General features: G+C 40.5%; 1 protein-coding gene across 1 annotated transcript; it reads right to left on the reverse strand.

Annotated features, from left to right (window-relative positions):
- Positions 1-18,612: 18,612 nt before the first annotated feature.
- Positions 18,613-79,823, reverse strand: LOC126466382 (guanine nucleotide-binding protein-like 1). The gene is made up of 12 exons (XM_050096381.1): positions 79,460-79,823; positions 74,104-74,212; positions 68,710-68,920; positions 62,504-62,644; positions 62,192-62,399; positions 61,995-62,090; positions 41,863-41,951; positions 41,627-41,752; positions 41,395-41,520; positions 26,853-27,000; positions 26,260-26,400; positions 18,613-18,992 (listed from the first exon to the last, which is right to left on the reverse strand). Exons 1-12 carry the CDS (start codon positions 79,536-79,538, stop codon positions 18,736-18,738), a joined length of 1,731 nt encoding a protein of 576 aa, XP_049952338.1. The 5' UTR covers positions 79,539-79,823; the 3' UTR covers positions 18,613-18,735.
- Positions 79,824-144,179: the final 64,356 nt, after the last annotated feature.

Consider the following 144,179-nt stretch of genomic DNA (forward strand, 5'->3'; position numbering starts at 1 on the left):
ACAAGGATTTTTTTGAATAAACAACATTGTAAAACAACACACTTGAGCCATATATTGTTGACCATTATTTTATCTTTTAGGGAGAAATCAGTTCCAATTTTGAAGCTGTTATTCAGTTCATTTCCAGCTTTTTGTATGCAACATTTTTGGGACATAGGAAGCTCTTTTGTAAAAAATGAATTACTTTTTCAGTTTTGGGGTAGCATTTTCATTTTCTATGGTGGAACTAGGCTCTTTTCTCAGTTTACAGCATTCCTTTCTCATCACGAGTCCCTGTTATTAGTGTAAGTTGGTTTTTTGTGCTGTTTGCATAGTACAATTCTGAGGATACTTTTCAGCAGCTGTTTCATATCACCATGTTGTATGACTGTATTACCTTTTGCTGTGCTCAAAAAGGTTCAGATGGCTCTAAGCACTGTGGGACTTAACATCTGAGGTCACACACATCCATGCACGAGGCAGGATTCGAACCTGTGACTGTAGCAGCAGCATGGTTCCGGACTGAAGTATCTAGAACCGCTCGGCCTCAGCGGCCGGCTTTTGCTGTGCCTGTAGTTGTTTTGACAAGTTCATTACTTTGTTTTACTGCAGCCAAGTATTCTCTGTTTCCCTGTTTGTTGCTTATTTTCTGACAGTTTCTAATTATGCTTTCTGGAGAGTTTTGTTATATAAGCTAATAACGTTCACATTGGGTTTCTGTTTCAATATTGGATTTTGTTGTTCTAATGCACTGGTCGTTTGCACTTGGAATGGGCATCATAGTGGTGATATTTGGAACTTCACCATTTTACTGAGAGAAACTAATAGTGAAAGATGGAAGTACACTCTCCAAAGTGCCTGCCTACACTGTGTTTCAGTAGGAATTTATAAACATTGTGTACTGTTTACTAGCTAAGCTGAGATTACACTGACCCATATAAGTTCTGATATTAACCAATTCATCGTTTCATTTGATCTGGCATTCAAGATAAAAAGTTAGCAAATGTTTCCTTTGTATTTCACATTTTTCAAACTGACTGTAATAAGGAATGTAAATGGAATCATCAGATAGCTTAATACAAGATGAGAACTAGATTGAGAATGTTATTTGAAAAGTACACAGTAAATTTTTTATTTTTTAATATCATACACTGGCAAATCATAATAAACCATGCACTCTGTATAATATATTAATTTAATTATGTTGGTGAATGGTCAAGACTAGATTCCAGTAGCAGACAAAGACTTGAAATACACAATTGTATTGCACTTTGGTTTAAGAATCTCTGCATCAAAAACTGTACTGGCATTTATTTTTCAGTGAGCATTCTTTTTACATCAATATGCAACCATTTGGTTCAGTTGGACACCTAATCTCAAGTATTTGCTGTGCATTTCTAAAAGACAGTCAGTTTGCAGGTGCAAAGCATAATTGATTTTTCCCTTGTCGCCCTACAAAGTACACTGGTTGCATGATAAAACCATGTAAATTATGGCTGCTGTATTTAATAAGGAATTGGCAGAATATGATATGTTAGCTACACACCTTTCCTCTACTTTTTAGTTTCATAGTTCTCTGTCAAGAGAAACTGAAATATTTTGGCAATATGTATTTGATGCACCTTTACTCATGAAGCTCTCACCACCACTCACAATCAAGCAGCATCTGCGTGCTTGCGGTGGGTTACTCCTCTGTCAGTGCAACCATTGCCCTTTCCAGCCTATGACAAATCGGCTGAAGATTGGGACTCATACAAGACAAGGTTACACCAACATTTCCAGGTTTTTCGTGTGGGCAATGCAAACCTGTATAGGGCTTTCTTTTTTTCCTGGCTTTCACGACTCATGTATCAGTTGTGGTGCCAAGTTGCCCCTTTGCAAGAACTGACCAGCTTATCATTTGATGAAATGTGCAAGCTTCTGTTTAACATATTACGACAGAACGCATGTCGTTACAACTTGTGTAGAATTTTGCTATTGTCATAAATGTCCAAACCAGTCTTACAAAGCCTGGGCTGCAGATTTGTATGGTTTGAGCCATCGGCGTAAATTTGTCACTAGTACCCATCACATATCCTAGGCCAATCACATGGTGTGTGATGTTATTAGTCTGGCACTGGATAGGGAAGTCCATGAAAAAACACTTCAGTGTGACATTCCCATGCATACAGATGTGCTCAATATACCACAATACTTTGAAGTGTCACGGGCCGCAGGCAATCAGATTGCTGCATGGGGGAGGTATCAGAAGGTGCTCAGTCAACCTGTTAGGCTCGCTGCAAGTGTTTAGTACAACAGGGAAACTGTTGCAGCAGTACAGCCTTTGACTCTGCGTTGCGTGGGGCCATGTCGGTTACAGCCACAGCAGCAACAGGCCATGTCACAACAGTGGCCGCATGTCCTCCTTTTGTCTTGGCCGTAGTGCTCCATCCATAATGCGCATACTGCGTACCCAATGTGTTGGGCCATTTGCAGCAAGTGTCCAAAGTAAGGACACTTCGCATTAGTGCGTAACCCCTCTTCAAACGTGGCAGACACAGTAGTACCAACGGACATAAACAGTATGTCTGCAGTGACTGTCTCCCCCAAACAAATTGTTTATTGATGTGTGTGTGTTTAATAAACTGCTAAAAATGCAAATGGACACAGGAGATGCAGTGACTTTAGTTGATGCACAAACGTATGTGGACTTGTGCTCCTCACCCCTCACATAGGTTTCATAGAAGTTCGTAAGCTACAATAAACAGCAGATTCCAATTGTGGGTCAGTTCTCCATTCCTATATCTTATAAATCTATTGTTCACCCCCCTCATCTTCCTTGTTGTGGATCATTCCCATACTGCTGAACTAACATTTTTGGTTTCTCCATTGCCATTGCGATAAATTTAGTATCAGATCAAGTACTCTTATCAGCAACTGGAGTCCCTCTGCTCTGAGTTTTCATTGCTGTTTGCCCCTGGGCTGGGTTGTGCAATCAGTTTCCATGCCCTCGTTACTGTGAAAGAGTCCCCTGCCCTTTCTTTTGGGTGCACCAGGTACCTGTTGCGCTGCATGACTTGGTCAAAGCCAAATTAAGACCATTTGATGTCACTTGGAGTCATTTGACCTACTTCTTCCAGGAAATGGGCTGCACCACTGGTCTTCGTTAACAAGCTGACAAGTAAGCTTCACCTCTGGGGCGACTATAGTGTCATGATTAATGCACAGTCCATGATAGACACTTACCCTTTGCCCTGCCCTGATAAGTTCCTCACAACATTAACAGGTAGCCACTACTTTTCCAAGATTGATTTGTTGGAAGCATACCTCCAGCGCCTCTTGGGTGAGGCCACTAGGTGCCTTCTCATTGTCAATACACCTATTGGCATATACCAATATCAGCACTTGCCTTTTGATGTCGCTAGTGTGCCTGCAATTTATCAGTGTTTTCTAGATCAGCTGATAGCTTCTGTGCTTGGCTGCATCAATTACCTTGACAATATCATTGTTGTCAGTTCTTCCACCAAAGACCATCTTAACAATCTTCAATCGTTGTTTTCTGTTTTGCAGATTTTGAGTCTCAAGTGCAATCTTGTCGAGTCTCAGTTTTTTTAGCCGTCAATGGAGTAGCTAGGTTTTGAGATTTCTCGCACAGGGGCCAGTCATGTTGACGCAATTGCGACTATGCTACAGCTGACACCTGTTAATGAACTGCAAGTGTTTCCACTTAAAGTTGTGTACTACCATTGGTTTTTACCAGACTCATCCACTGTTGCTCAGCCCCTGTGATGCACTTTTGTGTAAAATGTGCCTATTTCTGGTCTCCAGCTTGTGACCGAGTGTTTGCCTTACATCTAAGCTTCAATCTGCCTCGTGTCTGGCCACTTTTCAGCCAGGGCAGCATCTCGTGTTGGCTACAGAGCCTTTCAGCATGGTCTTGGTGCACAAATACAAGGACAAGTCTGGACAACCCATTGCTTACGCTTTTCAGACTTTAACTCCCGCTCTGCAGCAGTATTCTCAGACTGTAAAGGTGGCTCTAGTAATTGTGTTTGCCCTCAAGAAATTTCACATCATCTTGTTCAGTTTTGAGTTCCCGTTAATCACAGATAACAAGCTGTTGGTTGCTCTTTTTAACCCTTTGGCTTCCATGCCAGACAAGGCTGCGCATCATTTTCAGTGGTGAGCTCTCTTTCTCTCCCGTTATAAAGATCAGATCCATTATCCACCTATGGTGCAACATGCCAACACCGAAGCCTTATGTCACCTTCCGATCGGCTGGACCTGGTGTTCAATCAGGATGAGTTGCTTTGTTTCTCTTTAGATACTGAGAACCAGAATGCGATTGATAGTTTCCCCATCACTAGTGCCACAATAGCATTGGCCATCATTGCAGATCCTGTACTCAGTCAGGTCCTCTCTTTCGTGCAGCACGGGGGGCCAGAAAAACCCCTGGGCTGTGTCACAGATTCCTTGTGTAATTATTTCTTCCTTGAGCACTGCTTTTCTGTGTTTGAGGGGTTCCTTTGTTAGCTATAGAGGACGCTGCTCCTTGGGTTGTGATTCGCTTCCTTATGCTGTGGCTTTGCATGTCGGTCATTGGGGGACCTCTCACACCAAAGCTTTGACCCACCGGCACGTGTATTGGCCAGGCAGAGATAGGGACATTATGCAGCTTATCACGGCTTGACTCACTGGCCGACCCCACAGCACCCGTGGGAGCGTCTACATGTCGATTTTGCTGGCCCCTTCCTAAATCAGTATTGGCTAATTATAGTGGTTGCCTATTCCAAGTTTCTCTCATGGCATGTTGTCCATCCACATCTGCAGCAGCCAATATTTCGGCTTTGTCTAAGATTTTTGCAATTGAAGGACTTCTGTATTCCGTGGTTACCAATAATGGACACCAGTTTGTTTCATAAGAATTTGCATCTTTTGTCAGGCTAATGGTGTTGCCATCTCACAGCTCCCCTGTTTCTTCCTCAATCTAATGATGAAGCTGAATGCATGGTTTGGACATTTAAAACATGGATGCGGTCATATGTATCTGGTATATTCCATGAAGCTGCTTTAGAGAGTTTTTTGAGCTTGTACCATTTTACTCTGGTGATGTACAAGAGCCACAGATCTATACTACATGGACACCACCCATGGACCCTCCTTTACTTGCTGCATTCAACACCGCATCTGCTGGCGCTGCCAGCTTCGCGATGGTTCTGGCCAGGTATGCCTATCTGGGCTCGTGATTTTGGCTGCAGGCTGCACTGAATTCTGCCATCATTGAGTGTCGCCGGGGCTGATGCCTGAGAGTCACCCACACTCTTGACTGGCAGGCATTCCGTGACTTTGATCAGCTGCGGCCATGCATGGTGGGGTCTGTTCTGGAGGGCCCATCACCTCAACTAACCTCACCGCCGCCAATGCCTGTTCCTGTGTCCCAGACAGTGCGGTTCACGCTGCAGTGGGGGAGCTGCCTGGTTCTCTGCCTCTGCCCCCATTCGTTGTCTGCCATTTCCCGGCAGCACCTGACGCCATGGCCTCCTCTGTCGTGTCTGACACTCCCACTGGTGCCTCTGGCGCCAACTGCTGACTTCAATGAGGATGTCGCTATGGAGATGCCATCCCTGGTCCTGCTGTGTGGCCTCTCATGAGAGGGGGGGACAGAGTACCAAACTGCCCCCCCCCCCCCCAATCACTTCTGCCCCTACTCGCCAGTGCCTGCGTGCCACATGCTGCAGCAGCAGCCATCATTGGCTGATGAAACGGACTTCAGCACCATCGTTGGTGTATTCCGTGACTAGTAATCTGTGCCTTATGAGATCAGTACTTTTTCGGTACTGTGCATTTTTCAGTACCATGCATTTTTCTGTGTCTAGTGTTTTTATGTGTGTATGTGATCTTCCCACCCCTTCAAGGGAGGAGCGATATACCTTCACTCATGAAACGTACAATTTCAGAGATCGCATGTACATGCAGTTCACAGGCCCACTTATCGAGGCCACCTGGGCCAGCTCCTGGCATGCTCTGGTGAGCCGCCAGAGAAACAGCATTGTTTAAGCGTTAGCAAACAGTTCCTCAGCCTCTTCTGTATTACTGTTATCCATTCAATGTGTTCAGTGCTACACGCAACCAGTACTTCATTGTATGTTATGCTGGCTCTATAAAGTACTACATTCCATAAATCATGCTTGTTCTTGCTATAACAGTATTCACCAACCATTGTATCAGAAGTACATTAATTTGTAGCAGTGTTGTTGGATATCTCTGTGTTCAGTGTTGTATTTTATGAAAACTGTTGTATATACAATATATACTGGTAATTACTGGCCAGTCTCACTGCTTACTACATCTGCTATGGTAGCAGTGAAGATATGTATGCACCTACCTCAAATTGGATTCCAAAGGTGTTTTTCATAAAACTTTACAGTTCGCAAATTAACAAAATATTGTCAAACTAATGTTTTCGGTGACATATCAAAAACATTCATTTGTGCAGTTAACAACATTTTCTTAGATAAGATCTGAAAGTCAGAGCTGCAAAATAAATATAACAAATTAAAACAGCTACTAGCAGAACAAATTCTGCAGTTTGTCCAAAGTCACTGATATTACAGAAAACACATTAAGTAGCTAAAGAAGCTGCAGTACCTAAAAGAATGAATTTCTCCTACTGAAAGAGGCAAATGAAACGGCAGACAAAATATCAGTATATGAGTTTGTGTATCAGAACATTATATGGAAATCACTGAAATTGAACAGGATTATGTTAATGGGATGAGCTAGTATTGTACTACTAAAGAGCCAAAGAAACTGGTACACCTGCCTAATATCATGTAGGGCCCCCGCGAGCACGCAGATGTGTTGCAACACAATGTGTCATGGACACTATCTTTCTGAAGTAGTGCCGGGGGGAAATGACACCATGAATCCCACAGGGCTGTCCATAAATCCATGAGAGTACAAGGAGGTTGAGATCTCTTCTGAACAGCACATTGTAAGGCATCCCAGATATGTTCATAATTTTCTTGTCTGGGGAGTTTGGTGGCCAGTGGAAGTGTTTAAACTCAGAAGAGTGTTCTTGGAGCCGCTCTGTAGCAATTCTGGACGTGTGGGGTGCTGCATTGTCATGCTGGAATTGCCTGAGTCTGTTGGAATACACAATGGACATGAATGGATGTTAGTGATCAGAGAGGATACTTTCGTACGTGTCACCTGTCAGAGTCGTATCTACACATATCAGGGGTCCCATATCACTCCAACTGCACAAGTCCCACACCATTACAGAGCCTCCACCAACTGTCCCCTGCTGACATGCAGGGTCCGTGGATTCATGAGGTTGTCTCCACACTCATACATGTCCATCTCCTCGATACAATTTGAAACGAGACTCGTCCGACCAGGCTACATGTTTCCAGTCATCAACAGCCCAATGTCAATGTTGACAGGCCCAGGCAAGACATAAAGCTTTGTGTCGTGCAGTCATCAAGGGTGCAGGAGTGGGCTTTTGGCTCCAAAAGACCATGTCTATGATGTTTCGGTGAATGGTTCGCGTGCTGAAACTTGTTGATGGCCCAGCATTGAAATCGGCAGCAATTCACAGAAGGGTTACATTTCTGTCACATTGAACAGTTCTCTTCAGTTGTAGTTGATGCCATTCTTGTAGGATCTTTTTCCGGCCGCAGCGATGTCGGAGATTACCCGAACTCACTTAAATCTTGATAACCTGCCATTGTAGCAGCAGCAACCAATGTGACAAGCGCCCCAGACACTTGTTGTCTTATTTAGGCGTTGCTGACCGCCGCGCCGTATTCTGTCGTTTTACATATCTCTTTATTTGAACATGCATGCCTATACCAGTTTCTTTGGCCTTCAATGTATAAACACGTAGTGTACAGCTCACATAATGTTATGGCACTTGTGGGAAACGAGAACATGCAGCAAATGCAATATTACATCACCAACAGTTCTGATTATTTTTGTGGTTTCAAATAGTGAAGAGGAGAAACATTTGATGAAAATGATTTAGAGTCCTTGATAAGTCTATAGATTATGAAAATAAACTATTTGATGAGGATTCTGATTACAGTTCTTCTGAAAATTGTAGTAATTCTAGTCTTTTTTGAAGATGAGTTGCTAATATACTTATTGCATTATTTTCACAAATTGTGTTATTATGAAGGATTCTCCTTCAGGTACATCAGGAAAAGTTTGTAAGAATAAGATAAAGAGTGTTCTGAATTTAACGTTGGACTGTGTATCTCTCCATGTTTCTGTTTGTCTTGCACTGTACTTCACTATGAGTGCAAAAAAATTTGCTTTGATCTTGTGTTTTGTGTGTTCCTTTAGATGTAAATCAGCAGCAAAAGAAACATAAAACAGAAATATGACATGTTTGAATACCAGAACTTCTTTTCAATTTTTTTCCTGTGATGATTAAGGTTAAACCAAAGTTTCATCTGCATATTCAAGATTTAATGCTAGCAATACCAAAATATGTGTATTTAAAGTAGAAAGTCTAGTAATAAATTTATATGACTACTCGATAACTTCCAAGCAGATATGAGGAATTGATCTCCCAGGTGTTAATGGAGGATCATGAACCAGATTCAAACCATGCAAAGTAGATGTGGTTATTTAACCCTCAAGTTGGGATGGGCAAGTTCTGCACATTGTGCCTGTGGTGTCTTCTTACAGTCAATCCGCCATATTTTTGCTGAATACCTTTGAGTGTACATAGGAAAATGTATGGTCATTCACCATATATCAGATGACATGACTGAATGGATCAGGGAACTAGATCTGGAGATGTCAGATTGTTGAGCTTGTGATTTGTCCACAAATGTTGTATATATGTATTTGTTTTTGTCATAAGATGTACAAAAAATTTATATGTAGTCATTGCCTCCTTATGTAGGGTTCAGAGTGGAGTTGTGTCCAGTGGTGCAAAGATATTCAGCATGCACCCATATAATTTAAGCAAGAAATTTGGAATCTGTCAATTCAAAAGAAAATTAAAAGCATACCTCATTAGGAACTACTACTACAAACTAAATATCTAGATTCAAGGACTGAAAAGTTCTAAATAGCAAGTCGCAGTTTTTGTTAAGTTGCATGATAAGCAGTAATGCATTCTAAACAGAACTCTGCATTTACAAATAGAGGCACATATTTTCTTTGAAAAATACCAATGCAATCAAATAATTATTAAACTAGCTATAGGAGATAAACAACTCATCATATGGTAGGGAGGAGGGGCACATAAAATGGAATAAATTATGAAGCTTTTGGACACTGTTATTCAGAACTAACAGCAGCTCAACCGTGGTGAGAGGTTGTTTTGTGAGACATGGGTGACAGAAAAAAGTATGTGGGCTTGTTGAGTAAGGGGTGGAAGGGAACATAGCGGATGGCTGGGAGGGAGAAAAAGAGAGGGACGAGACAGGACAGGAATGTGGCACCAGTGGGTTCACACTAGTCAGGCAGAGAGATATGTGTGTGGCATACAGAGAAGTGTGGGAACATAGAAAGGAGATTGCACAGAAAAAGAGTTGGACTATGGAGAAGAGTGGGCAAGTGTATAAACAGTGAAGTGGGGGTCACACACAGGCAGGGGTAAAGATGGAAGTGAGATGGAGGATATTGGAAACTGTGGCTAGAAGTTTTGCAGGACTGAAGGATAACTGCGAGGGCTATTTCCAATTATGTAATTCGAAGTAGCTGGTACCTGAGGGGGAGGGGAGATGCAACTTACAATGGCATGGGCATAAAGCAACCATTGCAAGTTTGAGTACGTTTTGTGCTCAGCAATGTGTTCTGTTGATGGAGTCACATGGATCCTTTCAGTTTTGTATGTGATGGGTGTGACTAGACTTTCTGCTCAAGAGACAATTATATTAAGCCTAATGGCAACAAATAGATCTGACCATGAGCAGTTGCAGAAAAATGATTACCAAATATAAAGGACAACTAAGCAAGATGAACTTGAAACATTTAACTCTGGGTAGGGGCATGTACAGGAACTATGGCTCAAGTGTAGAAAAATAGTTCAACCAAGCACCTGATAATGTGTACCTAGTAGAACAATTAATGACAGAAGGGGCACTTCATGGTATGCAGTCTCTGTAATGAAACTTTTTAAAGGGCAGTGACTACTGCACAACAGATGACACAGGTACTGAAACTGAGGGTAGTAAAGAACGCCCAGCACTATTGCACCACTGCAAAGATGAGTAATATTTTGTGGCAGCAGCACTGAAACTAAACAATACTTGTCGATGAAGATGATGCAGACTTAAATTTATCAGTAGGATACTGGGAAAATGTAGACAGTCTACAAAGGAGATTGCTTGAAAGGCACTCATGTGACCCATCCTAGATATTGCTCAAGTGTGTAGGTCCCTTACCAAACAGGACATGTTGAACATACTAGGTGTGGAATAAAAATACGCCATATTTTGAGAGGTAGTAGTATGGATAGAAACAAGACAAAAATGCCCAGTAAACATGGGCTCTAAAATGCATACCTTAAGAATTATGAGCAATTGTTTGGCTTTACTACTGTGAGACACATCTCTTCTACTGCGAGTATTGCAAGATCTTTGTGATTACAAATGACCTACCAGAATGCAGTAAACAAAAGAGGACACATTCAATGGATACAGCATGCAGTAAATGTCTGTTAATATTATTACTTTAAACTATAGACACAGTCCTGGGTAAGTGCAGTGTTTTGATCAGTCTATGAAATGCTTTTATAGTATATTTTTATCTTCGCACTTCCCATTGTAATGGAAGCCTAATATTCCACATGGAAAAATGACAGACATAATATACTGTTACTGTGTGGCAAATGGCAGCAACTGTCAAGTCTGTATCATGTATGCTGAAAAATATTCAGAAGATAGGGCAACATCTGCACAATTATTCAGCTATCTTTTCCAGTGATTAGCAGACTCTCGCCCTGTAGCTCCAACAACGGCAGATTGTGGTACACTCACACCATTCGAACTCCTGTTGTGGAGGAGCAAGTATCGCTATGAGTGAAAGAAGACCCTGGAACTACTGTACCGATACATAGTGTTTCAATATCTAGGGGTGCGTTAGTCAATCTCTACCGTAGACAATCCTATATGAACAGTTGCTATACTGATATTCTGTACAAAGTTTCCAAGCCCTCTGACAAAAGATCAGCCAGTCTGAATACAGTTCTGCCAATGGCTGTTCCAAAGGTGTGCTGAAGGTCCACTTTTCACAACAAAGATGCTGTTCACAGAGGAAACTGGTTTCACATGAGTTGGGATTGTCAATTTTCATAACCAATGTTGTGGACTGTTGCAAAACCCCATACAGTTCAAGAAGCAAGGTGTCAAGCACTGATTTCAGGTTAATGTATGGGCAGGAATTATTGACAATAGACTGACAGGATATTACTTACTATCAAACAGATTGACTGATGCAAGGAACACCAGTTCACATCAAACTACTTGTCTGTCCTACTAGATGAGTTCCCATTCCAACAATGGCTGAAAACAGGGTTCACATATGTTGGAGCACTAGCTCGCTTTCTCCAAAATGTCTGAGAACACTTCACACAGACATTTACTGGGGAACAGATAGATTGGGGATGTCAAATATGTTGTCCTGCTCATTTCCTTGATCTTAAACCTTCTGGGGGTTTTTGGTTGTGGGGATACTTGAAATCTTTTGTGTGTGCAAGCCCCACTAATGATGTGCAGGCACTACGAGAACACATCATCAATCCTGGCCATGCACCTGTGATGAACCTGGAGTTATTCAGAGAGTGTGTGATTCCCTGAGATGTTGGAGAGAAGTATGGCTTACTATGACAACACCATACTGAGCACTTTTGTAGCGAAGGCTCACAAGTGCAGAGCATTTGTAATAGCAAACAGTTTATGTTAGAAGCTCTGCTGTTTCGCAGTAACAGTATAATATGTTTTCACTCATTTACTACAGTCTGCAGGTTGTTCATAATAGCAAAGGGATTGCAGTAGAAAAGATGTATTTCACAGTAACGAAGATGAACAAGTGCTTATAGCTCTTAAGGTTTTCATTTTAGAGCTCCTGTTAAGTAGATATTTTTCCTTCTTTTTTAAAACACTGTATACAAAGGACAGATTGAATGGTCACAGGTTTGTCTGACCCACAGAAGAGGCTCAAAAAATGCTGAAAATCCTAAAGTGGCAGACAGTAAGTGAAGAATTTATTACAATATGCTGGCCCCCTAAGTATCACTCCCATAGGGACTATGATGACGAGACTAGACTATTTTCAGTACATGCAAAGGCATTTAAGCAATCATTCTTCCTGCCCACCATTTGTGAATATAACAGGAAGAAATTTTAATATGCAGTTGAAAGATAAATACCCTCTATCAAACACTTCAGCATTTGGATGTAGATGTAGCAATGAATCAATCTTTCCTCCGTGATGAATGAACATCTAGTTTTAAGAGCTAAAAGTGTTGTATCCAATTTTACGCATTTCTGTCCGCATGCTTATCATTGTGCCACATGAAGGGAAATATTGGCCAGCCATTCTCTCTCTCTCTCTCTCTCTCTCTCCCTCTCTCTCTCTCTCTCTCTCTCCCCCCCTCCCTCCCTCTCTCTATGTCCTGTATGTACTTAACTTAAGTAGGGTTGTATGCTTTGGAATTACGTTGATGGTACCTTACAATTAAGGTGACTTTCAAACATTCCATTACTTAGCATTTACAATTTTCTGAGAAAAAAATGGAATCTTGATATCGCCAGACCACAAGAAATAACCACTACAGGACTTAAGTACAGGTAGACAGATGTAACTAATATTTACTATTTATTAAGAAGTAGAGCCCAAATTAAGCAGAACAACTATTTCTGTTGAGAAAATGTATGGAAATGATTACAAAGTATAAAAAATGTTCACCATTAATCCCATTAATGATGTGAAAATTCTTGTTATTTTATGAACTAAATCAAATATTCAAGAATCACAAAGCTCTCTGGTGGCAGTTTTCAAAAGTAAGAAAATCAAAATTTGTCATGAGACAAAAAGACTATAATTAAGCTTCAGTCACGTAGTTCAACAATCTGCCAATGACGAGGTCATTAGACATGGAGTAAACACGTATTCATATTCAGTGTATGTCCTTTCTTTCGTAACATTTCAAAAATTGAAACTAATTTTGTTTTTGTTGTCTAGTGATCAATTTGGTCTACAAGTAACAAAACATAGCTTTTGCCCAATACATGATTTTGCACAAGGTTGTAACATTGGGGGTTATTCTTTTTTTTCGTCTTCTTCAGCCAATGTGGATAAAGTTCTAGACTTCTCCATCTGTTACAGTTTTTAGCTACACACATCGACATTGCTCTTGCATACTTTTAGTGTCATTTACCTACCTTCTTTTAGGCAGTCGTCTTAGAATTTCTTATCTGTTGGAATCCAGAAAATTACTTCACTGGTCAGTCTACCATTTATTCACCCTACTCTCTCTAACTCAGTAATTATTTGCTCTTAAACTAGATAATTGTCACAAATAGCTTCCTTTGTGCTTGTTTTACTTTTATTCAACATCCCCCTGGCCACAACCTTATACTTTCCTCCTAACCTCTAATGCAGCTATCTCTCCATCCTCAGCAGTTTCATTTTATTAACCATAATGTATTTCTACCATTATTCATTAAAAATATTCATCATTTCTGGGGCAGTAGCTATAGTTTCTTTTAATATTACACACAAACCCTGCTAAAGGTTCTACCTGAATGACAAGGGAATGGTCCTACCCAATGTGTTGAAACCCACTATGAAATTTTTACAGAAAGAATACACCAAAATAAATGCACTGTCATAATTTTAGCTGTTAAGGGCACTGCACATATTCAAAAAAGTTAAAGCTACTCTTTTTGCTACATGAAGGACTGTTTCTAATGGCGGTTTGTTCAGCCCTTCCTGCCTAGCATGAGATCGGCAAATAAGCAGATGCAGCAGTGACATGAGAACGTAGCGCCACATAGCGTAAAGTCCATAGTGCACATATGCAAATTGAAACCATACTGATCATGTCTCCGATTGTTAGTTTTTTGACACCTATTCCCTTGATATTGGCAAATAAACTGTTGCAGATGTATTTCTTACACCAGTGTATGACATTTCATTACAAATGACTTCTGTCAATCAAGATTTCACAACTATTTCATAATAATTCCTTTAGCACCATTCCTTGCGTATTCCCTGTAATCATCACAAAAATGCAAAGCATCTATTGGATGATGAAAACAAACATTTTCCTTACACCAGGCACACCTGACAAAAAATTTATGTTGTCAGGCACTTAATAATATAATAATTACTAGTTTTATTTATACAGAACTGGTTAATAATAATTACTAGTTTTATTTATACAGAACTGGAATGGAGTAAGTTAGATGAGATTAGATGATATTCGATTCGTTCCGTAGACCCAAAAATGAGATGACTCTTGCAGGTGTGGAACAAGTCAGAAATTATAACATAAAACATCTGAATACAATACTAACTACCCTGATCATTTGTCAGGAGATTGTCAAAATAGGTGAAAACATTACAATAAACTGGACCTGCTATTATTTACAGAATTAACAATGTCAGAATGAAACATCGTTATGCAATTTTTATAAGTTTATCATACACAAAATACCTAATCTCAACCGCTGTGTTATCAAAACTGAAATCTAACACATTTTTACTTAAGCTGGTCTATCAGTCCCTGCTACCCCTTTCGCAGTCTATGGGGGATATACTTCCCACTAAACGTACTTCTTCACAGCATTTAAGGAAATATATGTTATCACTTCTGTACGCTCCTGGCATCTAGTGACAGTCGTTGCCTGTCAGAAAATCTTCAAACTCTGTTTAGACTGTGCTTTACCTGAAACAAAGTTTTTTTATGGTTGCTGGCAATTTATTGAAAACGTGCGTTCCTGAATATTGGATACCTTTCTGGACCAAGGTAAGTGATTTTAGGTCTTTGTGTAGATTGTTATTCCTAGTATTGATACTATGTATTGAGCTATTGGTTGGAGATGGAGATATATACTTACAACACATTTCATGAAGGAATAAATACACTGAGAAGCAGTGGTTAGAACACAAAGTTCCTTGAACAGGTTTCTGTATGATGTTCTTGAATTTGCACATTAAAATATTTTGCTCGGTTTGACGAGTTACCCCAGAATATGATACCGTTTGACATAATATAATGAAAGTAAGCAAAGAATGGAAGTTTTTTTATATTTATATCTCCTACACCTGACGTCATTTCACTGCAAATACAGACTCGTTTAGCCCCCCCCCCCCCAAACTGAATTTATTATTGAGTTGTAATGGCAGAAATTTAACACTGTCAATCTCTTCAATCTGCTTGTCTTCATACGTTATGCAAATGTTGGAATGAAATCTCTTACAGATTCTGAGCTGCCTCTAGTGAGTCTTTTCAAAGTTTAATGACAGTGAATTAGCTTTAAACCATTTATTAATGTCGGTGAAATTTTGATAATAAGCAGCCATTTCTAAATCTGTACCTGACTTGCTGCATAGCAGGCATATTTGATCAAATTCGTAAAGTGTGGTGATGGAAATTGTCAGTGAGAACTGTCTCAAGTTTAACAACTCTTCCACTAATAAACCTGGAATGACAAAGAGCTATCGGAAATTATATTATTATATTAAGTCTTTTTGTTGTCATCCTAAACAGTGGTGTCATTATGTCCAGGCCAAGAATCCAACAAAAACAATGATTTAATTTCTGCAACTGATACGAAGACTTTTCGGATATAGTATTAGAAATTATTTTCTCCGATTTTTCCAAATTTTGCTATGTCAGCTCCAAGATTTTTGCAATTAAACTGTCTTTTTGCCCTGATGTTTCTGAAGACAGAGACAAAGCAGCAGAAACAGTAATCACTGGCATTGTTGAATATGAATATGTCATAGCATTCAGCAACTGCAGGTAACTCTTGTCTTTTTTTCGCTCAAAATGATAAACTTCTTCAGATGAGACCAGTGATTTCAATTCTACACCATTCTTCATATTTCATCTTTGCAGGGTTGGATTCCACATTCTGCGAAACTCTGCAACTTGCACAAAGACTGATGCTGTTAGCAACCACTGCTAATTATTATGGATATTAAAAATAAGTTGCAAATTCAAGCAAATAGTAACTGTGAACAATTGTGTCAGAGGAACTACCAATAGAAACTGAAATTCGCTTTACAAGTTATGGCTGCATCATGCCATGTTATCTGTTTACCAATGTGCCATCAACTAGAGCCCCTATTACATCATGTGTGTAAACTGTACACCTATGCACCAGCACCTCAAACATGCATATCTGTAACTACAGGCTGGTTCACATAGACTTATTACACCATCCACGTGGGATATACCCGGCACTCATGCACAGTAGGAGGTAATAATGCGCGAAATTCAAATAGAAGCAGCTGATCTCTTGTAAAGTCATTCGTTCTACCGTGCGAAACACAAGGGGGAACCATATGATATATTGGAATGTAATTCATTCAAATTATTTATGTAAGCAAAAGCTTCCTATTTAAAAGAAATTGTTTATCATCATTATTTATTAAGTAATTGTAATCTATTATGTAGGTTATTACTGTTCTGAATTACAGACTCAACAGTTAGTTGTATATTACAACACTTGGTTACACAGGTACACGTATATCGTATATCGAAATTTACATTTTACACATGGACGACCTACTTGTTTTTGGAGATATTGCCCTGGCAGTGACAGTAAATCTTTGGATTAGGGCAGGACAACAACAACAAAAACGAAAAGCCAGATGTTGTTGAGTTCGAACCTGGCTGAAAAGAAAGAACAAAGGCGGGGGATCATAAAGAACCAAGGCCCAAAGATCCGCAAGAATTTCGGAACTTCATGAGGGTGGACATGGCCTGTTTCTAGAAGCTGCTGTCTATAATAGAAGGTGGAATTAGCAAGAGTGACAGTGTCATGAGGGAGGCTCTCACCTTCTTGAAAGTAAGAATTAAATCATATGTTTTATGATCACACCAGCCTAGATCACTGATAAAATACCAGTACATGCCCTGTTATGTTGCAGGCTGGTTGTAACATTATGTTTCCAGGTGAGTGGGAAATCATTTAAGAATGTGGCTTTTAGCCACAGAATAGCACAGCCCACCATTTCAAAAGTTGTTGTGGGTGTATGCACTGCAATTTGCAAAACTTTGAAGGACCAGTACTTAAAGGTGCACTTGTGTTATTTTTCCAAGTTTGGAAAATGGAATGCAATGTGCTACTGAGAGTTTTTCAGTCATCATCTGTCGCACTGGGCGAAACTGCACGGACTTTCTCACTATCACTGCCAGTTTCTCTTTTCTGGCATGCTGAAATAAAGCAAGAGATGCAATCAAATCAAACATGAACATTCGTAAGCTAAGGCATTACGATACAAACCTAAAATCACCATGTAACTATCTATCGCTTACACCTTAGTTCCATAGCGATCACAGGGTCGGCATGGTTACAATGGAGTTGGCAAGGTTAATTTTTAGGCGTGGCCGGATGCCCTTCCTGCCACTACCCCGTAACCCCCCCCCACCCCCCCCTTTCCCCAGGACGGAATCAGTGTACCCCAATCGTCTGTATCTAGTGTAAATTGTAAAATAGTGTGAACGTGTATCAAATGTCTGCAACGCATGTAACTGAGGTGGAACATGGGGACCAGCCTGGTATTCACCTAGGGGGATGTGGAAAACCTCCTAAAAACCACATCCAGGCTGGCAGGCACACCGGCCATCGTCGTTAATCTGCTGGGCAGATTCGATCCAGGGCTGGCGCACCTACCAGAGTCCAGGAAGCAGCGCATTAGTGCTCTTGGCTACCCTACCCTGGTGGGTGAAAAATCACCATGTAACATTAAACGCATATCACTCAGAAAGAAACAACTGAACGATTGCCAACGTACCATATTATGATACAATGGGTCGTATGGACACCTTTCCTCGCTTTATGCCTGAATTAAGACACTTAACATGTCTTTCCACAATTTCATTTCTATAATGCAAAGTAATTAAAAGAAAAAAATGCTTTCACAAACAACTAGTATTAGTCTCCTGGCATAAAAAAAAAATTTGCATTTATGAAAACCTACTTATTGAAAAAAAACACGGAAAATCCCCAACACAAAAGCTGAAAATAACTACTAACCATCGAACAATAAGCAAATAACAAGCAGAAAGCACCTGGCTAACGTGTCTGGTAATTTTCGTAGTTTCGCCCATTCTACCATTAGACGGCTGTAGCGCTAGACCAGCACCCTTTGTGGCAGATCGTTGTGTAATACCTCCTTAAGGATATGTGCCTGCTGTGTTGCACATGTGCAGTCTGCTACATCCATGGCAGGGGCATATATTTCTCCAGATACCTGGTGAGCTAAAAAATTTGGCAATTTTCAACATTTTTAAGAAATATTTGCAATGTGTAGTAGCAGCTAAAATCTTGGCATTGTGTTACTTTTGGTGTATTCTTCCTACATAAAAAAATTCTGGGGCAGGTTTCGACATGTCAGATTGGACCGTTCCCTTGTGGGTGTTGTTGTACGTAATATAATGCTGAATGACGGCAACTCTTAGAAGAACAATCAACATTTAATTGTACATTTTTAACATACGGATATTCATAATCTTAAATTTATATTATGATGAACTTCACAGCTCTCACTTATAACAATAAGTACAGTATTCAAGTTTTATTAATCACTTGTGTCGAGGCCCATAAATTTGTTGCTATATCCAACTGCACTAACAGACTCTTCTTCTTCATCATCATCTTCCTCCTCTGAATCACCCTCACTTTTTTCTCCTGTATTTTCATGACTAATCTGCTTCTCAGATGTATCACTTTCTTCATCAGATGACTCAGTTCCATCCTTCAGATCTGTGTTCTTCTCTTGTCCTTTTGCCTGAACCCAGTGCACAGTTTCAACATACTCATGGTTTTCCCATAATTCTAAAAGAAAGAAAAGTTATTCGTTACTTTAGAAATGATGTTACTTACTATCAGAAATAGAACAGAACACAATGTTACAGAGGAATAGCGGCTTAACATGCATAAAAATAGTATTTTAACCTATCAACCAATTGTAGAAAACTAAGGCCAGGCTAACAGCAACTGAAACAAAACAAGGGAATTACCAGATATTATCTGCTAGGGTCTACAGTTGAGAACTTCAGAAATATTAGAGAACAGAAAAGAAGACTGACACAGTTCTGCAGATATGAGAGGATGGAGATCACCCATTAACACACATGTTGGGTCAACATGACTTGTGTGGCTTTTTTTCTTTTTCTTCATTGGGTGTGATCACCTTTGTTGTCTAGCATCTACATTTCTCCCAGTTTTAGCACATCAACCAACAGGGTATGTGAGTGCAAGAAAATTTATGATGTGTTACACATGCATGAACTTCTAGGAAAATTCTTCAGTATTAATATCCTGACAAGCTATTGTTTCCTTAATATCTGTATAAGAATGCAGTAAATGAAGCAGGCAAAAAGGAATACAAACATCTCAAAAATGAGACCAACAGGAAGTGCAAAATGGTTAAGCAGGGATGGCTAGAGGACAAATGTAAGGATGTAGAGGCACATATCAGTAGGGGTAAGATAGATACTGCCTACAGGAAAATTAAAGAGACCTTTGGAGAAAAGAGAACCACTTGTATGAATATCTAGACCTCAGATGGAAATCCAGTTCTAAGCAAAGAAGGGAAAGCGGAAAGGTGGAAGGAGTATATAGAGGGTCTATACAAGAGCGATGTTCTTGAGGACAATATGATGGAAATGGAATAGGATGTAGGTGAAGATGAAATGGGAGATATGATACTGCGTCAAGAGTTTGACAGAGCACTCGAAGACCTAAGTTGAAACAAGACCCCAGGAGTAGACAACATTCCATCAGAACTACTGACAGCCTTGGGAGAGCCAGGCCTGACAAAACTCTACCATCTAATGAGCAAGATGTATGAGACAGGCAAAATATCCTCAGACTTCAAGAAGAATATAATAATTCCAATCCCAAAGAAAGCAGGTGTTGACAGATGTGAAAGTTACCGAACTATCAGTTTAATAAGTCACGGCTCCAATATACTAACATGAATTCTTTACAGACGAATGGAAAAACTGGTAGAAGCCGACCTCAGGGAAAATCAGTTTGGATTCCGTAGAAATATTGGAACATGTGAGGCAATACTGACCCTACGACTTATCTAAGAAGATAGATTAAGGAAAGGCAAACCTACATTTCTAACATTTGTAGACTTAGAGAAGCTTTTGACAATGTTGACTGGAATACTCTCTTTCAAATTCTGAAGGTGGTATGAGTAAAATACAGGGAGCGAAAGGCTATTTACAATTTGTACAGAAACCGGATGGCAGAAATAAGAGTCGAGGGGCATGAAAGGGAAGCAGTGGTTGGAGTGAGAGAGGGTTGTAGCCTATCCCCAATGTTATTCAATATGTATATTGAGCAAGCATTAAAGGAAACAAAAGAAAAAAACCGGAGTAGGTATTAAAATCCATGGAGAAGAAATAAAAACTTTGAGGTTCGCCGATGACGTAGTTCTGTCAGAGACAGCAAAGGACCTGGAAGAGCAGTTGAACGGAATGGACAGTGTCTTGAAAGGAGAATATAAGATGAACATCAACAAAAGCAAAATGAGTATAATGGAATGTAATCGAACTAAGTTGGGTGATGCTGAGGGAATTAGATTAGGAAATGAGACACTTCATGTAGTAAATGAGTTTTGCTATTTGGGAAGCAAAATAACTGATGATGGTCGAAGTAGAGAGGAAATAAAATGTAGACTGGCAATGGCAAGGAAAGCGTTTCTGAAGAAGAGGAATTTGTTAACATTGTGTATAGATTTAAGTGTCAGGAAGTCGTTTATGAAAGTATTTGCATGGAGTGTAGCCATGTATGGAAGTGAAACATGGACGATAAATAGTTTGGACAAGAAGAGAATGGAAGCTTTCGAAATGTGGTGCTACAGAAGAATGATGAAGATTGGATGGGTAGATCACATAAATAATGAGGAGGTATTGAATAGAATTGGGGAGAAGAGAAATTTGTGGCACAACTTGACTAGAAGAAGGAATTGGTTGGTAGGACATATTCTGCGGCATCAAGGGATCACCAATTTAGTATTGGAAGGCAGCATGGAGGGTAAAAATCATAGAGGGAGACCAAGAGATGAATACAATAAACAGATTCAGAAGGATGTAGGTTGCAGTAGGTACTGGGAGATGAAGAAGCTTGCATAGGATAGAGTAGCATGAAGAGCTGCATCAAACCAGTCTCTGGACTGAAGACCACAACAACAACAACAACAACAACAACAGGAAGATACAAGATGACTTGGACAAGATTTATGATTGGTGTAAAGAATGGCAGCTAACTCTAAATATAGATAAATGTAAATTAATGCAGATGAATAGGAAAAAGAATCGTGTAATGTTTGAATACTCCATTAGTAGTGTAGCGCTTGACACAGTCACAGTCATGTAATGTTTGAATACTCCATTAGTAGTGTAGCACTTGACACAGTCACGTCGATTAAATATTTGGGCGTAACATTGCAGAGCGATATAAAGTGGGACAAGCATGTAATGGCAGTTGTGGGAAAGGCGGATAGTCGTCTTCAGTTCATTGATAGAATTTTAGGAAGATGTGGTTCATCTGTAAAGGAGACCACTTATAAAACACTAATACGACCTATTCTTGAGTACTGCTCGAGCGTTTGGGATCCCTATCAGGTCGGATTGAGGGAGGACATAGTAGCAATTCAGAGGCAGGCTGCTAGATTTGTTACTGGTAGGTTTGATCATCACGCGAGTGTTACAGAAATGCTTCAGGAACTCGGGTGGGAGTCTCCAGAGGAAAGGAGGCGTTCTTTTCGTGAATCGCTACTGAGGAAATTTATAGAACAAGCATTTCAGGCTGACTGCAGTACATTTTTACTGCCGCCAACTTACATTCCGCGGAAAGACCACAAAGATAAGATAAGAGAGATTAGGGTTCGTACAGAGGCATATAGGCAGTCATTTTTCCGTCGTTCTGTTTTGGATTCGAACAGGGAGAGAAGATGCTAGTTGTGGTACGAGGTACCCTCCGCCACACACCGTATGGTGGATTGCGGAGTATGTATGTAGATGTAGATGTAAAATGTGTAGATGAAGATCCAACACTGTTACTTAATTATTTCAAGAAAATTACTGTGTTGTTAAAAGTGAGGACATAATGTTTGGCAAACAGTCCATCTGAGGAAATTCAGAGGATGATGACACTGTTGACTTATGGAAACCAATGAATGTGTTGTGTAGCAAGCAAGAGGTACACAACAAATACACTGAGAGGCCACCACCACACAGGTGCAACAGCAACCTTTCATTTGGTACCTCTCAGTTCCATGCAGCAGCCTCCAGATGACACATACCTGGACCTCTTTCTGCTTCTGCATCACGTTTTTCTCTGTGTCACACATGTCCGCCAAAAGTGTGGACAGCCAAAAAAGAGAGTGCCGCCAATCGTGGTAACATTGTACCTGCAGCCAGCTCCATATAGTTCCTGCAAGGCTACTGTACATCCTGACTTGGCAGTCAATATTTACAGAGTAATAAGATGATGAAGAATGTCTGCAATATTACTTTCAGACAGAGTGACAATATCAGACACTGCAAAGTTACCTAAATTTCACTGAATTAGTGACAGGACATCAAGGGCCATACATTAAACGGTACTAAAGTAAAGTACCATTTTGTAAAACTTTCTTAACAGATGTTATTGGTTATTTCTAGGGAGAGGAAAGAATTGTTTTATTTTATGCCCAAATTCAGTGCTATTTTGTTGCCTAATTCATTTTTTACACTTTTAATATTTTTTTTTGGTCAATTTCAATATTATTTCATTCCAATTGTAATGTTATTTTTTCCAATTTCCGTGTGTTTTTTTTTTTACCAAATTTGTTATTATTGTTTACCAACTTTGCTGCAGTTTTATGGCAAATCTGGTGCAATTCTTCTGCCAAATGCAGTGCTATTTTTTGCCAAATTCAGTACTTTTTTGCTGAATACAGTGTTAGTTTCTTACCAGATTTGATTATATTTTTTGTCAAATATGGTGTTACTTCTTTGCCAAATTCAGAGTTTTTGTCAATGTTTCTGTTATTTTTGCTAATTTTGGCATTTTTTCCGATTTTGGCACTGTTTTTCAATATTGCATCGTAGTTAGTTTGTTACACGGGAAATAAAATGTCACTTTAAGATTATGCATGAAACTTGGTTTCGAGGAAAAAGGAGGCCAAATGCATGTTTCAGCATTCAATAACTACCAGTTAAAGCAACAAATTCCACAATATTTCATAAAAATCAATGGCTTTGGAATGTCTGCTGTAAATGGTGTAAAACTGATACAAGGAGTTAATGCAACCCTCCACTTCTAAAGTAATTCATGACAGTGAAGTAGTTTGTATGTGACAGTCAGTTATATGGAATCAGCACAATAAGACGAGTTGACATGGAAATGTGACAGGATGGCAAAAAGAAGCTACTGTGTTTGACATCCTAATGACAACATATTGACTGAAGCTGCTCCATTTGTTGATGTATCAATGCAGACTGCTCAACAAGGAAAGATATATCACTCACAGACATGTAACACAGTAACAGTAGTCATAAAAAGACCCTAGCTGTTATGCCTCATCACTTACTATCATTTTCAAATGCAACATGAATTGCTGCTGTCAGTGAATGCAGGTTCACCTCAACAAGTTTTCAAAGGAACATTACAGAGGAACTGCATGTAGTGGTCATATGCAGTCAGTTAATTGGCATATGGCCTTTGCTCACTGTGGCAAATACAGCTGTATGTCTTCACTGGGTGGACGATGCACAAACTGGAAAGTAACTGACTGGAGTTGTGTAGTCTCACAAGTTGAGATTTTGCCTATTTTCAAACTACACAAGTTTCGAAGGCATGAATAACCCAATGAGTTATTTATTCTGTGGTGTGTGGAGGGTGTAGTTCAAGCTGGAGGTTGTCGTGTGGCATTTTGGGGACATTTACATTTCATATCTTATAGGCCTACCTGGATCAGAATTTAAAAAAGTGATAAGATGGCTCATTACTTACAAGACACTACCATAGCAATAACCAATCAGAGTACAAGTTTGGTCACACCTTCTGTTCTGTGCACAGCTGTCATATTGATCTGCAGTCACAACTGCATATAACAATTGTGATCTGCGACATCATGTGAAATTTCTTCGAAAAGTGCTAAGACTATTAAGATGCTACAACATGAACTCAGTACTACACGATAACGCGGGAAGCATAAATACTTTAAATAGAACTGCGCAGCTGCTGCTGTACTGGAGCCATATGGCGCTTTGGTGTAATGGCAAAATAACAACATCCACTCCTTTCCTGCTGTAGATTACTTTGTTATTCTGACCCAGGTATAGGCCCACTCATTGAGGTTACTGTGAACATGAGCCAGGATGCTTATTTCAACACTGTAGGTGCCCAAGTGTAGCCCTTTCTTCTGTATCTTCATGATGAGTATGCTGTGTACCCTACTGTCTTCCAGTAAGTCAACAGCCATGTTCAAAGGGCTGCACACATACAATCCTGATCTGACAAACACTTAGCCAGCATATCTCATCTTGACTAGCCCATTAAATCACCCAATCTTAATCCAATAGAAAATGTCTTGTACCATTTGTAACAGTGAATGAAATGTATGAGCAACACTGCATGGTGAATTAAACCAAAAACATCACAACAGCCAAGTGATGTTAAACCATAAGCATAAATGCGGACATCAGTTTAATGACACTCTTTGTCACCATTGCTATTATTGTTTAATATGAGCTGCATTTCATATGCTCACCACCGTTAAAATGTTATTTTAGGCTTTTTGAGAGAAACAGAGACATGCAAAAATGAGTTTACTTTCCCAATTCATGTCACAAGCTTATTAGAAGTGGGCTCAGTGAATTCTCTACACTGTGTGAAATGTAAATTTTAAAGAATGCTCATGTACTACAGTTTCGCTTCATGCTATCTATCACTGCTGCCAATCTTTGTGATCTACAGTGTGTGGTGCAAAGTACATACATGAGTGGTGTACATAGTTGCTGCGACTGTATCATGCCAGATTTGAACATGAAAGTCTTTAAAATGAGCTATTGCGAAACCCTCGTTCTGTTTCCATATCACATCTCTGTCATAGCACCACATCATCTGCATGAAAAGTACATTTTCAGCACTTTACAAAATGCTTTCACCCCCACCTGCAATCACATTAACAACAGGTAACTCCCACCCTACACGTATTCAGTAGCTCATTTTACTTGTGTTAGTGTGGTGTAGTGACTTCGCTGGCTATTGGGTGACTTAACAAGTCGCCAGCCAATAACACTTCACTAATCAGAAATGGGCGATGTTTCCTCGATTATGATTAAGCATATTCTTTGAGACTCAGCATTTGAATTTAAAATGTTGACAATTGCTATTGTTGCAGAATATAGTACATCGGATATACATGTAAAAAGATGAGACTTAGTTATAAGTGGCACAAAAAAAGGTGGTGGATGGACACCTTCCTCATTTATTGGTTCGGTCTGAACACTATGCATCAACTGTCTTGTTTTACCATTATCACTGCAACCTAGCAGTAATTGTATCATAGTTCCGCAGTGAAGTTAAATGTTGCAACTTGTGTTGGCAATACCGATCGAGGATTACATCAGCATTCCCTCTCTCACATCTCTTCTCTCCACAATTGCCTAAAAGATTTCCTGCATCCCACCACCAACCGTGGTGCAAACCATCTGTCTTTTGAGTCATGAATTTATGGTGTAGAATTGCAAAAAACATAAAATCAGAGAATGTAAAATTGAAGTTCCACTGTATATGGAAAATACTATGTGCCTTACTCATAAAAGGTGAAATTGTTCAGAATCATTATTTTTGCTGATTACAAATGAATATTCCTAAGAACTGTCTCAAGTGGCAAACCAGTTCTTTTTCTTGCTATACTGAACTAACTTTAGTTGTCAGTGGGATTCAGACAATGGGGAAATTACCTTTATAGTGTATAGGATATGATATGCCCATTTAGTTTATAACTGATCCTTTTTTCTCCCCAATACCTACTGATTTAGAAATACATGTCTCTAAATCATGCAACTGTTACAAATATTTATAGAACCCTTACCTTTATTGTTACTGTAGCCTGCTGGCCGCATGCAAAGACATATTTTTCCATCAAGTGCCATACGTAACAAATGATTTGCTGCTCGATATGAATCGAGGCGTGATGTCCTTGCTGTGAAAAAACCACGTTTCTGAGCCCACCCTGAAACATGAAAAATAAGACCATAATGTAAGCAAGGAGTAATTCAGTCACATCTGTTAAAACCTTTAATAATACACTACTGAAAACAATTTTCATTTGCATCAAATTACATTGGTAGAATGAATTAACTACAGCCATTCACATAACAAAAACAGAAAAATTACGCAAACACAGCACTGTTTCATGTTTAGGTCTTGTCATTTTAGTTATTTTATTATGTAATAACACAGCAAATTGCCAAAAGATATGACATTTCATGACATTCAATAAATAATAATGTAGCTGCAAAAGATTAATACAGAGCATGGACTATGAATGTAAATTGGAATTCATGGCTGTTAAAAAGCTGTATACATCCATCTCATCTATCAGCCATTCAAGATTTTCTTTTTTATAGGAGGAGTGCCAGGGATAGTTTTCAGGAGCACTGGTATATCGTAGTAGATTCTTACCATCACAGATGTCCATTGCAGACCACTCCTCATCTCCCTCAGGATGCTTAATTTGTAGTAAATGTGGTAAATCCATTCTCTCCCCAAGAAACTGAATTGCTGAATATGGTTCTCGGAGCTGAGCAATTGGGTAACTCCCCATTAGCACCTTAAAAGAACAAACATGAAGAAGTTATTAAAGAAATTGAACTTCATCAAGCTCATTACTAAGTTAAGCATCTTCAAATGCAGTTAACTCTTGACAAGTTTGACAACAAGTAATTAAGGTACCCACAGTTCAAGCAATTGATTATCATGGCAAAATGGAGAAATCAGGCAGAATTCTGGATATCAAATTACTGAATAGAACCAGTCTTTACAGTTTACTGAAAACAAGCTATCCGGTGTTATACATCCTAAGTTCAGAAAAAAGTTCAGTAATTAAAACACACACACACACACACACACACACACACACACACACACACACACACACACAACAGCAGACACTCTTGCTACAGCAAAACGAAACAAAAGAAACTCATTCCGCACATAAAAACGAATTGCAAGAATATATTTAGTATTAGCGAGTGTGCTTTGTACTTGAATCTACCATATAAATGTAGAAGAATGTAAAGAATGGTGCAGCAAACAAAAACTGTGAGTAATGATAATAGTTAATACCGCTTACAAATGCAAGGTAAAGCATGAGAACTGTTCACGATCCCTAGCCCAAAATTACAAGAAAAACTATTGGGTTGGTGCATAAGTTTGTAACATTTTTCTGTAAGTTTAATGAACACAACAGATATACATCACAGAGACTTTTAAGTCATCAATTTTCCTTGCCTATTTATAACAGTCTGCTGACATAGGATAACTTTTCAATTCAGTGACAGTAGAAATCACATGGTTTTGAGGTGAAGAACTCATCGAATCATGTTCGGAGCGCATTTTCATCAAGAAAGGAAACCCCAGAAGGTTGTTTAATAGGCGAAAATCTGAGGGTGAAAGATCTGGTGAATAAGGTGAATGGAGGAAGATTTCCCAACCCAACTCCTGTATAGTGTTTTTTGTCACTCTAGCACAATGTGGGCTCACCTTATCATGGAGCAGCATCAACTCACAAGGTCTTCCTTGTCATTGTTCTTGGATTGCTTCTGCTTCTGCTGTTGACAATGCAGGCCAGTAGTCATGGTCACATCTTGGTGAAACCATTTATAGTACAGCACACTGTCGCTGTCCCACCAGATGCATAACTATCTTTTGTGGATGTGCACAGGTCATTGTACAGGGAGTTGTTGCTTTGTTTTGTCTCAACCATTCCTTTCTTTTCCTTATGCTAGCATAAAGATACAATTTCTCGTCACCAGTAGCAATACACGATAGGAATGGTTGGAGTTTTCACAAGCCAATTGATGGCAAGCAAGCAGAGATGCATATACGGCACCCGCTGATGCGGTATGCACACACCGATATTTGAATCTACCCTAGTACATGCAAAACAAAAACCCTCCATACTTATGCACCAACCTAATATATTGTTATAATGGCTACTAACGATAATTTACAATAAAGACTTTATTGCAGTCACAATTGATGGTATTTAACCTGTATCACTTGTAACTCCAAATGTACACAGTTTTTTATGAAACTACCACTATTCTCCCAAAACATACATGTAATATCAGGACAAACAATACCTCTGTGGAAAAATGAATCCTTTAAAGCATCCTTCTTCACCAATTGTCTTTCTGAACTAATCTAGAACAGCATGTTTCAATTTCACTCACCACTGCACTCAACGCATCTCCTCACCCTTAAAAACTACTCCTCAAACAATTTATTTTCCTCACACGCCTTCTGAAAACTAGGCACGCTCACTGCCTCAGGCCTGCATAAGTTCTTCAACTTCAGTTGTGCAAGACAGGTAATGTCATATGAGAGTGGCTGCTCAATAACTCTGAAGCTTATTGCTGCTGAAAAATCACTACAAATTTTGTCTATGTCTTCGAACAATACTGTAATGAAAGATCCTTCATCAGTGTTTTGACTTGAAACATATTAAAGTGTCTCTGCATCTTGAGCAAGGCTTTATTCTATATACTTTTTCTGAATGGATGTCTGCTGAAATCTGAATGCCAGTACACATTAACACACATCTTATAGTGAAGAAAATTAATGTCATTTTAACTTTACAGTCGGGGCTTTCAGGCTGCGACTGGTGCAGCCTCAAAAAAGATTAGTTTTTTGACTTGCTTAGAAATTACAAAAATAAAGCCAAGTTCTGTTGCTTGTTTGGTGATATAGTGGTGAAGTGGCAGAGTGCATATCAACGATCACAGGTTCGGTACCCGGTCAATCCTAGGATTTTTATCTGTCACTTGTCACTTTTTTCACCTCTTGCAGTGTTTGCTGATGTGTAAAATGTTAGTTGCACAGTAGTTTGGAATCCATGTTAAATAGTAAGTGTCCCTGTAACTGGCTAAGTTGGTTCAAAGGCCAGAGGAAGAAAGCAGCCAACAGGACTAAAGCACTGCAGTGTTCAAAAAAATCTTCAGGTTGATGACTGCTTGACTCATTTTGAAAATAAAGCTGTTTTGTTGCTCGTAACAACAGTATTCACGTAGTGAGATGTATCATTTCCACACTGTTTGAGGATTTCTTTGCATCACATGATACAATGTGCCATTTAATCCTCTAGTAATGAGTTTGGTACCAATAAAAGACAAAGACTTGCCATTTTAATGTGTTCTTGCTGACTTGTGTGAACTGCTGGTACAGAAAGTGTTAAGAACTTCTCTTTATGGTGGTATGAAGTACCCTGGCCCTCGTTTCCTGATTCCATAAACAGTAACATTTTCCTCTGTAATATATGAAGGAAGTTAGCCTACTAAAGAGCAACACTCGGAATGAAGTTAATACTCACGAGCACTCTGTAAATTGTCTACATAGCATGGACATGTGAACAGCCTCCTCCTCCTCCAAGCACTGAAGGTTGCTGTGGTATATTTTTATATAGGCTAGCATTAGTCTTCATGCTTTACATAAATTCAACATAAATATACAAGAGAAGTGATGTAACTACCAATAATTATTCTGGCACATATATAATGGTTATGAATGTGCAGTATCTGAAATTGTGCAGCCCAGCTAATTACGGCAAACTCTCGAATCTGATGATGGTCCATTCCAAGACTGTAAGTACTAGTTAATAGAGAGAATCTTGACATACAACTAAGGAATTAAATCATCAACTTCATAAAATTTTAATAAAGTATGAGTCCACTATCAACTTCTAACAATTTATTCAATTGAGAGTCAATTAGTGAAGCTCAGCACTCTGGAAGTTAAGTTTTAGTGAAACATGTCTCTGATTTGGTCTGTATATTTTAAGTAAACATTTTTACTCTGGTGCAAGTTGCTAAACCTATATGTCCTCAACATCAATGATTGCAAATTGGCTTTGGCTGGTGGGAAAGTGAAGGAATCAGGAGTGAAATAAGGTATATTTAGTGCAATGTTGTATCAAACACCAAAAAGATGTTAATTATTGCAAAACTGTTTATTGTTCCCCCCTCCCCCCCCCCCCAGTCGAAGGAGATCATTGTTCATACTTACAGTGCAGGTCAGTCTGATTCAGTACTCTCTTTTTTATTTTTATTTTTTTATTTATTTATTTTTTTTTTATATAGAGAATGTATTGCAGTACACCTTGCAGGAGCATACCAGTCACTTAAAGTAATATTCTGAACAAGAGATTTCCTTGTACAAAACATAACCTCCAAATTTTAACAGAGGCAGTGCTTATGGCTCATACTATTTAAGAGCATATCTTAATGGTGTTACCTTTAAACCACTGAAACTCAAAGACGGAAATTATTTACTCTACATTGTGACAAAATTAATGAATCTGTCGACAGACTTTTTTGTCAGGTCTGAAAATATGTACAGTTCTTACAAACCTTAACTTGAATGAAGAAAATCATTGTGTCCATGAATTCATTTAGGAAAGGTATAACTTATTAAAAATTCAAACAACAATTTTGCTTTATCTGAATGAGTGAGGAGAAACCCCAACAAAAGCATATGTTACACAATGTACTGTATATGAGAGATTAACTTTTGCTTTGGGACATTATACACTTTTGTCTTCTTCAGCTCATGTTATAATCCATCAATTAAAAATAACCAATTTCTGAAAATGTAATATGATTGGATGGTTAAAAAATCTATTCACCAAGCAGTGGCAGCACAGGTAAAAGTTATAGAAATGTTCAAGCTTTTGGAGCCAGTGGCTCTTTGTTCTGGCAGAAGGGCTGGAGGGGAAAGAAGAGGGGTGAAAGGAAAGGATTGGTCATATTTAGGAAATGGGGAGAGTTACAGAAAAGTCACGAGAAGCCCGGGGTTAGGGGAGACTTGTCGGATGTGACTTTTTCATAACTCTCCTGATTTCCTAAAACCCACCAGTCCTCTTTCTTTTCCGCTTCAACCCTTCTGCCAGAAGAAGAAACCACCGGCTCCGAAAGCTTGCACATTTTTGTAACGTTTGTTTGTGTTTCCTCCCGCCGCAGCTTCGTTAGTAGATTTTTTATCCATCCCATTATATGATAATCTGTTATTCATCTCACTTCAACTAACACACACGTATATACACTGCCATGTTGTTACTTCATTAGAATTTATTACTCGACTGGCACCCATTACAATTCTCTCTCCCAAGTCATATTGTCTTCCTCTCAATATCTCCATTTGCCTGCACCTGTTATGGTTTCATAAATTCCTGTTTCTTAACATTCTCTTTTCTTCATTATCTTCTTAAGAGGTTATTCTTTCCACTTCCTGCATACATTTCCCTCCCCATCAACCACATTCCTAGGAAATTATACTTAGTTGAACTGTAAAAATAAGTTTAGTATCATAAGAATGGTTTAAATGTAAATGCGAACATTTTTGGTTGTGCTTTACTGCAACTTATTGATATTGAATGAAACAAAAAGTTTACTGTTACCAGTCACTGTTTATTTATTACCACAATGTGTTTTGACGGTTTAAATATATGAAATGTATGAGTTCTGTTACGACTTTGGACTAACCAGTGATGCTGTCTAGCGTAGAGAGAGAGAGAGAGAGAGAGAGTGGGGGGGGGGGGGGGGGGGGGCAATATTTCAGTGTGGAATAACACAACACATACCTGCCGTATTAAGACACATAAATTGATCTGATGATGGAAGTTTAAACCTTCAAACATGTTGTAATAAATAAACAGAGACAGGCAACAGTGAACTTGTTGTTTCATTCAATAAGAATGGATTATTTTACACTACCCAGAGAAAAGAGTTAAGGCATGACAAATTGATGCTTTGAGTCTGCCTGTCACGCATGCACACAAGGCATAATTAGCATTGCATTGTAATCGAGAGAAAGAAATCCAAGTTCAAGTCTCAGACTGGTACACAGAACTTCACTGCAACATACAACTGTCGCGTCCCAGCACAGGTCCCGGATACCAATAGAGAGTTGGGCGAGCCTGCGTGGCGCAATCGGTATGGTGACGACAATTATAGGTTTGTGGTTCCCTTTAACTAGACTTTATTACGGAGGTGAGAGGGAGTACGATCTCCTGGACTGTCTAAGGGCATGTAGGAGGTGTAGATACATTAGACAATACTTTCAATAGGTAGTGGGTATGAAGGGGGAATTGGCAACACTGAACTGTCAAAACAGGAAGGTGAGATTTCTCCTTTAACACAATTTATTGAACTAATATCACAAAGGACATGTGAGGTGTCAGACCCTTCCCCTTACTCTGTACACTTCTATAGATTCAGCCAGAATCTCCACTTCTCACTCTATGTCGGAAACGACTACTCACAAGAACTACCACCTTTGAATTCACTCTTTGTATAAATAATGGACCCTTGTCCTATCTCACAGGAGACAAGCACCAGCTAGTGGCTTGTTCCTTCTATTGCTGAAACTAAGTGTAGAGGCTACTTGAGGCAGAGACAAACTGTCCCTGTTCAAAACTATTCCAATGCAAAACTTCTACTTAGCTGACAGTTGTAGTTGCTTCCACCAGAGCATCACCATCTTCTCATAGTTGCAGTTCCTATAGACTCATCAGTAGCGGCTGCTACCTTCTCGATGCTGCCGGGCCTCGTCTGCTTGTGCCCTCTTCAACGTCTGCGACAACTCTGCTTCTTGCTGCTTGTGGATGCCCTTAAATACCCATTTTGAAGGTCTGCCCTGCTCGGACGCAGCCCTCGCATCCTCTTTCTGTAACTTATTTTTCGGTCTTCCCGGACATTTTGTCGTTGTGGACCTATATTGGTTTCGATATGTCCGGCAGAGTCCCAGGGCGGAAAGCTCCTTCTCGCCCTCCAAGGTCTGGGAGACGGGCTGTCCGTATCCTCGACGTGTTTACTAGGTGAGGCTATTTGTACTGTGTGACACTTTCCCTTCCGTGTCTGCGGAACTCCGGGTTTTGCTGTGCGGCATCCGTGTAAGATATACTGGCTGAACCTTTACATTATGCGTTGCTAAGTATTGCTATGTCATTTTGTTAATTAAATCCTATGGGGACCTGACACCTCCCCCCAAAAGTACATTAATGCGCACTACTCAAAGTGCTGTTAATACATCAAATTGTTACAATTATTATAATTTTCTTTATCTGGAAGAGAAACAACTTTACATCACAGTATTACAAAAAATTGTCCTTATACTACCCTGAAAGAAAATGACTACTTGCTATGTTCTATCGCCTATTCTTTATAAATACTCTGTCATCTGCATCTCATGGATGCCTTTCATAGATTACTATTTCTTCGTCTCTGTCTCCTGATCTTACAGGTAGTCTCGATGTTTCAGTTGCATTAACTACAGTTGTTCTTACACAAATTGAGTGACAACAGCTCCCTCCTCCCTTCTCATCAAACAACTTCTTGTATAAATATTTACAACAATTAAACTTCACACAACACAGAAATACAATGACTATGATAATTAAACTTATACTGATATACGTAGTAATTGAATATGTTTGGACTCTTTTCTCTCTCTCTCTAATTCAATTTGTTCCTTGTCTATGAATTTACTAATTTCGTCCAGTCTTTTACCTGCTACTCTTAAATCATCTAGATTGGAAGTTACGTGCTTCAAAGGTAAATCAAATCTTATTTCCGACTCATTAATTTTCGTTTTCACTTCCTCACAACAATCTAAATTAATATCTACATTAGGTATAATATCTTTCCTAGTATAATTGCTTTGAATCACTTTGTCTGAATGGATGTGTGTCCCATATCCTTCACAATTCTTTTTGAATTTTATTATTCCTCTCCCAAGAAGTTTTACATCCTGTGACGGATGCGAACTGCATAAAATCGTCATGTCTTCCTCCTTAGGTACTATATACAACCATTCATTGGTACTTAACCGAGTCCATAAACTTTGTTCAAAGGAAATCATTTTCTTAACACAATTAGTTGGGATCTGTGTATCTTGTAGTAACTTCACAGTCCTCTTGGTCATACATTGATATTAGGCCAAACGTGTGTTTACATATTTTCCTATTCTTATCTATTTCCTTACATTCTAAATGCTCATAGGATACCTTAGCATATAACTTTTTAGAACTATCTAACAGTAAATATTCTTTTTCCAGCTGTATGTAAGTAAACTGTCCTGTGCCAGCTGTTACTTCCACTTATTTTCAATTAGGGGTATATTAATCACATAACCTAATACTTCCTTGGTTACAAATACATCCAGATCCATAACTTTTAAAAGTATATATCCATATTCCTCTACTAGAGGGATGGGAAATCTTACGTCTCTTAAGTTGTCTTGAATTAATCTTAAATTCTGAACAATTTACACTGGATTCACAATAAGAGGTGCAAGGATACCCTTCTGTGCATGAACTATGGCACTTACTAATTGTTCATATTGCACACCTATCTCATTAAACAAGCCTTGCAACTGTAGGAGCTGCTCATTGATCGTCATGAATGCTGCCATCCAACTCAAACCATGATCAGTTGTTTTCAATGAATAGGTGATAAATTGTTCCAGCTTGGCCATTCCGTTCTTGAGCAATTGCTCATTCGAACTGATTGATTCTACCGTTCTATTTAGACCGGTCAGCGTGGCTCTGACTACAGCCAGCCTTTATCGGGTGAATTTCTATGACATTGTCTGCTTCTCCAAGCGCTTGAAAACAGTATGACCACCCCACGCAGATGACAATCCAAATCCAAAACGTCACTGGTCTGGGCACCCTGCTGGGTCTGTAAGTGAAATTTTATAGCCTAATAATATGGCTTCAGCCTGTTAGCATGTACTTTTAATTATTCCTTTCTATGCGTTTTCAATACCACATTAGGCAAATCTACTTCCATTACTTCGTAGGGACCTCTAAATTGGGATCTAGTTTCTTCGATTTCCCATGTCTTACAGTCTCGTCATGTAGCAGCACTCTGTCACCTATCTTTTAAAGTTTCGGGAATTCTCTGTCTTGTCATAGTAAGCCTTGTTGGTTAATTTTGCCTCTTTTATTTTCTCTCGTGCTATCCTATGTGCTTCCTGCATTCTTGTTTTGAACTGGTCTACATAATTGTCATAATTGTGCCCAATTGTGGCTGTCTCTTTCTGTAAGATTCCTGGTACATTCACAATTCTCCCAAACAGTAACTCGAATGGGGTATACCCGGTGCTGCTATGAGGGGTAGTATTAAAAACAAATGTACTGTAAGGAACCCACTTATCCCAATTGCTGTGGTCCTCGTTTATAAAGTGGCTTAAGTATTCCACTAGCGTTCGACGCATCCTTTCTAACGCTCCATTAGTCTGGGGACGAAAAGCAGTGGTCTGGATCTGTTTGATTCTCGATATTTTACATAATATCTTAAACACTTGACTCAGAAAGTTTGATCCTTGGTCTGTTAACAATAGTGATGGAATTCCATATCGTAATATAATTTCTTCAATGAATTTCTCAGCTATTGTATCTGTGTCTTGCCTCTCCACTGGAATAGCTACTGTGAACTTACTCGAATCATCCTGAAATGTTAAAATATATTTATTACCTCCTGTTGTTACAACTAGAGGACCAACTACGTCCATATAACGCTTCCCAAACACAGTTTCTGCCATGTCTGTAACAACTAATGGCATCTTTATCTTACTCTGCGTAAACTTATTTCGCTGACATTTATCAAGTGTTCTAATGTATTGCTCAACATCACCTTTCATTCCTTTCCATGAACCGTATTTCTTTAAATGTTCTACAGTTCGGTGAATACCTTGGTGTCCGCCTAGTGGATTATCATGTACCTCCTTCAAAATTTCGGCTTTCTGTTCCTAACTTAGCTCTGCCTCCTCTTCCTCTAACTCATTAGCCTCAGTTATCATTCTTATTAGCTCTTGGCTTTCCTTCACCTGTGCCTCTTCGTCACTTTGTCTCAGTCTGCTTAATGCATTTGCATTGGCGTGTATATATATAACTTCGTATGAATACTCTTCTAGTTTTAGCCTCCATTTTAATAAACACGATGATGGGTCTTTCACACTGAAAATACAAGTTAGTGGCTTATGGTCTGTGACAATCGCAAATTTTCTCCCATATACATATGGTCTGAATTGTTTTGTTGCCCATACTAACGCTAAACACTCTAGCTCAGTTGCTGAGTAATTCCTCTCTGCTTTATTTAATGATCTTGAAGCATATGCTATTGGCAAATTGCTTCCAATCTTCCCCTGAGATAAAACTGCTCCAATCGTGTCACCACTAGCATCTGTGGTAATAACGAATGGTTTCTCAAAATCAGGATATTGTAATATGGGGGGATTGATTAACTTCTCTTTTAACTGTTCAAACGCATCTTGCTGCTGTCCTCCCCATTCATAACTTTCATATCCCTTCAGCAATCTGTGCAAGGGTGCTGCAATCTTACTGAAGTCCTTCAGAAATTTCCTATAGTAGCCTATTAATCCTAGGAATCCTTTTAACTCTTTTTTTTTTGGTTTTTGGTACTGGGAACTTCTTCACTTTTTCTACGTTCCTTTCCTCCGGTTGTACCCCTCTGTCTGTGATTTTATGTCCAAGAAATACTACTTCTTTACGCAAAAATTCACACTTAGCTGGCTGCAACTTTAGCCTGTGTTCCCTTAGTCGATCGAAAATTTCCCTCAATTTTTCATTGTGTTCCACCAATGAGCTTCCATTAACAAATTATATCGTCTAAATACACCAAGCACTTGGTTCCTTGTAACCCCGTTAGTGCAACATTCATTAATCTCTGAAATGTACTAGGTGCCCCTTTTAATCCCATTGGCAGTCTCTTGTACTAATATTGCTGATAATTGGCACTGAAAGCTGTTTTCTCTCTGTCCTGAGGGTCCATTAATATCTGTAGCCACTTGCCAAGTCTAACGTGGAAAAATACTAGGCCTTTCCTATTTTCCGATATATTCGGTATTGGGAATGCTTCCTCTACTGAAATCTCATTTAACTTTCTGTAACCCGTCACCAACCTGTACTTCATTTGCCCACTAGCATCAATCTTCTTTGGAACTAACAACACTGGTGCGTTCCAGGGACTCTGACTTTCCACAATAATATCATCAGCCAACATTTTCTCTATATGTTCCCTCAATATCAGTTTCTGTGCTTCTGGGATCCGATACGGTCGAACACTGATAACTTCGCCTTTGTGCTCAGGCAGTATCGGAAGGATATGCTTTACTGTTTCTGTAAAGAATAACCTGTCCCCCTTTAAATGAAACACATCACACACAATTTCTGCAACTCATGCTTTTCTTCTTCGTTTAAATGCTCCATTCGTAAAGCTTCTCGGACCTGTAAGCTGTGATTCCTATAACTTTTTGCCTGTTCGGCGCGTCTTGCACTCTTCGTACTGCGGCTTCATTGCGTATCTTTTCTGCCACTAATTGTATGGAACTTAAATCACATTATTCCTTTCTTGTATTCAGTACACTAATGATACACTTCCCTTGTACGTTTCATACTATCGCTTCTGGAACATAAATACCTTGTGTTATCTCTTGTTTCGGTACAATAATCTCTTCACCTTCTGAAATAGCTTTGTGTCCCTTGATGCAAATTCTCATAACTTTCTCCTCCCTTGGTCCGATTGTTCCACTTCTGTCGCGACTTAAGCGCTCCTGGCTTTGCGTCATCTCGCCTGATCGCTGTCTCGGCCCGATACTCTCACCGACGACACTCTGGTCCTTTAAATTTTTGTGGTACGGCCTATAACATCGTTTCTTCCCACACTTTCCATTTGTCGGGTCCTTACCCTTCTGATGCGCATTTACCTCTCGCATGCTTTGTACTTCTCTTGGTTCCTTTGTTGCTTCCTCTTTGGGCACTGCTAATAATGGTGTTGTCCATCCATTTATTTCTAACTTTCTGTTTCTGTAATCAATGACTGCTCTTTGCTTTTGCAGAAAATCTGTGATTACCGAAACATTATAAGGAACATCTATTCCTTTGCTTAACACGTGAAATGTGTGTTTCCACAATACAGTTTTGACTATTCTCAAAGTTAATATCACAGTGCCAAGTGTACTTACTGTACCATTTGTTACCCCTTTTAACCTCAGCATTTGTGCTCTGTCAACTGGTAACCCTGGGATCATAGCTTCTCTCTTAATTAGACTAATATGTGCTCCTGTATCTATTAAAAACGTCAATCCTCTACCAATTTCTTTGCAATGAGTCGTCATAACATCGTTTTCTGCCTCGCAGTCTATCACCCTAACCTTGGGTCATTTGGTGGTGGTAACATGTGACTGCTCCGTATCCCACCTCCTTAGTTTCCCGAAACCACTTTCTTTTTTCCCTAGGCTACTCCAACTTTTTCCATACATCGGTATGTGGTATGTCCGTATTTATTACATATAAAACACTTGGGGGTTCGGCAGTCTGTCGCCTCGGCAGTCTGTCGCCTTATGCCCACGTCTCTGACATTTCTCACGAGTTATAATTTTCCTACACTTAGTATCTGTATGCCCTGACTCATCACAATTATAACAAAAATTCTGGAACCTCCTAGCTTCCTCTGCCCTAGTGGGTGTCTTTACCCATTGTACTTTACTAATCATCTTTGGTTTCCTACATTCTCTAGCAATGTGACCCTTTTTCCCCACAATTATACCATTTTTCTCCCTAGTTATTTCTAATTTCTGTCTATCTACGAGCCCCTTTATGAAATCGTCCCTTTTCTTTCATCGATAGCAGTGCACTTTCCTCTGGCTGTGCTATTTCTACTGCATCCCCAAGACTTATTTCTTCCCCTCTGCTGTGAACAATTGTCTGTATTCTATCATTTACTAGTCCCTGAATAAAGCATGCACAACCTAGTGCATAAACCAATTCTAATGCACCTTTCAGCTGTGCCTTTTCTGTTACTCGTGTTATGGTAACTCTGAACGATTTGGATAGCTCGTCTATCCTATTACCCCAAGATGCTACAGATTCTCCCAGATATTGCCTTGCTTGGAACATGCAACATGCGTAGAAATCTATGGTTCTCTTATCCGAATAATTCTCTTCCAATATGCTTCGAACCTCCGGCCAATTATTTGTTTGATCCCTCACTAATAGTTTCGACCTGGCCTCCCCTGTTATTTTGGACTTTACATATTGGAACAATAACTTCTCATCCTCACTTTTAACAACATCGAATGAAGCATTCAAATTCTCAATGAACTCTTGCAATTCCATTTGGTTATCCTCAAAAATCTTAGGAACTAAAACTAACGCATGTTTCGCACTTATGCCACTCTTATCACTACTGGAGGATGTCATTGTTCATAATTACAAAGGACCTTACTACTACTTCGACACGCTGTCTTGCCTGTGTCTGCTGCTAGCTGCTGGGCCACTCGTCCCGTCCACTGGGCTCTGCTAGGCCTCCCTATTGCTGGCTCTGCTGCTCGATCTCTCGCTGGGCTGCTGGGCTCCTCTCTGGTCTGCCGGGTCTTGGGCGCTGCTACTCATATGGGCCTCTTCTTCTTGCGGTGATACTCGGTGGTACAACTGTCTGCTGCTCCTTATCTTTCCCCCCACTACACATATAAGGCACCACTCCACATCTAATACCAATTTTTTTTTTTTTTTTTTTTTTTTTTGCGTCCTGGCAGGGGTCCCGGATTCCAATATAGAGTTGGGTGAGCCTGCGTGGCACAATTGAGACGTTGATGACAATTATGGGTTTGTGGTTCCCTTTAACTAGCCTTTATTACGGAGGTGAGAGGGAGTAGAATCTCCTGGACTGTCTAAGGGCATGTAGGAGGTGTAGATACATTAGACAATACTTTCAATAGGTAGTGGGTATGAGGGGGGAATTGGCAGCACTGAACTGTCAAAACAGGAAGGTGAGATTTCTCCTTTAACACAATTTATTGAACTAATATCACAAAGGACATGTGAGGTGTCAGACCCTTCCCCTTACTCTGTACACTTCTATAGATTCAGCCAGAATCTCCACTTCTCACTCTATGTCGGAAACGACTACTCACGAGAACTACCACCTTTGAATTCACTCTTTGTATAAATAATGGACCCTTGTCCTATCTCACAGGAGACAAGCACCAGCCAGTGGCTTGTTCCTTCTATTGCTGAAACTAAGTGTAGAGGCTACTTGAGGCAGAGACAAACTGTCCCTGTTCAAAACTATTCCAATGCAAAACTTCTACTTAGCTGACAGTTGTAGTTGCTTCCACCAGAGCATCACCATCTTCTCGTAGTTGCAGTTCCTATAGACTCATCAGTAGCGGCTGCTACCTTCTCGATGCTGCCGGGCCTCGTCTGCTTGTGCCCTCTTCAACTTCTGCTTCCTGTTGCTCGTGGACACCCTTAAATACTCATTTTGAAGGTCTGCTCTGCTCGGACACAGCCCTCACATCCGCTTTCTCTAACTTATTTTTCGGTCTTCCTCGACATTTCGTCGCTGTGGACCTATATTGGTTTCGATATGTCCGGCCGAGACCCAGGGCAGAAAGTTCCTTCTCGCCCTCCAAGGTACGGGAGACGCACTGTCCGTATCCTTGATGTGTTTACTAGCTGAGGCTATTTGTACTGTGTGACACTTTCCCTTCCGTATCTGCGGAACTCCGGATTTTACGGCACGGCGTCCGCGTAAGAAATACTCGCTGAACCTTTACATTATGCGTTGCTAGAATAGCTATGTCATTTTGTTAATTAAATCCTCTGGGGACCTGACACAACCATCTGAGACTTAGACATTTGTTTTCTAAGGAATTCTTTAACTGTCCTGAGATTCAGTCAGCTGTGTTAACACAATAGTGTGTTGTTTGAACATTAGTGCACAGATACACAGTTCACACGATAAATACAGTAAACTGCATTTGTAACTGTGCCAATGAACTGATGTAAATGTTTCACAATTCAAGCCCATGTGTCCTCTAAAATGAACACAACAATTGCTCTTAGGTGAATGAGTGTTGTTCTCAGATGTTACAGAACAAGTAGTAGTATAATCCTGAAAAGAATGAAATTACAATGACTTACTTGCAATGTCTTTGGGACTTTTGATGGAAAAACCAGACCTGGACAATCACAAAGTCTGACATTTGATGTGAGGTAAATAGTTTGGAAGTGTTTCGTGTGACCTGGGGTCCTAGAAACACTCACCACCTGAAATATTATACAAGTACTTTATTTTACACAATCTGCACTGTTACTTGCATTACATGAGATCACTATCAATATAGAAAATACAGTAAGATAATTATTACTTTACCTTTTTTCCCATTATGGCATTCATTAATGATGATTTCCCAACATTTGGTTGCCCTATACAGCCAATAGTAAGAGCTCCCTCTCGATACCTTACATGTTCAATATAGCTCGTGTCTACCTTTTTCATCTGGGGGAGAAAAAAGGAAAAATATCATTTATTGGATTTATTTATTTCAGTTGTATGTTATGGATTGCAACAGGATTTCATGTGGAAAAACAATATTTTCATCAACTTACTTCCACAGTTTCTTCTATTTCTAAATCATCACATTCGTACTCCGTTTCCATCTCCTCGGAGATTTTACTTTGCCAGGAACTAAGGTCAACTACAAAGAAATACAACAGAATCTGATACTGATCCAGAACTGTGACAAAAATTGTCATTGTACATTAATACGATTCATTTCTATTTCCCTCCAAGCTCTGCATACCAGAAACTACCACCTCATTCTGTTATGTGAGTAATATTGTATCATCCCCAAGTGTTGCTGAAATAACATGAGGAGCCTAGATTCCAATCTAAGTGGAAAACTGTGGATGCAATATTTAATAACAAATGATTTTAGGAAAGACAATTCCTCTTATACAGGCAGCAATAAGCATTCTGAGCTCCTGAGAGCTTGCTAAAGATGCAAGATTTCAAATTCATAGTAAACTGCAATGTTCAGATATACAATTATTGACTATTTACAATATCTCTAAATGTCTTAATGGTGTCAAATAATGCTTACAACTGAAAAAAGTGTCAGAAACTCACATACTTAATTATCTCACAAAGCAATACGCATATCACCATGCATTTCTAACATACTAATTAGCTTCATTATTAAATTATTAATTATATTCATATTTTGTGAGCAGTCAATATGAAAGGAAAAATAAGTGAGGTATAATGAGACAACACAGACGTAATTATTGTCTTGGCATCTCCAAATAATGAAATGAACAATAGATTATTTAGCCAACAAGTACATTTTATTCTGCCACTGAGCAGTTTTTCTTACTGAGGATGCTTACCAGCATTACTGGATTCTTACGAACTGGAACAGTAATGGTTAAATTAAGATTCATATTGTGACCAATGTGATTAGGAGTTTAATGTCTGACTTCACAATGAACCATCTATCTACATAATTGTGTTAATACTTCAAAACTGTTCCACCAGTTTCCTGCCACAATTTGGAGTTTCAACGTAAGTCAAACAAAAGATGTTTCAAACCAAATATACTACTTCAAATTTGTTAATAAAATTAATTTTATTTTATAGCACCACTGAAACACAACAGTTATTAATTCAGTGTATTGATAACTGCTGTGTTTCAGTGGTGCTATAACACTTATATTTCATAATTAATTTTATTACCTGACAGTACAAGGTATATTTCAAGCCAAAAAGATAACTGAACTTGTCTCATATTTTACAGTTTTGAATAAGATACTCAGGAAAGCAAACTCTGATTGTAATAAGAGCTCAGTCAACAGATCTGTGTTGAGTGCAAACTTTTCACCAAGAGCAGCTTCACCAGATATCAGCTGCTGAATAGTTTTGGGCCTCAAAAGTAGGATGAGTAACAGAGTTAGAGACCAATCACATACTGAACCTCTTACTGAGCTGTATTACTTAATGCATCTTTCTCCTCTAGTATGAGTTTCCTCCTACTTATAAATCTAGATACTATCTTTTTAGTCCATGCACCCTTATTATCAACCACATCTTTTCTTACTATACATTTCAGTGCCCAGGACGCAATAACAGCGCCATAGCAAGAGAATGGAAAGGAAAGGAGGAGAAAAAAAGGAGAAGCATTCAACCTGAATTTAACTGTTTCCAGAACTGAGCACTTCTTCCATGTCCAGTGATTCCTTTTTCTTTGTAAGTAAGTTTGTTTTACACTGCAGAGCCGCATCACACTTAACAAAATGAGGGGGCACCCAAGTGAATTTTACGTATTGGGAAGTAAAAATGGAAGATTAAGGTTTAACATTCTGTCAATAACAAGGTAATGATATATGGAAAACGAGCTTGGTTTTCTTTCGAACTGAAACACCCCAAAATTTTTCCCCCTGCTGAAACTTTCAGTCATTGCTTCTTTGCTGTAAAGATGGCATTGTGTGTGTGTGTGTGTGTGTGTGTGGAGGTAGATTGCATCCCTGCCCCGTTTTATGCCCTTTTTAATCCAGGCACTTTGTTCTTAGTCTTCCAGTCTTACTCTTTCTTCTTGCACATATCGCATATTACCTGCCTTTCCCTATAACTCACTACTATTTTTCTCAGAATTTCAGACATCTTGCACCATTTTACACTGTCAAATGCTTTTCCTGGGTCAACAAATCCTATAAATGTGTCTTGATTTTTGTTCAGTCTTGCTTCCATTATCAACTGCATCGTCATGAATGTCTCTCTGGTGCCTTTATCTTTCCTAAAGCCAAGACGATTGTCATCTAACAGATCCTCAATTTTCTTTCCCATTCTCCTGCATATTATTCTTATCAGCAACTTGGAAACATGAGCTGTTAAGTTAATTATGTGATACTTCTAATGCTTATCTGCTCTTGCTATCTTCGGAATTGTGCAGATTCTCATAATCTGATGGTGCATCCTGAGTCTCATAGATTCTACACACAAACTCAAAAAGTTTTTTGATTACCATTTCCCCCAATGATTTTAGGAATTCTGATGGAAAGTTATCCATCCCTTCTGCCTTATGTGATCTCAAATCTTCCAAAGCTCTTTTAAATTCTGACTCTAGTACTATCATGTCATCAGATAATTCCTCCCCCTCACACATGCCTTCAATGTACTCTCTTCACCTTTCCACTAGCTCCCTCTGCACTTAACAGTGAAATCGCCATTGAATTCTAAATGTTGCTGCCTTTGCTTTTAATTTTACCAAAGGTTGTTTTGACTTTTCAGTAAGCTGAGTCAGTTCTTCCAACAACCATGTCTTTCTCAATTTCTTCACGTTTTTCCTTCAGCCATTTCATCTTGGGTTCTCTGTATTTCCTATTACTACGTTCCTAAGTGTCTTATATTAGAGTATTCCTGAATATTTTTATACTATCTTCTTTTGTCAATCAACTACAGTATCTCTTCTATTACCCAAAGTTTCTTCACAAATTACCTTTCTTGTATCAATGTTTGTCTGTATGGCATCTGTGATTGGTCTTTTTGGAGATACCTATTCCTCTTCCAATGAACTGCCTGGTTGGTACCCCTTATAGCAGTATCCATATCTTGGGCGAACTTCAAATGTATCTCATCATTCCTCAATACTTCCACGTCCCACTTCATTCCACAGTTATGTTCAGGACAATTCTCTTGAAATTCAGTGTACTCTTCACCATACCTAAATTGTGAGCTGAGTTTATATCTACTCCTGCATATACCTTACAATCCAATATATAATTTTGAAATTTCTGTCTGGCCATGATGTAATCCACCTGGAATTTTCCAATGTCTCTGTGACTTTTTCATGTGTAACTACTCCTCTTGTGATGTGAGAGTATTCACTGGAATTTACTGCAGACTCATTCCTACTATTAAGCCCATATTCTCCTGTATCAATTCTTCTACTCTTTCCTCTACAACCACATTCCAAGCCCATATTACTAGTAGATTTTGATCTTCCTTTACATACTGAATCATCTGTTCAATATCCTCCATCTCTTCCTCTTCTGCTTGTGATGTTGGCATATTTACCTGAGCTACTATTGTCAGCACTGGATCCTATTGAATCTGACGAGAACAACCCTGTCACTTACCTGTTCACAGTAACACAGTCTCTGCTCTACCTTCCTATTCATAATGAATGCTACTCCCGTTATGCCATTTTCTGCTGCTGCTGATATTATACTATATTCATCCGACCAGCAATCCTTATCTTCTTTCCATTTAAATTCACTGACCCCCCCTCTATATATAGATTGAGCCTTTGCATTTCTCTTTTCATATTTTGTAGCTTCCCTACCATATTCAAACTTGTGACATTTGACACTCCAACTCATACAATGTTGCCCTTTCATTGGTTAATCCGTATTTTTCTCATGGTCACTTCTTCCTTGGCAGTCCCCTACCAGAGACCCAATTGGCAGACTAATCTGGAATCTTTTGCCAAATGTAACATGCCGGGCTGAATCCTTGTATTAGCGCCACTTAAAGTTCACGTCACAACCAGATGTAGCGAAACATTTCGTCTCCCAGTAGATAGTGTGCAGTGTTCCTGACCTACCTTGCTTTGCTTATTCAATATTGTCTTCTCGGTAGCCGCGTCCGTCTCACCTAAATCACACTGCAAATAACAAGCCAGGATCCTAGATTATGTTTTCCAAAATCAAAAGTCAAGACCTTATTCATTGTTGAACACTTATGAAAACCACAGTGCGATTTATTTGTTATCATTCACACACAATATTCATGTGACCAAACCTCTTACACTTAATAATCATCACATTAGGAAGGTCAAAAACTTCCAGTCTTTAACAATGTTCACAATACGCGTTAAATGTTCAAAGCCGAATACAATTACACTTTTTTTGCACGGACCGGAAATGTTAAGTTTCTGTTTCAAGTATTGTCACATCACATTCTGGCACCGACTTGACGCACTATGAGGCTGAAGGCCACAGAATCTGTAGTCGGAATCTGAGAAGTGAAAATGAAAAAAAAATAAATAAATAAAAGTTCATTGCTTAACTAAGTTACTGAAAGAGTGTAAAACCAAAACAGGATAGCAGTGGGCAACCCTGCTTCATTACACAATGGAGAGGAACTTTTCTTAATTACAGTGCAGAAGTTCTGTGGGTACACCGGATGTGTCTTTAATACAGCGGTTTCCATTGCCTTATTCATCCTTATGCTGTTAATCATCGCAGATTCTTCCACCTTTTAGGGGCTGTTTCCCACCTGAAGGGCAAGAGGGTGTCCAGAACCTCTATCAGCTCCTCTCGTCGCTGATGATTTTTCTCAAAGTTTCAGCTGTGGTGAGGGTCAACCTGCGACTCAGGACATTTGATTACTAGTCAAAGATGCTATTCCCTGGACTACAAGTACCAACTTATGATCCTGGCAAAGGCAAAGGCTCCACTGCTGTGGTTATGAACTACCGGAATACGTCCATTTACAAGTCCTGCCACAGAGACCCCTTTTCAGAAATCCAGCAGGAGCTCCAGTCCCTCTACAGACCCCAAAGTCCATCCCAGAACCTCTCCCTCCTCACCCCCATATTCCGACATTCTACATGCTTCCTGAAGTATGTAAACCCAACCACACAGGATGTCCCATTGTGGTTGGTTACTGTATGCCCACAGGGAGAGTCTGTGCCCTGTGGACCAACACCTTCAGCATATTAACCATAACCTATCCTCCTACACAAAAGAAACTAAGAATTTCCTCAACTGATTCTTCACATGTCCTATTCTTCTATCATCCAGCACCCAGCTCATCACTATCAATTCCACTTCCCTCTACACTATATCCCGAATGCCTAAAGCTTGCCACTATTGACATTACCTTTCCCATTGCCTCATTCCAAACCTACAACCCTCTTCCTGGTCACCACAACCAACCACTTCCTCATCACAATTACTTCTCCTTTGAAGGCACCATCTACAAACAAATTACTGGCACAGCAATGGGCACCAACTTGATGTGATCCTATGCCAACCTATTCATGTGTCAACTAGAGGAATCCTTCCTAACCACCCAGACTCCCTAACCACTCACTTGGTTTGGCTACATTGACAACATCTTCACGGTGTGGACTGAGGGTCAGGCCACCCTATCCCATTTCTCCAGAACCTCAACATCATCTCCCCCATCTGCTTCACCTTTTCCTCCTCAGCTCAATGATCCACTTCCTTGATGTCAACCTCCACCTCGAGGATGGCTACATCTGTACCTATGTTCATATCAAATCTACTAACCACCAACAATATCTCCACTTCGACAGCTTTCACCTGTACGACACCTAGCAGTCCCTTCCATACAGCCTAGCAACCCATGCTGACTGCATCTATAGTGACAAGCTGTCCCTCTCGAAATGTGCGGAGAGTCTCACTGAGACCTCTACAGAGTGAAATTACTCTCCCCAACCCGCCCAGAAACAGATCTCCCACATCTTGTCCAATTACCCACTGTAGAGCTCCAAAGGAACACTCCCCTTGTGACTCGGTACCACCCAAGACTGAAGCAACTGAGTCAAATTCTCTGCCCGAGTTTTTATTCTCTCTCGTCTGGCCCTGAAATAAGAAATATCGTCCCTACTATCCTCCTCATCACTCCCACAGTGCTACTCCGTCTGCTACCCAAACTACACAACAGCCTTTCTGTCCCTATTCAAACCCTGTTCTCAACACCTTACCCCATGGTACACCTGCGATAGACCTAGATTCAAAATCTGTCCCATACATTCCTTCACAACCACCTCCGTCATTCCTGTCATAGGCATCTCCTCCCTCATCAAAGGCAGGCCCACCTGTGAAAGTTGCAACCAATGTGCTACATCCAAAGTGAGCATGACCACTAACAAGCTTTCTGTCCACATGAACAGGCACTGCTAAACTGGGGCCAAGAGACAGATGGAACACCCGACTGCTGAGCATGCTGCCCACCACAGTGCACTTGCTAATGACTGCTTCACAGTCTGTGCCACCTGAATTCTTCCCACTAACACCAGATTTTCTGAACAGTGCAGGTGAGAAATCTCCCTGCAACATATTCTTCATTCCCATAACCCAATGGCCTTAACTTTCACTAGTCTCTGTCCTGATCCTGCACGTCCCCTCCCCCCTCCCAAGAAAGCCCTACATACACCTTCTATTCCATCAGCACACCTGCATAATCTTTTACTTTTCTCTACTCTACTTTCCCCTTGTCTCTCCCTCCCCCCTGCCCCCTCCCCATGCAAGTGGATAGGCCTTGAAAAACTGAACACAGATCAATCGAGAAAACAGGAAGAAGTTGTGTGGAACTATGAAAAAAATAAGCAAAATATACAAAGTGAGTAGTCCATGTGCGACATATGTAACATCAAGGAAAACTTGAGGTCAGGAGCTCTGTGGTCCCGTGGTCAGCGTGAGCAGCTGTGGAACAAGAGATCATTGGTTCAAATCTTCCCTCAAGTAAAAAATTTATTTTCTTTATTTTCGCAAAGTTATGATCTGTCCGTTCGTTCATTGACGTCTCTGTTCACTGTAATAAGTTTAGTGTCTGAGTTTTGCGATTGCATCGCAAAACCGTGCGATTAGTAGACGAAAGGACGTGCCTCTCCAATGGGAACCGAAAACATTTGATCGCAAGGTCATAGGTCAACCGATTCCTCCGCTGGAAAACACGTCTGATATATTCTATACGACACTGGTGACAGATAATAATTGTCTGAAAATGAAAAATTAAACTCTTCACTCAAGGGAAGACTAGAACCCAGGACCTCTTGTTCCACAGCTGCTCACGCTAACCACGAGACCACGGCGTTCCTGAACTCGCATTTTCCTTGATGTTGCCTATTTTGCGCATGGACTACTCAGTTTGTATATTTTGCTTATTTTTTTCATAGTTCCACACAACTTCTTCCTGTTTTCTCGATAGATCTGTGTTCAGTTTTTCAAGGCCTATCCACTGAGCCAACTTATAACTAAATCTGAGGTGGGGTGCGATAGGGAGGTTCCCTTGTTAGTACCCAGAGACCACAATGGCCATGCGTGTGCGAGTTATGGAATTATGCACATGTCTGAGTGGTTCTCTTTCCTTTTCTTTTCACCATGTGTGATGAAATATTTGTCTGATAGCTAATAATATGATTTTTTTCTGAGTCATTAGTCATCAGACTGGTCTGATGCGTCCCATCACAAACTCCTCTCCTGTGCCAACCTTTTCATCTCAGCACTTGCAACCTACATCCTTAGTTATTTGCTGGATCTATCCCACACTTTGTACAACTACATAGTTTTTACAGCTCCCTCTAGTACCATGCCAGTTATTCCCCTATGTCTTAGGAGATGTTGTATCATCCTGTCTTTTCCTCCTGTCAGCGTTTTCGGTGTATTCCTTTCCTCGGTGATTCTGCGGAGGACCTCCTTATTCGTTAGCTTATGAGTCCACCTAATTTTCAACATTCTTCTACAGCACCACATCTCAAATGCTTTGATTCACCACACCTCAAATGCTTTGATTCTCCTCTGTTCCAATTTTCCTGCGGTCCATGTCTCAGTGCCATAAAATGCTGTGCTCCAAACGTACTTTTTCAGAAATTTCTTCCTCATAACCTTTGTTTGACATTAGTAGACTTCTCCTGGCCAGGAATGCCCTTTTTTTCATTACTAGTCCACTTTTTATGTCCCTCTTGGTACATCCGTCATGGCTTATTTTGCTACCTAGGTTGCAGAATTCCTTAACTTCATCTACCTTGTGATCATGAATTATGATGTTAAGTTTCTCACTTTCTCATTTCTGTTACTTCTCTTTACTTTTGCCTTTCTTCAATTTACTCTCAGTCCATATTCTGTACTCATCAGACTGTTCATTCCATTTAACAGACACAGTAATCCTTTTCCATAAGCAAATCTTAACATTAAAATCCTTTCACCTTGAATTTTAATCCCACTTTTGAATTTCTCTTATTTTCATCACTGCTTCGTCGATGTATAGATTGAACAGCAGGGGCAAAAGACTACATTCCAAACTTACATCCCTTTTAATCCATGTGCTTCATTCTTTGTCTTCCACTCCTACTGTTCCCTCTTGGCTCTTGTACTTATTGTATATCATCCATCATTCCCTATAGCTAAACATATTTTTATCAGGATTTCAAATATCTTGGACCATTTTACACTGTTGGACACTTTTTCCAGGTCAACAAATCCTTTGAACATGTCTTGATTTTTCTTCAGTCTTGCTTCCATTACCAATCGCAATGTCAGAACTGCCTCTCTGGTACCTTCACCTTTTCTAAAGTCGAACTCATCACCATGTAACAGTTCCTTAGTTTTCTCTTCCATTCTTCTGTGTGTTATTCTTGTCAGCAACTTGGATGTATGAGCTATTAAGCTGCTTTTGCAGCAATTCTCGCACTTGTCAGCTCATGCAATCTTCGGAACTGTGAGGATGATGTTTCTCCAAAAGTCTGATGGTATGTCGTCAGTCTCATACATTTTACATAACAATGTGAATAATCCTTTTGTTGTCACTTCTCACAATGGTCTTAGAAATTCTGATGGTATGTTATCAATCTCTTCTGCCTTATTTTATTTTAAGTCTTCCAAAGCTCTTCTAAATTCTGATTCTAATACTAGATCCACTATCGCGTCCCTAGTGAACACATTATTGTGGCCACGATAGACACGAAGCCCACGCCTACCACAGTAGTAGAAGTTTATATGCCAACTAGCTCTGCTGATCACGAAGAGATTGATGACATGTATGATGAGACAAAAGAAATTATTCAGATAGTCAAGGGAGACGAAAATTTAATAGTCATGGGTGACTGGAATTCGATAGTAGGAAAAGGACGAGTAGGAAACGTAGTAGGGGAATATCGAATGGGGGTAAGAAATGAAAGCGGCAGTTGCATGGTAGAATTTTGCACAGAGCATAACTTAATCATAGCTAACACTTGGTTCAAGAATCATGAAAAGAGGTTGTATACATCAAAGAGGCCTGGAGATACTGGAAGGTATCAGATGGCTTATATAATGGTAAGACACAGATTTAGGAACCAGGTTTTAAACTGTAAGACATTTCCAGGGGCAGATGTGGACTCTAGCCACAATCTATTGGTTATGGACTATAGAGTAAAACTGAAGAAACTGCAAAAAGGTGGGAAATTAAGGAGATGGGATCTGGATAAACTGACAGAACCAGAGGCTGTAGAGAGTTTCAGGGAGAGCATTAGGGAATGATTGACAGGAATGGGGGAAAGAAATACAGAAGAAGAAGAATGGGTAGCTTTGAGGGATGAAATAGTGAAGGCAGCAGAGGATCAAGTAGGTAAAAAGACGAGGGCTAGTAGAAATCCTTGGGTAACAGAAGAGATACTGAATTTAATTGATGAAAGGAGAAAATATAAAAATAAATGAATGAAGCAGGCAAAAAGGAATACAAATGTCTCAAAAATGAGATTGACAGGAAGTGTAAAACAGCTAAGCAGGGATGGCTAGAGGACAAATGTAAGGATGTAGAGGCATACATCACTGGGAGTAAGATAGATACTGCCTACAGGAAAATTAAAGATACCTTTGGAAAAAAGAGAACCACCAGTATGAATATCAAGAGCTCAGATGGAAACCCAGTTATGAGCAAAGAAGGGAAAGCAGAATGGCGAAAGGAGTATATAGAGGGTCTATATGAGGACAATGTACTTGAGGACAATATTATGGAAATGGAAGAGCATGTAGATGAAGATAAAATGGGAGATATGATACTGCGTGAACAGTTTGACAGAGCACTGAAAGACCTAAGTTGAAACAAGACCCCAGGAGTAGACAACATTCCATCAGAACTACTGACAGCATTGGGAGAGCCAGCCTGACAAAACTCTACCATTTAATGAGCAAGATGTATGAGACAGGCAAAATATCCTCAGACTTCAAGAAGAATATAATAATTCCAATCCCAAAGAAAGCAGGTGTTGACAGATGTGAAAGTTACCGAACTATCAGTTTAATAAGTCACGGCTCCAATATACTAACATGAATTCTTTACAGACGAATGGAAAAACTGGTAGAAGCCGACCTCGGGGAAAATCAGTTTGGATTCCGTAGAAATACTGGAACATGTGAGGCAATACTGACCCTACAACTTATCTAAGAAGATAGATTAAGGAAAGGCAAACCTACATTTCTAACATTTGTAGACTTAGAGAAGCTTTTGACAATGTTGACTGGAATACTCTCTTTCAAATTCTGAAGGTGGCGTGAGTAAAATACAGGGAGCGAAAGGCTATTTACAATTTGTACAGAAACCGGATGGCAGAAATAAGAGTCGAGGGGCATGAAAGGGAAGCAGTGGTTGGAGTGAGAGAGGGTTGTAGCCTATCCCCAATGTTATTCAATATGTATATTGAGCAAGCATTAAAGGAAACAAAAGAAAAAATCAGAGTAGGTATTAAAATCCATGGAGAAGAAATAAAAACTTTGAGGTTCGCCGCTGACGTAGTTCTGTCAGAGACAGCAAAGGACCTGGAAGAGCAGTTGAACGGAATGGACAGTGTCTTGAAAGGAGCATATAAGATGAACATCAACAAAAGCAAAACGATTATAATGGAATGTAATTGAATTAAGTCGGGTGATGCTGAGGGAATTAGATTAGGAAATGAGACACTTCATGTAGTAAATGAGCTTTGCTATTTGGGGAGCAAAATAACTGATGATGGTCAAAGTAGAGAGGAAATAAAATGTAGACTGGCAATGGCAAGGAAAGCGTTTCTGAAGAAGAGGAATTTGTTAACATTATGTATAGATTTACGTGTCAGGAAGTCGTTTATGAAAGTATTTGTATGGAGTGTAGCCATGTATGGAAGTGAAACATGAATGATAAATAGATTGGACAAGAAGAGAATAGAAGCTTTCGAAATGTGGTACTAAAGACGAATGATGAAGATTAGATGGGTAGATCACATAACTAATGAGGAGGTATTGAATAGAATTGGGGAGAAAAGAAATTTTTAGCACAACTTGACTAGAAGAAGGATTCGGTTGGTAGGACATGTTCTGAGGCATCAAGGGATCACCAATTTAGTATTGGAGGGCAGTGTGGAGGGTAAAAATCGTAGAGGGAGACCAAGAGATGAATACAATAAACAGATTCAGAAGGATGTAGGTTGCAGTAGGTACTGGGAGATGAAGAAGCTTGCACAGGATAGAGTAGATGGAGAGCTGCATCAAACCAGTCTCTGGACTGAAGACCACAACAACAACAACAACAACAACATCTCTTCCCTATTGACTCTGGTTTCTTATTCTATCACGTCATCAGGTAAGTCCTCCCCCTTGAAGAGGCCCTCATTGAATTCGTTCCACCTATTCACTCTCTCCTCTGCATTTAACAGTGGAATTTTCAACGTGTATGTCTGTCACTAAACATCTCCTCTGTGTAGCAAGTCTCAGCATTTATCCTTTTCAAATTGTTGTTAATCATCCATACGACATATAAAAACTTTTTAGTCTTAGCTGTGGATCTTCTTTGACAGCGTCTATCATCCTCTCTACATAAGGATATCAAATAGTGGAGCAGCACTGTGGAACAAGTTGTACAAGTATCTTATATGCATTCACTGCCTTTTTCTGTACACCTCTAAAAAAACAGATTACACAATCTTTCGGTAGAAAATATTCCACCAGGTGGCTGGAGGGAACAAAACTATTCACAGTTCAGATAGCAAGTTACTTACAAACACCAAGTAACACTAATTATGATTACTATTACAATTATTTCTAGCCTGCTCTGGTTGCTGGTGTATTTTAAACTCCTGTTCAAATTCTTTCCCCCAAAATCTCACATCTTGTTTTATTTGGGATTTTTGTCAAGTTTGTATTCTGTCACCAGACAATGAGCCCCACTATCTTGGTCTTGAATATGTTCTTTGTTCTATGCCCCCCCCCCTTTTTCACCACCTACTGCAAGATCTAGTGTTTTCCCATTACTTCATATTCATGTCTCTTCATTTGCTCTTCAACTCTGCAACATTATGGCCTTTTAATTCATGATTTTAATTTAATTCATGTGTGTTTTTATTAATCAGAACACACTTACTGGTGGATGTACTTATTTAATTCACTAAATTCTTAGTGATATGAGCTACTTCCTAAATTTCCAGTTTTATTTTATTTGTGCAACCAGTTTCAGTATTACCTTATGCCATCTTCAGGTCCCCAGACCAAAGTGCAGGAAGAATCCCACCTCTGTACAAAAGGTGGAATTCTTCCTACATATCGATCGTGGGGCCTGAAGATGGCATAATATAATACAAAACTGGTTGCACAAATAAAATAAAAATGGGAATTTAGATGACTGAAGGTGTTTTGATATGACCTTTCATTCCTTATACATCTTACTGACTATTCTCACACCTAACTACATTTCCTTTGAGGGGGGATATCCAAACAAATCTGCCACACTCCCATGGGCAACAGCATGGCACCCTCCTATGCTAACCTGTTTATGAACCATTTAGAGGGAAGCTTCCTAATGTACCTTCGTTATCTGAACCAAGGGTCAAAATACCATAATCTCTTTCTCTGTAGCCTCAACACTGCTCCCATTCACTTCAACTGGACCTTCTCAGCTAAATGAGCAACCTTCCTGGACATTGACCTCCACCTCTCTCATGGCTCCATCCATATTTCTGTCCACACTAGTCATCAAAAATGCCAACAGCCATAATCCCTTCTATAACAAAAATTCACTCCCATATAGTCTGGCCAACTGTGGATGGTTTGTTTGGAGTGACAAAAAAATAATTCCCTTTCCCGGTAGCCTGAAGGTCTCACAAAGGCCTTTACAGGCAGGCACTATCCCCCAAACTTATTCTGCAAACAGATTTCCCACGCCATGTCTCCAAACACCCCTAATCCTCCCGTCACCCTAAGAACAAGCTGCAAATGACCACCCTGCTGCCCCCCCTCCAATATCAACACGCAGTGGAGCAATTTAACCATGTCTTTTGCCAGGTCTTTGAGTATCTATCAGCGAGCCCAGAAATGAAGGACATGCCACCCATACTCCTACCCACCCATTTTAAAGTGGTATTCTCCTGTCCACTCAACTAACCCAATGTACTGGTCCATCCCAATGCCACTCACACTCTCAATCACATGTCATGAGTCAGACCCCTTTGGGAGACCCAACTGCAAGACCTACCAGCACATTCTATTCTGGTCCCATCACAGGATTATCCTATCCCATCTCGGCACGAGAACCTGTGAAAGTAGTCATGTCATGCGCTTGCTCTCCTGCAATTTCTGTACAGCTTTTTTTGTGGTCAAGACCACTTGAATGAATGGCCACTGCCAAATTGTAGCAACGAGCAGAGTTGGCCACCTAATAGTAAAACACACTGCTGAGTGCAGCATGCTTGATTACAATGGCTGCTTCACAGCCTGTGGCATTTGGATCCTTCCCCCCAGCACCAACTTTTCTAACTATGTAGATGCAAGTCATCCTTGCAAGTCATCCTTCATTATCATAATCCTTCTGGCCTCAATATCTGCTAATCTCCTGCCCCATACCCTCTCCCTCTAGTTCTTCCTCTCTTCTGTCACCCCGCTCCCAATCCACTCACTCACAGCATCATCAATGTGTGCTGTACGAACTCAGAGGCCGTGGTGCCCATGTCTCTCATTTCTGTCCTGTGCACCAGCTACCTCTCCCTCCCACATTTGTATCTTGCATACCTGCTGCCTCTCTCCAAGCTGTCACCCACACCTTCCCAATCCCTCCTCCCTCTCCCACTACACCAAATTCAATCCTTCTCCACAGTCCACCTGCAGTCCCAGTATTGTTTGTTTGGCCAGCACAATGGTGTGTGTGTGTGTGTGTGTGTGTGTGTGTGTGTGTGTGTGTGTCAGCCTGCAGCACTGACTGTGTATTTGGCTGGCACAATGTATTGGGTTGGCACATATGTTCGTATCGTTTTCCGTAAGTTTCATAAACACAACCAACACACATAACACATAACTTCAGTGATCAGTGATATATTCTCCTTCACTATTTACAACAGTCTGCCAATGCTGGGGTAACTTTTCAATTCCGCAACTGTAGAAATCTGTGGACTGCTGAGGTGAAGAACCTGTCGAGCCATGTTTGGAGTGCATTTTCATCAGGAAAGGAAGGCCCTGAAGGCTCTTTGATAGACTGTGGAAGAGGTGAAAATCTGAGGGTGATAAAGTGGGTGCAGAATGACTTCCTAACCCAACTTCTGTATTGTGTTCTTTCTCAGTCTAGCAGAATGCGGGCGGGCATTATCATGTATCATGGAGTAGCATCACTTTACATGGTCTTCCTTGTCAATATTCTTGGACTGTGTCTGCAAGACATCTCGATTGTTGACAACAAATATCAACATCATGGTTACGCCTCAGGGAAGCAATTCATAGTACACCACATTGTCACCGTTTCACCAGATGCGTAACTTTATCTTTTGTGAATATGCACAAGTCATTGTACAGGAAGTTGCTGCTTTGTTTGGGCTCAACCATTCCTTTCTTTTCCTCTTGTTAGCATAAAGACACCATTTCTCATCACCTGTAATGACACAGGACATGAATGGTCAGTGTTGTTGTTAAGCCAATTGATGACGATGAAGCAGAGATGCATAAATGGCCATCTGCTGATGTGGCACCTATAATACAATACTTGAATCTTCCCCTGTGCATGCACAAGTCACACAATGGTGTGACAAATCTCGAAGATCCTTCTAAATGTGGAGTCACTAATGTCACAACAATCCTCCTTAAAACAAGAAAAACATTTTACTTCTGTGCTCTATCCAATGCCATTACCTCCGTACATGGCACAAATGTTTCTGGCTGCCTCCCTCTATTGAACTCAAACAAAAGAATATGTTGAAAATGTTCCGATTTCTCCACTTGGCATTCCACTGTCTAGTGTCCACAGCTCCACTCACTATCTCCAAATGACAATATGTAGCTCAAACAGCAACAGTGGACTATAAATAAGAAATGGCAATCAATAAATAAAGCCACTGCACCCAGAATACAAATACGCAAAACAAAAACACTATGAACTTATGCCCCAAACTATCAGGTGCGCGCACACTCTTGCTCAAAAACAGGAGACACACAAAAGCTAATTCTTTTATATGTATCTATCTGAGGCTGAATGACTCTACTATTTGATGAGTTGTTATCTTTACTTGTAAATTATTCATCTGTTACTTCAGCAATGGAAGCACCAGGTAGGAATATCAACAATGTATGAAAAGACAGATTGCTACTTACTGTAAAGAAGAAATGTTATGTTGCAGAAAGGCACAATTAATTGAGCTTGTCTGCAACTTAACATGTCCTCTTTACAGTAAGTAGCAATCTGTCTTTTCCTACATTGTTCGTCTGTTACTTCTAAAATTTTAATATTTAGCTGTGAAAATAATACGGTCACAAGCCCAAGATTGGTCTTAAAACAATATGCTTCATTAGGTGTGGTTCTTTAGCTTCTTGTACGTACTGAAGTTATTCCAATCAAAGGACTAATTTATGTATCCAGGTACAAAAGGATATACAATTAAAACTGTCTATAGTCATAGTGCTGCTTGAGTTTATCATACACATAAGCCACAGTCAGAGACCAATGACATATTAAGTATCAGAAAATTTCCCAAGACTTTTTGTAATCAATGTACCTAATCATTGGATTTGGGGGTCCAATACATACCAACTTAGTCATCATGCCATCTATGGGAAATGCAACCATTCATCTATAACTTACTGTCATGTGTCACATAGACACATGTAACAGCATTAAGACTTAACTAATTTTTGATTTACCACCCATCTTTTTAGTATTAAGTACATTCACTCATCTGGATGGCTACAAGCTAATACCATACTACTACAGAATCAATAAGAAAAAAGGAGGAGCGACTAAATATACCAAAAATTGAGTTACATCCCAGACCCTTCACCTTAACAAATGTGTTGAACACCTTTCTCATACACATGCTACAACTGTGGATAAGAAAATAAGCAGCTTGTAATATTGGGAGTTTACGAGCAGAAAGTATCATATGCTTCATAAAGAAGCTAGAAACAATTTTAATAAGTTGTGTAAACTTAACCTGAGAGTCACTGTTTGTGGTATATATAATGCTGATTTTCTACCAGTTGGTACTGAATGAGGGCACCTATAGTTGTTGACTTCCAGCTCTGGATTTGTCCACAGCAAAATTCCATATGATACTCGGTGGATATAGGGCAACAGCTGCTGACAATTTGTTTTAGCCCCCAACAACCTAGACTAATTTAACTGTAAAACCAATAGTCAATGGTTTATCTGACCAGGATGGTCAAATGTTAACAATAAAAATTACTGACCATTTAGGTCCAAATCAGTGAAGTATATCTCAGAATCATAAGCAATGACTTGGTATTTAGAGAGAAATTATGGGAAGAACACATAGGAGACATTTATAAAGCAGATGCCATTACTGGAAAATTTAATTCTCTCTTAAAACTAATTTCTACAGCACTTTGGAGTCTTGTTTCCCCCTAAAGCAAATAAGGACAAAATTGAACAGAGACATGTACAAGGGATGGATAACTCCTGGTGTTAAAGTGCCGTGTGTTTGGGAGAGACAGTTCTACATTATTCAGAGAACAAACAGTAGTCAAGGCTTGAAACTCCATTACAACCAGTATTGCAAAATCCTCCAGCAAAACTATGTACTATACTCAAAAATACAACATTCAAGAACAAGGCAAAACCTGTTTGGAAATTTATTAGACCAGAAACAAAGTAAAACAGAGATGCAAATGAAACTGAACTCCCAGAAAATAGCTCTGGCAGAAATGGTGCACTTTCAAGTCACTGGCCACCAAATTCAATGATTACTTTCTAGCAGTGGCAACAAACACTGCACCTAATAATGAACAAGCAAATAAAAGTGCATTAGACTTACTTGTGCAGAAATTGTATGCACCACCAGCAGACATTAGTTTCAAAAATACAATGCTTGAGTAAAAAATGAAGTACCCTTAATGGGACAAGAAAACGAAATGAAATTTTATGCGTTGAGAGGCTATGTGCCATTATTTCAGTGATTACAAAACCAAGTTAAAATTACAAAGAACTTCGCAGTATGAGCCCATTTATCAGTACGGTGTTGCATCTTCTGTGGCCTGGGTCTCTACACTGATTCCATTATGAAAGATGTCAAAAAGCCTTTGGATCTTGTCCTGAGGCAAACTGGTGCACAACTATTGTAACTGGTCCTTGATATCCCTGATACTGGCACTAACATGGAGTTAATGTCCAATCTGGTGCTATACATATTCTATCTAGAACAGATCTGGGAATCTTGGAACAAGAGAGTGTCTCAACATCAAGTATACAGTTGATAGTCGTGTACTGTGAGTGGACAACTGTTGTCCTGTTGAAAAATGGCACAATTATACTAGAAGATGAGATGTTTGTTTCATACTAATGAGCTGTCAGAGTTCCCTCCACCACTACCAGCTGTGACCTGAAATCACACCCAATGGCTCCCCACACCATAATGCCAGGAATAACACGCCTCCAGTTCTCCAAAACACTGGAAGAAAGGGACCTCTCCCAGGTCACCACCACACTCGTCAACGATGGTCATCCACTGTATTGCAGGACTGCAATTCATCACTGAACAGAATGAAACGTCATTCATCAGCAGTTTGTGGTGCTTCTTGGTCATGGTAGCACTCCAGGTGCAGCTGTTAGTGCTGTGGTGTTAATGGCAGCCCACATGTGGGATGGCAATTCCCTAATCCAGCTGCTGCTAGTTTCCGATTAATGGTGTAGGGTGACACAAGATGGGAAGAGCTGATATGAAGGGAGTGCAAAATAAAGTGATACTCTATTGTGGTGGTCAGACATGGTTGACCAGAACCTTGATGATGAATATGCCTGTTCTCATGTTCTCACACAGTCCAACATGGGGCCACTGTCACATCCAAAGATCCCACAAATTTGGATATTGTGCAATTCAACCAGTCACTTAAATGGGGACCACAATGAGGCTTCCTTCAAACGGTCTGATGCTGATGATGCTGTCGCATACTAGTGCACAGCATCTCTATGTCCTTCACAGCATTCATGAGTCAGCCAAATGTCAGCTGTGGCCTAATGGCTACAAATTAACAGAGTTTGCCATTCTGAGGAAGGCCAGACACACTGGTCAAAACCAGCCAATAATAAAGTGCTTACTGCATCCTGGTTGCTGGCCTTGTTTCAAACATAGCATGAAGACGGACAATGACAATATGCGAAGCCATTTCACTGTCACTTGGATATGAAAGTACTAACCTCCTCATTTTATTCCATCATTTCCACTCATATCTTATATATTCTCTGTAAACACACTTTTTGAAATCAATAATGGAAATAGTGTGTCTGGTAGTTGTATCAGCTGGCCGCTTTGCATGTGGGGCACTGTGCACACTGTGGTGCACCGTGCCAGGTGCGCAATCATCATGTGTCTGCCGCTGTAGTCACTTGTTTTCGATTGGCTGGTGTGAGGAAAGAAGGCAACATGGCCCGGGTACCTCAGGAGCCAAAACAACTCACTTATGGAATTTCATGGAGGCTCGATTGTGGTAACCTTACTGTTCAGTGCACTCACTAACTGAACCGATTGGAAGAGCGAGCGAACGACACAGAATAGGTCTACTGGTAGCATTAAACATACACAACATTAATGAACTGCGATGGCTGTTTACTTCAATTTCAACTCAAATTATTTACATATCCACCAATGGTGTGCAACTTTCCAAAGTTACATTGACATTCAACAATATTTTCTGGGGGGTTCAATTTTCATGTCAACCAGCGAACAACCTCTTAAGCAGATGGCGGAATTCATCACGCCATTAAAAAGTATTAATTCCACTGGCTAAGATGGTGTTTCCAGCAGAATATTAAAATCTTAGGCTGATTTGGTGTGATTATGCTTAACCTTCATTTGTACTCAATATATTTCCTGACAGACCTGGGTGATACTAAGTTAAGAGTGGAGTACTCTTCACTTACTAGTTCGCAGTGGTTACATATTTGTTTTATTTTCAGTCTGGGAGACGGTGATTTGATAATTCAAAAGTCTCTGGCTGTTAAATGTGTCTATGTGCCACATATCAATTGTCAGTAATTGTGTGGTTGCCTCTCCTCATTAAAATTCATTTAATCATTGAATAAATTATACACTTGTAAAATGACACTGTGATCAAAGCTGTCATTCAAGAAGATGGTTCATCTGCCAAACAAAGAGAAGGGTTACAGGAAATGTAATTTGTTTTCCCTTATCAATGACACTTCCATTTTGTCTTTGTATGCCCCCCCCGCCCCCCCACCCTTGAGCAACAGCATCGGGTGATCTTTTCTTACTTTATTTCTCCAACAATTCTTTCTCTTTTGGCAGATGGAAGAGCCTCCGATTACAAAAGATAACATTTGTATTACCTACTTTTCATACCCACACCTGATTCTGTCCAGCAAGCAACAATTTTTATGTCTTTGAAGTTCGGATGTACATTTTATAGGATCTTTCCTTTATACATTGGAAAACATTTCCATATGTTTAATATAAAATGTGAGCACTTATTAAATATTAAAACATTGGCTCTGTAAATATTTAAATCTTAAACCATTTTGACATGCTGAGTGAAAATAATACCTTCATCTTTAACAATGTCTTTGCATGCCTCAAGGAGTTTCTGTGCACCTTCTGCTGCCATACGTAGTTTGCCACGTCTACGGCGTGTCTGTAATCCTGTAAAGTTTGTTGTACAATTTATGTAAAAGACAAACAGCTAAACCACTCTAAGTGGTCAACGAAATTCATTTAACGTATTACAAATAAATGTTACTTACCTGTTCTATTTTCTTGATTTCCACGAATATTGTAACTTGGAAAAGATGTAAATATCAAAATGTGCAAAGAAGGATACCTTTCTTTGAAATAATGCATCCATGCTGCTACAACAGGAGCAGGACACAGATCAATTTTGTTCAGTACTAGTATCATACTTTTGTCAAGTTTCTGAACATGATGGTACAGTGATGGTGGGAACATTAATGCCTGTAATAAGAAGAAATATAGTAGCACAAATCTGTATAGTCAATTACAGGAATGTGATAAAGCATAAGGTAACAAATCATTATCAAACGTAAAGCAAAACTCACAGCATATCGGATATCCACAATTATCAGGATAATATCAGACATTTCAAGAACCCTCCACAGCTGTCTCCAGGTTTCCAAATTCAGTTCAAAATAGCTCAGCTCCTTCCTGTCATATTTCTTCTCAAGATCTGAGAGATATTCCTGAAATCATGAGTCCTTGTTACTGTTAGGACTGTTACAGGATAAAGTACAATAGAGCTTCTCTATTTTTAAAAATTAGGACTTGAAATTTACACCAGTTATCACTGAAAAATAACAAGCAATTTATAAATTAGAACAATTCACACCAGTACTCAACAGCTTGTAGGGGAGTGTTACGTGTATGCAGACATCTACCTCTACACCTACAGAGATACTCCACAAGCACTGTATCACTACCAGTCATTTCCTTTCCTGTTCCATTCGCAGACAGAGTGAGGGAAAAATGACGGTCTCTATGCCTCCGTATGGGCCCTAATTTCTTGTATCTTATTGTCATGGTCCTTAAGTGCAATGTATGTGGGGTGGGTGGCAGCGGAATCATTTGAGTCAGCTTTAAAAGCAGGTTCTCTAAATTTTCTCAATAATGTTTCTCCAAAAGAACTTCATCTTTCCTCCAGGGATTCTCACTTCAATTACTGAAGCATCGTTGTTTGAACCCCTTCGATGTCTTCCTTCAATCTGACCAGGCATGGATACCACACACTCGAGCAGTACTCAAGAATAGGTTACACTAGCATCCTACATGTGGTCTCCTTTACAGGTGAACCACTCTTTCCTAAAATGAGCTCAATGAACCGAAGTCAACATTTTCCTTCTCTACCACAAATCTCACATGCTCGTTCCATTTCATACTCTTTTGCAATGTTATGCCCAATATTTAAACAACTTCACTGTGTCAAGCAGGGCACTACTAATACTATATCCACACATTACAGGTTTATTCTTCCTACTCATCCACATCAACTTACATTTTTCTGCATTTAGAGATAGCTCCCATTCATCACATCATACATAAAATAATATTACGTTTTTCCCAATTATTTTATCGTGTTGCTCTGCTTTAGATTGTGATAATTGTCAACTGCTGGTCTACGCAGTAAGTTTTGATCATCTACACGACTTTCTATGTCTTATCCTTATTATGTGACTGAAATTCTGTTGATACTTCAATAAATAAACTTTGTAGAATTTATTTAGTTATTTTTATACTTAAAGGAAGTTGACTATTCAGCACTGACAGCTATGTTGTTATCAATGGAGAGACGTCTACAGACGTTAAAGTAACCTCTGGCGTGCCACAGGGGAGTGTTATGGGACCATTGCTTTTCACAATATATATAAATGACTTAGTAGATAGTGTCGGAAGTTCCATGCGGCTTTTCGCGGATGATGCTGTAGTTTACAGAGAAGTTGCAGCATTAGAAAATTGTAGCGAAATGCAGGAAGATCTGCAGCGGATAGGCACTTGGTGCAGGGAGTGGCAACTGACCCTTAACATACACAAATGTAATGTATTGCGAATACATAGAAAGAAGGATCCTTTATTGTATGATTATATGATAGCGGAACAAACACTGGTAGCAGTTATGTCTGTAAAATATCTGGGAGTATGCGTGCGGAACGATTTGAAGTGGAATGATCATATAAAATTAATTGTTGGTAAGGTGGGTACCAGGTTGAGATTCATTGGGAGAGTGCTTAGAAAATGTCCATCAACAAAGGAAGTGGCTTACAGAACACTCGTTCGACCTATACTTGAGTATTGCTCATCAGTGTGGGATCCGTACCAGGTCGGGTTGACGGAGGAGATAGAGAAGATCCAAAGAAGAGCGGCGTGTTTCGTCACCGGGTTATTTGGTAATCGTGATAGCGTTACGGAGATGTTTAATAAACTCAAGTGGCAGACTCTGCAAGAGAGGCGCTCTGCATCGCGGTGTAGCTTGCTCGCCAGGTTTCGAGAGGGTGCGTTTCTGGATGAGGCATCGAATATATTGCTTCCCCCTACTTATACCTCCCGAGGAGATCTCGAGCGTAAAATTAGAGAGATTAGAGTGCGCACGGAGGCTTTCAGACAGTCGTTCTTCGCGCGAACCATACGCGACTGGAACAGGAAAGGGAGGTAATGACAGTGGCACGTAAAGTGCCCTCCGCCACACACCGTTGGGTGGCTTGCGGAGTATCAATGTAGATGTAGATGTAGATGTAGATGTATGTGATGTAGCATCTGCATCTGAAGAGCAGTCAGTCAGTCAGTTACATGTTCCATAGACCATCAAATGATTCTTTCATCAAAACGATGTGGAACAAATCAGTTTACAGAATAGGTATACCTGATTAGTGTGAACACTAGTGAACACACTATTTTTTAGTTCTACTCATTCAACTGCAATTAAAAACAATCACTTTTTCCTAGGATACTAGTTTTTGAATAGACATTTGTCCATGAACAGAAGAAGTCATCCAGGAGAAATGATTGTGGGTTACATTTAAAACTTGATTTCCTATCTGTCAGACATCTTATGTTATTGGGCACTTGATGAAACATTTTGTTTTGCATACTGAACTCTTTTCTGAGCCACTGAAAGCTTTAATAATGGGCAATAAAAAGTCATTTTTTCCTCCAGTATTGTAGGTATGAACATCACTTTCTTCTCAAATTACGATGGATTATTTATGACACATTTCATTAGCAAATACATTTATTGTGATGGAGATGTTAAGATGCCTAACTCCTTCAAGAGGACCTACATGATGACTGCGGATGAACACCTAATATTAGTCTTACTGCTCACTGTTTTGAAATCTATGTTTTCTTTCAAAGGGGGTCAAAGGGGTAATACGTGCATTTTTCAACTATAGTCTTACATGTGGTCATGCCCCTTCTGAAGAGAAGAATGATGAAGAGGGTGGTTTTTATGATGAGTTAAATGAAGTATACACTGAATGTCCTAGGGGAGACTACACGATAATTGTTTGGGGATATGAATGCTAAAACATGAAAAGAAAATGAATGTCAGTCTAACACTGGAAAATACAGCCTACATGATAACTCAAATGACAATGGAATCAGACTTGTACGCTCTGCCTCTTCAAGAAATAAGGTAGTGGACAGTACAACTTTTAACCACAAAGATATACATAAAATGATATAGAAATCTCCGGGTAGAAATATTTTAACCAAAATGACCATCTCCTAATAGATGTAAGACATCTGTCCAGTCTAATGGGTGTTAGAAGTTATAAGGGTGCTAATGTTGACCTTGACCATTACTTTGTAATAGCAACAATCAGAAGTCAAATATCTAACGCAAGGCACGTACATGGATCTAATCCAAGAAACTTTCATATTGATAAGCTCAAGAAGCCCAGGTTTGCTCAAAGATTCTCTGACTCACTCAAGGAAGACCTGTCACACTTTCCTGACAGTGAGAGTATTGAGGAAATATGGAAAAACCTAAAAGACACCCTTACAAAAATTAGTGGTTAAGGTCTAGGAACAGTAGATTACAATGGCTGGTTTGATGAAGAGTGAACACAAGTAACAAGAATTAAAAATGAAGCCTACAGGAGAATGCATGAAGTAAACCATACCCTAAGAAAAAGAGAGGGCATGAAAGAATAGCTTTTAACTGGATGTTAAATTAGAGCTTGAAGGATTTTGAACCACAGGTGAATTTATGTAGAAACACACGTGGTTCAGTTTTGAGTAGTGATGAAGCAATATGTAGACTATAGCCTCCACCCTTTGATGAACTGATGAATGATGGTACAGTGAGACAAATTAATCTTACACTCTATAAACACAAATAACTCAGAAACAAAAGAACCAGTACCAACTGCTGGGGAAGTGGATGCAGCCATCAAGAATCTGAAGAACAATAAGGCACAAGGAATGCATCTAATACAAGCAGAACTCATTAAAAATGCAAGGTAGGAGTTTGTTAAACATTTCCACAGGATTGTAGTTAAGATCTGGATGATGAAATTATACCTGATGATTGGAGCATAGGTATCATATACCCAATACACAAGAAAGGTTATAAAATGGTGTGCTGTAACTACAGCAGAATTTGCCTGTTACCTACAGCATATAATGTCCTTTTTAACAGACTTACACACTACGTTTAACAAGCTGTTGGTGACTATCAGTGTGGTTTTAATTGGGGAAGATCTACTGTTGATCACATCTTCCTGCCTTCTGTTTAATGATGCCTTAGAAAAGGTTATAAGAGACGTGGGTGTCGTATTGGCCCCTTATTGTTAGAGGGCCCACACAACTGACACACAAGATGGGTTGCTGACCCCCTTACAGGAGTGCGCAGAGAAACATCGCGAGTGGACAGAAACACTAACAAACTTTCAAAATACACATGGAACTACTTCGCCAGACAACATGTGACAGTGTTCCACCAATTGGAACTCATATAACTCATGTAGCACTCTGCCAACCTGGCTTTATAATCATGCCTAGACCGTCAGACTGGCAGTATTTACCAACCACTAGGAACAGTTCTGGCTAGTACTTACGCCAGCCCAGACTTTGTATTCATTTGCCGTAGCACTGTAGTAGCACATTGTATTTTGCACAGTACATTTTGGTCAGTATTTTCTTCCACTGTCTTGTTTCCTTATCTGGTTTGCCACCACAAGAGTGGTGGGGTTTTTCTGTTCATTCTTGAGTTTACCACTTAGTATCTGCCAAGACGGCATTTTTCTTTAATTATAATAAAGTGTGTTCAAATTGACTGTTAGTTCTTTCCTGCCAACTGCAGGACACTACAGTGGGCATCAATCCTGTATAATCGGTTCAGGTCGTGGCATGTGCGGATGATATTGATATAATTGCAAGAACGCCAAGAGCAATGAAAGAAGCCCTTACAAGTCTTGAAAGGGCTGCTAGAAAGATTAACCAACAGATAAATGAAGGAAAAACTAAGTGTATGCCTGTAACTAAGAAAAAATTATCCAAATGAGTCCCTACCCATAGAAATTTGTTCATGTTTTTGATATGTATAGTTTCATTTACACTGGATCAGAAGTAAACTGCAAGAACAATGTCAGCTCTGAAGTGCTACCATGGCCTCAGAAAACATCTGAAATCCAAGTTGCTCTTTGTGAAAACTAATGTTATAATGTATAAAGTTTTAGTAAGGCCAGTGTTAACATGCAGTGCAGGGTGCAGAACATGGACATCAGCAAGATTTGATGAAAGGCAACTGGGTGTATTTGAAAGAAACATCTTAAAGACAAATTCTTGGGCCAGTGGAAGAAAATGGTGTCTGGGGGAGGAGATTCAACTATAAATTATATAATCTGTGTACTGAACCAGACTTTGCCAGCCACATTAAGATTAAAAGGCTGGAATGGGCAAGACATGTACTGACAGCAAACCACAGAATGATTACATGAAAATATTCAGTGCAGTGCCTGAAGGAAGATCAAAGCTAAGATGGGAGGAAGGTATGAGAGAGGTCATAAGGAAAATTGGAGGAGTTCGGCACTAAACAGGGAAGAATGGAATAATCTTCTAAGAAGGCCAAGGCTCACAGATGGCTATTGTGCCAATGATGAAAATGATGATGATGATGATCACTTTCTAAGCAGTGAGCTATTCCATAAGATATTATTAAGTGGAAATGTGAAAAAAAAGTCAGGAGCTTGATTCATCTGTTTCCGAGACTAGCAATAATACAAACACCAAAAACAGCAGTACTTAACTACTGAATAGACACAATAGGCATGTTTCCTCTCAGAATGCATCAATGAGGAGATGTGAATGAATAAAATGGGGTCTGACTGAAAGGTTTCACAAATTCAGACATTTCATCAGAAAATTATCTTTTCAGCTTGTAGGGCAGGTACAAATGTCAATGACAGATTTATTAACCATGAACCCTGGGGTTCATGCTTGTCCTGTTGTCCAAAAGTCACTGACGACGTAAGAATGTCTGCTTTACGTCACTTACAGCAACATAAACAAAGCCTCATTTGTCTGTGGAACAGCAGATGAAAGTTTAAAAGTTATGGATCACAGTAAATGCTAATGTACTCAGTTCAGTGTGACTAAAATGGAGAAATTTTTCCGTTCTGTCATTGACAGGCCACATGAAAAGGGGTTACACTACGAGTACTCATAATCAAAGACCATACATAATCAAAACCTGAATCAGTTTATATTTACACAGATATTACTATCTCGTAAAATACTTTATTTAGGTTATTACATTGAAATATCTGTGTTCTCGTGCTTCCAGTTCTTCACGGGACATATCAAAGTTCCATGGTGGTCTCTTAGGAAAATCTAAATCTGGTGGAAAGTAAGTGTTACCATCTATTTCCAATGAAGTTTCAGGAAGAGATAATAGAGCATGGCGTGCAGCTTCCTTCCTCTCACGAATTTCAGCTTCAGTTTCACGATGGAATTGCAGTGCATACCTATGACAAAAAAAAGTGGCATAAACTATGAATGTAAATATTTAAGGCTATAAAAGAAGATTATTTACATATAACCATCATTGCTGAGAGACATGCTGTGACATCAACACACTTACACTGAATCTCAAAGTTCTAAATCAACTTTTTTGCTTAGGGGAGTTTAAACAGACCTTTAAAAATAGAGAGACAAATGACACTCTTTTACACTTTTTGGTGACATTTCTACACAGAACTAATAATAAAGGAACTTCAGATAGCATATCAAAGTAGGACAGACTGTCAAAGAGATACCTCAGCTTTACTGGACTGATTAAAGAAACCATAAGGAACCAATGAGAGAAATATTTCCCTAGGATTTGAACTGTACTTACTTCTCCAGTATCTTACCACTGAACTTCTTTGAAGTTTGAAGCTGTTTAGGTAGAGGGAACAATAAACAATTCACATTAACTTATAGGTGAAGCAGTGTAGCTACTTTACACGAACTTTACGATTATTTTTATTTTGCATAACCAAATTTATACTTACAATGGCCTGCTACTACCTAGAGTCTGCAAATATGACACCTACAATAAGAAGACAACTTACAACAGTGCATGCATTTTCTGTTGAGTGCTCAGCCCCCTATTTGTGGATTTCAAATTTCAATTTCAGCTTTTGTTATGTCTTATGCTTTCATGGATACCTGGCTTGAATATTAAGCATACATAAAGTAAATGCACTGCAAAGGCAGCACATGCTCCCTTCACATTGTTCCTTTCTCACTGGTAGTCTAGGTGTGAGACGCAGCTTGCTCCCACTTTTCCTCACACTATACTCTAACTTGGATTACAAGATCCTTTTTTCCATGTAGAACATTCCTTCCCAATCAGTATAACATATTTCTGTTCTGACACTGAGTCTCAGCAGCACAACTGAACTCTGCAACTTGAACGGCAGACTTTTGACCATTCACAGCTAACCAAGCCTTGGCAAATCTAGCATCAAGTTATCAGAGCAGCATTGTTCTTGAAACCCAACATCCTGCAACCATGCTTTTCCCTCATAATGTTAAATTAATGTAATTCAGTTAAATCTATGGTATTTTTCCAGATGGGGCCAGATCAACAGATACTGTATATGATGACCAAAAACATTTCGGACAGGACATCTTCTATCAGATATTTCAAAATTACATAAATACCTACACTCTACAATGCCAGCAAAATGTCTTTTCTTACATCACACTTTACATGCAATTGATGAGTATGAGCAGATGTCATATTCGCAAAATCATTCACACTCACGTACTCTAAATGTTTCAATAGCAAGAGTTCTGCACCTAGCTTACAGCCGATATGAGAACAGCAATCTGAGTTAAGCCCACATGAAAAAAGCTTTGTACTGACCAAAAATGATGGCACTGGGGTTATATTACTGGTCATATAGTTTGGAAAAACCATGGTAAAAACCCATCCAGATTTAATTTTTCTGTAACATTTCTAATTCCTTGCAGTGAATACAGGTGTGGTTCATTTAAGTAAGACATAGCAAATTTCATTTTTCATCTTTACCGAATAAATAAATAAATGTATAAGAATATAATAGAGGGAAACATTCCACGTGGGAAAAATATATCTAAAAACACAGATGATGTGACTTACGGAACGAAAGTGCTGGCAGGTCGATAGACACACAAACATACACATGAAATTCAAGCTTTCGCAACAAACTGTTGCCTCATCAGGAAAGAGGGAAGGAGAGGGAAAGACGAAAGGATGTGGGTTTTAAGGGAGAAGGTAAGGAGTAATTCCAATCCCGGGAGCGGAAAGACTTACCTTAGGGGAAAAAAGGGGTATACACTCGCACACACACAAACATCCATCCGCACATACACCAGGTGAACTAGAAAGCAACTGGAGATCTGGTGTGAAAAAAGGCGAAAAGGTGTTGGTTATAGCTGGGCTATGTTGATCCTGTGGTGAACTTGGGTTGGTAGACAACGATGTGCACAAAGGTTATGTGGTTGTGTTGCCGCCAAAGCACGTTAAAGGGTGGAGCAATTCAGGAAAATTTCGAAAAAACTGCACGTAAATGTATTAAAAGGAGTGGTTTTGTGGTGGCAGATTGTGAAAATGAGGCTAACAATTGTCTGACGGAGAAATAATGACGTTAAAACCTGTGGGAAGCGGCTAAAAAAGATCAGTGATGTGGGAAAAACGGAAATGGAAAAAAAGCGAAAGTTATTGGTACTAGCCGAAATGGCTGTTTAATAGCTGAAAGGAACTGTTTGTGAACTGGAAACGGTGGATTTTGTAGCAGCAGTATTGTTGAAAGCGGAAGAAAAAAAAATTTTTTTTTTTGGTTATGGTTTGGAAGTGGGTTACGTATTATTGAGTATATATAGGCGGGATAAAATTGTGTGGTAGATTCGGTAAAGAGGAGAAAGTGAATTCAAAGTGAAACTACTTGCAAAAACAGAAAGAGAAAATAAGATGACAGGAAAGATTTCGAAATGCAACAGTGACAATAACAAACGTAATTGTTGGGTTCAAATTAATGATATGAATATAATAGAGGGAAACGTTCCACGTGGGAAAAATATATCTAAAACACAGATGATGTGACTTACCGAATGAAAGTGCTGGCAGGTCGACAGACACACAAACAAACACAAACATACACATGAAATTCAAGCTTTCGCAACAAACTGTTGTCTCATCAGGAAAGAGGGAAGGAGAGGGAAAGACGAAAAGATGTGGGTTTTAAGGGAGAGGGTAAGGAGTAATTCCAATCCCGGGAGCGGAAAGACTTACCTTAGAGGGAAAAAAGGGGTATACACTCGCACACACACACACATCCATCCGCACATACGGATGTGTGTGTGTGTGTGTGTGTGTGTGTGTGTGTGTGTGTGTGTGTGTGTGTGTGTGTGTGTGCGCGCGTGCGCGAGTGTATACCCCTTTTTTCCCCCTAAGGTAAGTCTTTCCGCTCCCGGGATTGGAATTACTCCTTACCCTCTCCCTTAAAACCCACATCCTTTCGTCTTTCCCTCTCCTTCCCTCTTTCCTGATGAGGCAACAGTTTGTTGCGAAAGCTTGAATTTCATGTGTATGTTTGTATTTGTTTGTGTGTCTATCGACCTGCCAGCACTTTCGTTCGGTAAGTCAAATAAATGTATAAGAAAACACATACGCTATAAGATGATCATGTGTTGATTTGGGCACGTGACAGCCATGTCGTACATGCATAACATTACGTACATGGAGGAATGAAGAAACATGTTTAAGTGTTCATGGTGCCATGGATTCAGAGACCCCTGTGTTTGCAGTCAGACATTTCTTTAATGATGAAGAATCCACAGTGAGTATCGAACATCGCTTCAGGCAACATTTGTTCTTGTACAACACTCAGCAGTATTCAATGTACAACAATGAGCAGTATTCAATCACAACACTCAACTAGGATTGGATGATATGTTCCCAATGACATCAAACATTATTAAAGTGAAATCACACAGCTACCTTAAAACATACAGATGCATAGAAAAATGGAGGCAGTGTAGGGCAAGTCCACAATATTCTGTGCACCACTATGCAGCAACACTCTCAATGTTAAATTGGTCCTTAAGGTTAAAATTTCAAACTAAACTGAACTTTCATATTTGTAAGTAGTGCTTTTGCTAAAGCTGAATGTCAGGGACTTCACAAAACACAGACTGTTCCACCAGAAACGGCTTACCATTGGGACCAAAGATGATAATTCTAGAGTAGTGATGTGAGGAAAAGCACATTAATGTTGTAGCTAACTGAGTCTTAGGTAATGAGAGACAGATAACCAACAATCACTGCATAACAGCTTTGTTCTCACTGTATGTTGCAGTGTGTTTACATCACAAATCTGAATTTATTTTAATAAGGTGGTTACTATTTTAGTTACATATCATCTGCTATTCAAATCCAGCTGTTGAATTATGGCTTTATCTTTCAACTATAACTTGGATCAGTTGCTGCCAAAACTGTAGTAACAATTTTGGCTACAATACAAAAGCATGGGTGTCATAGCCCACTACTTATTATATTTTAAAAGCAGTAGATAATTACAAATAGAGCTCCATATGTCATACAAAATTATCAAATACCTTTTGTTTGTCTGCACAAATTCTTATTTTTGTAGTGAGTCCTATATCTGCCAGTGATCATGTATAAATTTATTTCATTGTACAATTTTATCCCTTCTCTTCACTTTGTTATTCTGTATTCCTCCACCCTCACATTCTTGTTACATTCCTCCTTACTTTTAGTTTTACTTCTATATTCCTCTTCAATTTTATTTATCTAATATTTCACAATGTAGTCTTGTTCTAAGATCTGCTACAAGATGTGACCCAGCAGTGAGCATCAAACCAAATTAGTTGTAAATATAATGGAAGGAAACATTCCACGTGGGAAAAATTATATATGGATATGGATGATGGATATGTGCGTGTGTGTGAGTGTATACCTGTCCGTTTTTCCCCCTAAGGTAAGTCTTTCCGCTCCCGGGATTGGAATGACTCCTTACCCTCTCCCTTAAACCCCACTTCCTTTCGTCTTCCCCTCTCCTTCCCTCTTTCCTGATGAGGCAACAGTTTGTTGCGAAAGTTTGAATTTTGTGTGTATGTTTGTGTTTGTTTGTGTGTCTATCGACCTGCCAGTGCTTTTGTTCGGCAAATTAGTTGTAATATATAATTAAAATAACAATATCCAACAATACATGGAAAAGAAAGGATGAATTATCTGAGGATAAAATTCACACTGGTGCAGTCTTTTAGAAATGTGAAATATATGCCTCGCAAAGTTGTTCGCACATTTCCAGATTAATGTAGTAATGAAACTAATTCACCAAACTACAGCACTGACAGTAACGATCAAAAACTTAGTGTGGAGAATACTTTTGCAGCTTGGCATTTAAGTCAGACCACATACACACTCAGCATATGACTAAGGCATCAACATTTTGAAAAAGTTAATTAAATAGTTCTCAGTTTTCATTATGGTCAAGTTATGAAGCTATACACAATCAATATGAGATAAGCTAGATGGGTAGAAATTTATTCACGGCAGAGACAGCTGATCCAGCCACAGTGTACATTGATACACCCACACTGTTAACATAAATAATATCATATGATTGATAACCAAATGAACACTGCAATAAATTACCTATTTGCATTTCCTCGGCCTTTCTGGCTTGATGGCTGCTTGTTTATTGTATTTATACCAGAAGTTTCACCCTCAGAGTCACCTCGGACAACAAAATTTGGAACACCTCCTAGATTAAAGAAAGAAAACTTTGGCATAGCATTTGGTTAAAATCAACTACTGTACAGCACTTTTATTTGTACAGTGGCATCCATAACAAGTAAAATTTCAGATTTCAACAACACAGTAAATCTACAGGGTAAATTCTCTTATACAATTACAGAAAATATTTCTGACGTCAGACTCCAAATGCAGTCAACTGGCAATGCCCAAGTCAATTACCAGCTGTTGTGAAAATTGACTTGAACAAAAAACATTTCTACGTCACAGTGGACCCAGTCTTATTACTAAATGCAACAAAAGCTTTCAATTATTTTCACAGCCTATTTCTTCAGATTCTTGTACTTTATAGTACTTGAAAAGTAATTGAAAAGTCTTTTGACCAGGTGGTTATAAATAAAACGTAGCTATTCATGGAGGTCCAGTGTTGGCTTTAATTATTGTATTTCAGCAAAATTTAGTAGATATCTTAATGTGTTAATGTGGTTACATTGGAAAAAAACTAGTTCAAATTTTGGTCACCAGGTGCAAATGTGAAGATGTACACTGTTTCTATGATGGTATGACAGCCATAAAGTCATTTGACATGCCATAATGTGAGTGAATACCATGGCTATCGAGAAGAGAGACCGTGCGCTGTTAGTAAAACTCTTTTATGTGAACACCAGCAAATACAGTGCTGCGCTGGCAGATTATCACCAACTGAAATGTCTAAGGAGAGGCCTGACATCATTAAATGGTGTAAAGAAGATAATAATGAAATTAAACAAAAAACATGGGTGAGCTTTGTGTGGCGCCTGGAAGAGAAATGTGTCCTATCCTGGTGGAAGTTATTGATGAGGTTGCTAGTGCTGAAAGTGACCATACAGCATGTGCCCCGGTTAGTGCTAGTGCTCATGCACTGTCCAAGAACTGTTCATCCCATGGTCAACAGTGTGGAAATTCTTGTGGTCTATTTTACAGTGGTTCCCATATAAAATCCAGACAGTGAGGCAACTGAACCTGATGATCTGCAACAACATTCTAAAGTTGCTCTTAAATTTCTGGCATGGATGGAAATTGCCAGGCAATATTCTATGTAGTGACGAGGTACATTTTACACTACAGTGTGGAGTGAATACACAGAACTGCTGAATTTGGTGTACTGTTAAACCGAGTGTTATGCACAAATTACCATTGCACTCACTGTATAGGAATGTGCGGTATGGATTCACAAGCACCTTTGTTCTGGGTCAATTCTTCTTTGAAGAGAATACACACAGAGGGGCAGTGATGTGTACCGTAATGTCTGCATGTTAACGAGATCATCTTGTACAGCATGTGATACCTGACCTGGAAGAGCACGACTGATGGAAACCACTGTATTCATGCAACATGGGCAACAGCTCATGTCACTCATTCAGTGAAAGACCTGATTAACGCAATAGTCCACAAATGTGTTATCTCCAGAGGTTTTCAGATGTATAGCCTGCAAGATCACCTGATCTGAATCCATGTGACTTTTGGCTCTGATGGTTCTAAAAGAATGTTCACCATGGACACATTTTGTGTCTATCTGATACGAAGGCCCAGTATACAGCAACACATTGCTCAGATTCCACTGGAACTGCTGCGAGCAACTGTTGATCATGTCGTTTTATGGATACAGCATCTTTTTTACGTCTCTGGTGCTCATTTTGAGCAAATAGTGGTTAATAATAAGATCAACATTGCGCCTTCCTCAGTTGTTTGACCTATCTGCCCACATCCCGTTCCTAATCCATTACATATAGAAATATTTCCATACGTCTTTCTTTCATTCACAGTCCCAGATTTGCACCTGGTGGCCAAAACTGGAACTATTTTTTTTTCCAGCGTACATTAGTTTCACATTAACACACTAGAAAATCTACCAAGTTTCACAGCCATATGAAAATTACAGCCCACACTGGACCTCTCTGAGTAGCTGCTCTTTAGTTATAACCACACGGTACTAGCACTGCAATGGACCTCCACAAGAATTTCTTCATGTTATAAATTAACAACTCAAGAAGCGTGAGGTCATGAGAAGCAGAGCAGAAATGGGGAACTATACATTAAGGAAAAGTAACCAATCATCGAACTTGACTGGTGTGTGGCACATACAGATGCGCAACAGAAAATAATATTCACACTAGCTTCTGAGTTCTTGCTCTTTTTCCAGCCAAAGTTCACTTGTTCACTCACACAACCGCACAGACTCCCAAGCGCACAATTTTATATTTCTGTACATTTAAAGTGAGTTGCCAATCTTGGCACAACTTTAAACCCTTACCAAGATTTGATTGGATATTTGTGCAGATTTTTTCCCCAGAAGGTACTTCATTGTAGACAAAGCACCATCTGTAAAATGTCTGAGATTACAATTAACATTGCCTGCCAGATCATTAATGAACAAAATGAACAGTAAAGGTCATAACACACACATGAAGTCACCTCAATGTCTGTTGATGATTCTCCCTACAAGATAACATATTGCAACTTTTGTACCAAGAAATGATATTTGTTCTTCCATATGGTCCTACTTCATTAATAAGTGTCGATATGGTATTGAGACAAAAGTTTTTTGGGAGACAAGAAATAACTTATTGTATCTACCTTTTTGCCTTTCAGGGTTCCACATGAGAAGTGAATAAGTTCTCTTTTGTATGACTTATGTTTTCAGAATCCACCCTGCTTGGCAGAGAGCAGGTCACTGTGAGTTATTGCTTTATCCTTTAGCTCCAATTACGTCTGAAATTCTGAAGCAGATGGACACCAATGAGACTGGATGGTATTTTTTTGGATCACTTTTGCTGCTCTTCTTGTAGGCATGTGTGACCACCACTCTCCTTCAACCCCCAGAGACATATTTCTTTTCAAGGAACCTATGGTACATAATGGGCAAGAGTGAGGGTACCAGCTGCAAATTCTGTACAGAATCTGACAAGTATTGTAACAGGCCCTAGGGTCTTTGTAATTTCAGCTGTTTCTCTATGCAACTAACATCTATGTAATTTCTCTCTGTGCTGGTACAAGAATTAAAGTAGGACATTACTCTTGGATCTTCCTTTGGAATGAAAATTTTAAAAATGGAGTTTAGCATTTCTGCATTTGCTTTGCTAGTTCCCATTTCAATTTCTGTTTATCCATGAGTACCTAAATATTAATTTATATGCCACTGATAACCTTAACATGTGACCTCAAGTTCTTTTGACAGTGAAATGCATTTAATTCAGCATCTTTCGAGGTATAACCATGTGCTTTGTTTCACCTTGTCAATGTTTCTTTATAGAGACTGAGTACCATGGAGGGTCTGTACCATTATCATGTACTGATCTGTTTGGCTACATAACCATCCAGCACTTAGTCAACTGTTCTTCTTACTTGAGCCACAATTCCTGCACATACTCCTGTAACAAGCTAAACATTCCAAATTCCTCATTGAGATAAGACTCTATTGCTTCTTTATCAAATTTATTGAACATGTATATTTTTATACTTGCTTTTTTCGATCTTTGTAATTTGGTGATCATTGTTGCTACAACTGCAGCACGATCACCGAAGCCAAGTTCAACTTCAAAGAATTTTAGTCTATTTGTTGATTGGTTAAGTTTTATTTTGGCCCATTTGATTACATTATGTACAGAGCGTGTACTTGTAATATAGGAGAGGGCAATGTAATCTAATATCTTAAAATATTTACCAGACTTATTACAATATAAAATGATGTACTACAAGTTATCTACATACAACCTACTACAACATTATCATCTGATTACAGTATACATATGCAAGTAGTAAAGGCACTTCTCATTCTGTACACATATACTCCTATACACTATATGATTCTTTTTTCCATTACATAATTCCTTAGGCCTACAAGTTTCTGAAATGTCTTTTCACTCGTTCTGTCCTGTAGACTCTTTGGAAGATGCATTACTGATTGGATGCCCAAGTATCAAGGACCTTTTCCAGCAGCTCTAAGTTTTGTGTGGTATGCTTCTTAGCTGACCTTTATTTCCTGCGTCATAAGAATGCCATCTTTTTCCAGCAATGTATTGTGTTTCATTAATGAAATTATTGTTCTGTATATGTACATCTATGGAAAAGTCAATATATTTTTAAATTGTGAAAGGCAGTTCTGCACGAGTATATTTTTTCATTCAAAATGGTTCTAATGGCCTCTTTTTGCAAGACAAAAATTATTTTTGTACTACTGCTGCTGCTGCTGCTGCTCATGTTTCCCAAGCAATAATTCCATACTGAACGTATAGATCAAATAGAGCATGGTACACTGCTGTACATAGAAGTTCTTTGTCAGTATAATGTGCTAGATGTGACATAATAAACATTACTGTGATTAATTTACAACAGACACTGTTTACATGTTGTGTCCACTGGAACTTATTGTCAACAGTAATTTCCAAAAAGTTTATAGAAATAACTTCTTCCAGCTTTGTTCCACCTATGACTATATCTATGTGGTCTTCCTTTTCTCTATTTGTGAACACCACGCACACTGTTTATTTACTTATAATTACGTCAGTCAGTATGAGCAACTGTAATGTGTTGTTTGTTCACATAAATGCGCTTATTTCCACATAATCTACTGCAGTCAGTAATGTCGTGTTGTCAGCATATGAGGGGTGGCAGCAGACACTTACAAGCGACACACCCTTTTCGACTATTACATAAAAGGCGCAACATGCATACAACTGAAAAACAAACATGAAACTAACAGCTCCTGCAACTTCGTATAGACAAACATGTACACCTTTTCTCCCTACCTCTAGAAAAAAACTTCAGCAGTCTTGTTTCTCGTTTTTTACAGTCGTCAAACTACATTACTCAAAGTATTTACCTGAAACTTTGCCAACAGAACTCCCCACAAGCGCACGCATGCTTGTGTGAGACAAGATTGTCCCTAATTATTGGTGCCCCGAAGTAAACTATCAACATTTCATACGTTGTTAAATGACTGCGAACACAACACGAGTAAAGAACAAACACACGGTCTGAGAGAATAAAAACTGTATCACCAGGCTTGCAATCAGAATTAAAATAGATTAAAAAGTCATTAGGATAGCCAGCGTACAAAACTGTGGCAGTTACATGTATTCTCATTGAGTCTTTAGTGAATTAAATAAGTTATCCATTTTTTCTTATAATAATAAATAACATTGTTTTCAAACACATATAATGTCATTATGACATTAGATGACTACAAAATACTGACTTCATGAATATGTCAACACACCTTTCATCTTCCTCTTGTTCTGCAGCTGCATTTTCTTGGCTTTCGCGCTAAAAGGAACCTTCCTCCTTCCTTGCGGCATGTTACCTTTTTTTTAAATTATTTTTGCAAACGCGAAGTGTAAACAATCAACACCACCACGCGCGACTCAAAATACACCACAGATAACACACACGTCAATACTCTATCATACAACAGAGGCGCCTCGTGACTTGAAATAATATCAATGTTTCTCTGTTGACAGTCTTAAAAGTAGATTTTGGTTTGCTTTAATTACAGTTTCACACACGTTCAAGGGGGAAACAGTACTTTCGTTCCCCAGCTTAGTTTGCAATAACGCTTGCGGCCTCTGCGCCAAAGTTGAACAAAAACAATTACGCTGCATAGTGCCGTATGAATTTAATTAATTACAGTTTGTAGATATTGCGTCGCGTTGTTCTAAGAACTGCTGTTGGAGACTGTTTCTCAGTCTTCCATAGACATGAGTTATACAAAATAAAATATAAAATATGTTCATGCGCAGACCTAGTAGTCATCATCACCCTTATACAAAACCTATGTACGTCTCGTCTTTTTCTTTTTGCTCGAAATATTATTTTGAGTATCAGCTACAGCAAGATTTGTTTTTCACTTCATTTTTATTTTACGCCAGCGTTATTGCAACTGGCATTTAGAACTTAATTTCCTCTTGTTCACTTCCCAGTGTAACAAAAAAACCCATACGTGTGATTCTTGAAGCTTTCACTGGGTACTGAATGTTCGACGAGGTTTCGGGATTGCAGCCGGATCATGTTGAGTTCTTGCCACGATATTTCGGCTGGAAATCGTCCGGACATCTTCAGGTGAGTGTCCGTCACTGGAGACTGCAAGTTTGCTTCTTCTTTTTTTTTTTTTTTTTTTTTTTTTTTTTTAAAAAAAACCTTTCTGTCTCCAGTGATGGACACTCACCTGAAGATGGGTGGACGATTTCCAGCCAAATATCGTGGCAAGAAATCATCATGATCCGGCTGCAATCCCGAAACCTCATCGAACAAACCTATATGTGCTTGTTTGTACTGATTACGGGATGACTTACTCTTAAAAATAATTACATGTTTTTCCATTTCCAGAAGCAATACCGATGGAATAAAATCGAACACTTAATAGTTGCCAGGTGACTAGTTCAAACGAATTGTTGCTGTAACAGTATAACAGAATAGGACATCTTAGTAACATGTTGATTTTTTTATATTTAGATTTATGTATTATCTGACTTTAAACATTAAACATTAAAAAATGTAATCGATGTCGTGTTTTATGCACCTACATACACACTTACAAATATAATTTCATAAATAACAAACACCATGAAACTTATATTTGTGATAATTGTTGTTTATAATAACACTAAACTGTCCATCATACTGCACATGATACACTAACGCTCATAAATTATGGATAATGCTGATATATGGTGGCAGGGGTAAAATACAAGGAGAGAAAGGCTATTTACAATTTGTACAGAAACCAGATGGCAGTTATAAGAGTCGAGGGCCATGAAAGGGAAGCAGTGGTTGGGAAAGGAGTGAGACAGGGTTGTAGCCTCTCCCCGATGTTATTCAATCTGTATATTGAGCAAGCAGTAAAGGAAACAAAAGAAAAATTCGGAGTAGGTATTAAAATTCATGGAGAAGAAGTAAAAACTTTGAGGTTCGCCGATGACATTGTAATTCTGTCAGAGACAGCAAATGACTTGGAAGAGCAGTTGAACGGAATGGACAGTGTCTTGAAAGGAGGATATAAGATGAACATCAACAAAAGCAAAACGAGGATAATGGAATGTAGTCAAATTAAATTGGGTGATGCTGAGGGGATTAGATTAGGAAATGAGACACTTAAAGTAGTAAAGGAGTTTTGCTATTTAGGGAGTAAAATAACTGATGATGGTCGAAGTAGAGATGATATAAAATGTAGACTGGCAATGGCAAGGAAATCGTTTCTGAAGAAGAGAAATTTGTTAACATCGAGTATAGATTTAAGTGTCAGGAAGTCGTTTCTGAAAGTATTTGTATGGAGTGTAGCCATGTATGGAAGTGAAACATGGACGATAACCAGTTTGGACAAGAAGAGAATAGAAGCTTTCGAAATATGGTGCTACAGAAGAATGCTGAAGATAAGGTGGGTAGATCACGTAACTAATGAGGAGGTATTGAATAGGATTGGGGAGAAGAGAAGTTTGTGGCACAACTTGACTAGAAGAAGGGATCGGTTGATAGGACATGTTTTGAGGCATCAAGGGATCACAAATTTAGCATTGGAGGGCAGCGTGGAGGGTAAAAATCGTTGAGGGAGACCAAGAGATCAATACACTAAGCAGATTCAGAAGGATGTAGGTTGCGGTAGGTACTGGGAGATGAAGAAGCTTGCGCAGGATAGAGTAGCATGGAGAGCTGCATCAAATCAGTCTCAGGACTGAAGACCACAACAACAACAAACATGGTGAAACAACGCTCTAGTGGGCGGTTTGCGGGTTCAAAACACCTCAAGGTATGACCATGCTGTGCATTTGATCTGCGGTCGTCGCACGATAGCGCTGGTAGCAGTCCACATACACAGAGGTGTGTTGGTCCATGTCAAAATACGGTGCAGCGAGTAAGTGTGCAGACGTTTTCAGAAGTGATAATGGTGACTGTGTGTTGAAAATGGCTCAAGGAACACATATTGATGACGTTATGAGGGGTAGAATGCGAAGGCGACTGGAGGCTGCTCAAACACAGCAGGCCGTAGCACAGGCCCTCCGTGTGTCAGAAAGTATGATCTCAAGATTATGGCAACGATTCCAGCAGGCAGGAAACGTGTCCAGGCGCTACAGTACGGGACGTCCACTGTGTACAACACCACAAGAAGACCTATATCTCACCATCAGTGCCCACAGATGGCCACAGTTACTGTAGGTAACCTTGCTCGTGACCATATCGCAGCCACTGGAACAGTTGTCTCCATACACACAGTCTACAGACGACTGAACAGACATGGTTTAGTCGCCTGGAGACCTGCAAGGTGCAATCCACTGACTCCTGGTCACAGGTGAGCCCATAAAGCCTGGTGTCAAGAACACAGTACATGGTTATTGGAACAGTGGTCCCAGGCTATGTTCACAGACAAGTACAGGTGTAGTCTGAACAGTGATTCTTGCAAGATTTTCATTTGGGGTGAACCAGGAACAAGATAATAACCCCTCAATGCCATTGAAAGGGACCTGTATGGAGGTCATGGTTTAATGATGTGAGGTGGGATTATGATTGGTGCACATACAGTCCTGCATGTCTTTGATAGAGGAAATGTAAGAGGTCAGGTGTATCGGGACGTCATTCTGCACCAGTATGTCTGCCTTTTCAGGGGTGCAGTGGGTCCCACCTTCCTCCTGATGGATGATAACGCACAGCCCCACTGAGCTGCCATCGTGGAGGTGTACCTTGAAACAGAAGATATCAGGCGAATGGAGTGGCCTGCCTGTTCTCCAGGCCTAAACCCCGTCAAGCACGTCTGGGATGCTCTCAGTTGATGTATTGCTGCACATCTTCAAACCCCTAGGACACTTCAGAAGCTCCGACAGGCACTAGCAACTGTTCAACCACCTGATCCAGAGTATGCCAACACGTCGTGTGGCCTGTGTACGTGTGCATGGTGACCATATCCCGTATTGATGTTGGGATACATGCACCAGAAACAGTGGAGTTTTGTAGCATATGTGTTTTGGGATGGTTTTCTCAACTTATCAACAATACTGTGGACTTACAGGTCTGTATCATGTGTGTTCCCTATGTACCTATGCTGTCAGCTCCAGTTTTGTGCAGTGCCACGTTGTGTGACACCACATTCTGCAATTATCCTTAATTTATAAGCATGAATGTATATTCAGTATATTCACATACATAAGTTTAATTTAAACGAAACTATATTAGCACTTAGGACTATCTTCAGGGCAAGTTTTGAATCCTATTGTATAAAATGCTTTTTCTCCAAGTCATCTCTTTGTGGTGTTTTTAAACATGCTCAGTCACACATTGTTTGCCTATAGTAGCAATACGTTAAATGCTTTTACCACCATGTGCCTGTAACTATCTTGAGTTTTCTTAAGTCTAGTAACTGTGATGTCAATCTGCCGTTTTGGGCTTTGGGATTGTCATAACTTGTGCCTGTGTTGGTTTTCTTTTGTATATCTAATGACAACTCTGTATAAAGAGGGATGCAACTGTTGATATTTGTAGTTTCTGGAACATGGTCTACAAAACACTATTTCTGACTCCACACATTTATCTGATTGCATTCTTTTACCAAATCAGGGCTTTTTTGCGCCAGGGGAATTGCTCACAACAAAATGGCATATGTCAATTAGATGTGGAAAATTGCTTAGTTTGCTCTGAGCAATAACTTACCACTGGTACAAGACCTTACTTTACCTAACAAATATGTCACATGTGCAATCCTAGTATGGATATAATTGGTATGATTCTTCATTCTTAATTCTGAGTCAAAATGGGTCCCAAGTAGTTTAGCTGAAGCACAGTCGTTGCTATCAGCTTCGGTACACAAACCAAAGACGATATTTACGATTTTTTCATGATTAATAAGCAACGCACTGATTTGGAACCACTTGCTGACTGTTACGAGATGATTCCTACTTTCCTGATTTCACATTCCTAAGTCTTTCCCAGCAGTAACAGAAGTGGTATCATCTGCAGAGAGTATGGATTTACACAACGTAGTGTCAGGTATGTCATTTACATATATTATAGAGAGTAAATGTCCAAACACAGAACATTGGGACACACCCTGCATGATTTTCAAGACATTTGATCTCATACTGTTGAACTGCAGAATTTGTTTTCTGACACTCAGGTAGAACCCGATCAGAGATAGTTCTGAGCCTCTAAAACTATAACAGTAGAATTTTTCTACAAGAATGCTATGTTCAGTAGAGTCAAATGGCTTGCTGATATCCACAAAGGTAGCATTAACAGATAATACTGAGTCAACTGACTGTACTATAAATGACACAATATTTTGAACTACTTTTTCTGTTGACAAACCAGATCTGAAGCCATACTAAGAGTCACTAAGAATATTATTCACAGACAGATATGGATTGATTTGGAGCTGTACACAGTATTCCACTGCTTTCAAAATAGTATGTACAAGAGTGATTAGCAATAATTATCAGTGCTCTTAGTCTTTGTATTTAGGGAAGTTTGCAATATCGTTTATATCTTCACAACTTTTTATAAGCTGAATCCAATAACTTTAATGCTGTTGAACAATATATCTATTCCATAGGCACTATAATAGCAAACCAGAAAGGGCTGCCTTCAGTGATGAAAGAGGAATGTACCTTGTAAAGAGAATAATTTTAGTTCTAATGGTATTGTAGCTATGATATGGATGGACAACAAACCTGTCACTATTTTGATAACTTCAGTTAATCCTAGAGACACCATACATGTCTCAAGGAAGAATAAGGATGGCACCACCAGTATTATTACTTGCCCAATGGCTGTAGTAGCATACGGTAATATGATGAGAGGTGTAGATCACTCTGATCAACTTACAGAACATTATGCATTAGGTCGACATTCATGTAAGAGTTGCACTGGATTCTCAATATCCTACTGGACATGAGTATTGGTACCAGGCCAGTTCTGGCAAAAAGTACCATTATCAAAGATGGCGGCGATGATGTCATCCAAGATGCCAGCATGACGTCATCCAAGATAACAGCCATGATGTCAGCTGATGACACAAGTACCGTTATCCAAGATGACGGCTTTTGGTGGGAAAGTACCATGCCCCCCTCCTCTCCTCCAGAAAAATGGCGGGAAGTTCAAATTCCAACAGGATAAGGCATCACACCACAGTTATCCCTACTAACCTAAGAAAAACGCGAGAAGATAGGTCACTTTGGCTACCCCCACTAACCTAAGTCACCCGACCGCCACCTCCTCCTAGGAACTGGGGCCAAGTTTGAATTTTGGTGGTAAAGAAAGGACAATTTGCATATCTCTGCTAAGCTAAGAAAATGCTGCGAAAGAAAGGATTCTTGGACTAACCTCAGTCACCCGTCCGCCACCTCCTCCTAGCGATTTGTGGGAAAAGGACTCTACTTATTTTGGAACAATTTATTTAGGGATGGGGTACATTTATCACAGAGATACAGAACACACGCTCTGACATACCACACAACATACTAACCTGCAAACTACTCCTAAATAACTCATGTATAATGCTCTACACACATGCTTGCTAATTGTAAAGTGTCAAAATAACGCATTGCACAGCCTACAGACCTGCAAAACACTCGTAAATAATGCACTATATCTACACCCAGAGAGCCAAACAACTCGTAAATTGTGAAAATAATGATCCATCTAAAGGACTCTGCAAAGATGCTTGCTAATCATCAACTGTCAAAATCAACACCAGTCTTTATTTAAACAATTAGAGACAGCACCACCATCCAGTGTGCTGGCCAGGAGATCCGCACTCCAACTGATCTAGTACACAGTACTGCCACCAAAGAATACTGTCATCCCTCCTGTGACGAAATTCAAGATGGTGGTCTGGAGGGTGAAAATGGCGTGAAAAATCACTCAGCCTGGCAGGGCTGCTGGGGAGAGTAAGGAAGGAGTGTACTATATTTGTTTTGGAACATTTTGTATAGGGATGGAGTATATTTATCACAATGACACAAAACACTCGCCCTGGTGTGCTTGGGGTCACAGTCTGCAGACCTGTAAACTACTTCTAAATAACGCTCTCCAGACACACAAACAACTCCTAATTTACCAAAATAATTTCAGCACAGACATGCAAATTCCTCCTAAATAATGCAGTGCACTGATGTGCAGACAAGAACTGTCCAAATAATGCATAGCACAGCCTACACACCCACTCTCAAAATATTTGAACAGACACACAATCAACACGTACAAGCACCTTCCGCCACCCCCTGTCCACCGGACTGCACAGGAGCTAAGCAGCAGCCCCCCCAAGTGATGCGGCTTTCAGCTGTCAAACTACACACAGGTGCCCTCAAGCATGAGGTGGCGACATCCCTTTCATACTTGACACCTGAGAAATTCCTCTCGAAATACATGTTCACCTAGACACCATTGCTGACACAACTGGATGGGGGCGCAGACGCTCCAGGGGGGAGTGCGCGCACTGTCACAACTGCGAGCCGCTGCCGGACGCAGGTGAAAGCTGCCTCTATTTTCGGGTATACAGTCAGCGTTATACTGTCGTCACAGAACTCCAAGGCACACTCACGCAGCTCCCATATGCGAGACGCCTCTGGCCAGCACGTGTCTTTACCATTGATGACAGTGTAGCACAGGGTGCATTGTTCCTAGTGTGACATGAGAGAAGCATCTAACCGTACTTAACCGTCCAGTGTGACTGATACAACACTGTGCGTAGCTACATACCCTCGCAAGTGCATCTAGCAACATTCCCACTGCTATACTGAAGCCAAATGACTATCTAAAATACACTCCTGGAAATTGAAATAAGAACTCCATGAATTCATTGTCCCAGGAAGGGGAAACTTTATTGACACATTACTGGGGTCAGATACATCACATGATCACACTGACAGAACCACAGACACATAGACACAGGCAACAGAGCATGCACAATGTCGGCTCTAGTACAGTGTATATCCACCTTTCGCAGCAATGCAGGCTGCTATTCTCCCATGGAGACGATCGTAGAGATGCTGTATGTAGTCCTGTGGAACGGCTTGCCATGCCATTTCCACCTGGCGCCTCAGTTGGACCAGCGTTCGTGCTGGACGTGCAGACCGCGTGAGACGACGCTTCATCCAGTCCCAAACATGCTCAATGGGGGACAGATCCGGAGATCTTGCTGGCCAGGGTAGTTGACTTACACCTTCTAGAGCACGTTGGGTGGCACGGGATACATGCGGACGTGCATTGTCCTATTGGAACAGCAAGTTCCCTTGCCGGTCTAGGAATGGTAGAACGATGGGTTCGATGACGGTTTGGATGTACCGTGCACTATTCAGTGTCCCCTCGACGATCACCAGTGGTGTACGGCCAGTGTCGGAGATCGCTCCCCACACCATGATGCCGGGTGTTGGCCCTGTGTGCCTCGGTCGTATGCAGTCCTGATTGTGGCGCTCACCTGCACGGCGCCAAACACGCATACGACCATCATTGGCACCAAGGCAGAAGCGACTCTCATCGCTGAAGACGACACGTCTCCATTCGTCCCTCCATTCACGCCTGTCGCGACACCACTGGAGGCGGGCTGCACGATGTTGGGGCGTGAGCGGAAGACGGCCTAACGGTGTGTGGGACCGTAGACCAGGTTCATGGAGACGGTTGCGAATGGTCCTCGCCGATACCCCAGGAGCAACAGTGTCCCTAATTTGCTGGGAAGTGGCGGTGCGGTCCCCTACGGCACTGCGTAGGATCCTACGGTCTTGGCGTGCATCCGTGCGTCGCTGCGGTCCGGTCCCAGGTCGACGGGCACGTGCACCTTCCGCCGACCACTGGCGACAACATCGATGTACTGTGGAGACCTCACGCCTCCGTGTTGAGCAATTCGGCGGTACGTCCACCCGGCCTCCCGCATGCCCACTATACGTCCTCGCTCAAAGTCCGTCAACTGCGCATACGGTTCACGTCCACGCTGTCGCGGCATGCTACCAGTGTTAAAGACTGCGATGGAGCTCCGTATGCCACGGCAAACTGGCTGACACTGACGGCGGCGGTGCACAAATGCTGCGCAGCTAGCGCCATTCGACGGCCAACACCGCGGTTCCTGGTGTGCCCGCTGTGCCGTGCGTGTGATCATTGCTTGTACAGCCCTCTCGCAGTGTCCGGAGCAAGTATGGTGGGTCTGACACACCGGTGTCAATGTGTTCTTTTTTCCATTTCCAGGAGTGTAATAACTAAGTCGACCTCACGGAAATTGTATAGTGTACCAGAAATAGTTAACGCTCTCTTTCTTGATGTCTCAGCTTCTATACACAGAAATTCTTGCTCTGTCAGAACCTGTTTACGAAAATAGCGCAGAATAACGTCGAATGCAGTCTTCCTCGTGGACCTAACATGGTACTCACTCCATCACGTGTTACCATTCCTTCTTTCAACACACACAAACGTTCCCACCACTACGTAGAGGCTCCAATATCCCATCACAAAGGATATGAATGAATCGAGTATTATGATTGGCTCTTATCGAATTCACCTGATGAATTACTGATGCGGCCGGTGTCGAAGCACCATCCACTTTTTCTTTCTTTCTTCAGACGGAACCTGCAGCAGTAAAATTATTTTGCACAGATCGTTAAATTGCTTTGACAGTTAAACACGCAAAGTTGTCTACAGATCATCGAATACATATGAGACTCAGAAGAATATTGGAAACCAGGAACATATTTACCACTGTAACTACAACTAAATACTACGATTGCTGCAACAGTCTGACACCGATCGATATACAGGTAATGGCTCCTCTTGACGACTGTGCATCTGGAATGGATCTCAGTATCTATAGCACATATAATTTTCCACGTACAAAATCTCTCTTATACCCTCATGGTTAATGATGTGCTGAATATATATGTCCCTCACGTTAGGACACACAGTCATCCTCCCTAGTCATGCCACAACATAAACCACAGTAACTTTACAATGCAATATATACATATTTTACACAACATAAGTCACAGTAACTTTACAATACAATATATACACATTTTACACGAACAGTGCAGTTATCTTTTATATCTGTACAGCACCCGAAAAAGTTATGGTATGCCTACACTCAGACCAGCTGTATGTCACGATGCTCCTCAGTCCTAGGGAAGAACCGTCAGCCATTTCTTTCTTTCTACAGATGTGACATTCAGCAGCAATTAACTATTTTACACTGATCACCATATTACACTGACAACTAAACCTCGCAAAGTGCCATACATATCGTCAAATACGGAAAGACTCTTACTCAATTACACTGCTGTCCAACTGAGGACAGGAGATTGAACATTAGAGTGTGAAACCGGTCTCCAACCCAGCAATATATCTTCACGTACTGTGTTGATGTAGTAAACATACAATTCATACCCACCACCACACGCCGGCCGGAGTGGCCGAGCGGTTAAAGGCGCTTCAGTCTGGAACCGCACGACCGTTACGGTCGCAGGTTCGAATCCTGCCTCGGGCATGGATGTGTGTGATGTCCTTAGGTTAGTTAGGTATAAGTAGTTCTAAGTTCTACGGAACTTATGACCACAGCAGTTGAGTCCCATAGTGCTCAGAGCCATTTTTGAACCACCACACAAAATCACCCCTTTTACATCAGAAAGCCATCAGTGGATCGAAGTCACTCTCAGAACTGTTGTGCAAAGACTGGCTCGTTTCCTTCCCCCCCCCCCACCCCCCCCCCCCCACCCCGTCGGTACGAACGCATTACTGTTTCTGGTCCAGACCTGCCTACAGACTCCGGGATTACAGGAACATATCTAATTTCACATGGTTCGCACACAGCAGTATCATACCGATCGCTCAAACAACATAATTCCGAAGATATAGACTGAGAATTATTTCTATACAATCTTGAAACCTTAGCTAGGTGGAGTGTGCTCTAGACCACTGAGTACCTAGAAACAAACCGACGAAAAATGATATTTCCACCCGTGAATACCGATCTCGGTGATGTAACAGATTTGAAATCATCCCTATAATTTATAAGCTCAACTAAGGTATTTCTCATATCTAGAGAACCGGAAAAACATGTCTTCCACATGGTAGAAGCACACCCCACAGTCGATCTTCTTTCAGCTAAATAAAGATGCGAAATGTGCAGAAGCAGTCAACCAAACAATTTACATGGGAGGGAATAATGGTCCAGCGCAAATGCACCTCCATATTGATTCTCAAATTTCCACACAATCACGAAAGCTATCCAACGCATACTAAGTATTAGTTCGCTATTCGGTAATCTAGAGAACAACAACTCATCTACTTTCCTACACTCCAAGAGGCCTCTCCATTCTGACAGCTCCTACCGTTAAAGGGAAACGTGAATCACCCCCACACAGGTCACCAGCGCTGCAGACCGAGCATGCACAGGTAGAATCAATCATCCTAAGAAATCGGTAACATATACATTTCATCCCTGTGCTTACAACTAAATGTTATGATCGCAGTCTCAGTTGAACGGACATTCGACAATGAGCGAAGTATCGGAAATACACCCTGTTGATGGCTATGGCTCTAGAAATAGAAATATCACTACCATTCTTATGACTTGACATACTACCGAGCGAGGTGGCACAGTGACTAGGACACTGGACTTGCATTCGGAAGGACGACGGTTCTCCAGCCGGTGTGGCTGAGCGGTTCTAGGCACCTCAGTCTGGAACCGCGCGACCGCTATGGTTGCAGGTTCAAATCCTGCCTCAGGCATGGATGTGTGTGATGTCTTTAGGTTAGTTAGGTTTAAGTAGTTCTAAGTTCTGGGGGACTGATGACCTCAGATGTTAAGTCCCATAGTGCTCAGAGCCATTTGAACCATTTGAATGACAGTTAAATCCTGCGTCTGGCCATCCTGATTTAGGTTTTCCATGATTTCCCTTACAAATCGAGGTACGACATTACATCTGAATGAAGTGGTTTTTCTATCTGGACAAATACCGTGACAGTGATCGCCAGAGTGTATATTATCAGACCAACACGTTGGCGATGGTGCAACCTCGTAATAAAATTACCGTCCCAGCTAGATATTTCTATAGTACTTGTAATGTATTCTGACTTGATACCATATCAGAGGTTACACGATATAACCATTCAGTTATAGGTGATGACTGGTTGAGACGGAACACAAATAGTAGTGGTAGACGATGTGCTGATTTAAGTTGTAAGAAAATGTACACTAGCTTCTCAGATCTCTAGTGTTACACTATCTGCTAGAAATGATGTCCATTATTTGGAATTGGGCCTTTCCATTCAAGCACATATCTGCGTTGGATCCTATAGGCAATTCCTTTAATGATTAGAACCACCACTCAATCACATTTCAGGCACTCCCATATCTCAAAACAAGTAACCCTTCCCGAACCTTGCTGCTACAGTAAAATTACAATGTGGTTTTAGTCACCCCTCACGCATCTTGCAACTGATCCCATTTCTACAGCTTTCCACATGTGATCGTTCCAATTTACATCTGAACTGAGCAGAAGTCGGAGAAAGACATATCCACCATCTTCTGCAGCCAGTGTGGAAACAGAACGACCTGAGTTAGTGCAACAGGACCATGTTTTGACCATTCGGCGGAAATGCGCGCAACTGTGTGGTACATCTCCAAACTAGATACAGATACTACAGTCTGAAGCAGATCCGTGTCCATTCAAATCAATCAACCCAACATGCTATCATCATTATTCTTTACCTCCCAACAGAGAAAAAATTACGAACTACAAAAGCTCCACTAACTTCACCTTTCACCTAGGCACCAATGCTCTCGCAAAGACGCATAGCTGCAGTGCGGTCCAACGCGGAGAAAGAGATTTCGCAATGCTCCCCAGAATAGTGCAGCGTGCAGCCCTCCAAGCATTCCTCATGCTATACCCCGTCCGTCACCGAATTTACACCTCAAACTGCTGCTGGTACTGCTGCCTGTGAGGCACAATTCTATTAAATATACACACACTGTAGAGGCCGCTTTAAAGTTTGACCACCTGTACTCTAGGTGAATGATCGTGTCCCACAGACTATACTAAGTCGCAAAAGACGCTCCCTCTGGTCCTGTTTAGTTGTTTGAAACACTGTTTTCTAACACGATTTTGTACAATGCCAAACATTTTGTTTTTCTGCCACGACTTTGAGGCCTGTGCCAGGTTCTACACTGACATTAAGAAGTTATGATCCACGGCCTTTCTCAGGAAACAAGACATTGCACAGCGTAAATCATGTTCTTATGGTGGATACGATAACACGCCACACATCGGCTGATTTTAAATAAAAGACAGTTACAACATAAGGAAACCGGAAGAGTTTGCTTGCGTTGTGTAGTCTCCAAACTGATGTCCGAAAGTGATTGACGACCTCTACATTTAGACTCATTTGTCACAGTGACGGAATAGATGATGGCTCTGCGTTCCCTTTCGACTGATTCCTTATATTGCACTTATGTACGTGATCACTGTTCCTGTGCTATGCACCTCAGAAGGTATAGCGCAGCCCTCAAAACTCTCTCTCCAACTCAAACAAGCGATGTCAGTCAATCATTATGTGATAACCAACAGCGCGCCAATGCACAGTTTGGGTGGAAAAGACACCACCGATGTACTGTAGTAATAAGTGTCACAGTTGATAGCGTGAACAATTTTAGCAATTTTACAGTAATTTCAACACCAGCCAATGATATGGTAGGATGTTTCCCCAATTTCAGTATCATAGCTAAACCGCTCCTTCTATACTTTGCGAGCATCATTGCAAATGCAGATAGATGAGTGCGCAGTATGTCCATTCCGTGTCAATTCTCGAAAACATAAATCATCAAAGTGTACCAGACAGCGCTCTACATATTTCCAACACTTTGAGCACAGTGCTTAATTTACGATTTATCTCTCTGGGGATGAGAGTCACAGAGAATTCTCGCTGTCTAAGGGTAAAATTAGAGATTGAAAGACCCTCATCACACTGTCACTGACCAACCCGACTTGCAGCACCGTTACCGAATTAATCTGCAACCGATCAGAAGTATACTACTACACTTCAAGTCTCGTGAATGAACAGAGCTTTCCGAGTCCTCACCCATCCAAGTACATGAGATTTCTCGAGATGTGCGCATGTCGATGAGCCTAGCACTCCTTGTCGATGGATAGTAACAGATTTCAAAGTGTCGTGATGTAATAGCAGACAGTTAAGAAGAACAGGAAACGAATGATTTTTATACACAATGGACCTCCAGACGGATGGAGTTCGACGCATTTTTACGTAAATTAACCAAGCTATCAACTCTAAAGTATTGTTCTAGAGTCTAGGATCGGTACCTGGAAGATATTGGTAAGAGAGAACATGAACATACGCACTCCTAAGGCTACAATGTTGCGCACTTAAAACGGGCTATAATGTTAGATCGCTTGCGTTTCCAACCTATCAGTCGTATGGAATGTAGCGCTGTTAATATTCCAATGTAAGAAATGTATTTCAAGCACAGGACATACATCCTTCTTCCTGGTTTAAGCTATGCTATAGAACTGTAAAACGAAAAAAACTACTTCTTAAAACTTCAGCTCTGTGTGATACGAGTACAATACAGCTTTCCAGAGATGTATAGCGCCCACTGTTCACATCCGATCACGGTTCGGAAATTATACTGTACCTACATCATCCCGATATAAAATGATATTTAGTAATGACGAATACCTCTTACAAGGAAACAGATAAACGCATAGCAGCAGCATCCGACATGCGAAAATGACAAGTCAATGCGTCACTAACTCTGTAAACAGCACACCTGACAGGCAAATGTGCACATGGGGATTGCACTCCCTCAAAAGCACCTTTCGCTAACTTAGTTATGACGCTGAAGTCTCGATTTTACATCCAAGATGCGACGGAGGGAATGGAGTACATCACATAAATCAAAGTTCGTTTAGAGGAATGCGCCATGTTTCATCACACATGAGATGGAAGTCCTCTGATGACCGACAGATTTACTGTTAACGATAGCAAGTAGACAGTGCTTCAAACCACATACAGAACACTTGGCTGTATAAAAGCAGAATGCAGGCTATGTCACGCGACTGATGCATCCTGACAGAACAGTGGAAAAATTGACCTCCAGCAACTTCTCCTTCTCCAGAATGTATCATCAGTCAACCATTAAAAGAATCGTACCTCGTTACAGCTCCATCTCAATCGATCACCCCCTCCACTCTCTGTTATCCTTTAACGCAGATGCAAGTAAGTTTAGAGGCGGATGGTTCTCTGTCTTCCTGAAAAGCATCAAATACAGTAGTCAACTCGCATGTAACACTGCTACCTCAATAGACATACAGTATAACGCTGCCTCGACAGAGAAAAATTGAGTGCCTCCCTGATTCCCTTAGTTTAGATGTCGACGTTTTCTCGGATTCCTCTTGCTGCTGCATACTGTTTCACATGTACAGATTGTTCTGCGCGAACTAGAAGATACGCAAGTACTTCCTCAATTTCTCCGCATTTCGATGTATATTCAGTCAATTTATATCTATTCACCCATCATTTTTCGCAATTCTATCGATTTTATGTCAGATCTATTCATGCGATCATGACATAACCTCTCGTTCTGTGTTCAAATATTGCTTGTAAATGTAGCACACCTGCCAACACCTAGCCCAAATGCACTGATCAGGAGGTGTAATATGGCACTGTACTCGACTGTATGCAGTCACCTCCACATTTGGAGAGCGTTTGCTCTGTTTTCTGTATGTCTGTGTATATGCGTGCCTCACGGAAGGCTCCCAGGAACCAGTCTCCTCCGCTGGTGGACCAAACTTTGAACATAGAATATGTGTCCAGACATAATGTGTGGTTGGTCCACCCATGAGGTCAACTTGGTTATTATTTTAGATAGCCATGTGGTTTCAGTGTAACATTGGGAACATTGTTAGATGCGGTTGCGAGGGTCACGCTGGTTAGTTAAGTACAGTTAGGCTAGGCGCAAATTGAGACGTGTATAGCGCGTGTGGCGCGATGCAGCGCAGCGCGCGTTTTTGTAACATCACAGGTTCGAAAGGGACCGCGCAAATTGCGACGCGACGCGACTGGGACGCGACACACGCCTGCGCCAGGTCGCGCGGCGTTAGACGCTTCTCTCATGTCGCGCTAGGAACAATGCACCCTGTGCTACACTGTCATCAGTGGTAAAGACACGTGCTGGCCAGAGGCGTCTCGCATATGGGAGCTGCGTGAGTGTGCCTTGGAGTTCTGTGACGTCACTATAACGCTGACTGTATACCCGAAAATAGAGGCAGCTTTCACCTGCGTGCGGCGGCGGCTCGCAATTGTGACAGTGCGCGCACTCCCCCCTGGAGCGTCTGCGCCCCCATCCAGTCGTGTCAGCAATGGTGTCTAGGTGAACATGTATTTTGAGACGAATTTCTCAGGTGTCTGGAGGGCGTTATTTGGAAGTAATTTACAGGTCTGCAGACTGTGTATTGTGACCCCAAGCACATCAGGGCGAGTGTTTTGTGTCATTGTGATAAATATACTCCATCCCTATATAAAATGTTCCAAAATAAATAGAGTACACTCCTTCCTTACTCTCCCCAGCAGCCCTGCCCAGGCTGAGTGATTTTTCACGCCATTTTCACCCTCCAGACCACCATCTTGGATTTCGTCACAGGAGGGATGACAGTATTCTTTGGTGGCAGTACTGTGTACTAGGTCAGTTGGAGTGCGGATCTCCTGGCCAGCACACTGGATGGTGGTGCTGTCTCTAATTGTTTAAATAAAGACTGGTATTGATTTTGACAGTTGATGATTAGCAAGCATCTTTGCAGAGTCCTTTAGATGGATCATTATTTTGACAATTTACGAGTTGTTTGGCTCTCTGGGTGTAGATGTAGTGCATTATTTACGAGTGGTTTGCAGGTGTGTAGGCTGTGGCTCTGAGCACTATGGGACTTAACAGCTATGGTCGTCAGTCCCCTACAACTTAGAACTACTTAAACCTAACTAAGCTAAGGACATCACACAACACCCAGTCATCACGAGGCAGAGAAAATCCCTGACCCTGCCGGGAATCGAACCCGGGAACCCCGGCGTGGGAAGCGAGAACGCTACCGCACAACCACGAGCAGCGGACTCTGTAGGCTGTGCAATGCGTTATTTTGACACTTTACAATTAGCAAGCATGTGTGTAGAGCATTATACATGAGTCATTTAGGAGTAGTTTGCAGGTCATTATGCTGTGTGGTATGTCAGAGCGTGTGTTCAGTACCTCTGTGGTAAATGTACCCCATCCCTAAATAAATTGTTCCAAAATAAATAGAGTACATTCCTTCCTCTCTCCAGCAGCCCAGTGCAGGCTGAGTCCTTTTCCCACAAATCCCTAGGAGGGGGTGGCGGACGGGTGACTGAGATTAGTCCAAGACTCCTTTCTTTCGCGGCATTTTCTTAGCTTAGCAGAGATATGCAAATTGTCCTTTCTTTACCACCAAAATACAAACTTGGCCCCAGTTCCTAGGAGGAGGTGGCGGTCGGCTGACTTAGATTAGTGGGGGTAGCCCAAGTGACGTATCTTCTCGCGATTTTTTTAGGTTAGTAGAGATAACTGTGGTGTGATGCATTATTCTGTTGAAATTTGAACTTCCCGCCATTTTCCTGGGGGAGGGAAGGGGATCGTGACACTTTCCCCTCTAAATTCCGCCATCTTGGATAACAATACTTACGTCATCAGCTGATGTCATGGCCGTCATCTTGGATGACATCATCGCCGCCTTCTTGGATAACGGTACTTTGCGCCAGAAACGGCCCAGTACCAATACTGACAAGGCAATTGTAAATGCTTTATTACTATGCAAAATGAGTAAATGGCAAGAAGAATACAAAGATCAAATGAATTTTCTGTTATGATTCGCAAAACACTTAATTGATGGTTCCACATCCTGCACAAAGAAAATTCATCCAGCAACCATTCTAATCAAGAAGAAATTCGCTCCAAATGATGATAGACTGGCAAAAGTTGGGGATCATATGCCTGTTTTGGAAAAAAACATACAGATGGTGCCGAAAGTGTTCCACAAGAGCTCAAGGCAAGAGAACAAAATAGATATGTTACTTCCGCAAAGTGCCTCTGTGTACTGAACAATGTTTGCTCCAATTTCATGGAAAGTAGAAAAAAATGTGACAATCATTTGAACATTTGTTTTCGAAAGAAATATTACTTGTATGCAGGCGCCAAATTGTTCACATAGTATATAAACCATGTAAACAAGAAACGTACATTTTTTAAAAATAAAGTAAAATAAAAACGGAAAACACTTTCTTTTTTTTACGTGTAATGGCAACACATGACAGCTCACAAAAGGGAACTGGGAACTCCATATACCAGAACAGTTTAATAGCTCAGAAACGTGGCATGATGATATATGTAGCCCATACGTTTTGGTCCTAAGTCAAAAAAATAAAATTAGAAAAAAATATCTGTAATGAATTTATCACAATTCATATGAGATAAAAAATTGTCTTGGCTGAGTCGCTAGAAAGAGATGCACCCACAAAGGGTTGAATCTAAAAAGTAAATAAAACCAGCGGTTAAAACCATTAAATCTCTACATAAGTTAATTTTCAGAGAAGCTCCACATGACAGAAAAAATCGGAAACGCGTGACAGAATTTTCTGATTTTACCTTTCAATCAATAGCTGGTGAACTTGAAGCTAAGAAGTCATTCACTGAAGTATAATTTTTCAGACGTGGTGTTGAGAGGAATCTGCAATATATTGTGCACAGATAGCAAGACGAGAAACGAAATGACTACCAAAATTTGATATTTATGCAATATTGTCAAACTTGCACATACAAATTAACGACAATATAGAACATGAAGACTATGGTAATGATACTGATGATGAAAAAGAGGATGCATCCTAAAGGGGTAGCATTAAGAGATTGACTTTAGTCGAAAAGAAGGTGGAAAAATGTTCTGATTTATAAACAGATGACAAAAGAGAAAAACGATTCTAATTACATCCAAAAGATCAGTTGTAAATTTTCTCTATCATTTCGTGACATTGAGGGTGGTCTTGAGTCATTTAGTGGCAGTGATGGATATCGAGTTAAAAAGTGGATCATGTATTTAGAGGAAACAGCGTATTTAATGTTTTCGTACAAAAATCTATTTAAGATTTGGCTAAGCTTTTTATTCAAGGTAAGAATGGCATTGCGGTGTGGGCTGCACTGTATAATGCTTTGCATGAAGAATTCGACATGGAAACAAGTGCCGTGGAGATCCACCAAATGCTGTCTCGATGAAAAAGAAACAGGAAGAATCTCTTCCAGAATATTTTTTCTTAATGAAAGAAATTGCTAGCCGTGCTGGTACTGGTAACGACTCGCTATTTCAGTATGTGATTGATGGGATAGAACATAATTCAGGTTCATAACTTCTACTTTTTGACACTGGAAGTATGAAAGAGTTTAAGGAAAAAATGAGATGATATGAAAGAGCTGCGAAGTCACTGCCGAAAGAAAAAATTAGAGTTGCAACAACGAAAATTTCGGAAACTCCAGTAGGTAAGATGCTAAAGGCTTCAGTAAAAAAAGTGCTAAAAGCGTAGCTTCGGATCCAAGCAAGAAGTGTTTCAATTGTGGTGTCATTGGACACAGGTTAACTAATTGCAGCCACAAGAGCAAGCATAATGTAGAACAACGATCAATAGGCAACGATTAATGCAAACCCATTTAAGAAGAGTATTAACAATGGCAAATTTAAAAATATACAGATAAGTAGCAGAGAGGTGAGGGCGCTAATTGGGGTGGAAGTCGACTTAATAACTTTATTATGACAAGATTATGAAGTTTGCAAGACACATATGTAGTTCTGACAGGATTTGGGAAAAAATTCATCTCTCTAAAAGAGTATTTTACAAGCATTGTTGAGACTGACGATGTGAAAATTGAAACAGATATTTATGAACTTAGAAATGGCAGTAGGGAACGATCTTCTAGACCAATCTGAAATTCTAATAAACAAGGACAAAATCACTATTAGGAAGCCAGAAGGGGAAACTCATGTGTACCCAAATAGCAGAAAACCCGGAGTTAGATTCTGAAACCTCTGTTAGTGATGAAACAACGCAACATATCGAAGGTCTAGCGAGTAATTGCACCCCAACAGAGACAATATCCACTGATGTCAGAACGAAAATTTAAGTATTTTTGGAAGGTGACTATTAACACCTGTCAAGTAATGTATTAACAGCATGTTTGACCATCAGTTGCTTTTTTATTTAAAACCCAAATATCGACTGGTTTCAATCACAGACTAACTTCATGGCTTAGGGTTAAAACAGTTTTAGCCACATCATGTTTGTCATTACTTAAATAATGGCTACATCTCATATGTAGAACATGTCATGAAATCCAGTACACCCCACAGAACTGTTAAAGGGAAACCTACTAATCATTAGTATGATTGCATTAATATCCTTGAATTTAAAAGTCTTGTGTGGTATACTGGAAATCACGACATGATCTACATATGAGATGTTGCCATTATTTAAGTAATGACAAATGTGTCATTGTGGCTTAAACTGTTTTAACCATAATCTCAGAATATGACCTGTGACTGAAACCGGTCGATATTATGGTTTTAAATAAAAAAAGCAGCTGATGGTCGAACATGCATTTTATAAAAAATGAAGATTGTGGTGAGAGAAGAGCAACCAACATGTAGGTGACCCGGAAGACTCCCACCAGGAGAGAAAGAAATTGTTCATAACCAAGTCCCGATGTGGCTTGATCAAAAAATGTTACAACAAATTTCACCTGAATATGCTACTCGTTTTGCAATAGCAAAAAAAAAAAAAAAAAAAAAAAAAAAGCATAGAGAGTACCACATCTGTATAGTGTGATGCTACAACTGATTAATCCCTGATCTACTCTGCAACGTAACGTCTACTTCTTCAAAAGAAAATGACTTTATGAGCACTTGGTACAGTTGAAATGATATAAACTCGCTTCAGTTTTAAACTCGATAACATGTGAACAGTCTATATGGTTTGGTGCATCTGAGGACATTTGTATCAGCTCTTTGTCCTGGAGTCCTTTCTGAGAACTGGATTCATATCTTAGGACTATTAAACATGCTACGTGGATTAAGAAACACTTACGCTTTTATATTTTTCATTGCATTTTTATTGCACATAGAACACAAAACCTCTGATCAACAATGATGCCCAGTGAGCCTACTTTCACTCTTATGTAGCGTTTTAAATAATTCTTTCACTGTGAACGTTACGTTTTTGGATACTATAATTAAAAAGTACCACATCAAATCGATCTCACATACGTACAAAATAGTTTACAATACTCTTGTTAGTTTTAGACATACAATTTGTGGAGTCACCGCTAGACACCACACTTGCTAGGTGGTAGCTTTAAATCGGCCGCGGTCCATTAGTACATGTCGGACCCGCGTGTCGCCACTGTCAGTGATCGCAGACCGAGCGCCACCACACGGCAGGTCTCGAGAGACTTACTAGCACTCGCCCCAGTTGTACGGACGACTTAGCTAGCGATGCAACGGACGAAGCCTCGTTTATTTGCAGAGAAGATAGTTAAAATAGCCTTCAGCTAAGTCAATGGCTACGACCTAGCAAGGCGCCATAGCAAGTGATAGTTATCGTATGAAGCATGTCTCATCAAGAACGATGTATACAAATGATGGATTAAAGTTAAGTATTCCAGAAGCTACGTTCTTTTTCTTTATAGCATTCATTACGTACCCTGTTTCAGACCTCACGCCATCCTGCGTGAGCTTATAGCGTGCATTTCGGTCTCCTCAAACCACACTGTGTCGGCACTTCTGTCGACACATCACAATTCCACTAAATAACAATGTTATCACTTGAGTTTACATAAAATATGATGGACGTTCAATAAGTAACGCAAGAAATTTTTTTTTCTGAAGGTACGTTGGCTTTATTCAGGATTCCAATACACCATATAATTCTGTCTATTTTTGCTGCAAAACTCTATTTTTCAACGTAGTCTCAACTGAATGTGACAGCCTTATGCCATTTTACTGGGAGGATGTGTACGCCCACATGGTACCACTCTACTGGACGACATCAGAGCTGCATCAATAACCTTCCCGTCACCTACGTACTGCTTCCCAAAGAGTGGGCGAAACATCTGTGAGACGAAAGATGCGAGATGACGGTGGTAAAGTGGGTGTGGAAGAACAGTCCAATGGTGTTCTGTCATCTCTCGGGTGCTCAGAGTTGTCTGAAGCCTTGCGCTGTCACGGAAGAGGAGAAGTTAGTTTGCATTTTCTTGGTGACGAACACGCTGAAGTCCTTGGTTAAATTTCTGAGGGTAGCACAATACGTTTCAGAGTTGATCGTTGCACCATGAGGAAGGACATCTAATAAAATAACCCCTTCAGAGCGCAGAAGAACATTGTCATGAATTTACTGTCTGAGGCTGCGCCTTTGAGCTTTTTGTTTACCTCAATTTGTGAGGGTAGCACAATAAGTTTCAGAGTTGATCGTTGTACCATGAGGAAGGACATCAAACAGAATAACCCATTCAGAGCGCAGAAGAACATTGTCATGAATTTGCTGTCTGAGACAGCGCCTTTGAGCTTTTTGTTTTCTTCAATTTCTGAGGGTAACACAATACGTTTCAGAGTTGATCGTTGTACCATGAGGAAGGACATCAAACAGAATAACCCCTTCAGAGCGTAGAAGAACATTGTCACAAATTTACTGTCTGAGACTGCGCCTTTGAGCTTTTTGTTTGGCACAGAGGTCGAGTTGCGCCACTTCATGGATTGCCATTTTGTTTCCGTTTCGAAGTGACGAACGCATTTTTCATCGCCTGTGACGACGTTTGACAAAAAATTATCACCATCAGCCTCATAATGTGCAAGAAACTCCGCACAAGTGGTCCTTAATTGCCCTTTATTGTCTTCTGTTGGACGGCGAGGGACCGCACTCGTGGTCTTAAGGTAGCATTCTCGTTACCCGCGCACGGGTTCCCGGGTTCCCTGCTACGAGATGACTGGGTGTTGCTGTGTCGTGTTCATCATCATCATTCATCCCCATTATGGGCGGAGGAACGCAATGGCAAACCACCTCCTAGCGGAGGTGCATAGTACGGCGGTGCTGGTCTTCCGCATCGTCCCCTACGCTCCTCGGAGTATGGGACATCATCATCAGGCAGCGAGGAACCCACCTGCACATATTTTTGGGTACCGCAACTGGTGGACAAGTGTGTCAGCACTGCCAACACAGACGTCTCTGCAGCGAGTGTGTCATTATGATCCACCGATCACCTCAAATGAGACTGTCTTCACGTTCCAACACTGCATGAGCCACAACAGTGTGAGGCCGGCTGGCACACAGGAGACTGAACAGGTCTGTGCAACCTTATTGCATTGATGATAGGCGACTCGACCAACGACACATCATGCTTCAGGTCTCTGCAGACATTCTGCAAGCGCCCTTGAATATCTGTGCTGCTCTTGTTTTCCGCCAAAATAGACTCAATATCAGCTCTCTGCTTGGGACGCACTTCTGTTACAGACGCCATTTTGAAGGCTATGTTTAGTGTCGTCACCTATCGGAACTTCAAGAAACCATAGGCTGAAGCAAGAATATTTCACGACGTTCTCTAACAAATTCCGCATTTTTTCGTTCGAAATTAGCCGAGAAAAATTGTCTTGCAGTACTTATTAAACACATCTAGTATGCAAAATAAACAATGAACTGATTTTCCTAGTTTGCTTAATTATATGACGATGAAATTAGATTCGGCTTTCTATCATGTGTCTGATATATATATATATATATATATATATATATATATATATATATATATATATATATATATATATATATGATGACAGGCGACTAGACCATATATATATTATTGGATCTTACTATTAGAATAAACAGTAATTCTGTCCTTCAGACTAAAGTACCTTTTTATAATTTTTTGACATATTTTAGGCTGTATTATTTGACAAATTACTTTCATTATATTGAAAATTAAAGACTTAGGTTACCTACGTTTGTTTTACAGATTGACATTAGGAGTTCACATGCTATTTTTGGCTAACAGGCGACAATAAGCAACATTCTATAAAATAATTTTATTTCATGTCAGTTATGGCTGAATACGATACTTTCCATTGTTCCTACCAACTAACGAAATTCTATAGATTAGATTGCAAAACCCCAAATAAGATCTACCTTTTAAATTTCAGTTGTACACGAAGTTAGGCGGATATCATGAAATTGCGGTCTTCAACGTAATCCTTAATTTGAGGAATTTGGATTAATCTCATTGTGGGTGACGCTGTCTGACAGGAGTAATTTATTTGCATATGATTTACTATGACTGAAAGTATCTCCCTGAACACTGTTTAATTGCATCTAAATTGAGTCACTGAAGGTACCAAACAGAAACACTAATTAGTTGAATACCCAAATTTATTCACAAAGATATCAATTTACAATATATATAAATTTTACTGTGAAAATCGTGCAATTCTGTTTTCAAACTCTATGTGGATAGCAGTGTTACTTGCCCATCTAGGTATTATTACTTGTCCACTTGAGAATTTACACTTAAATAAAGTACAACGGTAATTCCGCTCTGTATAGCCCTGCAAATTCTTGACTAAAACATTGACTGGAAGAAGGAGGTTATCCCCAAAATTCCGCACTTTCACATGCGTGTGGTGAGCTTGAGACAGGCGATCGTCCTAGATTCCACAAGTGTGAAATCGCATTGAACTACTCTGCCGGTATTGCATACTATGCTCACGATGAGTACTGATGTGATGCGCCATGCTGTACGCTGCAGAGGAGCTGGTCCTTCGTGAAGACAAGGTCATCAGCACCCAGTCGCAGCTCGAAGACGTTGCAGGCCCAACCGTGATGCAATGCCTAGTTGATTGGTCCTCCGTAGCTGCCATCTACGGATTCGATCCGGACACTTCCATGACCAAAAAGCAAGAAGATGCAGATATTGCCATGACCAAAGGCCTAGTTTCTTCGTTGTGGCGTTCACGCCCTACCAATTCCTCCCGCCAAAACACTGCTAGTTGACAATCGCGAAATTAAGAAGCACTGCCGCCCAATCTCGAGTATTCCCTTCAAATAGTGAACCCCGCCAAAATAGCTCGTCTCTTTCAGACGGCAATCATAACGAGAACATCTCCCCTACTACCAAAAAACACCGATTTCAGAGGTGAGTTCTTGACATCACACATTACTAGGTGAATCGCGCGTTCTGCTGCCTATACCGTTAGCTCGCACCTCACGGCTCGAGAAATAAAGCAATAGATACTATGAGGCCAGATTTTGTTTCCTGTAGGACACACTTTCTACAATTGGCAGTGGGTTACCTTCAAAGGAGGTCTACAAAACATAGAAAGGCGCTCCCATCTCCTGCAACTGGCACCACACTGCTAGCATGTGCAGCCGTATGGATGGAGAATAGCCTGCTGTCCCTCCTCCTCTGGAAAGACGTTCCGTCTTTCATTCTAGACGCAGAACACGTACTTTATAGACTAGACAGCCAACCATTCATTAGCCGAAGGTTATGTTTGTATGAAAATCGAGTAATGTGATCTGTATCGTTACCTGTGGCAGACAGCAATTAGGAAGTTCTCTGTGAGAAAGTATAGGTTATAATGATGATGTTGGTTAGCACAGAAATATTTGGTAACGGAAACTGGCTGTAATATATTGAGTTTCACCAGAAGAAGCGGATATTAGTGTGTCACGTTGCAGCTCACTCATTCTGTTCTGATTGCCGACTGCAGCAGGGTTATGTGTGGCAATGTACCAGCATACCAGCGGCAACAGGACATGAGGGTTGTAGGAATCCCTTTGACGCCACACTGCGCCATTGCAGATCGGTGTATGTCTTGGCCATCACATCAGTCGCCTGCTGGTCACCAGCCTGTCCAAAGGGACCACTCAATTGTACGTTGTTCCACCCCTTTTGATTCACCACCCACTGTAGGATGTGCTGTGGCATGTGACATCTCGCCACACCCCCAGCTCTCCTGCTGCTGTGATGCCACTGCCTTCTGCTGCGTTTCCCTTCTGTTGTGACCAGCACTGTGAATCCAAAGGCTCCTCTACATTGCCACCTGATCCAACACAATCCTTTCCTACCAGACTCGGTTCATGGAATGTCTTAATATCTAACACATGTTCATAAATATCTTTTCTCAATTATTTCTACTAGGAGTAACCAATGGGAGGAAATAATGGCTTAAGAAGACCACATTCGGTCTGAGACTGTTAAGTTAAATCATCTATTTAAATTGAGATATATAAATTTTTAGGTGAACTGATTTGCGTGTCTTGGTAGTTCTAAAATCACAACCTATATCTTTTTAAGTTAATGCTCTTGATTATTAATTGATTTCTGCACAGTGTGCCACTGATGGCGACAAAATTTATCAATAATTTTTTAATGATCACGTTCCTAAATAAGTATCAGCTAGTCCCATGTTAATTCTCTCCATGGTATCTTGATTAGTTATCATGCCAAACAACTTGCATTGATGAGTCAAAACGTTATGACCACTGTCCACCGCGAGGTTGAATGCATCCTGATGGTGTTGTGGGCACGTGACGCAGTAAGGAAACAACGTAATCGGAGGAGAGACGGGTGGGCGAAGATATGGGTCGCAAATGAGGAAATTCACTGATATAAGCGGTTTTGACTAACGCATATTGTTGTGGCGCTGCAACCGGAAACGAGGATCTCTGAAACGGCGAAGCAGGTAGCCTGTTGGCGCACTACTGTAGTGAGCACGTTGATATAGGGATTGAAGGATGGCGAAATGACGAATAGGCCGTGTGGAATTGGAAGACTATGCCTCATGACAAAACGTAGAGGTCGGAGGATCCCCCAACTGTGTAATCCAGGACAGGGAGCGATCTGTTACAAATCTGACGACAGAGTACAATGCTGGTGCAGACACAAGTGTTTTGGAGCACACTGTTCAAAGGCCGTTGTTGAACAAGGAGCTCAACATTACATGACCCCTACATGTTCCTGTGTTGACCCATCGACGTCGTCAGTTATGATTACAACAGGCACACCATCACTGAGTTGTCACTGTGGATCAATAGAAACATGTTGGTGTCGAATGAATCGCATTTCTTGTTACACCACATTGATGGTTGGGTCCTTACTCGCCGTCATCCATGCGAATGGGTGCACGAAACATGCACCACGTGCAGATGCAGCCCTGTGAGGGCAGAATTATTCTGTAGGGTACATTGGGTTGGCCTTCCATGGGATCTGTGGCGGTAATCGAAGGCATCATGACATCAGTGAACTACGGACCAACTGCAGTGCTTCATGCTTGAAGTCTTCCCTACGACAATGGTACCTTCCAGCAGGATAACTGCCTGTGTTTCAAGGTCACAATCTTGGTACAGTGGTTTGAGAGGCGTTGTAATGAACTCACATTGATGTCTTGGCCAGCAAATATGCCTAATTTAGCCGGCCGGAGTGGCCAAGCGGTTCTAGGCGCTTCAGTCTGGAACCGCGCGACCGCTACGGTCGCAGGTTCGAATCCTGCCTCGGGCATGGATGTGTGTGATGTCCTTAGGTTAGTTAGGTTTAAGTAGTTCTAAGTTCTAGGGGACTCTTGACCTCAGAAGTTAAGTCCCATAGTGCTCAGAGCCATTTGAATTTTTTTATGCCCAATTTGTACCCACTGGAACACATCGGTGTTCCCATGAATCACCATCCTATAATTTGTTGGAATTGCTTAATCTGTGCCACATGCTTCTGGAATCGTGTCAAGGACCTATAGAATCTATGCCAAGCAGAATCTCTGTTATACCGTTTGAAAAGTGGAACAACATGCTGTTAAACAAATGGCAATAATGTTTTGGGTCATCAGTGTATATCTTACATCTAAATTATCCAGGATGGTTTCCATACACAGTCTCTAGGAAACAGCAATCATGCAAATAATCCGAAGCAATTTTAACACGCTAGTAATCTTACATAATTCTCGCACGTAAAATACCTAATAAACCTCAACATGCAAATACACTAATCTGAATGCATAAAATGTCCTCTGTGATCTCGAATACCCATAAACCTTAGTCAACCTTCCAACTGAGGCTCTCTTTCTGCCACAAAAGTTCTTGTATCTCTTATGGGTAAAAAAATCTGAGGCACAACTATCTATCATATTTTAGTTTATGCACACTGATTTCTTTTACATTGCGTAGTTTGCAAAGTCGAGTGCAGTTCCTATAATTACCTCCTATCTATAATATTCCCGTACCATCATGCCCCTAATTGGCCATTATTCTCTTCCGTCAGTGCTGAAATAAGTTTCATAATTATTAATCAATGCATCACTCCCTCATCAGTCATCTTTTGGTTCCTGGGATCTCCAGTCTTCTGAATTCTATTAGCAGATAGTATGAATTAAGAACAACACACCATAAACATTATTAAATGCTGTCATGACTATGGGAGAGCTGTTGACTGGTCATCAATTAAAAGTTCTTCCTGTCATCATTCTTGTCCATGTTATCCTTCAATTGGTATCAACTAACAACCTCGTTTGCCACTCCAACATGGGGCCATGTGATTCCATAAACAACAAAAAGTTTTTCATTTCGAACATACACTACCCTTGTATGTTATCTGATCTCAGACCAATATAACACACTGGCCTCCTCAGCTACGTAAGTTCGCATCACTGGCGAGGACAGCAGTAAATGAAACAATCGTCATCTACGAAGCAGGTCTGCCCCAACTACGAATTGATAACTAGACAGTGTTAATGACCACAGAAAAATGTGTGCATCACAAGAGGAACAGTTCTCATGTTTTCAACCCATACAACAGGCCTCCAATATTGTCAACTTCAGATGTATAAAATATTTTGTGACTGCCCTCCCCTCCTATAATGGGTACTGTTCAGATGTGAGGTTGTTTGCTGTTTCTACCATACACCTATTCTTATCTAATCTCTTTTACATGCTGTTTGTTGATGTTTTATAAATAGTTGTTCTTCTTGCATAGCATGTATTGATTACACTGCATGGTCTTCTGTTCCCAGTTAATAGTACTTACTCCACCTTTTCTCGCTTTGGCTGGAATTATCTGCCTATTTTGTAAGGTGTCAGGCAAATCCCACACCTTCCATGAAAACCCTGACATGATAAGCAAATCCAGCAGTATGTCACATAGCTCCGAATAAATCGTGACATTAAATTAACCAAAATAATACGATCAACGAGTGAGCAAATAGAATACCACAGACTAACACAAGAATGCCTAAATGCATGTCATACCTTCCCACCATGAAACAGACGCAGTTCCGAGAGGAGAAACGAAAACAGAAGCCGAGAGCAGAACCGTGTTAAGCTAGAAGGCCCTACAATAAGGGACGGACACCCACGTTGCCAGCCAACCACCAGGACCACCCCCCAACCCATGTTAAAAGATAGAGCCCTCCAGAAGAACAGTATAGATCTTACGATAACACTAAAAGGGCCACACCAGCTGCAAGTTTTAGTGTGAGACTTTTTCGCGTCTCTGTTACGTTGCAAACGTTAAAAACATTGCCCCACCACGATAAGTATAACGTTTCTCATTGGATAGACAGAATTTTTGTAGGCGGAGCTTAAGGTTAACATTGAGACCCTGATTGGTCAGATGAAAACACAGCCAGATAGTTTTTTTTAACCAACTTCGGTAAATTGTAGTAAGGAGAAGTTAGGAGAGAGTTGCTTCCAAGATGGCGAGTTGTATGAAACTGCGGCGCCCGCCGCCCCCTTACATTGCCTAACCAACGACAAGGTAATGAACGCACACGATGCCGCATAACAGCGCATAAAACTTCACTCAGAACTGCAGAAGTCTCATCTGTTACACCCCCTTTTTACGTAATACTAGTGTCGATCGTCAGTTAAATCTCATGGTGTTCACATTTGCTACTTGAAGTAAAAATCTGAAACGCGATGATTTTTCTGTTGTATAATTATTGAGAAGCCACATCGGCCACTGTAATTTTCGACAAGTTAGATAAGTAATTAAGGATAATTGAGGGTCACTGTAGATCATTTTGATAATTTTCTCTTTTGTGAAACTTAATTTAAACCTAGATTATAGATGTGACATGGCATAGGTCATCCTTCGATCCATTGTAGAACTTGGAAACCCATTCAGGGAATATTCGTTCACATTTTTGTTGAACGCAGTTGGTTTTTATCATCCTGTATTAAAACATTTCCTTTTATCAATAGTGCAATTTATAAACAATTTTTTGTGAGTAGAATAAAATTTCCAGTGGTAAACTTAACTGCTTTTTCGATGTTATTTTACCAGCTAACTAAAAATAGGAAAGCCTTGAACCCCTCCCACTAAATTTAGTTAGTATTAAGATTCTTTTACAGGGAGTGCAGTGGAGCTGACGCTGAAATCGTCAAGTATTTGGTTATATCATCGCTAGTCTCACTGAACTCTTCTGAACTCTACATGTCATGTGTGGTCTGGCGTCTCCTTACCAGCAACAGGTCCCAGGTTCAAACTAGTCAATTCCCTAAAAAACACGCTCAGAGCGTCGTTGCGCAAACGTGGTAGGGAGACACGACTTAGAACAAACAGACACCACGCAGAATGTTAGAATTTATTCAATTAAGCATTTCATGTGTCAGATATGATGCACACTTACCGACTTTTTGGATTTTGTTGTCTCTAATTCATATACATTTGCATGTGCGATTCTGCATATATGCAAAGGTCCGCCATAGGCAGAACAGGCCTTGAACGGACAGAAAGACTTTTCCAGAACATTCTGTCCTAGATAGTATTGCCTGACTCGAGCCTTCTTGTATGCCCTCTCTTTCCTCTTTGTTGCATCATCATACGTTCTGTCCAGAGCCTACTTGATGATAGCCTAACGCTGTGCCCTCGTACATGATGGGAAGTCAACCAACTCTTGAATCTTTTCAGGAGGCCTTCAATTTCTTAAAACTGTTAATGGTGGCAACAGAATAGAGCTAAATGGCATCTCATGTAGCACATCCTGAAATTCCCTGAGTGAAATGTCCCACTCATTGTGTATATATATATATATATAATCTAACTTCTGCACCATTTCAGTGCAGTAATGTGTTCATAGTAAATAAATATTGTAGTAGTTCTATTATACGTTTATTACCTTATAAATAAAAAACAACATTTTTTTTAAATTTTAAATTCAGTGCATTAATGCGAACTTAGTAAATGAGTGTTTGTAAAATGTATCTTTCATAGAATGTTCATTAAAAAATGACGATCATTCCACTTGGGATCTCTGGAAGGTACATTATCTTATTTGTTTCAGTTGTAAATATTTGTCAAGTATTATTCTTTTTCTAACATGGTCTATATCCTGGAGGACCTCCTCACTACGGATCAATTGGAATGAAAGTAAATCTAATGTAATCTAATCTCGGTGTTCCTTGTAGCAGTGTATATGACATAAATTTCCGATTTCCCTCATGATCCATTCGGTGAAGTTTGAACTCTGATGATACACCAATATGTAACGGGGCTCCATTCTGTGTCTCCGTGGTGTGGCCCTCCATTGTTCTGATTTCAACTGTGGTTCATTGTCAGATATAATTCTGTCCACACGTCGTACTTGTGAGAGGAAATCCTAGTGCCTTGGACACAGTGTGTGCAGTAGTCCCACTCTCCTGCTCAACATGATGGGAGTCATGTGGTTAGATGTTAGCTCTAAGACAACGAGAAATTAGCCGATGTCCTTGCCTTGTTATGGGTAATGGTCCCATTAAATCATCTGTGGCTACATATCGTAATTTCCTTGGTACTATATAGTAAAGTGGTGCCTGCGTAGTCTGGGTGCTTGGTTTAGCCCTCTGACAAGTGTTGCAGACAGAAAGGACTTTCCAGATTCTGCCCTCCATGTTGTTGAAATGGCATAACGTTTTCACAATATTTTTTGTTTATTACCTCTTTGGGATGCAGAGTGCCCACAATGAATCTGTAATACTTCTCCAGTGAAACAAGATTCCCTTCCAGACCAGGTAGAACAACTGGGTTAATGCATCTTCGTGTTTCACCATTTTTCCTTCAGTTGTTAGAGAACTGTGTCGTTATCCTGTTCCCAGTCTGTGTCCAGTAATGTTACCATTATGTAATCTTCAAACGCGCCATTACTCAGATAGTATAGTCTAAAATGGTAGTCTTTGAGGTCCTCTGCTATTTCATGTTTCTTCCCTACCAGCAAGCATGACAGTGGATCAACAATGATATTCGCTGTCCCAGTACGTGCATAATGGATGCATATTGGAGAAGTCAAACTCTTGCAGATAGAGTACCTATCGTGGTAGTCTGTCGGGGTTAATTTAGGTGTGAGTAGAAATTCTAATGTTCGGTAATCAGTGTATACCCGCATCTTTCATTCAAAGAGGAAGTATCGGTGAGTCGTGCTGCGGCTCGCGTTGGTGCTGTTTGTAGGTTTGCGCCCTCTGTTGGAGGCCAGACGGTTTCGTTTAGTTGGCATGGTTGGGGTTGTTTGTCGTCTTCTCGGGTTGACTGGCGCCACTCGGTTTCGCAAGCGTTACCTGTCCGCTAGTGGCAGAAGCGGCGGTTATCGATATGTAGTAACTATTGCCCTATCTTTGGGGCGACGTCGTTATTTTTATGGGTCGTGTGAGTGGGTCAGTTCAGTTGGGGACTCAGGAGGAGCCAGGTCCACACAGTGCGAAAACACACTGGGACCGCTGGTGGCACGTGTGGACTGCCGGATGGGAGAACTGTGCTCACCAGGGTGCGCGAACTCGTCGTAAACCGGATCCCGCAAGCCTTAAGACCAGTGCATTTCAATCCAAGTAGAGAAACCTCCACCATAGTGATATCTCGCGATTCTCCAGTGACTTGGGTTCGTGTTCCTGCTCGTAGTGTCGCCAAGGCGAAGAGCAGCGAGTGGAGTGCTTGGGAAAGGCGGATCTGATTAGCTTTCCTCGACTTCTTATTACTGTTTACTGCGTTCAACTTGTTACAATTTGTTAAGTTCAACCAGCGGTAATTTTTCTTGCATGGTGGCCGCTAACACCCCAGTTACCTGCCCTGGGGGGTTAGTGTATGTAACGGAAGTGTGCGTTTCCTAAGCGATCGGTAGGTTATCGATGTAATACATGATGTCCTCCCCTACTGCCTCATTGAGAATCTAATTCAGTCCACAGATAAATGCGCACAAAGATATTTTTAGGCCAACGGTCACCCATGAAATTTGTAACAGCGCCCAAAATGAGGAACGTCGTGTACTACTGACAGAATGGGTGTATCTCTGTTTACCAGAAGCTCGATCAAAGGAATACGGACAAAAAGCCCTTGACACTATGAAACATCGATAACAGTTCCTCCAGCTGTTCAAGTCTGCCTGTTTCCGATTTTATTATCATATTAATTTGTCTGGTGTCCAGTACCAGGCGTAAAGGTCCATCATTTTTCTCGACAACGCATACTGGGCTGTTGTACATCGAACCAGCATGTTCTATTATCCCCCTTCTAACATTCCTTTCTCATCTTTGACCAGTAGACCAGTGAGGCAATGCTCGAAGGTACAACAAGGATGTACCGTTCTTTCATTCTGAAGCTGTATTGGAAGTCGTCAAGTGCGCGTTTTTTCGGCAGGAACACAACACAGTTATCTTTCAGGAGTCTGCGGAACTTTTCTCTGTCTTCTGCTCCTATGTTTGTGATTTGATTCACATGTTCTCGGATGGCTAGTCGAGTTCCCTTCTCTATCATCATATTCTTCCTCCCCATAGGTATTCTCGTTCTGCCTACTTCCATGGTCCACATATAACCCCAGACTCCCGAAATCCCTTATTCTCAGATCGAAGATGCATCTTCATTTCCTTCACCATTTCCCAGGTCTAATAGGGCACCACAATCATTCAGCAGGTCCATCCCTATTATAAGCTCTGTTGCCAATTTTGGAACTACCAGCAAACTTACTATCAAAACGTGTCCTCGACACATTAATTCAAGTCTGACTTGTCTATGTACCTCAGTGATTTTTCCTATTATTGCGCCCTTACTTCTGATTATCGATAATGATACTTCCAGCTAACTCCTTACATCTGTTGAACATGGTTTCTGACATCACAGAAATTTGGCTTCCACTTTCCCGAATTCCGAATGTTTCCAACTCACTAATGGTCATTTTTAGTACTGCATGGATATCACTTGTACTAGTTTCCCTTCCATCTAGTAAGGCTTCCAAAATGTCATCATACTGAATAACATTAATGAAGATGGGTCCAATTGCTGATGTGTGTTTCAAATTTGGCTCCACCGGGCTTTCCAAACGTCAGTGTCATTATTTCGCTTTTCCTCCGTTCCAATCCCCATTATTTGGCCAATGATTGTTTCCGAAGCCTGAGTGTCCTTTTATTCGCTGCTCCCTTCGTGGCTGTGCTGCGTATTAAACGTTAATTCCACTTCATGTAGCATGTATTGGAAAGTATTGATATCCCCGTCGCATCTCCCTCAAAATATTTGCTCGTAGTGAGGCGCAAGTTTCGAGTAGCAGTACGTGATTATCTCCCCTAGGGTGCATGGCTCGTCTATAAACTGATTTTGTTTCCATTTTTCTCCAAAAATTTTACTAGGCTCTTGAATCCTACTCCTTCATCACCTTTTGCGACAATAATCCCACGTTTTATTTGTACTTGTGTCTTCCGAGAGCAGTAGTTCTCCAGAAATGCAGCATTAAACTCTTGGTAAGAGGGGCACGTTGTCGCAATTACGCGCATCTTTTCGACTGCTATTCCTTCTAACCGTCTGCAGATGAAATCAAATGCATAACGTAATGGCCAAGACTGTGGTGAATTCCCTTCGGAAATTTTTGAGCTGCAGAAAATGTTTGAAATCGAACTGTACTTCTGATGTTACATTTGTCCGGTCACTCGCATCTATCCTTTACACATCTTCTTGCCTCTACCCGACTTCCGATCTTTTCCTGTTGTCAATTCCGAAGAATTCACTAGTGGTCTCATCGTGCCTCCTACACAATGGTACACAATTGCGTGAATCGATTGATACTCCATCTGCACTGACCGTCCTATAGTTCTCATGCCGTTGAGCATATTTCCTGAACTCCTCTTCTGTCTTCCTCTCCATCCCCAAACTGCTTGCTTTTTAAACTTTAGTAGCACACACATCTCCTCTGTTTGAGCTAGTGGTATCGGGGTTTTATGTCCGATCCCACGACAAGTTCCTGAATCGTGTTGTTGATTCTGTCCTGGGTTTCGTTCGCAAGAGATTCGTAGTTTCTTCTAATGTCACGTCGATGAGCCACTCTGCACTCTCGACTCTTTCGTCCATTTTTGATATGTCCCCACGACTGTTCTTATCGGTTTGTTTACTTGCTATTAGCGCCTCATTTGCCATCATTTTGCCGGCCGAAGTGGCCGTGCGGTTAAAGGCGCTGCAGTCTGGAACCGCAAGACCGCTACGGTCGCAGGTTCGAATCCTGCCTCGGGCATGGATGTTTGTGATGTCCTTAGGTTAGTTAGGTTTAACTAGTTCTAAGTTCTAGGGGACTAATGACCTCAGCAGTTGAGTCCCATAGAGCTCAGAGCCATTTTTTTTGCCATCCTTTTTGCTTCCTTGGATTCGTCCATCGCCTGATCAGATTCCTCTGCCACCTTGACAAACTTCTTGGTTTCTTGCCTTATCTCCCGAATTTCATTCCATAAACTCTCCCCCATGTCTTTATTTTCTTGTCTGATCTTATCCCCATGACATTTCCTTTCCTCATGTCTATACTTCCATTTCTGATCTGCTCCCCCAAGGCCTTAATTTATTTCCCCATGTCTTTGTTTTCTTTTCGCATTGCTCTTCAAAAGTCTATTATGTTAAATTCGTTAGCTCCTCACTCACTGTCTTCATCTGGCGATGTTACTCTTGAATGTGTTGGGTCAATTGCTCCTTCATTCTAGTTCGATCCTCGTCTCTCTTCCGAATTATGGATGACTGTCAACTGCCCCGACGTGTTGAGGTCAGACCTCCGCTGTTTCCTCTGGCGTACTTCCACTCGTCGACCTGATATTATTCGCAGATTGTCTGTTGTTCGCTACGCTATTGTCCCGTCACGTTCGTCACCTATCGGGCTTGATTGCTACATGTGGTTAATTACCTGTTCCTCTTGAGACTGACCAGAACCCACAGTCTCATGTAACCCCATAAAACTGACAATTTCAACGCATTTCCGTTCTAATTCGTGTTGTACCTTGCTCCAAAGTGAAATTACAGGTGCCCACAAACTACGTTAAGTGTACCATTACTGTCACTGACTACTTCCCAGAGATCAGAAACTCGATCCTGACACGGCTTGGCAAAATAACGCAAAAATTCCAGTGAAGGTTATATTCCCAGCACTTCGATATTAACTGCAGGCAGATCACTCCATTAAGGTCCACCTTTTGAATTACAACTGTAGGCAAAGTTAAATGGATAACGCGAAATTATATTAATCGGCATAGACCTTAAAGTAGGGAATATGAATAAATCTCAGTATGATTGATGCTATCTGACTGGAATAATTTATTTGCATATCATTTACAATGACTGAAAATATCTCCCTGAACACTGGTTAATTGCATCTAAAGTGACTTGCTGAAGCTACCAAACAGAAACACTGACTAGTTGAATACCCAAATTTATTCACAAACATATCAATTAACAATATATATAAATTTAACTTCTATCGTCACTTGTTTACCACCGTTAAGTTGTCTAGGTGTTGCACTACCACTTCACGTAACTGACTGAAGAGGCTGACAAATAATTGGCTCCTAGCACTATGGGACTTAACATCTGAGGTCATCAATCCCCTAGACTTAGAACTACTTAAACCTAACTAACCTAAGGACATCACACACAGCCATACTCAAGGCAGGATTCGAACCTGCGACCGTAGCACCAGCGCGGTTCCCGACTGAAGCTCCTAGAACCGCTTGGCCACAGCGGCCGGCTACCAAATAGGGTTAACAGGGGATATTGGACGTATACAGAGAAGAGCAGCACGAGTGGTTACGGGTTTGTTTAAGCTATGGGAGGGTACCACCGAGACGCGAAAGAATGTGTCTCAGCAAACACTTGGAGATAGATGTAAACTTTCCTGAGAAAGCCTATTTACAAAATTTCAAGAATTGGCTTTAAATGATGACTCCAGAAGCACACTACAACCTCCTACACGTCACTCCCATGGGGATCGTGAGGACAAGATTGTAGTAATTGCAACACGCTCAGAAGCATTTAAACAATCATTCTTCCCACACTTCATGCGTGAGTGGAACAGGAAAAAACCCTTATAACTGCTACTGAGACGTACCCTCTGCACTGCACTTCACTCTGGTTTGCAGAGTATAGATGTAGATGTAGATTTAGATCAAGCTAGGCTCACTCAGGTAAAGTTTCGTACACAATGGCTTTCGATATACACAAAGACCAAAACGTCCAAATGCCTTCCTTTCAACCAATACGTCTAAGAAACGTAACTTCCCGTCCTTCTCCATCTCTGATGTGAGTCTTATGTTAGGATGTATACAATCAACGGTCAATGGACTGAACATCTTGCTTAGGCCATGGTCAACAGCAAGTACAAATTTCACAAAATGAATGACACTGTGCCATCTGTAATTATGCTATTTATTCTGCTGCCGGTTCCGGTTCTAAACCATCATCAACAGCAAAAAATTTATCACAGATGTATCATATGCCATACATGCTTTGACATAACTTACCACTGAAAAACGTAATTGCTAATAAGAATAAAAAACGCTGACAAGATTAAAATACACTCCTGGAAATGGAAAAAAGAACACATTGACACCGGTGTGTCAGACCCACCATACTTGCTCCGGACACTGCGAGAGGGCTGTACAAGCAATGATCACACGCACTGCACAGCGGACACACCAGGAACCGCGGTGTTGGCCATCGAATGGCGCTAGCTGCGCAGCATTTGTGCACCGCCGCCGTCAGTGTCAGCCAGTTTGCCGTGGCATACGGAGCTTCATCGCAGTCTTTAACACTGGTAGCATGCCCCGACAGCGTGGACGTGAACCGTATGTGCAGTTGACGGACTTTGAGCGAGGGCGTATAGTGGGCATGCGGGAGGCCGGGTGGACGTACCGCCGAATTGCTCAACACGTGGGGCGTGAGGTCTCCACAGTACATCGATGTTGTCGCCAGTGGTCGGCGGAAGGTGCACGTGCCCGTCGACCTGGGACCGGACCGCAGCGACGCACGGATGCACGCCAAGACCGTAGGATCCTACGCAGTGCCGTAGGGGACCGCACCGCCACTTCCCAGCAAATTAGGGACACTGTTGCTCCTGGGGTATCGGCGAGGACCATTCGCAACCGTCTCCATGAAGCTGGGCTACGGTCCCGCACACCGTTAGGCCGTCTTCCGCTCACGCCCCAACATCGTGCAGCTCGCCTCCAGTGGTGTCGCGACAGGCGTGAATGGAGGGACGAATGGAGACGTGTCGTCTTCAGCGATGAGAGTCGCTTCTGCCTTGGTGCCAATGATGGTCGTATGCGTGTTTGGCGCCGTGCAGGTGAGCGCCACAATCAGGACTGCATACGACCGAGGCACACAGGGCCAACACCCGGCATCATGGTGTGGGGAGCGATCTCCTACACTGGCCGTACACCACTGGTGATCGTCGAGGGGACACTGAATAGTGCACGGTACATCCAAACCGTCATCGAACCCATCGTTCTACCATTCCTAGACCGGCAAGGGAACTTGCTGTTCCAATAGGACAATGCACATCCGCATGTATCCCGTGCCACCCAACGTGCTCTAGAAGGTGTAAGTCAACTACCCTGTCCAGCAAGATCTCCGGATCTGTCCCCCATTTAGCATGTTTGGGACTGGATGAAGCGTCGTCTCACGCGGTCTGCACGTCCAGCACGAACGCTGGTCCAACTGAGACGCCAGGTGGAAATGGCATGGCAAGCCGTTCCACAGGACTACATACAGGATCTCTACGATCGTCTCCATGGGAGAATAGCAGCCTGCATTGCTGCGAAAGGTGGATATACACTGTACTAGTGCCGACATTGTGCATTCTCTGTTGCCTGTGTCTATGTGCCTATGGTTCTGTCAGTGTGATCATGTGATGTATCTGACCCTAGGAATGTGTCAATAAAGTTTCCCCTTCCTGGGACAATGAATTCACGGTGTTCTTATTTCAATTTCCAGGAGTGTATGATGGTACATTGACAGAAGGACAACATGTGATAGTAATACAACAGGTCGAATCACCAGTTTGACGTACAATTCTGCACTCAGGGTGTGTGGGATAACCACGAGAGTGTTCCTGGTGTCATACGAAATCGCACTGCGGACCATAACTCCAGCATAGGTTCAGTGTGTCTAGCTTGCAGACATATTGGTTGCAGACCCACAACTGTCCTCCTTCTAAACAACACTTGGCCATCACTGGCACCGAGGCAGTACCAGCTTTCATCAGAAAGCACAACAGACCTCCACCCTGTCCTCTAATAGGCTCTCGCTTGATACCACTGAAGTCACAAATGATGGTGGTTTGGGCTCCACAGAATGCAAGCTTCTGGCTTGGAGCTGTCCTTGAAGTAACCGACTTGTGACAGTTCATTGTGTCACTGTGGTGCCAACTGCTGCTAAAATTGATGCTACAGGTGCAGTACAATGCATCAGAGCCATATGTCGAACACGATGGTCTTCCCTCACAGCAGTGCCACATGGCTGTCCAGAGCCGGATCTTCTTGCAACTGTACATTCTCGAACCGGCCGCAGTGGCCGAGCGGATCTAGGCGCTTCATTCCGGAACCGCGCTGCTGCTATGGTCGCAGTTTCGAATCCTGCCTCGGGTATGGATATGTGTGATGTCCTTAGGTTAGTTAGGTTTAAGTAGTTCTAAGTCTAGGGGACTGATGACCTCAGATGTTAAGTCCCATATTGCTCAGAGCCATTTGAACCATTTTGTACATTCTCGTGACCTCTGCTACTAGCAATCAAGTATAGTGGTTGCATTCCTGCCAAGTCTTCTTTCGGTATCGCAGAAGGAACAGCCAGCTTCTTGTAGACATGTTACAAGAGCTTGTTCAAATGCAGTGAGGTGTTGATAATGACGTCTTTGTCGCCTTAAAGGTATCAACTCACCATGTCCAATCTCAAAGATAACTAACGCTCACGACTGTTGCAGCGTGTGTTTAAAGCAAACCTGATTTGCATCCTCACTGGGGCGCTACTAGCGCCATTCTTTATGCCACTGGCTCGATATCTGAATAGACATCATCTTTCAGATGTAGAAACATATCACTTCTTCAAACCAACAGCTCAATTCATGGAATCAATACTAGAAATAAGAATAATCTTCACAAGGATTTAAAGTCCCTTACTCTTGTACAAAAAGGTGTGCATTATTCAGGAACACACATTTTCAATAATTTGCCAGCAGCCATAAAAAGCCTAATAACCAGTGAAATTCAATGTATGAGAAGCCTAAAGGATTTATTGGTGGCCAACTCCTTCTACTCCATTGATGAATTTCTCAGTAGAACCAACTGATTTGTGTGTGTGTGTGTGTGTGTGTGTGTGTGTGTGTGTGTGTGTGTGTGTAAGTACAGGGTGATTCAAAAAGAATACCACAACTTTAAAAATGTGTATTTCATGAAAGAAACATAATATAACCTTCTGTTATACATCATTACAAAGAGTATTTAAAAAGGTTTTTTTCACTCAAAAACAAGTTCAGAGATGTTCAATATGGCCCCCTCCAGACACTCGAGCAAAATCAACCCGATACTCCAACTCGTTCCACACTCTCTGTAGCATATCAGGCGTAACAGTTTGGATAGCTGCTGTTATTTCTCGTTTCAAATCATTAATGGTGGCTGGGAGAGGTGGCCGAAACACCATATCCTTAACATACCCCCATAAGAAAAAATCGCAGGGGGTAAGATCAGGGCTTCTTGGAGGCCAGTGATGAAGTGCTCTGTCACGGGCTGCCTGGCGGCCGATCCATCGCCTCGGGTAGTTGACGTTCAGGTAGTTACGGACAGATAAGTGCCAATGTGGTGGCGCTCCATCCTGCTGAAATATGAATTGTTGTGCTTCTTGTTCGAGCTGAGGGAACAGCCAATTCTCTAACATCTCCAGATACTGTAGTCCAGTTACTGTAGCACCTTCGAAGAAAAAGGGACCAAAAACTTTATTGGCTGAAATGGCGAACAACTGTACAACTAAATGAAACTTTATAGCTCCCTTAATTCGCCGACAGATAGTGCTTAGCTCTGCCTTTTGTCGTTGCAGAGTTTTAAATTCCTAAAGTTGTGGTATTCTTTTTGAATCACCCTGTACAATCTAACTTCTGCACTATTTCAGTGCAGTAATGTGTTCATTGTAAATAAGTATTGTAGTAGTTCTTTTATTATTATAACGATTGTTCCCCTTTAGGAGAGCGATTGAACTTGAATTCATAATTTCATCTTCGGATGTTTTTCTTCTTTGCTTCCCAAAACCTCCTCATCCTCTCAGAATGCTCCTTCTTCCGTTCCTCTGTCCATTTTTTACCAGGCTGACGCGATGTTCTTTCCCCAAACTTCACACTTGTGATTTTATGCCGGCACTCGGTGCGATCTTCGAGATTTTTTATGTTGATCTGCTGGGTAGATCCCTCTGGACTTCTTTCAGCCATTCCGTGCCACATTTACTCCTTGTTATAATACTGAATAATTTCTTTGCTGTTCTGGAGTCTTCCATCCTGTAGATGTGTGTATAAAATTTGGCTTGGCGCTTTCTGATTTCATCTGTTACTATGCTGATCTTTCTATAGAGCTCGTTTTGTGGTCTCTTCATCCAAATGCCATTTTTGTTGATTGGACCGTAAATCTTCCCGAGAATTTTTCTTTCCTGCTTTTCTATTTCCTTAATTTTAGAATGACCATCAATCACCATTGTTCCAGCTGCATAGATTGCTTCTGGAAGAATCACTGTTGTATAGTGCCTTAATTTTGCGTCTGTCGAAATGCACTTCTTGTTGTAATGCGTCCATGTTAGCTTGTAGGCTTTCTGGAGCTTGGTGATTCTTTGTTCATTGGCAATTCGGTTTAATCCTGAGGACTGTATAGTTTCACCGAGGTATTTAAAATGGCAGACTTGTGCAATTTTACCATATTTTGCTATTAAAGAGGATTTATTTTCTGGCTGCCTTTCCATATATTGGGTTTTTTCATAAGATATCTGTAGTCCGGTTTTTTGTGAAATTTCATGTAGTTTTTCCACTGCGTGAATCGCTTCTGTTCTGTTATTGGTGATAATTGCAATATCGTCAGCGAAAGCAAGGCACTTGACTTTAATTCGGTTCTCTTTCTTGATACCAATTTGGATACCCTTTACGTGAGGTTCCCATTCCCTGATTATCTTTTCTAGAACAATATTGAAAAGGATTGGGGATAGTCCGTCCCCCTGTCGGACTCCAGATTTGATTTCGAAGGGTTCTGATACTTCGCCCATGAATTTCACTTTGGCCGTTGTTCCTGTAAGTGTCTGTTCTGTGATTTTTCGTGTCTTTCGGTCGATCCCAAATCCTTCCACGATTTTAAACAGGGTTTCACGGTCCACTGAATCATATGCTTTCCTGAAGTCGATGAATGTAACTACTGTGTTTCTGCACTTCCTCATTTGTAATATTGTCTTTAAGCACCAGATCTGTTCCGCACATGACCGTCCTTTGCTGAATCCGGCCTGGTATTCACCAATTAGTGTATCTGCTTGGGACTCTATCCTGTTTAAAAGCGCTTTGGAAAGGATTTTGTAAGCGACTGGGAGCAGGGAAATTCCTCTGTAATTGTTCATGTCTGTCTTGTCGCCCTTTTTGTGAAGCGGGTTAATTAGAGAGCATTTCCAGTCCTCTGGTATCTGCTCCGTTATCCATATGTCTGATATTATACGGTGTAATTTCTGCATAAGTATAGGATCGTTTAGTTTCCAGAACTCAGCAATGATCCCATCTTCTCCTGGTGCTTTGTTATTTTTCAACTGCTTGACTATCTCCATAATTTCTTCAAGATCCGGGGCATGTGAGTCTGGGTGTGTGAATACTGGAGAAGAGAAGACAAGTTTTTCTTGGGGTGGTTCGCAGTTGAGGAGGGAACTGAAATATTGGACTAAGATTTTGCAGTTATTTTTCGTGTTGGTTTCCAAAGAGCCATCGGGTTTCTTGAAGCACACGCTAGGCGCTTGGTATCCCTGTAAGTTTTCTCTGAAAGTCTTATAAAAATTTCTTGTATTATTTTTGATGAAATCCTGCTGGATTTCAGAGAGTCTGTTGTTGTCATATCCCCGTTTTTCTTTTCTAATTATTTTTGAGGTCTGTTTTTGGGTTTTAAGAAAGTTCTCCCAGTTTTCTTCAGTTTTGTGACTGCTAAATTTTTTCCATGCAGTTATTCGGTTGTCAACTGCCTCATCACAGGTTGCATTCCACCAACGATGTTTCCTGTTGCGAGGGGGTTGTCCTAATTTGAGGGCTTCCTGAATTTTCTCTGTTAGTTTCTTCCAGTCTGTTGATTTTTCCTGATTAATTTGCATGATGATTTTTTCTTTGTTCAGTTGCAGATATTCCGGATCTGGTTTGGTACTTTTGGGTGGCCTTTTTAGCATTCTGTTGGGTTGGAGTTTTGTTTTTATTTGGAGAAGATGATGATCTGATTCAAAGACACCTTTGCGGGTTCTGATGTTTTGAATTTCTTTTATGTTTTCTTTGGAAATTGCGACATGGTCTATTTGGCATTCACCCTGTCTAAGACTGGGTGATCTCCATGTGGTTAATTTATGTGCAGGTTTTTGAAAATGGGTACTCATTATTTTAAGTCCAAAGTTTCTGCAGAAGTCGATTAGTTTTTCACCATTCTTGTTGGTACGTTTGTGTTTGGTGTGGGGTCCAGTGGTATCTCTGAATTTTTTTTCCTTCCCTAATTGTGCATTAAAATCGCCTACTAAGATTTTCACGTGGTGCTTAGGTACTTTATTTGTTGTTTCTTCTAGTGTTTCCCAGAAATTGTCCACTGTTTCAGGGTAGATTTTATTGTGGTGATTTGTGGGGGCGTGCACATTGATCACAGTGTATGCTTTATTAGCTGATTTTACTGATAACAGGGAGACTCTTTCCTTGGGAGACGTGAAGTTAATAACTGAGTCGAGTACGGAAGTGTGTTCGGCGAATCCTGTTCCGAAAAGTGGTAGTTTGTCTCTTACTTTTATGGCACGTTTGCCCTTGTAGATCCTGTAATTCTCTGTGTTAAAGTGTCCTTCATCTGTGAATCTTGTCTCTTGCAGTGCAGTGATTTTCAGGTTAAATTTTCCCATTGCGTTGGTGAGTTGCTTTAATTTGCCTGTTTTAGTGAGGGTGTTCACATTAATTGTACCAATAAAATTTTTACGTTTCGTTTTGAGAATGTGACGAGTTTTTGAGAAGCTCCGATTCTTCTCCGCATGGTGTCCCTGATCCCCCAGAATCCGATGATCAGGTGAATCCAGTCTATCGACTGGTGCCTGGGGTAGTGACTCTGTGGTCGCCTTTTCCATCATGTGTTCAAGTTGAATTTTAGTTTTTGTGGTGATCTCTGTTGAGACCACAGGTATACGACTCGATTTTTGAGTTCGAGAAGATTTTGTACAACCGCCTCAACTAGAGGAACAGACGCTGCCCACTAGCCGCCAGATGCTGAACAGACACCACTGGGTTTATTGGTTTTTGGTCCGCCCTGGGTATTTCATTTCCCCAGTACCACCTATATCTAGGAAGCTTTCCCCTATCCGCCACCCGGGGAGGCGCCCGATGGGGGTACCAACAACCCCACACGGGAGTAGTTCTTTTATATGTTTATTACCTTATAAATAAAAAGACCATTTTTTTAAATTGTAAATTCAGTGCATTAATGCGATCTTAGTTAATTAGCGTTTGTAAAATGATTCTTTTATATAGTGTTCATTAAACAAATCACGATCATTCCACTTGGGACCTGTGGAAGGTACATTAGCTTCTTTGTTTCAGTTGTAAATATTTGTCACGTATTATTGTTTTTCTGACATGTTCTACATGCTGGAGGACTACCTCACTACGGATAAATTGAAGTGAAAGTAAATCGAATCGAATTTTTTTTAAAAAAAAACACGTCTACCAACTTTCGTTTATGTCGCACAACTCCTTCTTGGTGTTGTGATTATTTTTCCGTCAGTGTAAATGCATAATTTTGTAAATGCCTGTACATGTTAATTACCTTTTTGATTCTTATATTGCAATACCATAACGTGTTGAGTATCTGTGTGAATTTAATCCACAAATGAATAGAACTGCATTACTACTGCTAAACTCACTAGGTAACACATTAGTCAATCCCTTAAAATGGCACGTTGGTCACTTTGGAGCACTATAAATGGCGTAGAACTGGTACCATACTGCCATGTGACCCTCCACCTCTGACTTAAGTCATGACAGTGAAGTGATCTGCAGGTGCCAGTCGGTTGTGGGGTACAATTGCAATCAGATGGTCCGAGGCAGAAACATTACAGAATGGAAGAAAGATGCTGTCGTGCTTGCCCTTGTCCATGATTGCATCATGAATGAAGCTGTCCGATTTGTTATTATCTACCTTGACGTGCCTATTACATATTTGTGTAATATGGTGTAAGAACAGTTGGCATATGAAGATCCTAATCAACAGAGATCGGAAATGAGAGTCGCGTTTTGTCAATGGCAACCGGTTTTAAACCATACAGGAACTCATTTCACTGATTCTCCGTCGCTTCTTGGTAGAGCAATACAATAATAAATGAAAAGCACTATATTGCGTGTATTCTACAGAATTAATTTATTCAGGTAAAGTGGTTTTCGGCTTACATATGGATTGCCAGTGTACTTGAAATATTCTGTTGTTACAATAATATTGTTAATTCTTTCTTTTACTTGATTTCTGTATGACGTTTCATGTGTAATGCCTCTTGAAGTAGTCTTGTCAAGTACTCATTTTATTTTACTTCACTGGTCTTGTTTATTTATCGCAAACTATTATATAGGCACTGTTTTTTTTTAGTTTAGTGTTAACGTTTTTCTTGACTTGCTCTCTTTATATTTATTTATTTTTCAACTTTTTACGTTTTAAATTACATTACCACTATTCTGTCAAAGATAACATTTACTGTGTGTTTCTGTCCGTGGAAGTATAATAAGGGGAACTGTCATAATGTCAAAAACTCTGCCTTATTAGTAGGGTCAAACATTGGCTTTGGGTGAAAGTGTTTTGATAAAAAATGCCAGCCTGCATCATTTACAGGTGTTCTAATCGTTCTGACTATAATGTAAAGTGTAAAGGAATCATATTTCATTCAAAAGTGGACTTGTTCAAGTGATGTTTCCTTTTGTGTACATGAGATTTAGTTTACTTTTACTATGGTACCTTTCCCCCCCCATGAACCATGGACCTTGCCGTTGGTGGGGAGGCTTGTGTGCCTCAGCGATACAGATAGCCGTACCGTAGGTGCAACCACAACGGAGGGGTATCTGTTGAGAGGCCAGACAAACGTGTGGTTCCTGATCCTGAAGAGGGGCAGCAGCCTTTTCAGTAGTTGCAAGGGCAACAGTCTGGATGATTGACTGATCTGGCCTTGTAACAAAAACCAAAACGGCCTTGCTGTGCTGGTACTGCGAACGGCTGAAAGCAAGGGGAAACTACAGCCGTAATTTTTCCCGAGGGCATGCAGCTTTACTGTATGATTACATGATGATGGCGTCCTCTTTGGTAAAATATTCCGGAGGTAAAATAGTCCCCCATTCGGATCTCCGGGCGGGGACTACTCAAGAGGATGTCGTTATCAGGAGAAAGAAAACTGGTGTTCTACGGATCGGAGCGTGGAATGTCAGATCCCTTAATCGGGCAGGTAGGTTAGAAAATTTAAAAAGGGAAATGGATAGGTTGAAGTTAGATATAGTGGGAATTAGTGAAGTTCGGTGGCAGGAGGAGCAAGACTTCTGGTCAGGTGACTACAGGGTTATAAACACAAAATCAAATAGGGGGAATGCAGGAGTAGGTTTAATAATGAATAGGAAAATAGGAATGCGGGTAAGCTACTACAAACAGCATAGTGAACGCATTATTGTGGCCAAGATAGATACGAAGCCCACACCTACTACAGTAGTACAAGTTTATATGCCAACTAGCTCTGCAGATGACGAAGAAATTGAAGAAATGTATGATGAAATAAAAGAAATTATTCAGATTGTGAAGGGAGACGAAAATTTAATAGTCATGGGTGACTGGAATTCGAGTGTAGGAAAAGGGAGAGAAGGAAACATAGTAGGTGAATATGGATTGGGGGACAGAAATGAAAGAGGAAGCCGCCTGGTAGAATTTTGCACAGAGCACAACATAATCATAACTAACACTTGGTTTAAGAATCATGAAAGAAGGTTGTATACATGGAAGAACCCTGGAGATACTAAAAGGTATCAGATAGATTATATAATGGTAAGACAGAGATTTAGGAACCAGGTTTTAAATTGTAAGACATTTCCAGGGGCAGATGTGGACTCTGACCACAATCTATTGGTTATGACCTGTAGATTAAAACTGAAGAAACTGCAAAAAGGTGGGAATTTAAGGAGATGGGACCTGGATAAACTAAAAAACCAGAGGTTGTACAGAGATTCAGGGAGAGCATAAGGGAGCAATTGACAGGAATGGGGGAAATAAATACAGTAGAAGAAGAATGGGTAGCTTTGAGGGATGAAGTAGTGAAGGCAGCAGAGGATCAAGTAGGTAAAAAGACGAGGGCTAGTAGAAATCCTTGGGTAACAGAAGAAATATTGAATTTAATTGATGAAAGGAGAAAATATAAAAATGCAGTAAGTGAAACAAGCAAAAAGGAATACAAACGTCTCAAAAATGAGATCGACAGGAAGTGCAAAATGGCTAAGCAGGGATGGCTAGAGGACAAATGTAAGGATGTAGAGGCCTATCTCACTAGGGGTAAGATAGATACCGCCTACAGGAAAATTAAAGAGACCTTTGGAGATAAGAGAACGACTTGTATGAATATCAAGAGCTCAGATGGAAACCCAGTGCTAAGCAAAGAAGGGAAAGCAGAAAGGTGGAAGGAGTATATAGAGGGTCTATACAAGGGCGATGTACTTGAGGACAATATTATGGAAATGGAAGAGGATGTAGATGAAGATGAAATGGGAGATACGATACTGCGTGAAGAGTTTGACAGAGCACTGAAAGACCTGAGTCGAAACAAGGCCCCCGGAGTAGACAATATTCCATTGGAACTACTGACGGCCGTGGGAGAGCCAGTCCTGACAAAACTCTACCATCTGGTGAGCAAGATGTATGAAACAGGCGAAATACCCTCAGACTTCAAGAAGAATATAATAATTCCAATCCCAAAGAAAGCAGGTGTTGACAGATGTGAAAATTACCGAACTATCAGCTTAATAAGTCACAGCTGCAAAATACTAACACGAATTCTTTACAGACGAATGGAAAAACTAGTAGAAGCCAACCTCGGGGAAGATCAGTTTGGATTCCGTAGAAACACTGGAACACGTGAGGCAATACTGACCTTACGACTTATCTTAGAAGAAAGATTAAGGAAAGGCAAACCTACGTTTCTAGCATTTGTAGACTTAGCTTTTGACAATGTTGACTGGAATACTCTCTTTCAAATTCTAAAGGTGGCAGGGGTAAAATACAGGGAGCGAAAGGCTATTTACAATTTGTACAGAAACCAGATGGCAGTTATAAGAGTCGAGGGGCATGAAAGGGAAGCAGTGGTTGGGAAGGGAGTAAGACAGGGTTGTAGCCTCTCCCCGATGTTATTCAATCTGTATATTGAGCAAGCAGTAAAGGAAACAAAAGAAAAATTTGGAGTAGGTATTAAAATTCATGGAGAAGAAATAAATACTTTGAGGTTCGCCGATGACATTGTAATTCTGTCAGAGACAGCAAAGGACTTGGAAGAGCAGTTGAATGGAATCGACAGTGTCTTGAAAGGAGGATATAAGATGAACATCAACAAAAGCAAAACAAGGATAATGGAATGTAGTCGAATTAAGTCGGGTGATGCTGAGGGAATTAGATTAGGAAATGAGGCACTTAAAGTAGTAAAGGAGTTTTGCTATTTGGGGAGCAAAATAACTGATGATGGTCGAAGTAGAGAGGATATAAAATGTAGACTGGCAATGGCAAGGAAAGCGTTTCTGAAGAAGAGAAATTTGTTAACATCCAGTATTGATTTAAGTGTCAGGAAGTCATTTCTGAAAGTATTCGTATGGAGTGTAGCCATGTATGGAAGTGAAACATGGACGATAAATAGTTTATACAAGAAGAGAATAGAAGCTTTCGAAATGTGGTGCTACAGAAGAATGCTGAAGATTAGATGGGTAGATCATGTAACTAATGAGGAAGTATTGAATAGGATTGGGGAGAAGAGAAGTTTGTGGCACAACTTGACCAGAAGAAGGGATCGGTTGGTAGGACATGTTCTGAGGCATCAAGGGATCACCAATTTAGTATTGGAGGGCAGCGTGGAGGGTAAAAATCGTAGAGGGAGACCACGAGATGAATACACTAAGCAGATTCAGAAGGATGTAGGTTGCAGTAGGTACTGGGAGATGAAAAAGCTTGCACAGGATAGAGTAGCATGGAGAGCTGCATCAAACCAGTCTCAGGACTGAAGACCACAACAACAACAACATGGTACCTTTATTTCATTAATTTGACTTTAGCGCTCCGACTAAACGCTGTGAGGAGGGAATACTGTAAACCGTCCACGTGTAGCAAAATATGTTCTCAGCTTTTTTGGGAAGACGGCATAGAGAACATCACTTTCATCATTCTGTATTCTGGAAAATGCTGGATTACGAAAGCAGCCTTTTTACAATACATACGACGCTCCTTGGTTATTCGAAACGTGTAACAAAAAGAAAGATACATCAACAAGGCTAAATGCGTCGTAGTACATCATCGAATGTGCCTTTAAGCTCAGAAAAACGTCTCAAAATGTCTTCCTGACACTGTGCTATCTACAAAAGCGCCGTAATATTTACTGTTTAAAGGAACTGTTACTTGGGATGTCAGAAATTAAGAACAAGAAACAATTGTAAACAGTAGTCTGCTAATGTTTAGGTGCTACTAACATAGCGGCATCGCATTCAAACCAATGCACAAAGTAAGTCTGCAGCACCACCTCCCCTTCCCCCAGGGTGCTGATCACTCTTTGGTGAGTCCGTGCTTAGCTACCAAAGGGGCCCCAGCCTTTGCAAGCGCCTTTCCCTCTGTGCTGCATGTCTATCCTCCTGTTATTCTTTTCTTCCTCCGTTGGGAACATGTCTGGAATATTTTTGGGAATAAATATTGAATTTCCAGTACTTTGACATCAGAACAGTTCCTTCTCTATTTTTTCATTATTTTTTTTTTCTTTCTGCACTTTCCTTCTCCTTCCCTTCCTTCACTTCGGCTTTTGAAGTTCCTCTTTTTCTCCCTCCTCCCTGTCCGTTCCTGAAGGCTGGCCCATGCATCTGACGCATAACAGGTGACTGACTAACTCGTAATTCCCAGGACGGGGATTGACAGGTAGAGATCGCCCATATCCCTTGGAGCACCCAGGGAGGGGTGATTGCCTGTTTCCTTCCTAAATTGCCAATTGGCCTCTCTGTCAGGAGTTTGGGAGGTGTGAACAATCACCTAAGGAGGGTAGCCCCCCTCTGAGGGGGGACCTGAGTTGGAAAGAGCGCGCCATCGGAGTCGCTGGCTATCATGGGGGATTTTCTCACAATGAGATAGCCTCTTTTTCACCATCAACGTCTACTAAACATAAACGAAATGAGGCTAACGATTCAAAGACCCTTCCAGCTGCACACCAGTTCCTCATGATTTCACGTAGTGAAGATGGTCAGTTCTTTGCTGCAGTTAATCCATTTATTGTTGAGACAGATGTTGTGTTGATGGAATTGCTGGCGCTGTGAAATCCTGCTCTCGTTTACACAGTGGCATTTTGCTTTTGGAGACTAACTGTGATTTTCGAGCACATCATCTGCCTGCAGTCTCGCTGCTGCACTGCTATCCTGTTAGGTTCGAAGCCTATAGAACGCTAAAATCTTCACATGATGTTATTTACACTAGGCTGCTCGACGATCTGACCGAGGCAGAAATTCAAACTTACCTGTCTGATCAAGGCTTCACTGCAGTTCATCGAGTGATGAAAAAGGTTGATGCATCCTTAGGGCCACACATGCTTTTTCTCACATTTGATAGAGTTGTGCTTCCGTTGAAGTTCAAAGCAGGCTATAAAGTCATCACAGTCCGACCTTACATACCAAACCCGATTAGCTGTTACCAGTGTCATCATTACTACCACACTCCAATGTACTGTGGAAACATAACCCAGTGTGTACTTGTGGTAGGGATGTTCATGAGGGCGGTTGCCCAGCTCCTTCTCCCTGTTGCATCAACTGCAGTGGCGACCATACAGCCTCCTCTCGCGAATATATCGTGTATCTCGATGAGCAGGCCATCCAAGAGATCTGGATGAAGGAAAAAGTGTCTCATCCTGCGTCCACAAGTTGTTGGCTAGTCGGTAGCCCTGTGTTTTAACATCTGGCATTTACAGTACCATTCCTGCTGCATCTCGATCCACGAAAGACTTGGCCACGCAAGTGCGACCTCAAATTCAGCACTGCAGTTGTAAAATTGGCCAGTGTCACGGTAACATCTCCGACTTCTTCTCCACCAGCTGTGCAACAAGCCATTACATTTCGCCTCACGTGGCGAAATCACCTGATACACAACCAACAGGTTGAATAGGACAGAAAGAATACTATTGTGAAGACTTTTTACGTCTCTCCAGTCAACAACCATTTGAATCTTCATCTGTCAACCGCAAAGGTTTCAAGAAATCAAATAAAGGCAACTGGTCTTCTCCGTCACTAACTCGGAGATCCTCTTCAATGGTGTCGCCGCGTGATAACCTCAACCGCCCGACCTCTATGTCGCCAGTGCGCATCGCCAACCGTTTTTCCGCCTGAAATCCGCAGGCCAATCGAGGGTGAATGCTAACGTCTTTCAAGATCTAATGGAGCAGGATCCTCCAGCCTCTGCGCCTTGTAGCAGGGAGCTTTAAAGGCTGGCACTTGGCAGCCACCGAGATGACACTCCTTCAGTTTTTCCCTTCTCCCCTTTCCCCATCTCGACTCTCCTCCAATGGAACGTTTGCGGCCTTAGCTCCAAGAACGAGAAATTATGGCTGCTTTTGAGATTGCAGCATCCACTTCTTCTCTGCCTCAAGGAAACAAAATTGTGTTCCCACGACTGCTTTGACCTCTCGAATTTCTTTCTGTTATCTTTGACCTCGCCGTCCCTCCCTGAGGATGGCATTCCATCTCATGTGAGAGTCATGCTGCTCATCTAGGATAATGTTGTAACCTCCCCACCGTAATTTAAAAGAAAAAAGATGACAATACTTAATAGAAATGGGAGCCAAGTGTAACCTCCCCACAAAAAAATTTTAAAAGAAAAGGACGATACTAATTAGAAATGCTGATGGACATGGCTCTATGCGTAACCTGCCTACAATCAAATGTACTGACAATGGCAACAAATGTGAAATTCGCAATCTGACTCAATTATAAATCCTTCAAAAAAATTAAAGTCCATTCAGTGACAAGAAAATTCAATTAAACCGAAATATCGGTTTTTGGCCCTGTGTAAAACAATCAGAATTAAAGTCTTACCTCAGAATAAATGGATGTCACATATCTGCTCTTGTTGTTGCGCACCGCTTGGAGGAACTGCATTGCAAATAATAATATTCTCTTTTTTTTTTGTGATTTTAATGGAATTTTTCTTCAAAAGAAGTGGAATGAAATGGGAAGTGCAACGAAATCTTGAGTTCAATAAAAAATTAAATTTTTGAAAAAATGCTTTTGAAATAAAAAAATTATTATTGGGAGACTTGTTGGAGGATAATTACAATAAATAAAATTTTTCATTATCTAATGATTATATTAATTAACAGTATACCTTAATCCTCATCTTGACCAGGGTTGCCGACCGCCTACATCATACAACCGCACTGGGCTGCTACTACTGACCGACCGCTCTGCATGATGACTACAGACTGAGTACTGCTCTCAACTAGACAGAGCTACAGACTCGCAACGACTGAACTGACAGACTCGCAACGACTGACTGACTGCTACTCTGCATAGCGACAACTAACTCGCAAAGACTACTACTGACTGAGAACCGCTCGCAACACTCGCGCGGTCAAGCGCATACTCTCTGGTCACAGATGCTACAATGCCTCGCCATCGCTGCTGCGTTACATACGTGTTTCATAACCCTCCACTCGGGGGGCAAAAATTTGGCAGCGATGGTGAGTCATTTGGACTTGCCAAGCGCGGCAAAATTTTTCTTTAATTAACAAAATCCTACAACTTACAGAATATTTAAATGTTGTGCACATGCACTAAGTACAAAATATATCAGACAAGGACAAAATGTGAATACTAAACATAGTAGCAAATCAGAAAAAAGTATATACAAACTTTTTGACAGATAAAGTGCACAGGCACTGAAAAAATTCTTTAGCATATGCAGAACAAATAAACAGACTGGCAAGAATAATTAGATGTAGTACATAAAGTAAATGTTGTGCACACGCACTAAGTACAAAATATATCAGACAAAGACAAAATGTGAGTACAAAACATAGTAGCAAATCAGAAAAGTATATACAAATTATTTGACAGATAACAAAGTGCATAGGCACTGAAAAAATTCTTTAGCATATTCAGAACAAATAAACAGACTGGCAAAATATTATGTTGACAAGTGTACATGCACTGAAAAATGTCTTTAGCATTTTCACAACAAATAAACATAATGGCAAAAAAAAAAAAATTCATGTCCAAAGTGCACATGCACTGAAAAATGTCTTTAGTATTTTCACAACAAATAAACATAATGGCAAACATCATGTCGACCAGTGACATAAGTGTACTCACACTGGAGTTTAGCGAATCGAAAAATGTATAACCTATGAACATAAATGATGTTACCAAAAAAAAATTTTTTCTTTATGTGACAAGAATCAGGATAGGAAAGGGAAGGATTGCATCATGGTTGTAGCACTTTAGATTGCACACAGCTGCTCTGAAAGTCCATATCTTTCCACAGTAGTACAACACCAAGTGACACAACTTGAAGTTCTTTTCCCATCAGAATTTGTCAGTGTAGCCAAGACACTGAACTGACGTAGTAATGTTCCATGTTTTCATTTTGGCAGTACATTAGGTACACCAAACAGTGGGACCATAATAATGTCTTCATCGCTCATGGTGGTGGACAGCATGTCGTGTCAACACCACACTCTTACAAGGCACACCAACGTAGAATTAGTGCAAAACCAAATATAGTGCTCCATGATCACTGGGATAAACAGGACAAATGGACATTGCAGTAATTCAGGGTAGTCAGCTTATGAGGTGAAGGACATCAAGTCACATAATATTGACAATTACAGTCTTCATTGATAGTTCGTGGCATTCATAGCCCAGTTATTGAACATTTCTGTACCAAGTATGTAGTATTACAGAAAAATGTTCATTAATTGTTTTACATAGAATCAGTAGCCTTCTTTTCCTGGTTACAAAATATTATGAAATAATCGCATTCCTTTCAGTTACAGAGTATAATCAAGAATCATTAACCTTCTCCTAATTACAGTTAATTAATCATTTGTCTTTAATTAATCATTTGTCTAATTACAGTTAATTAATCATTTGTATAATTACAGTTAATTAATCATTTGTCGTTAATTAATCATTTGTCTAATTACAGTTAATTAATCATTTGTATAATTACAGTTAATTAATCATTTGTCGTTAATTAATCATTTGTCTAATTACAGTTAATTAATTAATCATTTGTCATTTCAATATACTAAGAATTATTAGCCTTAATTAATTACAAAGCATTATTAAACAGTACCATAGTTAATTAATTATGTGTCATTCCAATCTATTAAGAATCATTAGTCTTTTCCTAATTACAAAGCATTATGAAACAGTCACATTCATTTCCAACAACAAAGTATCAACATTGAAAACAAGAGTTAATTAATGGCATAATTAATAACAATTTCGTTGATTGACATTAATTATTGGCACTCAGTGGCCATCAAGTATTGAATAGAATAAAACATAGTTCATCATTCAGTATTATTCAGATCATTACAAAGTCATTATTAAAAATCAGTTAATTACAGTCAAATCATTAGTAATCACAGGCATTACAATAAACAGTGGCAGTTATTAGCTAGTGACAAAGCATTATTTTGAATATAGTCTTATTAAGAGGTCATTACTCGAGTGACATGCTATTCAGAGTTGATCAGTATTATTCAGAATTATCATAAACTAGTGACATTATGTGGGACTGGTAATACATTTTTTGGTAGCAATGCATTGCGTTGGGATCGATAATTAATTGCTGAGGCATAATACTTTTTGCTTTTGACCTATTGCTGCAAATGAGGATAGGTAACGTCATTCGTCATGAGTCAGCTGTAGCAAGATTATGTAACAAGGCAGTACATGTGATCACATTTATAAATGATAAACACAAAAGGGTAAAAAAATATAAAATGCAAGTACTAGAACAGGTATAATAAGTAACAGGTTTAGTAAGTGTCATGAAAAACTTCTCCTGGAAAAAATACAAAAACGGATTATTGACCTGAAAGAAGAAACGCACACTATGCTGAAAAGTAGTGAACTTCGAATTAACAAGTAGTGAAATGTGTATAAAATGTGTTCCATAGCTGTCCTTTCCAAAACTTTCCGTCATCCTACTATGCAATGTAACACCTGCTGTCAAAGCAAACCGCAACAAATACTTAAATAACTACGTAGCATAAAGAAAAAAAACTTCATTATCCATATCATCATAACTTCACCATTATCATCACCTGTAAAGAAAAACTTCATTATTCATAATACCATATCCTTCGTCATTATTCATCAGTATTCACTATCATCTGCAAAAAATCACTTCATTACTCATTACATAACTATTCCTTATCTCTAGCATATTTCATCACTAAAACTAAGATGTGTAGTTCTCTCTGACAGCCTGCATCAATCACCTTGTATTCTGAAAGAAAAAATTAGTTAAGACTGCTATTCTGTGATGAGTATAGTATAGTCTTGTTAATGCTTGTTAATCCTGATCCCTTTACTCTTCCTCATAAAGTTATTGCATCTCCTTTCGTTTATTCCGTAGGTGAAATTCCCATTTATGTTAAATTTATTTCTTAGAATCATCATTCCTTTCTGAAATTGATGAACAAAGATTAATGTCTTGCATTTAAATCCTATACCCACTAAATAATGACTGGTTTATGGTGACACAATTAACCATACAGCATAACATGACAGAAAACGTAATATGTCCAAAACATTGACAGTGTTCGGATGCGAAAAAATGTACACAGAATAATACAATGCAGTAGCAAAAAATGTGAAACAGTCACGATGTTGAGATGTCATAAGGCAAAAAAAAAATGTCAAAGTCGACTGGTGTGTGTTATATCTTAACTATTTCATAGTGCATACAAACAAAACTGGAGTACAGTCATATACACAAAAAAATGGAAAATGTGCACGGTCTGATGTGTAACGACAAGAAAAGCGACCTGCTAACCTTACCTTGCCGGGCACTTGCCAAGAAAAAAAATACGATAATCATCAATAATTAGTCAGGTGAATTAATTGTATCAGTAAATGGCATCATAGTGTGTTGAATCATACAGTGGTTTCACCCAATAAACGGTTTAATGTTTGAGATATGGTGATTGCCTTTCGATTTTCTGGTTCTCAAAGTTTCGACGTGTACAACATTGGGGTGAGGGATACTGCGAATCCGATACGGACCTGCGTATAGAAGTTCAAATTTACTGCACTTACCTTTTAATTTGCTGGATAAATAGTGTGTACGTACTAATATCTTCTGTCCAACGTGAAAGTCGCGGCGTGTACAAACCTGTTTTTGCTGTCTTCTCCGGCGCTCTGCGGCACGTTTGATGTTGTTCAGCGCAATGTCAATTATTTCGTGGTGTCGTAGGCGACGATTTTTGGGGAATTCTATTAATTCTTTAATTTTGTTCGGTGGTTCAACGTTTTTCAGTATAACAGTCGGAGATAGCATAGTGGATTCATTTGGAATGGAATTAATTACATCTTGGAATGAGAGTATGTGTGTATCCCAATCAATATGTCTTTTGTGGCAGTATATTCGGCACAGCTTACCAATTTCTTTCATTAATCTTTCACAAGGGTTCGAAGAAGCGTGGTACTTGGATATATAGATCGGAGAAATGTTTCTGGCTCGTAACATGCGTGTCCATACACTACTACGAAATTGAGAGCCATTGTCAGAAATTACTTTCATTACATGCCCTACATGAAATAGAAAATGTTTTACAAATGCTTTCGAAACAGTTTTAGCAGTAGCTTTGCGTAACGGAGTGAAAGTAACAAATTTTGAAGTGAGCTCAACAGCGACAAAAATGTAGCAAAAACCTCTGTTAGTTCTCGGAATCGGACCAAAAATATCTACTGCGGCCATGTGTCTTAATTTAACAGGTATAATGGGATATAAAGGAGGAATATGTGAAGTGGTGTCTGATTTAGCTTTCCGGCAAATTTTACAAGACGCTAAAACTCGTCGTATACGTTTTTCCATGTTGGTAAAATAACAGTTCTGTCTCAGTATAAGAAAACATTTTCGTGCTCCGTAATGTGCGTAACTTAAATGAGTGTACCAAATTAGTTTGTTAACCAGTTCGTCAGGAATGCATAATAACCAAATGTTGCTGTCAGGATGAGAGCGGCGAAACAGAATGTCATTGCGTACAGTGTAGTGGTTCCTAATCGTAACATTTTTCCTATCTTGCCAAAGGTGTTTAATTTCTTTCCACACATTGTCCTTATTTTGTTCTTGTGCTATGTCCTGTAATGACGATGAAATAAAATTTTCAAATGCAACTTGCTGAATGTACATGACACTGAAATTTGCTTTGCAGAAGTTGGTTGCTACGTCTTGCTGATTGTTACTGAGAGAACGCGATAGTGCGTCTGCTATAACATTTTGTGTGCCGGGAATGTGAACAATCGAAAAATTAAATTCCTGTAAATACAGTTTCCATCTACTTAATCTATCGTGAGTGAATTTGGCTGAAAGCAAAAATTGTATGGCTCTATGGTCAGTGTAAACGGTGGTGTGTCTGCCATAAAGAAAGCCCATACAACACATAATGTTTCAAGTTCTGTGACGGAATAATTTCGTTCAGCAGGTGACAAAATGCGACTTGCAAATGCGATGTTTTTAATTACTGTAGAACCATCTTCTTCTATTTCCTGGAAAATATGTACGCCTAAAGCGGTGTTGGAACTGTCGGTAGCAATGGAAAAATTTCTAGTAAGATCTGGGTGCGATAATAGTGGAGCATTCAACAAAGCATGCTTCAAATAACATTCTCGTGAGCAAAATTCTGCTTGTCAAAAGTAATGTTTGCGTTACTGTAGTATGCAATCTGTGCTGTATCTGGTTAAATTCTATCGTTCGTCCTGTTATTTACGGGAGGATGCTGTGGCATATCCACTATATGAACTGTTCTGTTATTTCTTACTGACGTGTTACGCTATGGATGACACCTATTGTCTGTTCCATTCATGATTATTTGTTGTTGCTGATGTTGTTGCTGCTCATAAGATCGACTGTTATTAAATGTACGCTGAAAATTGTGCTCATCATTCTTTTTACGTCTGTCCTAATAATCATTCCTATACGGTGTATTGCGATAGGAATTGAAATGGTGTGTCGTCTGTACGTAGTTATTTCTTTGCTGCCATGCGTTACTATTTGTTAGCGCTGAGACTATACATGCACGCGGCGAAACATTAAAGTTTGGTTGACCTTGTAGACTGCATTGTTGGTTAGGTATGCTAAGCGGCTGACTTTCATGCTATTGTGGTGAAAAACATCTATTGTTACCAAAATATGGTTCCGACTGCTCAAAATTTTATACATACTGATGATTACGATTTTATCTGTAATTAAAATTACGGCGGTACTGGAGTGCCTACTGAAAATTGTCACATTCGGTAAAAGATTTGTCGTATCCGGTTTTCATTACATACGTTTCTTAATACTAGGTAGAGCAATAGTTAAAGAGCAGTTTGGATAGATATAAAGGATAGTAGAAGAAAAGGCAGCAGTGCAGAAAACTAAAGATGAAACAGCACTACTACAGCTCGGGGCCCTATGCTCGCTACGGCACATATTCATTAAAGCGTAATGAATCCCCTGAGGTCTTTTACGCACTGCAAATAAATTTTAGCTTTTGTGTTACAGGCAATAGCGGTAAAATTCCAAAAGTAAATCGCTGTATTCTTGCTAATTCCAGTTTCTGCATAATAGGTAATGCTGTTAAAAATACAATAGCAAATTGTCGCCTCAGGTTCAAAGCTAGTTTCTCCATTACAGGTAATAGCGGTGAAAGTACAAAAATAAATTGTCGTATACAGTGCAAATTGTGTATCTGTGTTCTGCCATTATTAAATTCCTTACATTTTCTCACAAATACAAATTGCTTATTATCAACGCTCTCGTCACTGAATTTGATAACATGCTCAGGCTTGTGTGTGAATCCGCTCGTCTGTGTCATTTCGTACTTTAAGTTGTGTAGCTTTTCAGATTTTAATTCGCGTGGCTTTTCGGATTTTAAGTCGCGTAGTTGCTGTAAATTGCTCACATTATACACGCTGTGTGACTCTGACAAATGCTCGCAACGTGGCGGGTTCTGTGACGTATTGGTGACTGAAATAATTGTTAATTCTGTTACTTTAATACTTTCGTCAATCTGGTTGTTGTGTCTTGCAAATTCCTCGTCATCTTCCGTGTTCGGAGTGTGTGAAACTTCCACTGACTCTAAATTAATTTTGTCGCGAATCTGTACTGCGTTTTTAGGGCATTCTTCAGTGACTGCATTAATTTCGTGTATCACTGTTGCGTTTGCTGAACATTGTTCAGTGACTGCTTTCTTCGTCTTTATGTAATTCTGTTGTGCTTACACGTGTGCTACTTAATTCTTGTGCAACAGTGCCAACTTTTTCATTACTGTTATTAGCACAAGTCTTAGTATCCTCACGTAATTGACTTGTATTATCACAATTTTGCGTGGCAATGGCTTTAATCTGTTCACTAATCCGTTCATTTCGTTCACTAAGTTGTTTGATTTTTTTATCAATGTTGTCTTGTTCTTCATTCGATTGTTTATCCCTTTCATTAATCAGTTTGCTTCGTTCGAGATTGTTATCCAGTTTTTCATTCATTAGACGTAACATTACCAAAATTTGACCCAAGCCATTAACTACTCTAATATCTGTGCTGTTTAATTGCGTACCGACAATTGTCACGTTTTGCTTGACCATTTGGTCATTCTGTAATTCACAGAAAGGTTTATCAGTCGGACGTACACTGTCAGTCATTGTTTCGGAATTAAATAAATCCGTCCTACTTTGTGTGATCTGTTCATCTTCATTAGACAAATTTGTCTGCTCGTCACGTGAATTTACTAAATCGGTTGTGTTAAGCTCGGCAGCGCTCATTACTATAGACCGCTCCGCGTCATCAATTGTCGTCGAGTTAACAGACGAGACAATTGAGTTCGTTTGTTCATCATTAAGGTAAAAGTCATCATTAGTGGTTGTAATGCATTGATTGTTAGTGAACGCAGGAATGTCATGATTACACTGCGTGTCACATGTCCTATCGGTAAAATTGTTTAAATCGGTAGTTTCGTTCGTAATACCTCGCGATACACTATTCACAGTCTTTCGCGGCATTTTTACAATAGTCAAAATTTTTCACAAAGCAAATAAGCACAATGCAAAAGCAACACACAAATACAACAAAGCAGCAAATTGCCGTTGACCTGTAGAAAGAAAGTCACAATATTATTAAAAGCGTTGCGCCAAGTCCTAATTATCTAAGCAAATAAGAGCAGATATCTGACTGTCGCTCAAAAGACTCTCAACGAAATACGATCCTGGACTGGGTGTCGCCAAGTGTAACCTCCCTACCGCAATTTTAAAAGAAAGATAATTGACAATACTTAATAGAAATGGGGGGCCAAGTGTAACCTCCCCACAAAAAAATTTTAAAAGAAAAGGACGATACTAATTAGAAATGCTGATGGACATGGCTCTATGCGTAACCTGCCTACAATCAAATGTACTGACAATGGCAACAAATGTGAAATTCGCAATCTGACTCAATTATAAATCCTTCAAAAAAATTAAAGTCCATTCAGTGACAAGAAAATTCAATTAAACCGAAATATCGGTTTTTGGCCCTGTGTAAAACAATCAGAATTAAAGTCTTACCTCAGAATAAATGGATGTCACATATCTGCTCTTGTTGTTGCGCACCGCTTGGAGGAACTGCATTGCAAATAATAATATTCTCTTTTTTTTTGTGATTTTAATGGAATTTTTCTTCAAAAGAAGTGGAATGAAATGGGAAGTGCAACGAAATCTTGAGTTCAATAAAAAATTAAATTTTTGAAAAAATGCTTTTGAAATAAAAAAATTATTATTGGGAGACTTGTTGGAGGATAATTACAATAAATAAAATTTTTCATTATCTAATGATTATATTAATTAACAGTATACCTTAATCCTCATCTTGACCAGGGTTGCCGACCGCCTACATCATACAACCGCACTGGGCTGCTACTACTGACCGACCGCTCTGCATGACGACTACAGACTGAGTACTGCTCTCAACTAGACAGAGCTACAGACTCGCAACGACTGAACTGACAGACTCGCAACGACTGACTGACTGCTACTCTGCATAGCGACAACTAACTCGCAAAGACTACTACTGACTGAGAACCGCTCGCAACACTCGCGCGGTCAAGCGCATACTCTCTGGTCACAGATGCTACAATGCCTCGCCATCGCTGCTGCGTTACATACGTGTTTCAATGTTCACAGTCAAACCATCTCAATGAACACCCAACTGCAAGCTGATGCAGTCAGCATTTATCCTTCCTCACTTCACCTTTACTCTTTGAACCATTTACATCCCTCCATCGTTTAGTTTCACCAGGGCAAACTTTCTCTAGCTTATTGAGCAACTCCCTAACCCCATTTTTGCCGCTCAGTGACTTTAACGCTCACCATCCCCTTTGGGACTCTCCTATAGTCTGTCAGAGAGGTGCCCTCTTGGCTGATATTCTCAATCACTTAACCTTATCTGCCTTAATAATGGAGCATCCACATTCGTTTCAGACTCCACACACTCCCATTTGGACCTCTCGTTCTGCACTGCTCAGCTTTCCCGTCATCTCGAGGGTCCATTCTCTCTGACATGTACTCGAGCGACCATTTCCCATGTGTTGTCTATTTGCTGACTCCTACCCTACCTATGTGCAAACCAAAATGGCAGCTTTCTAAGGCTGACTGGAGGCTTTACTCCTTCCTGGCGACCTACGATGAACAACATTTCCCCGGTTGTGATGACTGGTTGAATACCTTACAAACGTTATCCTTACCGCTGCAGAAAGTTCCATTCCTTGCACTTCATCTTTACTGCGTCGTGTCCTGGTCCCCTGGTGGACTGAGGAGTGCCACGAAGCAATTCACGAGCGGTGACGTGCTCTCAACGTTTTTAATCGTCATCCTACATTGGCGAACTGCATTAGTTATTCACAGCTGCGTGCACAGTGTCGTCGCATTCTTCTGGATAGCAAAAAAGCTAGCTCGATTTCATTTACTAATTCTTTTAACAGTTCCACTCCCTCTTCTATAGTGTGGGCCAACCTCCGACGGCTCTCTTGATCCAAGATCCATTCCCCAATTGCCAGCCTGACCATAGCATATGATGCCATAGTGGACCCTACTGCTATCTGCAACACCTTTGGGCCGCTATTTTGCGGAGGTTTCGAGCTCCACCCACTATTGGCCTACCTTTCTCCTTCAGAAATGAGTGGAAGAGGCTTGGGCATACCCTTCTCCTCTCAGAATCATGAGTGCTACAATGACGCTTTTACTGTGATAGAGCTAGATCATGCTCTCACTTCATCCTGATCCCCTGACCCAGGGCTGGATGATGTTCACATTCAGATGTTGCAGCACCTTTCTCCTACGGGCAGGCACTTTCTCCTACATAAGTATAATGACGTCTGGCAGACAGCACGTTTCCTAGACGCTGGCGTGAAACCACTGTCACAGCCTTTTTTCTCACCAGCTATTTTTGCAAGATGATGGAATGTATACCGGGCTGGTATGGTGGATCGAGTATTTGTATTAATGTGATGACTTCCAAGGAATAATTCACACCAGTTTATTTGTTATTTTCATTTCTGTGAGACATCTATGTGGTATCTCGCCTGCTCTCACTACTCATCAAATTTACTTGCGACAGTAACATATTCTAACAACATGACTCATATTCTATAACCAGTGTATAGCATGACAACTGCCAAGACTACAGAATGAGCACAAACATTTCAATCACTGGATGGACAGTTCATAACATTGTGACAAATAAATAAACGGTGAGAGGAAGTTTTGAACACGGGACGCCCGTTTGGCAGTCCACGCCATGACCACTTACCGACCACACTGATGCCATTTGAGGATGCTCTGTATTGCACTTCTTGTTCTTCGACATTCACTGCCTCTATTTCGCTTTTTTTCATAGTTCAGTACACCTGCTTCCTGTTTTCATGCTTGATCTGTGTTCAGTTTTTGGCGGGCTATCCATTAGTCAATCTTACCGCTAAATCTGACGGGGTACGATAAGTGAGAACTGAAAGTTGTGCACACAGTCTGTTTTTACTTTATGCTTGTGAGTTCTCTTTCTGTGAAGATGTTCTGGTATATACCTAAGTGGGGGCGGGAAACTGACAAATGCCCACATAAAGGCTGGTCGGTGTATCAGATCGCCCGTCATTAATTCACCGCGTATGTACAGAGTGGCACACATAAAACCGGCCCCTGCGCTGAAAGGAATATGAATGAAGAAAATCACCGTACATCATCGCTTTCTTACATTTTTATTGTACAGTTTCATTATTAACTATGTAATTAACAGTTTAAGTAACAGATTTACTTTTATTAGTTTAATAAGCATATTTTAGAAAAGAATTTAAAGTCTGTGTTCAAAATGTTCTCCGTCAACACCCGAGCAAAGTTGTGCACGTCGAAGCATGTTAAGGAAAACACTTTTCAGTACTCTTTGAGGAATATTCGAAATTTCTTCACATGTGTAGTTTTTTAATGTGTCAAGTGTTATGGGACTGTTGTGGTAGACTCTAGCCTTTAGAAATCCCCAGACGTAAAAGTCACAGGGTGACAAGTCGGGAGAGTGGGGTGGCCACAAGCACTTACTAATGGTCCTCTCTTCTGTAAAATCATTATGTATACGAGCGAAGGACAAATCCGACGTATGAGAAGTTGTCCCATATTGCTGGAAATACGCACAACATTTTTCGTTTGGAGTTAACAGAGCCGAAAATTCATTGTAGACTTGCAAGTAAACATGTGTGTTGACAGTTTTGTTAAAGAACAAAGGCCCGATAATTCTGTTACCAGAGACAGCACACCATACACCAATTTTTAAATCGTGTAATGGCTTTTGCTGTATGCCATGGGGATTCTCTGTAGCCCAATGTCTTGGGTTTCGTGAATTAACGTAACCCGACAGATGAAAAGGAGGAAAGGATCAAAATGTCTCCCAGCGACATTTTCCAGTAACCAATTACAGTAATGTGTACGCTTACT

The sequence above is a fragment of the Schistocerca serialis genome, chromosome 1, assembly GCF_023864345.2.
Source record: "Schistocerca serialis cubense isolate TAMUIC-IGC-003099 chromosome 1, iqSchSeri2.2, whole genome shotgun sequence".
Lineage (NCBI taxonomy): Eukaryota > Metazoa > Arthropoda > Insecta > Orthoptera > Acrididae > Schistocerca > Schistocerca serialis.

Excerpts from the sequence above, each read along its gene's own strand:
- LOC126466382 (XM_050096381.1), bottom strand. The coding sequence starts at position 79,538 with ATGCCGCAAGGAAGGAGGAAGGTTCCTTTTAGCGCGAAAGCCAAGAAA. Across the intron at positions 41,521-41,626 it reads ATGCCATAATGGGAAAAAAG|GTGGTGAGTGTTTCTAGGAC; the intron begins GTAAAGTAATAA and ends ATAATATTTCAG. Across the intron at positions 18,993-26,259 it reads AGGCTACAGTAACAATAAAG|AATTATGGGAAAACCATGAG; the intron begins GTAAGGGTTCTA and ends TCTTTCTTTTAG.